The 117,201-nt window shown below is 41.2% G+C and overlaps 2 protein-coding genes across 2 annotated transcripts; both read left to right on the top strand.

The window, feature by feature from the left end:
- The first annotated feature begins 11,530 nt into the window (after nucleotides 1-11,530).
- On the top strand, nucleotides 11,531-32,274 carry ALLC (allantoicase). The gene is made up of 12 exons (XM_044419189.1): nucleotides 11,531-11,580; nucleotides 14,639-14,754; nucleotides 15,376-15,426; nucleotides 16,275-16,362; nucleotides 17,490-17,615; nucleotides 19,971-20,050; nucleotides 25,787-25,919; nucleotides 26,473-26,628; nucleotides 29,613-29,686; nucleotides 30,312-30,420; nucleotides 31,079-31,206; nucleotides 31,441-32,274. The coding sequence occupies exons 2-12, from the start codon at nucleotides 14,665-14,667 to the stop codon at nucleotides 31,591-31,593; spliced, it is 1,188 nt and encodes a 395-aa protein (XP_044275124.1). The 5' UTR covers nucleotides 11,531-11,580; nucleotides 14,639-14,664; the 3' UTR covers nucleotides 31,594-32,274.
- A 3,469-nt stretch (nucleotides 32,275-35,743) lies between these two features.
- On the top strand, nucleotides 35,744-89,128 carry DCDC2C (doublecortin domain containing 2C). The gene is made up of 10 exons (XM_044419156.1): nucleotides 35,744-36,042; nucleotides 39,681-39,732; nucleotides 40,890-40,966; nucleotides 44,714-44,845; nucleotides 45,344-45,481; nucleotides 48,627-48,675; nucleotides 57,966-58,063; nucleotides 60,420-60,504; nucleotides 66,491-66,545; nucleotides 88,860-89,128. Exons 1-10 carry the CDS (start codon nucleotides 35,744-35,746, stop codon nucleotides 89,126-89,128), a joined length of 1,254 nt encoding a protein of 417 aa, XP_044275091.1.
- The last annotated feature ends 28,073 nt before the right edge of the window (nucleotides 89,129-117,201 follow it).

The following is a 117,201-nucleotide window of genomic DNA, read 5'->3' as shown; positions in this document are numbered from 1 at the left end:
GGAGAGTTCCTAGAAGTAAATACTAAATTGGGTTCAGGAAACCACTCTGTCAATAAAGGTCTTTGGCTTGAATGTGCAAAGGGAGGAACCAGCTTGTGACAATGTATGTGTATATTTACACTTCTTCCATCTTTCCCCTTCATGGAGAAAATCCATTAGAAAGATGGAAGAACTGCACTTAGAGCCCCTTCCATCTAGAATTATCCTGCTAGAAATGACAGTTGTCATAAACGTTGTGTTCAACACCATTCCATGAAGTGCCTCAAGGCAAAACTTTTCTAAAGCAAGCACCATGACCCACTTGCAGAATGCTTCAGGAGTCCAGATAACATTGGCTTGATTGTGTGACCCTTCTCTGCTTTTCTAGCGTCACGTTTGCCTTTTTACTTTGGAACAAAAACGAGGAGGAAAAGACAGAATAGCTGAACAGTGTACTTCTAACTGGTTGTACTAGCAGTCATCTCTCTGGAAGCATCCTAGGAAGGCAATTTCCCTGCTGCAAATATCAATCCCCTCAATACTGATGACCCTTGCTGACATCTTCTGCATTCTCAGGGCTCTCTGTCCACCACTATTCTGACTTGCCTAGGGATAGGTGTCTGCTACCGCCACTATTGTTCCCCTTCATGTCACTATGAAGATCATTTAATGCCCATCATTTAATGTTGACCCTACCACAATATTGAGCACGCTTATTATTGGTCCTGAGAACACCGCCTGCAACCAGAAGCCTCCCAGGGTGCCCTGTCACATACAGTCTCCAGACCTCCTGGCCCCACTACAACAACACCTCCATCTCCCTGGACATCTTTGCCATGATGCTTCTGCAGCACCTCCCTTGCTCAGACTTTGCTTATCGCTCAAACCTTGGACACCCAGACTCCAATTAAAGAGCTTGCATCACTGCCAAATGGAACCACTCTTCCTCTTTATTCTTGCTGTCAACCCCACTATATTTTTCTTTTTTCTCTTAAGATAGATATATAATATAGTCATATTATTAATATTGACACTAAAACAATTAATATAATCAGTTATTAAATGGTCTGATTCTGTGCTATTAAAACCCCCTAGTCCAGAAATCAAGGTGATCAACTGGACGTCCATCCACCCCATCAAACCCTCGGAAATAGTTCAAGAATGGATACCAAATTCTAAATCTTTTTTATTTTCCCTCTAGCCACACAAAAGTGGGTGGTCAGCTTTTCCACCAATGCCACTGTCCTATCCTATTAAGGTATTTCCTAAATGAGTGCCCTTGAGGCATTTTTCTAAAACCTTACAATCTCAGCTCTTGCAGCTCCCAAAAGTATTGCCAGCAGTTTACAATTCAGTCCTTTATTCTCCCCAGTAAACCATGGAAAAAGTAATAGAGTTTCACTAGAGGTTCTTGCTTGTTGTATTAGTTTAACCTCTCTATTATGTTCAAGGGAACCAATCACATACAGTGGTACCTTGGCTCACGAACTTAATCCATTCCAGGACTTTGGTCATGACCCAAATTGGTCATGAACCAAGTCAAATTTCCCCATAAGGGTCAATGTAAATAAGAATCCATTCTGCAACTATTTTTTCTACTCACAAAAATGTGAAGCAAAGTGACAACAACAAAGATCGCGGCCATCTATCCCCCCAGTAATCGTGTGGGGGGGTGGGGGGAGACGGGCGCAATTGCACCCATGCAGGGAAGGTGGGCATGCTAGCGATTGTTGCCCAATGCAGAGTTTGCAACCTGCAGCAAATTTTTTATTAAATTTCTGTCTGCGACCTGATTTGATCATGAACTGAGGTGTTTGTGAGCCAAGGTACCACTGTATCTGGTAGTTGATTATTTTGTGTAATTTTGTGTGGCACAAATGCTGTCTGGACTGTCTTTAAAACCGTATCTTTGGATCTAGCCTTAAGAGGAACATATTCTTGCCCATGACTCTTCTGATATAATCGTATTTATTTTTTTTCAAATCATTTTAGCTTCCATATTACTACTGTATTCACTCTCAATTATTGTCTCATAGATAAGTGACCCCTCTTTTTACTAAATTCTTTGATACAATACTCTTCATATGTTGTAAATATTCTTCTACCTGTTGTATTATACAAATACAAATGAGTTGTCATATTTTTATTTGCATTAATTAAAATTGGCTAGTTCATATTTGGGTAGTTTTATTATACTGAAATTGGCTTTCCACTTTTAAATAAGTCTCTAATCCTATACATTCTAATTTCTTTCCACAACTTAAACTGTGGATATTTATCTTGACAAATGTAGGCTTGAAGTGATAGCAGAGCAGACTGCATTATTCTGTGTCATTTAGCTGGACACCCCAAGCCATTTGTCTTAAAGGAAATTATATTTAAACTATCTCAGATATCATCCACTAGGCTTACAATTCAGACTTTTAGTCTTCACAGGCTAATGTTTACACAAATATTAATATTTTATACTATTAAGGTTTCATGAGCGACTGTATTGTGACCAGAAAAATAAATCTGCAAACACTAACTCTCTCTCTCATTCCCCCCACCATCCTTGCCTGATACCTGGGAATGAGGCCAACATGCCTCTGGCCCTCAGTGAAAACTATCCCATTGCAGTCCAATTCAGGCCGCTCAAAATAGAGCATAATGGAGATATATAGGAAGCCAAAAAAATCCATATATTTACCCCATATTTGAACCAATTCAGTAATGAAAGCATTATGTATTTGAATTTTATTTCTTGAACAGTTTGGTTAAAAAAAAAGAGAGAGACTACCAAGTTACTATCCTCAGATCCTTCTATTTGAGTCTCACCAGGGCATTATTTATTTTTATAAGTTTAACAGTCTGCACTATTTGAAAAGCTTCACAGTTCATAATGGTGTGAGGCCAAGAACAAAGGCTCCTGGGGTTGAACTCTTCCTTCCACCTCCTCCAACCTTTCTGCCCCTTTTATAAATATTTCCTATTGAAACAGTGAGTCAACAATTTATCAAGTATTCCTTCCCGTTAGAGACATAGTCTGACTATATATTGTGAAGTCTAATTACTTACCTTCCTTCTGCTAGAGATAAAGCAGCCCAATGTCCTTGTAAGAAACAAGGGGGTCATGAAGTCATTCTCACTGGTCTTCAATATTTTCTTCTCTCTCCAGTTTTCTCCTTGCTGTTGTTTTCTCTTTTCTTGAAGCTTCTCCTTATCCTGTTAGACTCAGGTGCATCAGTCTTCAATTTCTTACAAAAATCCTGCAGTTGCTCCATAGTAGTTATAATTTATAACTGTTGTCTGCTAGAGCCAAATAATCAGTTTAAAGGGGAATCCCCACATGCATTTAATTCCATGCTTCCTAAGAGTCTCTGTATAGGACTTCCCTTGTCTGCATCTTCTAATATTTTGAATTTCCAAATCCTGAAAGACTTTCACCTTATTGACTCCATACACCAAATCTCGTACATTGTTCAATTCATAGTAGTTTGCTAGGTTAACTTAGTACTGGCCAAACCTTAGAATAATATCTTTATGTTGACCTTCATGGGCTTGTTTAGGATCCACTCTGTGAATCCTTTCCAAATCTTCTAATGCAATTTTTTGATCTGGGCAAAGGTCTTGAATCGATTGTGTCATTTTCTCTTTGAAATTCTCTTTACTTTCTTCTTCCTTAAAGCCTCTTAGAGGAATGTTGAGATGGTGCTCACGATTTTCTTGTTCCTCCAACTTATCTCTCAATTCATTTTTTTCTATGTATTGCCAACTCTAGCCTCTTGATGTTGAGCCCACTCAAAAGCTTCATTTACTGTTTTTTTCCCGATTCCTTTAATACTTCTGCTCATTTCAGCCAATATCTTCTGTAACTGTGCTAGAGCTGCTTTCAAATCCATTGCGAATCTGTCCTTAATTATTTTAAGAGCTTTTTCATATCTTAATTACACTCACTAGGCAGTTTGGCTTTCTCCCCTCTCACCCCCTTCATCTTACCCAATGCCATATCACTTCCACATTCCTCCTCAAAAGAGTCTGAAAACTCACTTTGTTCTTTTGCTGCCGAAAAAGTGTTCAAACCTCCTTATAACTCTGGCCTCTTTTGTCTCTTCATTCTGTTAGTTTATCCAGATAGTATTTGTTTTTAATGCTAGCTTACTCATTTAAATGTTAACTATAGGAGATAGGGAACAGAGGATTCCAATTATGCTGCCCCCTCTCCCAGCAGCAAGCCACACCCCACACCCCTTCCATGCTCTCCTGATGCCACACCTTGAGGGCGAAACCCCTTGCCCCCTCTGGTCATGTCAGGCCTTAAGCTGAGCAGGTCATGGGAATATCCCTTGGACTGGAGATTAAACTGCCACCCGCTCTAGTCCCTGACACGATTCAAGCTGGCAGGGCGCCACCAGTCTCAATACCAATGCTCCCAACCCCAATTTATGCTATAAATCAGTCACGGGCAAACCCCTCCACCCTCCCACCAATGTTTCACAAAACTGAGAACCTTTACAGAGTACAATTCATCCCAGATCAGGCTTGTTCCTCAGAGATGCTTCCAGCTCACACTTCCTTTCAAGTCACAGGCCTCCCATCTGGATTTGCCACCATGCTGAGAGTCTTTACAAAATGCAGGGTGATCATGGCTGTTTTCATGAGACCACCTGGCATCATTGTCTTCCCCTACATTAATACCTGGCTGTCCATTGCCGTGTCTCATCGACAGCTCTTTGGCAATGCTGTTACTCTACTACTGTCTCTCAGCTTCAAAATCAATGAAGAAAAGTCTAATGTCACATTGACCCAAACCCAACAGGTTATCAGTATCCTCCTGGATTCCACCAGAGCCAAGGCCTATTTTCCCAGGACAGAGCACAAACTATTTACTCCTTAGTAAGTGAACTCTCCCATTCTTCATCCTGTAAAGCACTCACCATTGAGCACCTTGTAAGACTTATGTCCTTGACAACGTCTGTTACCCAACCTTTGCATGAAACCTTTACCATCGTAGTTCATCCAGTTCTTTAACCCACAAAAAGATCTGGTGAGCCTCTGCCGCCTACTTTTTACCACTGTGAGGCATTCCCTCAGATGGTGAATATGCCTATCTCTGCCTCCATTCTGCACTCGACCACCAACACTCACAGTCACAACAGAGGCTTCACTGCAGGGCCAGGAAGCACATTGCTAATCCCTTCAAACAAGGGACCCTGGTCTCACCAAGAACACATAGTTCACATCAGCTAGTTTGAACTGCTAGCCATAGCAAAAGCCTTCCTGGCCTTTGGACTCATCACCACAAGACAGGTGGGCCAGATTGCTACAGACAACACCACCATCAGCTTTTATCTGAACAACCAAGGGGAAACAAGATCCTTCTTCTCCTCAGTCTCACTTTCCATCTCTGGGACTGATGCTTTCACTATTCCATAACACTGGTTGCCATCCACACTGAATACTCTAGCTGACCCTAGGCAAATCAGGAACATCTCAATGTGAGTGAGAATTCCACCAAGGAGTAACTCAAGCAATATTCATAAAATGGGGGTACCTAAGAATTGATCTTTCTGCCACAACATAGGTGTTGAAGTGCAACCTCTTCTACAGCAGGGCTGGTCACAACCCAAGGTCTTTCAGGGCCTTCCTCATACACTGGAATTCATACCTGGTCTATGATTTCCTCCTTCCCCACTCATCGCAAGGATGGTCAACAAAATCAGGTAAGAGACCTGACATTCTTTGTAAGATTACTTGAATATCTAATTAAAAGTTGAGAGAGATGGTGTGGTGTTAAGAGTGTCGGACTTGGAGCCTCAGGAGACCTGGGTTCTAGTCCTCACTCAGCCATGAAAGTCAAAGTCAACTCACTGGGTGACTTTGGGCCAGCCACATACTCTCTGTCAAGTCTAACTCACAGGATTATTGTTGGGTTCCTTGCAAGAGGAAGACAGGCAGGGCATACATGCATTGTGGTGGTAGTGGTGATGATGATAAAGATTGCATTTCAGGTGACTGACTATCTTGTGCAAGTTGATCCTCTGCAGTTAGAAGTAAGCATGCTGAGTTCAGTGCAGTGTACTCCTAAGTTACCATATAGAGTTCTTAAAAGTTGGGTATTATGCTGTGTACTGTTGCTGTGTATATACTTATGTCTACACCTGATATGTATCACCAGCCTTTTTGCATCTTTTGGTGCATCTGGAATTTTGAAAGTGGATTCACAAAATGGCTGCCATGGGGGGGGGGGGTGTGGCTCATCCCTAAGTACTAATTTCCCAAAAGCCAAACCATGAGAATAAAACAAAAGTAACTTGCCCAATAACATAACTACAAGGCAAAAATGAAGAATGAGCTTCAAACCACCAAGCTTTCAGACTCAGATACAGATGGCACTAGAGGTCAGAGCTTTATAGCATGCCAACCTCCCAGGTTCTAAAGGAAACATTTTAAAAAATTCTTTAAAAATACAACAAACATCAGAGAGGCAGGGAGCCTGGAGGGTGCCAAGAGAGGCCACCATGTTTGAGACCCGAGATATACACTGGCATTCTGAACAGGTACCTTCCAAAATGCCTACACCTCCATTGCCTTGAAACCAATTGGCTAAGGCAAACTTCGAGACACACAAATGCTAACTTTGGGTTCAGACTATGATTAAACTTCGACTTAACTCATTGCTCCATTCTAAGTGAGCTCCACTCATTTCAATGGACCTTCTCTATGTATGACACAAGTATGGATTGAATCCTTGCTTTAAAAACAAGACAAAACAAACTATAAGAATAAACCACACAGATAGCAGAGAGATGGCCTTGATGACCTACTTTTAGATCATCAGAACCACTACTATATAACGATATTCATACGGACTCGTTTAAAAAGCTTCATGGGTTATATGGTGGATGGTTTCCCAGCATGCCCAAGTGGTGTACTCCATCTTTGAAAGGGATGGAGTGATGAGCAGGACACCAGGCCTCCACAGGCCTTTGCAGCTCACCAGCGCATCACTGCTCTGCGTCCCTGGACAAAGCATTCGTCTCCCCGAGTCGCCTCCTGACATGCTACAAGCATGGCTGCAGCATCCAGATTGCGGAAGCAAATAGATCTTTTAGCCAGCCCAGCAGGGCTGTTGAGTCATCTCTGTGTTACCATGCTGCCCTCTGGTGTTATATTATATGGAAACCAGTTGCTTTTTAGGTTTGCTTTATCACAGCGGCTATGGCCCAAACATTGATTGGAACCTGAGATTCTTCTTTTGATGAGGGCAAATCGGCTTTGGATCAGCTTGTAGGTCTCAGTGATAACTTCCTGACATGCTCTGTTTTGTGTGTTAAACATGATTTGCTAACTATGGCTGCAGGACAAGCAACTGAAACATCTGGCAGGATCTGGGTTTGGACTGGCTACTTTTACAGTTTCAGAAGTCCCTTTGCCACTGAGAACGCTGAGACTGAACAGCTGCACTGCTCTGACACCCATGTTTACAAACTTTTATTATCATTGAAAAATGATACACAAGAATTTAAGCAAAATCTAATAATGAATTAGAGCAGCCTCAAGGGAGGGCTTTGTCTGCATCTGTTTCAAAAGGTGCAAGAGCTCTTCAGCTGACATCGCCCCATTTTGTGGTGCTGCTTTAGCTACATAAGGACCAGCACTAGGTGAACTGAATTCACTATTAGTAAATATGATTTTTGCACGTTATGTCATTTTAGAGGATCTGCTAGAGTGCGATAGAGATTACCTATGCATGACTTATTACTGAGGGCATACTAAAAAAAGAAAAAGGAGGAATTAAAGGCAAACACTCTGTAGAAAGAAGCAGGATTAAATAAACCCATTCTTATGCATAGGTGTCCCCTTCAAAATAAGAATTAGAAAGGAATCCAATATAAGCTGCTTAGGTTAGCCATTTTTCATTTAAAATGAGCAGCAGAGGATATAATTGACTTGATATTTCATATTTAATCAAGTAGGTAGATTTTTCCTTTAATTGCTCTTAGCCAGCTTCTGATGGGATTTTGTTTGTGTTAAAATTTCATCTTATTTTCAGATTCCTAATATGCCATCTAATTTTATAGGCACATGTGAACAGAAAGAAAAATAATTATAAGAACACATTGCCCTTTTAATAAGTCTTGGGTAAATTTTGTTCTGTTTCCACAGTCTTGAACACAATCACGTTCATTTTCATAAAATAGTTACTAGAGAGAAGGTAGCGCATCATAATCTTTTAAAGGAACTTAAAGTCTTGGAAGGGTAAAAGAGTTCATGAAACAGAGAAGAACCAAAACAAAAACATCCCCCACTCCCAAAACCCTTAGCTTTGAACTCACCCATATTCTAATAATATTCACATCTTCCCCAGGTGAGGCAGTGGCTGTACTGAACCAGTGCCTGGCCGAGGTAAGGGCTGGATGAGGGCCAATACACTGAGCCTCAATCCAGATAAGACGGAAGTCCTGTTGATGTGTGGTTCAGGCTTTCAGGTAGGTGACTTCGACCCTGTCTTGGATGGGATAGCACTCCCTCTAAAGGACAGGGTCCGCAGCTTAGGAGTGCTCCTTGACCTAGAGCTGTCACTGGAGATCCAGGTGGCAGTGGTGGCAAGGAACGCCTTCCTCCAGCTTTAACTGGTCCATCAGCTGCATCCTTACCTGGATGAACACTGCCTAGCAACGGTGATACATGCTCTGGTAACTTCCCACTTGGATTACTGCGATGCGCTCTATGTGGGGCTGCCCTTGGAAACAGTCTGGATAGTTCAATTGGTACAATATAGAGCTGCCAGGTTGCTGATGGGGACTGGTCATTATTCTCATATAACGCCAGTCCTCTACCAGCTCCACAGGCTTCCAGTTGAAGTCCAGGCCCAATTCAAGGTGCTAGTTTTAACTTATAAAGCCTTAAACAGCTTGGGACCAGGATACCTGAAGGAGGTCTCCTTCCTTATATTTTATTTATTTATTTTTATTTATTAAAGCATTTTTATGCCGCCCCATTCGCCGAAGCCTCGGGGCGGCTTACAAACAATAAATAAAGGCAATTATAAAATAAATCACAACACATATAAAATTAAAAATACAAAAAATACAATATAAAATAAGCCGCCCTGGCCAGATAAGATCAAATAATATTAACAGTTAAAATACCGCTTAAATAAAAAGGTCTTCCCCTGGTGCCGAAAAGCAAATAACGACGGCGCCAGGCGGACCTCTCTAGGGAGCGCATTCCATAACTTAGGCGCCACTGCTGAGAAAGCCCTCCTCCGAGTAGCCACCCTCCTAATTTCTCTCATGGGGGGCTCCCGGAGAAGGGCCTCTCCCGCTGATCTCAAGGGGCGGCTGGGCATATATGGATGTAAGCGCTCCTTCAGGTAACCAGGACCCAAGCCGTTTAGGGCTTTAAAGGTCATAACCAACACCTTGATCCCCTCACACCCCTTACGATCTGCAGGAGAGACCCTGCTCCGAGAACCCTCCTTGAAGGAGGTAAGGAGGATGTCTACTTGGAGTAGGGCCTTCTCCGTGGTGGCACCCAGACTGTGGAATGAGCTTCCCAGAATGGTTCGCCTGGCACCAAGCTTATATATTTTTTGGTACCAGGTGAAAACCTTTTTATTCAAATGTCATTTTAAAAATCAGTAATTTTAGAAGTTAACAGTCATGCCTTTTAAAAAAAATTGATTGTATTTTTACTGATTATTTTTTATTCTATTTATTGTACTGCTTTATTGATTGTTCTTATCTCTTATTGGTTTTAATGTTGTAAGACGTCCTGACGTTAGTTGTCATAAAGGATGTTTTAAGTAAGTAAGTAAGTAAGTAATAGTGTGCCACTTTATATCTCTCTGCCAGAAACAACAGTTGTTTCGCAATTTGTCTCATTTGCCTAGAAGTTTAAATCAGTTGAGATTATTTAGTTCACCAGTTTTCAGATGGTGTTCCCTGAAAGGTTGTTAATGGTGGGCCAGCGTGGCTGACAGACAGACATGTTTTCTGCCCTACCCTTCATCGGCCAGAACTGGCTCCAAGACACTTCATTGCTGGAAGCAGAACATTCATAGCCGGCATTAGGGTGTCCAGGAGCACATTATGCAAAAAGGGGGCAGACACTGCCAGAAAAGAGCACCAAAATCTGCAGGGTTGCAGTAAGAAACACGTATGCTAATTTATGTGTATAGAGAAAAATCTAGAAATAATTCTTATGATTTAAACAGACATGCAGTACATTTCAGTACCATGGGGAAATTCTACTAGGAGACCCATTGCCTGCTGAGCTTCTCCTGGAATAAAAATGGTACCAAACTAAACTGGACTGTGTTGCCCTGCCATGTTGTCCAGAACGGCCGCCTCTTTCTGCCTAATGGTAGGGCCAGCCTGCTCTTCCCTGAAATGGGTGGCTGGGACCAGGTGGCGAGGGAGAGCTGTGAGCGCTCTAGAACAAGCCCTTGGTTCATACAGGGTGATGGGGGAATCCCACAGGCCTGCCTAGCATGATACTGCTTGAAGTGAGCACACACCCAAAACTCCTTTGGGAACTCCTGGCTTATGAAACACTCATGTTATCTAGAACACAGAACTTGCATTTGTGTGGATGCAAAAAAAGCTCCTCACTGGATCATGACTACCTCACGGTGTCTGAACATTGGAAGCATATCCTGTGTTTGTGTAGATGTCTCTATGGCAATCAGGTTAAGTCTTTCTTAGGAAAACACTGGCATATAATTATAATTTTTTTTATAATTACATTTTTATACCATCCCATAGCCCATTGGGCTCTCTGGATAATTTACAAATCATGGTCTGTAGTCTTCCTCTAAGTCTTCCCCTTCCACAATGTACTAATTTCTGGCTGATCGCTAGGATAGCCTCCTTTTGTGCATTTTTCTTCTCAAAATGGAGAGTGCTGTGCTTGGACCGGTCCACCTGCTTCAAGTATCATCGAGGTGGGCTGTGCAAACTGACAGTTCCTTTGCACTGTCTCCAATCTCCTTTGGTGCTCTTTGCTAAGAGCATGGTTAGTACTCTGGACCTTTTGCCCTGCCAGTTTTGGGAACCGGGTGCTTTGCTATTCACAATGCAATAAAGTAATCTGTGCCTCTCATCTCAGCGGCTGGGACGGGCTGGGGACAGACACCCTTGCGCAATGACTACTATGGGCTTTCTGCCAACGTATGGGCCGTGCTACAAAGGCACGGGCATTTAGTGGCTGCTGAATCCTCTGTTCCAGGCATAGTTCCAGGAGCAAACTTTGTGCAGACAAGAATCACAATCAAAATAAAAATGTGCGTACCAACATCTGTCACAAATTCGACACTTTCCTGGAATGTGCTAGTTTCATTTAAAACAGGATGCTCCAATCAAACGATTAACAAATTGCACCTGTGTATATTTAAGATTTATAAAGGGCTTGCATATTTTCCGCTCTATTTGTTTAAGAAGGGGGGCAGCTGGACATTTGGACAGAACAGGAATCTCGTGCAGAATCAATAAAACCTAATGATTGTCTACTGATGATGTAACTGGCTTATTTTGGATTAGGCATTATCCCTTTTAAACATTCATCTCTTTACTCTTCAATTCCTCAGGGCGGCTGTGAAACAAAACTACTAAAAGAGTAAGATTAACTGATTTTAATATATTTCTCTTGGAACAATATGGCAAATAGCTTTTAACCGAATTATTAAGATTATACATAAGAACCAGCATTTTCTTCTTTACAAGTGAATTATGAAAAGTTTCTATTCAATAACATTGCCTTATTTTATTTTCATTTTTGATGGTGTGTCTGCCTAGATGACAATTTAATTATTTGATTGAATGATACAGTACTAGCTTTGACAATGGAAATGTTACTGATCTGTGGTGAAATAACTTCTAGGATAGCACAATTCATTATGAGCTTTTTACATGAAGCATTTATTGCTTGCTTGTCATCCCCTACTCACAGTTGTTTATGGATTCTTCACATGACAATATGACCTTCCAGCTTAGCTTGTTGTAAGCAGCACTTTGTGTGAGTATTTTTAGAGCAGAAAAATGGGGTATTCATTCTGAAGGCAAAAGAAAGCACTATTTCCTCAGGCATTTGTGCTATTTCTCTATACCTCAGTGCCACCTAGAGGTTATGTAGTGGAAAAACAGAAAAATGCTCCTTGGGTAGTTCTGCTACAAAACTGAGTGTGGTTTAACAGCCTTGCATAGAAAACACTCTGTCTTAGTTGCAAAATCTGGCAGGTCTGCAGTTGGTCAAGTTGTCCAAGTACCAAGTAAACATTATATTCTTGGGCTTTGAGAAAGATGGACAAGTTTCTCAAACAAGGTTCCTCCTAAGTAAACTTAACAGATGTGGTGTAATAGGACTGGTCCTTTTATCATTCAGTAATACTCTGCGGCTAGGAATAAACTCTTTGTGCAGTGGGGAGAAGCAGGCAGTGGGTTCTAACCAGGATGGTTCGGGGCCCAGTGCTTTTAACCTTCATAAACGATAAGGCCAGCGAATCATGAGGCAGCCAATCCCTGATGTGGAATAGTCAGGCTGCTTAGCCAACTTTGTTCCCTCAGAATAGCTGAACAGGCAACAAAATGGCAAATGTGACTCCATGAAGCAAATGTGCGACTGTGTACATTAGGGAAGGAATTGCTCACTTTACATATTCTTGGAAGTGATGGGATTAGTGACTAACCCGGAACGGGATCTGGGGGTCTTGCCAGATATCTCAATGAAAACATCAACTTTGTGGATAGCAGCTGTGAAAAAGGATGCGTAGGAAAGGAATTTAAAATAAAACTGCCTGTAATGCAATGGCTTCATGTAAACCTAATATGTGGCCACGTTTAGACTAGTGGGTATACTAATGGTTTTCCCAGACGAAGGAAATACAGCAAGTATAACTGAGAGGGAAATGATGCAGAAAATGACAGAATGATCCAAGCTGGGAGTATTTTTTTTCTAGGAGGAAAGTGAATGTGTTGGAGAAAAGTCAATAAATAAAAAGATATGAAAGGCATTTATAAAATTAGGTAAGATTCCCCCCATCCCTTTCGAAAAACCTACAACCCATTGTCATTTAAAGAAAACAATTAGTCATGGATTGCAGAAGAGACAATGTAGGGTTGTTTGAAGGTTGTCTAATTGCTCCTGCTGCCTGGGTTTGTACAACGTGGCAAATCAAGGCAAGTCAGGTATCCATGGATGCCACACAAAAATTTGATTTGAGAGTCCTGATGGGAAAATTGAACCACACTGGGCTGTTGTGTCATGCAATGAGGCTCAGTGAAAATGCATGGCACAGCACACAACCAGCTTAGAGAATTTGTTTCTGTTCAGTGTGATGAGAGCCACTGCCTTACATTTCTCTAACGAAGGAGTAAATTAATGGAGGGAAAAAATCTATTCATGACTACCATTGGTCATATCTAAATAAACTACCTGCTTCAGAAAGGGGACAAACAATGGGTCCATGTTATTCCACTCCATGCCTTGCTTACGGGGTTCTTCGAAGCTGTCTGCCAGACATTTTTAGAAACTGCCAGCTTGGTGGACCATTGGGCTGAGCCAGTGATGCCCCTTTTATATCAGGTCAGGAACTTCTACTGCCTTGCAGTCAAATAGCAGAAACGGTGCTTCGTGAATTAAAGGCATTTTGCAGGATGGAGGGAAGGAGTTGGTTCTGCTCTGGTTTGCCCAGTGGCCAACAACAAAGTTGTCTATCGGTAGAGCTCAGCACAGTAACACGACTGTTTGGCAGCTGAGGACTCTGATGGATCAGACCAGAATCCATCTGGCACCCTTCCTTCTTTCCTCTGAAATTTACCAACTAATATATTTCCACGCACTGTCTTAGTCCTCTGAGTATGCTAATGCTATTATCTCAATTTTGTGATGACCACACACTCCAGAGTGTTATTCTATTACGTAGGCCTGAAATTTTAATCCCATCAATTAGAACAATTAATCAATTAGATCAGTTAATAAAAAACAATTTAATTAACTAATTCAGCAGCAATTTTTAAAATATAAGTAGGTAAAAATGCAGATGGCAGGAACTATCTTAGAAGCACAGCATGTGTGTGTAAGAGAGAAAGAAAGGGAAGCCTAAGATGGTGCTTGCTGTGTCGGTGTCATTTTAAAAACAAAGCCTTAGAGCTAACTTAAGGAAGTTCATGGAAAGAAAGCATTTGCCTCCTGCCTGCAGTCTTGAATAGCTTCTCCAGTCTTCCCCCAGTGGTGAGCCATCCCTCCTCTGTACACCATCCCATATTGTTTGAGGGGGCTCCTGACCAGGAGGGAAACTTCCCTGCAGTATACTTCTTTAAGCTGATTTTAAGTATTCCATGATCTGAGCCATTGTAAATATGCATTCAGGATTTAAAAATACATTTAAATCGATGCAGTTTTTAAAAGGGTGCATGCCTAGTTGTATTTAGACTGGACAGAGGCCTCTGGCTCCCAATGTGCCAGCCAGCATAACTGGCTAAAGCATAGTGAGGGTTGTAGGCCGCTTTTCCTGTCTAAACATGTGTTGGATTGTATCTGAACCAATTAAAATTACATGATTAATGGGTTATGTTTTCTTTAACTGAATGGTAGCCCTCCTTTTAAGAAGCCAACAACAACAGATTGGTAGGAGGGGAGGAGAACTGTGGTCTACTTTCTTTCCTTTCTCTTTCAGAAGAAAAGGAATACTTTTGAGCATAGATGTCGGCTCATCTCAGAGAAGGAGAACCTAATGTTTTACCCGACTTTCTGCATATGAATGACTTAGCGTGCGAAACCACTGGAGGAAAGGTACCTTCAGTGCAATTCTTTAAAATGTGCGGTGATTTTATTGAAGAAGTAAAATAAAAAATCTCCAGATGTGAAAAACCAGCAAAGTAGGTATTATGATATTAATTACTTCAGTCAAATAGGAGTGCTGCCTTGATTGGAACAGCTCCTCTCTGCAGGCTGATCATTCAGGTCCTTCCCCAACCTGATGCCCCCCTGATGTGTTGGACTTTAACTTTCATAATTCTCATGCACTCTGGCTAAGAATTATGGAAACTGCAGTTCAACACTTCTGGAGAGCACCAGGTTAGGAAAAGCAGATCTTGTCAGTGCCCGCAGATGAACATAACCAAGAAGGAGGTAAGAGTTATTTAGCAAATAATGAAATTGTAAAAGAAAAGAAAATATGTGCATGGATATATCTCTTTGGAGTTGTTAAATTTGGTCACTTATGCTTTCCCATGATGAGTGCTCTGTACACTGAGGAGTATTAACAAGGGGAGCAGGGGAGATGCAAATGGGAAGAAGGAAGGATGAGCCAGGGACCTAGATCGCCCACTACTTTGGTCAGCTTCAATGTGGTCTGTGAAATAAAATGTGGAAGTCCTGTTATAATTCATGCTTCTGTTTTATATTATACAGATCTTATTTGCCACAGATGACTTCTTTGCTCCTGCAGAAAATCTGTTAAAGGTAGGCAAGGCTTGTGTGGCCCTTCTTTGATTTATAAATGGATTGTAATAAAGATGATTACTAAAAGCCAGTAACAGTCCAAGCTTATGTTCTGTTCATTCCCCCAAGCTGTGAAATCCCACTGGGCAGTGCTGCAGGGACCAGAAAGCACACCAGGGAACGCCAGTAGCCCCGTTCAGGAGCTCAGTGCCCTGGGGTAGCAAACCAAGCGGTGGGGCTCCCAATGTGTTGGCTAGCCAAAACACATGCTGGCCACACACCCCAAGAGATGCACAATTGCGGTCAGTCACAGGAAGCCTATGTGCCTAGGCACAGACATGTGTTCCTGAAGGAAGGTGCCATACAATGGTACAGCTGTTATGTGCACAGACTAGGGTTGAGGGACCTGTGACCCGTTGTTAGCCTCCGACTCATGGTTGTCGCCCAGCCAGCATGGCCAATAATTAGGAATGACGGGAATTAAAAAAGTTTCCGACTTTGGAGTAGGCTCACTACAGATTGACACTGGAGAGACTAGCAAGCCAATGGAAGCATTGAACAGCATTGTTCCGGCCCATATACTGCTAGGCAGCAGAACTGAGCCGCATGCTGGTTGTGTGTGCACCCGGGTCCCCCTGGGAAGGGTCTTGCAGGGCCATCTCTGCCACTTCATTGTACTTACCCACTTCTTCATGGTTTGCTTATTTGACAAAAAATGAAAAATCAGAAAGTATTATCTTCTGAGTGGGTCAAGACAACTTTGTACACAATAATGCCTTCTAACTTCAAAGCTTGTTGTTTATTTATGAGGGGACAGATTGTAATGCAAATCAGGTTTTGAGCCCTCTTGCTATTTTATGTTTGTTTAGAAGCAGAGGCCAGTATTTCATGCAGACCTATTTACTGAGTATGGGAAGTGGAGGGATGGATGGGAAACCAGGAGGAAGCGAATTCCAGGTAAAACACTGATTTAGTAGCTGAGCTGCAAAACTGAACTCAAGATAATATGAGGAAATCTGGGGTGGAGTCTTGCTCTGTAAAGATCCCTGGACTACTCTAAGTAATCTATTGTAAAATTATAAGCTACACACAAAGCCTATGAATGATTTCAGGTTTTCATCTACAATTTGTCACTTATGTCATGTTTTCTTGCAAGGAGCCAAATTAATGGTGACGTTGAGAAAACGAAACATCCATTGTAATTTAACATTTTGGATTACCTTGTGTGTAAAAGAGATGGCAACCTATCATTTAGTTTTCTCTTTCATATTTCTTGTGGTTTGTGTGCTCCCACTCAGGTGCCTTTGAAACTGATGGGGGTGAATATGAACAGCAATTGAATTTATTCTGCCAGCTGTTAATTTAGAGTAGTAAACTCAGCACAAGTCACTACCAAGTGGATTTGGTTCATGCAGAATACATTCATGTTCAGGTTGCCCAGGCTTTGATTATATGCTTTGATAAGACATATGTAGTCTACCTGTCACTCTGCATCTTTTCCTCTGAATTCATCTTTGGAAACTCTTGGCGATACCGATGTACAGATTTTATTAATCTTTTCCATCTGTGTTTTGTGGATTGCCAGGCACCCGTTGTTCTGTAGTTTGGTCACTGATGGAATAGGATCTTGTGCAATGCGTTCATTTATACTTGGGCAAATTTGCACGTGCCTAAAATTGAACTTGCAAAAATGCACAAACTCCCCCAAGTATGCAAATAAATCCTCAAAGTGTGCCACTACTTTAGACTTTATTGGGAGATATGGGTACTTTCAGATCGCATTTTAAAATTCATAACCTTTTTCTGTGACTAAATTGTATGAAATTTGGGACAATAGAAACAACAACAATGGTAGTTAGCAAACCCACAGAATCCGACTGACTCAGGAGAAGATGGTTTACTGTGGAATCTGTGGATCAGATTCATAGAAATCTAAAATTATTTGAATCTGTTGATTTCTCTAACATCTAGTTGGTCATGCTGCATTCATACTAATAAAGTCAATTCTTTTCATTTCCTGAACCAATCTTAACATTGATTATAGAGTAATTTTTAAAATAAACAACTGTTGCATTCTTTTTAAGGTCATGACTGGTGCATCATTCAGTTGGGTGTACCAGGTATTATTTATGGGTTTGAGGCAGACACATCTTACCTGGCTGGGAACTGTGCTCCGTGGATATCAATCCAAGCTGCTTTCTTGAAGCCAGGTAACTAAAATGTTAAGAATGCCCACAGCAGGCCTGATGCTGCGTCAGAACTAACAAAGCTCAGTTGCTGGTGAGACGTATGCATAGAAACTTTTCTTGAAGGCAACCTTCCCCCATTCTGGCACCTTTCAAATGTTTCACTATAACTCCCACCATCCTGGATCAGCATGGCCATTGATTATGCAAATGTTTGGAGTTGCAGTCCAGTGCATGCAGAAGGCATCAGGCTCAGGAAGGATATTTTAAGGCACTTAGAATCACAGAACTTTAGAGCTGGAAGGGGCCATGAAGGCCATCAGGGCCAACCCCCTGCTGTTGCAAGACACCAAGGTACACCACCCCACTCAGTTTCTTTCTGAATGTCTCTAGTGTGGGAGACCCACCACCTCTCTAGGCAGCTGGTTCCAGTGCTCTATTGCTCTGACAGTGAGGAAGCTCTTCCTGCTGTCCAGCCTGAATCTGGGTTGTCGCAGCTTGAATTGATTATTCCATGTCCTACATTCTGTCATCAGCAAGATGAGATCTGGACCTTCCTCTTTGTGACAGCCTTTGAGGTACTTATAGAGGGATATTATGTCTCCTCTCAGTCTTCTTGGCTAGAGTTAAGAGAAAGGGATGGAGGAAGCAAGTTATGGCAAGCAACCCACATCAAGAAGCATCAGCTGTGGGCATGAGGAAGGGGTTTAAGCAGACCTTTCCAGGTCTAGCTAGCAAGAGCATGCCAACACAGGAGGTCTAAGCACAGATGCACTCTCACAATTCACGTTCTGTTTCTTTTATTTTGTGCAGCGATACTACATTGGTATTAACACAGTCCGCTACCACCCAGTAAAGTTTTCCATCCTGTGTTAGTACTGAAAGGGGCGCCAAGATCTTATAGCATATCCGTAAAAGAGCATGTCTCTACTGCTGGGTTCTCTGGCCGCTACGGTATGCAGCGGGTATGCTGCTGTCCCTTTCATCCTACACAGCACATTCTGCTAATCCTAGCCCCATTTGGGCTTAGCATCGGCTCAGTCTGACAGAAGCCTTCTAGATCCCACCAGTAGCAATGGTGATATTTAGTCCTAGCAGCAGGGGAAGCCGATGTACCCATACATCAGTGGCATTTTATTTTTCAGGCTTCACTGCAGGCATTTCTACAGGCTTCTCTATGCAATCCATTTATTGTGCTTCCATATTCCCAGCCTTTCTAGCGGGATCTTTTTAGAGTGAGGAGAGTCTGATATTAAATTCTAAGTCACAACATACAGGAACAAAAGCCAGTGCAGTAGCTTTCTGACTTACCACAGTGTCCTGCTGTGCTTGGTTAACAGAATATATAGAAAGGCAGGGAAATATAACCACCTGAATCCCCCCCCCCCCCACATATTCCTCCTGCAATGAAAACAAAAGTTTCAGTAAAAAAAAAGCAGGCTAAAACCTTTGTGTAGAGAAGCCCTACATCCAATATTCAAACACTATATATAAAAGCTAGGCAAGTGCTAGAGCTAAGGAACTGGATTCAAACTTAGTCATAGTATGAGTAGACTCACTGAAATTAATGTACGCCTAAGTCTGGGCCAATACAGTGTTCCATTATGTGCATTTTCCCTATATGTATGCCATTTTAATCCCTGCTTCTCCTATGAACCTAAACACAGACATTTCATCTGGGTTAGTCTGGAGATTTAAATCTAGGTGCCTGCTGTCTAAATAGACAGAACTCTGTACTATACGGCATGGATCAAAGAAACACAGATGCCTATTCTGGCCTTCCCTTGCTGCAGTTCCTCATTATGACACACACTAGATGTGGCAGATTGCAGACAGAAAAACCCAACTAGACAAGATACCTGTGAATGCACCCTGAAAGCAGCCGCAGGATAGCGGTGGTAGAAATCTGAGCAGGGGAATTAGTTTTTTCCCCTTGTTCCATAGCCCTGATCAAAATGCTCCCCCTCAAAACTCCTAGTAGCTGTGGAGAGGGAAACATCCAGGTACAATAGATGTCTCTGTGTTGTCTCCTTTTTGTCTGCTAACCTTAATAAAGGCATGCTTTGGACTGGGGCCATGACACAGGTAAAAGTCTCAATTTCCCTCCCCACATGGCATAATCCCTATTCGAATAATAATAAAAACCTTACTGTAGGGTTTTTTGCGGGGTGAGGGGGAGTCAACAGACAAACAGACACGCATTCATGTCATATCCAGTTTTGCCCTCAGTTTTTCCATATCTCATTCTTGCCCATATAGCATGGGACAGTCTGGTAGACATCTGGTTTCTAGTATAACACGCTAAAGATAATACGCATCTTTATTTAAAAATGGTCTGCTGTCTCATGGACTCTGCTCATATTATGTTTCTGTTGCCAGAAGAGGTCCCACTACTGCCACCCAGAGGGATGAGAATGGGAACTGCAGCTTCAGATGAAGAGCTCCAGGCTGTCAAGGAGGTACCTTGTGACCCTTGGGTTGGAGGAAGTTCAGATCAGGGATCACTTGAGACGTTTGTAGTAGCATTGCTGTCTCTTATGAAACTGATGAAGCCTCTTATTCTCACTGCCCACACTTCTAATCAGTGAAGTGTTTGCTGAGGGGGCGCATGATACCTCCAGCCACACATGGTATCCCAGGGGTCTACAACCATTTTGGACCTGAGGGCACGCTTGGGAATTTGAGAAGCTGCTGTGAGCAGCCCATAAATTGGCCTCCATGCTGGATGTGGCTACTCCAACAACTGGTGCCATGGAAATATGGCTAGTCAAAACCCGGGAGGAAATAGGGAGGCTAGAGGCTGGGAGGGAGGGAGGGGGAAATGGAAAGAGATGCTTCTTGGCCTGCTCGGTCTTCTTCAGTCCACACAGACTCTTTTTGTTTGCTCTCCCTCCATCCAGCCTCTGACCCCAGAGTTCCTTTCTCCCAACCCTTCCCTTGCTATTTCTCTTTTTCCCCATTGCTAGTCTTTCTTCTCCCACTTCCTCGCCCCAGCCTTGCTCTTCCACTCTGGCTCAGCCCTTCATCTCAACTTTCTTCCCATTTCCGATCTCTAGCCTTGACATTTCTCCTCTCACTTCTCTGTCTCGCTCTTTCTTCCCTCTTCTCCCCTCCAGCCCTGCTCTCCCCTGCTTCTTTTCCTGCCCACGGAACAGTCGATCAGTGACAGGTTCAGCAACAGGAAGGAGGACCCTAATGGGTTTCCATCTTTTTTAGAATTGAAAATTGGTCTTGAAGGGGACAGGGAGTAAAGAGCTCTGCTGGATGCCATTCGAGGCACTCATGGGTGCCCTTCGTAGGTGCCCTCCGGGACCATTGCTGCCCTCCCTTCTTGTTCTCCTTCCACCCCTTTTCATCCACCCCTTCTTTCTCTACATCCCCACCCACAAGTCGTTCTACAGCCCCCTTGGCTCAGTTCCCTTCTTAACAGCGTGTGCTGTTTGGCAGTGGAACGATTGTGAGGGCAGATGGGGGGTTCTTGTTCTCTGTAGGTGTTCAAGAAGAACTGGGATGGCTGCCTGTCAGGGATTCTGTAGCTTTGCCTCCTGCATTGCAGAAACTGCCCTGAGCAGGGAACTGCACTAGATCCAATCCAGTTCTGTGATTCTTTTTCCTGCCAGCCGTTCCTCCTTCCCTGAAAGACCCTGAAGGTGCAAAGCTGTCCTGCTGCCACTAACAGAAAAGCAGTCAGCCATCCTTGTGCTACAGTCACATCTTGAGACTGTCCAGAGCTTTCTTCTGAAAAGATAAGAGAAAACGCAAAATAAAAAAATTAATAGTAACCATGTCCAGGAATCTTTGCTTTTTAAAGGACAAATGTGAAAGCTGGACAGATGTCAGGCTGAGCCTTAACGCAGAGGCCTAAAGGGGATGCCTAGCTACTCTGTGGAAAAATACTTCTTTTTATGTCCTCACTCTACCATCACTTGGCTTTGACAAGGAAAACCAGAGTCCACAGGGGGTGTAGAATCAAAGCGTATTTATAGTTTATTCAGACATACAGGAATAGATGCAGCATGTAGGTAGCCCCCAAAGGGACTACCAAGATGGAGTCTGGACAAGATGCTTTTATAACCTATCAGTTATGTACACAGTTTGGAGGAGGGCAGTGGATCAGTTTGTGAGTGGCACATGAGAGCAAAGGAATAGGGCTGAATGGATTAAGGCAACCCAAATGGAAGAACTTTCAGGCCAGGCAAAGATGAGCATGTCTAAGGGATGCCTCCAAAGGAAGAAGCTTCAGGCAGGCACATTATTTAAGTTGCAGGTGGGGAGCAAGACTTGCCACATGGATTCTTGATCAGACCAGGAATCCCATCTTAAGTCTAAACCTCTTTTACAGTTAGCAGACACATTATGGCAGAGCTTTCACTCATTTTGTCCTGACAGCTTCCTTAGGTGACTGTGGGTTCACTACTCTCTTTCTTCACAGGATGCATAATTTTATACATCTGTATCATGTTCCCTTTCCTTGACTTTTTTCTAAATTTAAAAACCTCAAATGCTGTAGCCATTAGTCACAGGGGGCATCCATCAGGACTTGATCCTTTGGGTTGCCCTCAGTTGTCTTTTCCTTCACAGTGCAGAGTAAATGCAAGAATACACAAATGGGGCTATCAGGTCACAAACATGTTTCTCTCATTAACCTCACATCTGTTGGACTGATTTTTCTGGGCGTGAGAAAGGGCCTCAAGCAATGGGCATTTGGAATTTCCCCAGAAGTAAAAGGAAAAGGGTGTGGACGTGGCAGTCAGTACAAGCAACCTGTGTTGCTGTGAGGGGCTAATTTATATATCTCTCCTCTGTATCTTCAAGATACACAAACTTCTAAAAGGTTGATGGTGCATGGTTTTCCTTTGTGAAAGCCATAGATTATTTTTCAGCAAGGCTTCATCTTCCACATGTTTAGCTTTAATATTGCTTTCTACCAGTTTACTTGAGAAAAAAGTTAGAGTGACAGTTCTGCTAGTTTCTGGCTCCTTCTCTGATTCCTTTATAGAAATGGCTAGTCCTGTATTAAGGAGGCCATTTCAGCAACAAGCTGTGCATTTTTTAAAGAAAAGCAGTAATTTCACATTTGAGTTGTTCAAGCGCTCTCGAGTATAGCCTGTTGTAACTTGTATGTGAAATCTTATTACCATTTATAACATCCTTGGGTTGGCTTGTTAACTAGAGAGGCCTATTTCAGGATTCAGGTGTCCATTCAAATGCATTTTTCCTTAATTACAGCAGGGACTAGACAGGTTTGTACAATGCAATAAAAAGAAATCTGCTTGACAGAACACAGATAATCATTTCTTGGCTGTGCTTTCACGGGTGTTTGAAATAAAGGAAGGATTCATCAAAATATGACCCTTCCTTGTGGCTATGAGTCTTCAAAGATAACAAAGAGTTTAGCACTGTATTATATTCTCAAAATTGTTTTGTAATATGCAAATTCATATTAAAAGCCAACTAAATCATTCAGCAAAATTTAACTCTAACAGCGACACAAAAAGCTAAAATATAAAAGCAATATATTTATGGGCTGTGATGTATTAAAAAGAAACCAAAACATGGCTATCACAAACGGAAAAGCAAGTTAGCAAAAGTCACGATTGAATGCCCTCATCCTCCCTCGTAAGCTTCAAGACTTAAGTTTTGAAGAGAACCAGTGGGGTGTTGTGATTAAGAGCATAAGACTGGGACACAGGTGATCTGGGTTCGAGTCCCCACTCAGCCATGGAGCCAACTGGGTGACTTTGGGCCAGTCACAGACTCTCAGCCCAACCTACTTCACAGGGTTGTTGTTGTGCGGATAAGACTGAGAGTAAGAGGAGGAGAATGATGTAAGTGGCTTTGAGTTCTTAAAAAAAGGAAAAGAAAAAGGCAGGCTCTAAAATCAAATAAATATATAAACAAACAAACAAATACTAACTACCGTATTTTTCGCTCTACAAGATGCACTTTTTTCCCCCTCAAAAGTAAGGGGAAATGTCTGTGCGTCTTATAGAGCGAATATGTGTGTGCAGTAAGTCTGTCAGATGTGCAGCATGGTGTGCCCAACGCCCGGGACATGTAATATGCCTTCAGTACCTTTAGCTCTCCTGCGGGCAAGACGTATGGCCGCTGGATGAACTTTTTTTTTTCCCTTGGCACCTCGGCACCACGTAGCTGTAAGGAGGCGGGACGGGGGGCGGAGACCAAGGCAGAGAGCTTTAGATCAGAAGGAGAGAGGACATCTTCCATAGAGGTGAGGAGAAGGCGCATGAAACAAAACACCAGCTAGATGGCAGCGTTGTTCCAGTGTTGCTGAGAGATAGTAGATGAAATGTAAAAAAGCCAGTAATGTTCACGCTGCCCTATTAGTGAATAATAGAAAAAAACTTCTGACAAAAAATGAGATATTGTACGGTAAAGCAAACACACAGTAGACTAAGCAGCCTTTGCAGAATAAACTTCATACACGAAGGTAATGCTGTTCAAATATCCACTGATCCTAAAAAAAATGTGTCTGATCAACTAACAGATATTGGTCCTTCTATTAACTTTATAAAGCAGGCACCGTTCTGATCCATGGAAAGCTTCCTGATAATCACAGGTCAGTGTGTGTTTTCAAATGGCAAGCCCATGGGGAAGTGATGGGGAATGTGCCTGTGACTGAATGGATCACACATCACATGAATAATGGCTTCTCAGTCTCTACAAAAATGATAATACATGAAGCCAGACGCATTGCTGTAGAGAAAGGCATTCACGATTTTACTGGATCACCATCGTGGTGCTACAGATTTATGAGGCGATGTGGCCTTGCTATACGCACCAAAACTAGAATTGCACAAAAAATGCCAAAAGAATATGAATCTAAGATTCTGTCTTTTCAGAAATTTGTAATTGATGCTAGGAAGAAAAATAGGGTTGAAATTGGCCAGATTGGGAATATGGATGAAGTCCCACTAACCTTTGATGTGCCTTTGATGTGCCATCTAATAGGACTGTTGATTTGAAAGGTGCCAAAACTATCACCGGGAAAACCTCTGGACATGAGAAAACCCATTACACAGTTGTGTTGTCTTGCTGTGCAGATGGCACCAAATTGCCATCCATGTTAATTTTCAAAAGGAGAAAACATTTCCAAAAGAAGTGATTCCAAGAGGAGTTGTTGTACATGTTCATAAGAAAGCATGGAGGGACAAAAATGGAATAAGAGTATGGGTTGAAAAAGTGTGATCCAAACGTCCTGGAGGGCTTCTGAAAAAACCTGCCATATTAGTGCTTGACCAGTTTAGAGCACATATTAGCAAAACTACAAAAAAGTGCTTTAAAGAAGTGAAGACTCATCTAGCTGTAATTCCTGGAGGTCTTACCAGCCAGTTGCAACCTCTCGATGTTTCCATCTTCAAACCATTTGAGGTCTTTATGCGAGAAGAGTGGAACAAATGGATGGCTGCTGGTAATCATGATCTGGCACCTACTGGGCGAATGAAGAGGCCCACTATCACTCAAGTTTGTGAATGGGTGAAAACATCATGGCACTCAGGGAAGGAGGAAATCGTACAGGCATTCAAAAAATGTGGAATTAGCAATGCTTTGGATGGAACCGAAGATGGTGTCTTATATGAAGATAGTGAAGAAAGTGATGTCAGTGATTGTGAGCAACAGAGCTTCATAATTTCTGACTCTAGTGATGATGAGTTCTATGGGTTCAACGAAAACTAGAAGAGTACTCGAACTTTAAAGTCTCTCTTTTGTTAATGACAGTGATGATGGTTCTTGATGCCACTGTTGACTGCTGTTCACTTTACAAGGTTGAAATACGGTATTACTGTATTCCGTTATAGTTTATTAAATAGTTTAGTAAACCATTTGATTCAGAATATTTTTTTCTTGTTTTCCTCCTCTAAAAACTAGGCGCGTCTTACGGTCAGGTGCGTCTTATAGAGCGAAAAATACGGTAACTTGGTGGCTTACATGCATCCTATGCATGGAGTGAAGCACAGCAGAGGTGAGATCTGCCACTGCTGCCCCTCTGCCATGTATTTTCTCTAGACAGTTGTCTGCAGCCATCTAAAGCATCAGGGAAGGGCAGTGGGGGAGCAGTGAAGTCAGGGCATGGAGAGGACCTCAGGGGCTTGGAGGTAGGACTCTGAATAATTGTGTGGCTTCCCAGAGGATGATGGGAAGGCGCAGGATTGCACACTAACATTTCTTTCCAGATGAAATCAGATGAATGGACCTTCTTGCTTCCTATGTCAGAGGTAAAATCAGGAAACCTTGACACTGCCCGCAACTATTTTTCTGTGACTTCCAAGCAAAGGTGGACTCACTTAAGACTCAACTTACATCCAGGTAATGTCTATATATATAATAGGTGCATCAAAAGACTTATTTGACATCTGTTTCCAGTCAGTCTTATCTCTTAGCAGTTAATAGCATCCATGAGGAACATAGTTCCAAGCATTCATTAGGAGCAAAAGTTTACATCTGCAAAGCATCATCTACTGTATGAATTTGCTGTATATGCATATCTTCATTTACAGGTGGCTTTGCACATAGTGCTAAACCACCACTGTAAGCATCCAATGGTGCATGCAACTGATCATAGGTTTTGCTATGGGTTGTTCTACCCCTGAAACTTCCATTTTGGCATTGCTGGAGGGGCCGTCACTGATGGCAGCAGGTGTAACATTTGTAACTACATCGGCTCCTTTACGTTCCTTGCCATCACTGCCTGTCCTAGCACCACCAGCACCTATTTGCAAGAGAATATTATATGCTCTACTACACCATGTGGCTCTTAAATTATATAGGTGTGTATATATGTATTAACTTATCAAATTGAATTATGGCCTTCATTTTTTTCTTTTCAGCTTTAAGTAGGAATTATTATTTTTTTCTGCAGATGGTGGGATTGCACGTTTAAAAGTATATGGCACGATGCTGAGAGACTGGTCACTTTCCGGCCAGAATCACTTGAGTGATTTGGTGGCAATGGTGAATGGAGGTGTCTGCATTGGGCATAGTGGTGCACAATTAGGTCATCCCCAAAATGTTTTAGGTAAGAATAATGCTGGGCTTTATTTATAACTGTTAGTTTAGTTTCATTCAATGCAGTAAGTAGGATACAATTTTTCATAAAATCAAACTGCCAACTTCTTAGCATAAAACTACCCAAGTGGCAACATGAGAACAATGACACAAAGCACTATTATTGTTCATGGGCCCAATCCAAGGATACTTACCTTTGGCTCCAGCATAAACCCAACTGGAATAAATAGACACTTTGCAGCAGTCATATGGAACACATGTGAAATAGAGTGTTCAATTCTGGTCACCTTAATTCAAAAAGGAGATTATTGACTTGGGAAAAGTACAGAGAAGGGCAGCAAAATTGATCAGAGGGCTGGAGCAGCTCCCCCATGAGGAGCGGCTACAACTTGGACTGTTCAACTTAGAAAGAAGGCGAGTACAGGAAGACATGGTAGAGGTGTTTAAAATAATGCATGGTGTGGGAAAAGTAGTGAGTTTCTCCATCTGCCACAACACTCAAACCCAAGGTCATCCCATGAAGCTGACTGGTGGGAGGTTTAGGACAGATAAAAGAAATACTTCTTCACACAGCGTATAAACAATGGAGCTTGCTGCCATGGGAAGTGGTGATGACTGCCAATCTGGATGGCTTTAAAAAGAGATTGGACAGATTCATAAGGGAGGAAGCTCTCAGTGGCTACTAACCTTGCTGGCTACTACCTCCTTCACCTGAGGCCACAGGCCTGCATACACCAGCTGCTGAGGTGCTTGGACGGGAGGGGGTCTTGCCCCCATCCTGCTTGAGGGATCCTGTGCGCAGCTGGTTTGCCACTGTATGTACAGAGCTCTGGACTAGCTGGACCTTTGGTCTGATCCAGCATGGCTTTTCCTATGTTCTTATGATGGCTTCTTTCTCATTTCATGTGGGAGCTCAGTGACATTGCTTGGCATGACTTTTTCACTCATTTAAAAACAGTTCTTCTGGTTTATAGGTATATAGGCAAGGCATTACATTTTGAAAGTAATTGTTCAGATATATCATTTCATGCTCCCCACTTCCCTGAAGAGTAGGAAATTGCAACTGAAGGGTGGTGGATAGTTTATATGCTCAGTTTTCTTGTAGGAAAAGTATAACCAATTTCTTATTTAAATACTTGTTTAATTTTAAATGCACAAATTGATGGGTAACAGGGAAGATTTCACAAAATACTGATGTGATCCTGCCAGTGGAATCAGTACGGGGCAACCTCCCCTGGAGCACCTGCACTCCTTGAAAATCTGCTAAGGACATCCTGGAAACCCTCCAGAATGGATTGTTTGGCAGCATAGCTAGACGACAACCTATTGTGCTAGTAAACTGCTGTTAGAATAAATTTGGATTAATCCTTGTGTCATTAACATAGCACCAGCTCCTCCAAGCAGCATGTTCTTGGAGTTCTTTTGCTTCCTGAGGCTGGTTTCTGTGGGGTACTTATACAAGTTTTCTCTCTTTTGCTGATGATGGTAGAGTGGAATTACAGACTCTATCAAACATATTGTCATGGAAAACAAAGGAACAGAAAGTTCTGAGAAATCAAGTAAAACCCATATCTAGAAAAAGGAAAGAGTCCTACTGGTGAGATCCAGTTGAGGTGTTAATGCCATATGGATTAAAAAAACAAGTCTTGATTACCATGTATACTAAATTCTAAGGTTACAACATTTAGCTGGTGGATATTTGGATTACATAATTGAAAATATTTTTATTGGCTAAAACACGTTCCAAATTAACTGGTTAACATGTTTACATAGCAAGAAGCATCTCTTTTAGGGTGCTACCTGTTGTGATACATGTTTGCATCATTTAAAAGCAGAGACAGGGATCCAAAGAGCACAAGCAAGAATTAGGCAGGTCTTCTAAATTTTTTTCCTTCTTTAAATGACAACTCCACATACCACAAAATATTTGGGTTTCTCTACATAAGGCATTTATTGTACATTTGTTAAACCTCACTCACAGAAATTAGCAGGACTTTTTACAACATCATGATCCCACATTGGTACGCCTGTGTTCTCCAGATATTCTCATGGCTTGTTCTAGAGCAGGGGTCTCAAACTCACGGCCCATGGGCCAATTGCAGCCCATGGAATAATATTTTGTGGCCCCTACTTGATATCAAAGTTTAGTGATAGTGTGGCCCGCGCATTTTTCTCACACGCACCTGCGTGAGTTGTTACCCTGGGCGCAATGTTCCCTCTAAGCTGCATGCCGGGACGGGCAGCGCACGAGGGAGGGGCCCTGTGGCCTTCAAAGTGCTGGCGGCACCCAGGCCGGCCTCCGGGAGCGACGCAGGATGAGCGGCCCACCACCACTGCTGCCGCCCAAGGCCGACCACCGCGGTGGTGGTGGGCCGCTCATCCCGCGTGCCCCTTACCTTCCCTGAGCTTTCCAGGATGTTCAAGCGGACCATGTGCCTTTTTGGGAGCACCTATCTGTGTGAAAAGCTCTTCTCCACCATGAACTTTAATAAGTCAAAGTTCAGGTCCGAACTTACTGATGAGCATCTTCAAGCCATACTGAGGGTCTCAGTTGCTTCCTCCCTCAAGCCAAATGTTTCAGAGGAGGAGTGGCAAGGGCAGTTGATGTTGGATACACAGAAATTCAAAGCCCATTTGCGTGTGCAAAACTAATTGTGTGCTTCTTCAAATCCTGTTCAAAGAAAGCATTTTTCTCCCTTGGAAAATATTGTTTTAATCCTATGTAAATTTATCCTGATTTAATTTATTTTTTATTTATTTATTAAAACATTTTTATGCCGCCCCATTCGCCGAAGCCTCGGGGCGGCTTAATGAACTTAACCACTAATCAATTAAAACTTACACAGTAAATAATATATGATTTATTCAACCAGTTGACAGCCTTACTCACTAAAATAGAAAGCAAACCACCCCAGAACAGATAGAATGGCAGGTGATTTATAATTAACAGCATTTATTTCCTCTGTACTAAAGTATCACTTTCCATTTGGGTAGGAATTGGAAAAGCAAAATCTATGAAAGATGGATGGGAAACAGGAAGAAATTTGGAAAGACCACCAGTTTTAAAAGTAAGGAACAAATTTGTTATAACAATTCATATCCGATTTCTAAACAATTCTCATGTAGCAGAACACTGATTTTTATTAAAAGAAGCAGTCCAGTCTACATTCAACAGTGCTTGGCAAAGTTATATTGGTAATGAAAAGGAGAAAAAAGGATTCACAAACACACTGATTTGCATGTAAAAAGCAAAGTAAACGCTAGTCATTTAAAGAAAAGTTACACCATTAGACCTTGTCTTTACTGTCTGCTCTGTGATTCACTAATTGTGGTGCTAATATGGTTCACCAATCCAAATGGGGTAGGTTCTGATGCAACCACAACTGACCCCTCTATTTCCCTCCTCTCTCCAACCAGCAAACTGTTTCTTCCCAGTAAATTACTTGCATATGTGAACACAATTAATTTACCAGGCATAGAAAAAGGGGAAGGGATGGGAGGGGGGTAACCAATGTACGACCACATCTTCCGTTCCCTCTAACCTCCCACCATGCAAGCAGGGGAAGGGGAGCCGGAAAGCAGGGTCTATTGAGTCCTACAAGGACACCGTGAATGGATTGAGCCGGCATTTTCTTTGGAGGTGGCAGCAGCAGCAGGCAAACCCATCATTAACCCCCCTCCTTCTAATTCCAGGTGGATGACAAGGGAATCCTCCTTATACCAGGAAGTGAATGGGCAGTCTACCGACTAGGTCACTCTGGAGTAATAACACACATTGAAACAGACACCACTCACTTTAAAGGTACAATATTTGTCATCCATCTCATGCCTTTTCCGTTAAATTCTAGCTAAATCCTATTGGGAAAACTGCATGAAGGTTTATTATGACTCAATTTCCCCCTAAAATTCTGCTTTTTTGTTATATTAAATGATGGATGTTTTTGATCTTCATTAACCTACATTTTAGCTCTGTAAACTTTTCATGATACTGTGTAATATGTGCATCATGATCCAAAGTATATTTACCTGCCAGTAAAATTCACTGGGCTGAATCCTGTAATGTTTCATTGACAGAAGCGCTTCTATCAAGGGAACTGGATGGGCAGCAGTTTCATCCTTCCCAGAACAGCCTCTGAAATTGGCTTTGCAGGGTTGGGAAATTTTGCAGTGCAGGAGGCTGCAGAAGAGATGAGAGGGGGAATCTCTTGCCACATTAGCAGGTATCTGCTAGAGTGACATTGGATTTAACCCACTTAATTAAATGGAGCTTACCCTAAGTCAGTGTGCACTGGGTTGCAGCTTTACAGTGTGATCACCTGCCTGTCTGCTCAGAAGCAAGTCCTATGAAGTTTAATTGGAGTTACGCACAGGTCCATTATGTAGCCACTTGTGACGTTAATTTGCTTGGGGAAAAATATATCATCACAAAGGGATCTTCCTTTCCCTTTTTTAACTATTAGGGAACTGTCCGGATACATTTAAACTGGAGGCCTGTATTTTGAACATTCAAGAAGAAAAAGAATGCATATCCCAAAAATGGATGGGGAAACAAGGCCCAAAATGGAGTATTTTGCTGCCTTCCACAAAGGTATGCTTGGAATGTCTGGATCAATTGTTTGTAGGTGAATGCACCCTTCCTTTAACGTATTATTGGTAAGAAGCACTTTCAGAAAATAGTATGAATTTCAGAAAAACAAAGGCCCCAAGTGTGGCACATTCACAACTGGAGCACGGGGTGATGTAAATATTTTAATGACAGTCTTGCCTGAAGTTAATACAGTAGTTATATGTACCATGTTTACTATGTTCTTCTCCCCTACAGCTTAAACCCCACAAGAGGCATTTTTTTAACAGTACTGCCATACAGACACTGGATGTGTTTACTCATGTGAGGCTTACAATTGCTCCTGATGGAGGTATAAGTAGGATGCGACTGTGGGGTTTTCCAAGAGCTCTGCCAGACACGCACATGTAACATCTTCACAGGAAAGGGTTTTCAAAATTACACTTAATGTTAAGCTAAACTGAATATTTCCATGTATTTGTTGTTGTTAGTCGCAAAGTCATGTCCGACCCATCGCGACCCCATGGACAACATTCCATGTATACATCCACTTAATTATACTATTTTCTACATCACTGATTCAAACATAATTTTTTACAGATGTACAAGAATAGCATCATTTCTCTAGTCGAATGAATAAAAATATATTTGCTAATGGCTTATCTGATTTAGGAAATTATATTTTTAAGTAATGATAAGAGGCAACACATGCCTCAAACACATAAAGGAATGGTTTTTTCCCCCTAAGCAGATCATCTGTCATAATGCAGTGATATAGTTTAAAATGTTTGTATTATTTGTAACAAAGCCTATGTGAATTGTTGCATTATATGTGATAAAATTTAAAATGATATGATTTATATGGACTTACAACCTGATTTTATCATTTCTACTGGGTTTGATAGAACTTATTCTCTGGAAGCATGCTTTATAGATTCCAGAGACATTAACCTTATCAAAACTGACAGCAAAATATATTGGTCATCTGCGTAGTATTATACTTCAATATATTTGGAGTTTGTGTATAGAGAACCATTTTATTATTTTGTTTAGTTTTGAAGCCGTATCTATTATTTTCAAATTTTTCATATAAAATGCTCTTCTTTTATGAATTAAACAATAATAAAATGATATTTACACTCCTGGTTGTGTAAGTTGCATACTCATTATTCTGCACTTCCACCTATTTTATCTTGTCTGTCCGTCAGTCCTTCACTATTGTTCATAGGTATAGCCAACATAAATCCAAATAAACAGAGAATAAAATGCAACAAAAATACAAACCAATCTAAAATTCAGTAAAAAATTACAAGCCATTTAAAAACTATACAAACGTATTATAAAAATGGATTTTTAAGGGAAAAGTATGAAAACAGTAATTAGAATGACACAATTATAATCATACATCCACTCGATAGGATCAATTATAGTACAGTCCTTCTCCATAAATTGCTATAGAGCTACAGGGTGCTGCTTTGCCCTTAATTTTCTAGATAAAATTTTGCAACCTTGGTCATAATACAGACATTATTTCACAGAAGCAATATTCTAATCTGAACCAAAAAAAGCTCTTGTCTGCAAATATAGATGGATCTTTTCTTTATTTAACTGTTTAACTCTTTTGGAACCCATGGAAAGTAGAACTTCTGTACTAATCCTAAGACTTACAGAATTTATCTAAGAACTTTGGGTTGGGCTTTGCAGCTAAGAAACCTTTTATTTATTTATTTGCAAGTGCAACTCATTCATAGAAGACAAGTTCAACCAATACAGAGCAAGTACCATATGAACATGTCTTTCTATGGAGAATATTTCTGTTTCCACCTGTAAAAAAGGAGCTCGTGTACCCTGAGGGGCAGCTTGCAGGAATCTTATAAAGGAGTTCTAGACCAGACACATTAATATAACCCCATATCTCTGCACCACACAGCAGTTGTGGGAGCATTTTGTTTAAAAATACAACTGCTGGCATAAGCAACCCTCCTAAAAAAAATGCTTCAGGGTGTACATGGAAGAGGATGCATGGGATCCATGAGAGTTGGGCATTAATCCCGAGTTCCAACCATCTACTAAATTAACACAGATGTTCAATGAGTATATTCTCTCACTTCCAGAAAGGAGTTTTTTTCTTCCTACCAAAAATCACTACTTTTGCTTTTGTATCTTTATCAGGTGCTCTTTTAAACAGACTCAGTCAGTAGCCTACTCATACCAGTTTGGAAGAACTAATACCAATAGCATCACCATACAGAATAACGGAGAGCTTGATGTTCAGCAAAATACCAGGCTGCTCAGTTCTTGAACAATGCTGTTAATATAGACATTAAAAAGGAAGGGGCTGAGAGACATCCCTTGGCCGACACTTCTTTCAGTTGGTGTATTTTCTGACAAGTCTGCTTGCTCCAAGTCTGATCCTGAGAGTGGTATTAAAGTGGGGCATCTGTGTTAGGCCATATTGTTCATATCTTTAGGGAAGAAATTATCATATCACACATTTGCTTATGGAACAAAATTCTTCTACGCTGTAGGTGTTTCCAGAGGGAGGAAGGAGGGCTGTTCAGGAAATGGAAACTAACCTGGAAGAGGGAGTGGGAGAATCCTTCCGCATGTGACTCTTCCTAACTTATCTTCTATAATATTAAAGCTAAATCAAGTGTGAGAAAACTAATTGGACACCATGATCACGTCCCTTTATAGCATTTTTTAAAGAAAGCCCTCTGACAGTTAATAATCCTCTTATACGAATAAATGAATCAATTTAGTGAGAATAAGCAGATCTAACTTTGTGTCTGTGGATGTGAGTCTGGAAAAAATGTATTAACTGCTCCTTGGAAAAGAACCAAGTGTTACATGGACTAATTAAAATAATGCATGATTTTGAACACTAGCAGTCCTCTATTTGAAGGGCTCTTGGAAGACAGTCCTTTTTTTTACTTGAAGGTGTCCTCTAAGTTGAAGGGCTCTCTCATGGAGTCCAAGTCTTGTTTCAAGATAAGGAGCTGTAAAGCAGAGCAGGGTGAGGCCTAGTCCTAGTTCCGCAACAATCAGCATTCGAACAGCAGGCGCGCAGGTACTGTATTTGCTATTTTCACTTCTCTGCTATGGTATTGTATTTCTGTTAACGTTTGAAAATATGCGATTTCAGAATGTGCACCTATGCATATACATGGACACACACAAATCTTTTTCTCCTTATTGTGCTGCCCAAGTGGTCATCCTGCAGGACAGCCCATAATATTTTGAGGTAGGGCGATTCTACGATAGAACACATTTTATTTTAATTGGAAGCACCGTTTGATTGTTGCTCTATTGCAAGTTCAGCAGAGAACATTTTAAAAATCTAAAGGATTCTGTTATTTGCAATATGAAACAGCACTGAGTTAATCATTTGATACATTTCACTCTTTTCGAAAAGTTTGGTTTTCCTCTTCAATCTCTGGCTTCCTATTAATTGGAAGATTGCTCTGATCCCGCATACCAGAAAGACTGCAGAACAAGAGCAGGATAGGGCGAACATCTTCGCTAGGGTCTTCTCATGTGCACTTTATGTTGCAAGCATGAGAGATTTGGCTCAGCAGGCTAATATCGCCAGTGTATAACTATAAAGTGAAGCCCTTCCCGTTCTTCCCCGAAGGCGAGAAGCACAGTCCGCTTTTGTTTGCAGAAACGCAGCACATGCAACGAGCACGAAGCGCTGCTCCTGCGCTGAGCCGAGCAATGTGCGAAGAAAAGCGGCGGGAAAAGGTGGGCGCTCCGCTGGGGAGGAGCGGGAGAAAGAGAAAGCGGAGCCGTGGCGCTACTTGAGGCAGCAGCCACCAGCCAGAAGTGCTGCTGAGCGACTTTTTCCCCCCTTTAAATAATAACTTTGCGATTTGAAAAGTGTCAGAGAGAGAAGCTTCGGTAGCTTCCGGTTAATGGAGATGGAACTTGGGAGTCTGGGCCGGTCGTGCTACCTGTTAGCCACTCCTCTGCTAAAGGATGGCGCTGCGGAGCACGCCGTCGATGCTGCAAAGGGGGAAGCCACCGCCGTGGAACTAAGGGGCGAAATCCAACATCAGAGCAGGTCCATCGACATGAATAGGGCTTCCGCCTCCTTGAGCCCCACCCGCGCCGATGGGTCTAAGGCTAAGTAGGGTTGATGTTGAGCTGCACCCTCCTTTCCAAGCCTCGGGATTGCGCGCAGCCCCGCTTCGCCTTGCTTAATCCGTCTCCAGGGCAGCGGCCTTGCGCACCCGCACCCTGCAGAGAGCCGTTTTATTTGCTGCGGACGGTGAGTCACAATCCGCCCCCTTCAGGTGACGTCCAGCCCTCTGGGGGGCCCAAGGCTAAGTCGGGAGAGGCACAGCTGCCCCTCGGAAGCCTTAGGGGTGGGGCCAGTGGGGGGGTGCCCGCTGTGGTGACACTATGGAGTAGGAGGCTGGAGAAGCAGGTCTACCATCCGAGCAGGAGGCGGTCTGGCAGGCTCTGAAGCCGGTTCATTTTGCGCCTCTCTTTTGGATGCACTGTCGGGTCGTCTCTCCTGCCCCTTCCCCGTCCCTTTGTCTAAGCTGGTGGGTTCGGCATGGGGGGAGCCACGCGGCCGCGTGCTGCTTACAGCCTGACAGATGCAACTCCTGCCCGGACCATTTGGGTGTACCGGAATGGGGACCCCTACTATTTGGGGAGGAAGTTTATCATCAATCATCGCTATGTGCCCAACTTTGAAGCCTTCATGATACAGCTGAATGAAGGTGTGCCGACACCTTTTGGAGTGAGGAATCTATACACGCCCCGATATGGGCATTCCGTTATGGACCTTCCTGATTTGGAGCAGGGAGGCAGATACGTGGCTGCTGGCAGGGAAAAGTTTAGGAAACTGAAGTAAGTAGCAATTTACAGAGGGGTAGAATGTTAGCCTGTTGTGGCAAAACAAGGAAGAATCTTCTGACCCCTGAACAACAGACATTTTAATAGTGTATACTTTTGTGGACTCTGTCCACTTCATCCAATGGAAGGTTGCGTACATTGAACAAATGCAGTCAAGAGGAACTTGGGTGACAAAAATCTTGTCCAGTGTATCCAAATTGTGCAAAAATGTCCTAAAAATAGATGGTTTTTGTAAGTAAAACTTTACAAGATCCTTTTGGAACAAGATTCTTCCATGTATTCGTCAGGATGAAGTTGCTGTATAACATACAGATGCCTTTGGGACTTGGCACCTTAGTGCACAAACTGGTAAATAGTACTAGAAAATTAAAGCTTTTGTGTATCCTCTGGTACCTTTATTGACCTTTCATTTCTGGTCCACCAGGAGGAAAGTATAGGATCAGCATGGCTTGCTGAGACTGGAAAGCACTGAATGAAGTCATTCAAGGCTTGCCTAGGTAGAAGAGCACCAAATAGATAAGATGATGTGAGCCGCCCCGAGGCTTTGGCGAATGGGGCGGCATAAAAATGTTTTAATTAATAAATAAATGAATGAATGAATGAATGGTTGGAGATTCTTTCACAAGAAATTATTCTTATTTTGTGTCCAGCCTATTCTACTGGTGCATCTTCATTCCAAAGTGAACCTTTAGAGGTATTGACAGTCCTGCTTCCTCCTTTTGTCTTTCTTTATTTCTCCATCTTCCTCTGGATTTTTCTAGTTGCTTAAATGGATCTAAGAAATATGGAAATTGGCCTTGTGTTTCTTTCTCCTTTTTTCTTGAATAAGAAGGGAGCACACCGGAAACTCAGAAGGGCGTGCAAAGAAGAAATACTTCCCATTTTGTCTTTTTCCGCTTAAGCTGAGAAATAGTCTGGGAAGAGAGCTACAAAGGGGTGTGGCCAATTGCCCCTTTATTTATGTATTTATTTATTTAAAACATTTGTATGCCGCCCAATTGTGCGACAGCACCTCTGGGTAACTCACAGTTACAAGATAAAAACACAGTAAAAACACAATTAAAACCAAAAACACATTAAAAATAAAATAATAAGATACAAGCAGAAAATACAAAACAAAGGTTTTATGGCATTAGTTATTAAAATATTTTTGAAAAGGAAGGTTTTTGCCTGGTGCCAAAAAGAAAGTAAGGAAGGTGCCAGAGGAATCTCCTTGGGGAGAGCATTCTAAATATTGGGAGCAGCTGCAGACAAGGCCCTCCTCCTTAAGGGATGGCTCACACAGAAGGGACCCCTGTGTAGATCTCAAAGGCTGGGTAGGCATGTGTAGGCACTCCCTAAGATAACTGAGCCCTAAGCTGTTTAGGGCTGTATATGTCAACACAAACACCTTGAATTGGGCCTGGGGCCCAATTGGTAACCAGTGAAGATCTTTCACAGCTCTTTTGTCCACAGCTCCCTTGCCTCTGAACCATTATATGGCAAATGGGGAGCAGAATCGCAAGGAGGCAGTAGTTTGCCCATATAAAGAGTTAGCTGTGACTGGTCTGGCAGTCACTTGGCCAATGGCAAAAACTGCTTGTTGAGCAGAGACATATTTATGTAAGTTTCCAGTGACTGCTTATGTTTATTGCAAAAGTTTGAGGATGCCAATGTTTAATTTGTGATAACTTGCCCATGGTTATCTCAAGGTGGTAACGTATTGATTATTATTTTTTTATAGAATCAGAGAGTAGGAAATAACCTCGAAGGTTATTTAATTAACTAATATGGTTGCCAAGGTTCTTCCTCACAGTCCTGTGCTAATTTACTTGTAGTTAAATATCTCCAAGATCAGTAGGACTTAGTCCCAAATACCTGGGCATAGGGCTGTAACTTTAGTGAACTAGTACATGTTAGAGCTTACTAGAGCAGATGAAAGATGGCCTCATTTTGAATGCATACTTAAACCATGGCATCTTGGAACAGCATTGATGAAGAATGCAGACATGTTTAAGAATACTCCAGCAAATAGGGAAAAATTGTTTGTATGTGTTTTAGAAATAACAGTTGATAGCTTAAAAGTGCTACTTTAGCACAGGAACAATGACATTCTGATTTTGTACAGGGGATTTTTTAAAAAGTAAATCGAAATAAGAAGAGTTGACTTGTGGATATCTTGGGTCCATATCACATTACAAAGAAATGCTATATAATGTACCAGGGTTGGGCCATACTGAGGCTTGAGCTCTTTGAGTTTATTTTGCAGTTTGCCACCTGTGGGCACCCACTTGCTGCTTGCCACCAAGAGGCACTGCCTGCGGGCAACCACTTGCAGCTCCCAAACACCTGGCATTTACCATATGTGGCTTTTCGGTTGAGCAATTCTTGTCACCCCGGTAATGTACAGGCAGTCCTCGTATTACAAGAAGAAGTCTAGAAACCAGAAGTTGGAATAAGAGGGAAGTTTTGGATTGGTAATTAGTTACAGAATTAACAAGGGTTTTTTGGCAGAACCAAACTTGTTTGAACAGAGATTTGTTTGAATCCACTTACGTCCATATACCTGGAACTTGAGGGTTGTCTCTATGACTAGCCACAAGTTTCTGTGAGCAGCATATTTATCAATAATATTCATGACTGTAAGCAAACATCCAGTTCATTTTTCACAGTTCTTTTTAAAATAGTAATTCAGAAATAATTTTCAATACAATTATGCCTTCTAACTAACAAATAGCTAATCAAGTAAGGCAATATCACTGAGTAACTTGTTGTTTTTGTATCAAGAAGCTGGAATTAGTATGCCAATCATTAAATTCATCTGCTTAGATGGCTTTTGATAGGCTGAGATAATATTATGTTAATTAAATAATTCACCGTTTATAATAGTTGTTTTAATTGATCTGTGATTTCTGCTTGTGCATCAGAATTACTAATAGTGCATGCCTCTTTGGAAATACTTAAAGAGCTGATTGTAGCTCTTGCTGTATCAAATGAATTATTATTCATTTCTTTTCATGTTTGAGGCAGAGAACATAAAATCCCATTTCCTTGCTCGTCAGAGAGTTCAGTACATTTGGAGTAAATATGAAATGAGTAAGTCTTGTTGTAGGTTACTGGCACTGACAAAGCCGCAGAGTTGAAAATGATGAAGTAGAATGTACATTTAAAACAAGCAGAAGGATTGTGATCTAAACTATATTTATTTGTGCAGTAAGGTACTGTGACTTTATCACATCCTTTATTATTGTTGGTTCTTAAGGATTTTCTGTGAAATAGCCATATGTGAAAAATCTGAATGGTATTAAGTGTGGACTTTAGTAGATGAATTTATTTTATAAAATAAACGTTCAGTTTCTGTGTAGCTGATGGAAACACCAAATGGGCTTGTACTGACTTTCATGTCTGCCTTCATCTCTTACCCCAAGTCTTCAAAACCAGTAGCACTTCTGTGGTCAGATGTCTGTACCTGTTGTTGCAGTAGTCTCCGCTCTGTGTTGGTTTGGATTGAATAAGAGAATCTGTACACTCTTGGCTCCCACGCAATAGGGAACTGTTGCACGGTTCGATATGCTGTTTTAGACTAAAATGTTTAACTAAGTTTAAAAGGTGTTGAATTAAAATGGTTTAATCTAATTATATTTTTCCTTCAGTTACTACAACATAGGGGCAAAGAGACCTCAAAGAAAGAAGAAGGATGAAGTGGTGAGTAATCAGTACCATTTTCAGTAATTGGCAGGAGGAAACAGTTGCTTAGTTTTATCAGCCTTTCATTTATCAAGCTAATTTGAAAAGACAAGTTCAAGGCACGTTTGACATTACATTACTTCCAATTTTTACAAAGTTTAGCCATCCTGAATTTATCAAAATGTTTTGTATGTTATATACAACCATGATGGTTCTCCAGGCTTTGTTGGACTCAGTTACAGCCTGCATGAGCAACGGGCAGGTACGGGAGTTGTACTCTGATTAAATGAGAAGAGGCATGCTCCCTTTTATGTGCAGACTTCAGCCTTGCTGGATCTATTCTGTTTCTAACTAGAGCCCTGCAGACTGCAACTTGCTACAAAAGGCATACATTTAGGGCGTCCCATACTCAGAGACTTCTGAGATTCCTATGCCCGGCTGAGCTGAAGCTGGGCGGATGGGAGGTGTGGTCTCTAGTCTCCTATATTTTAACCAGAGGGGCTTTTCTAATTGCCTAGAAGGCTGCCTTCACTTCAAAGCAGCTCATTCCCCATGGAATTCTTAAGAGCTAGGCCACCCCAAGGTGGAAAGCAGTTTTCCACGTTGTTAGCAGCAGCTGAAGGACCGTGACTCTGGCAAAGCACAGGTTAACCCCCCCCCCCAAGCTGCTATTTTCCTGCAAGGCAAAATGTACAGGTGTTCACATGATCCCATAAGTTTACATGAAAGAGAAAGCGGCTGCTTCTGGGAGATTTTAATCAAGAAAGCACCATGGGGACAAGTCTTAACCTCTTCATGTTGCCAGAGCTGTAGTTCCCAGTCTGAATCTCCCCCTTTCCCAGCAGCTGCTATTAACATGTACACAATTCACAAGTACACAATTTAACTTGTGGATTTTCCACATTTAGCTCTGAAGGAGGACATTTCATAGTTCTGACTGACACTCTTTTGGCAGATTTAGCCTTGCTAGTAGTTGTGACAGTATCTTAGGAAGCAGAAGGAGAGATGAATTTGACCTATAGGATTCTGGTAGATTTTTCCAAATTCAACACTTCTGTTGGACTTCTGAATGAGTACAGAAACATGGATAAATTATTTTATCTTATAAATCCTGCCACTTTAAGGATGAGTTCATTTAAAAAAAAATTGTATAATCTGTGTTGCTGCTTTTTCAGATTCGACCAGTGGTCCACAGTAATATAAAAGTACCTTCCAAATGGCAATCGTCCTATAATAAGCCTCGAAATATTAAGTAAGTGTATGGTTTTAAAACTTTTAACACCTGTATAAATTATTAACAAAGCTTCAGTTATAATCTATGTCTAGTTGAAAAAGAAAACTGTAAAGATGATTCTAGTGTTTATTTGGGTCTGGTGGGATTTGAGTTCCAGTCCCTGCTCAACTGTGAATTGTACTTGATGATGTTGGAGCAGTCATTTCTCTCAACCTTCTAGGATTGCTGTGGGGAGAGGGAAAGAAAACCATGCCTGCTTCCCTGAGCTCCAGAGGAAGCTCTGGATAAACATAAGTACAAAAAATGGTTTCCTTGTGTATGAGAAGTGCAAGTTTAAGTCTTTAGTTCCTTTGTAAGGAAGTGTCATGGATCTTGCATGGGTAACTGAGGTTGAGCTTAGAGACCAATGATACTTTTGGCAGAATATTAGAAAGGAAACTTTGAATCAAGGCTTGCATGGTGTTTTGTATTTTAAGCTTCAAACTACTTCTATTTATTCTGCTTTCTTGGACTTATATAAGCAAGGATCACATACATAATAGTGCTAGTTAACCCTGACATAAATCTTAGATTGTCAAAGTTCTGAGATGCATAAAGAAACAAAGGGCAGTGATAGTGGTGTTTTAAAGATTTGGTTATTTATTTATTATTTCAATTTATGTGCTGCTTCATTACCCCCCACTTGGACTGTCTGAGCAGTTCACAAACAAAACCACATAATTTTTTTAAAAAAAACACTGGAGCTTTAACAAAGCATACCAAAGCATATCAAAGCATAATTCAATAAATTAAAACAATTACACAAAATTTTAAACAACTTAAAATTAAAATAAAACTATTAAAATAGGGTCAACATTGCCGCTAAAATCAAAATTGCCAAAGAAAAGAGATGACTTCCCCTGGTGCCAAAATGATAATGATGGTGTCAGTCACATCTCTCTGGAGTGTGGGAATTCATTGCTGGGTCATGCTGTACTCACGTACCACACGAAGACCAAGAGTATTGTAATTTACCTATGTAACCATATAAGGCTTGTAACCATATAAGGCTTGTAACCATATAAGGCTTGTAACCTAAGCATTAAGGTGTTGGCTGCTTGTGTACGATGGCTAATTGGCTGTATTCAAATGCCTAGGTAAAAAGTGTGAAGTAATAAAAGCAGATGCCGGTGGTGAGGGGGGAAAAGAGAGCAAGAAGAGAGAAGAAAAAACCTTGGGGGAAGAAGTTTTTGCTGTTCTCCCCCTGCAACTAAACCGAGCATGCTTTGTAACTGATTTCTGGACTGCAGTCTTTTTTTCTTTCTTTAAACTTTCTCGCGCCGCTTGCCGAGGTTGACTGGCTGGCCCAGCCAACCCGCCACACTGGAGAGCCTATTTTAGATATGGGGCACGACCCATGGAGAAGACTCTTCTTTTAGATGCCATCCCCCTCCCCTCCCTGGCAGATGGTTCCTTGGGAAGGACCTCCTGGCTGATCCCAGCATATGTGTAGGGACATATGGGAGAAAGAAATTTTTTAGGTACCCAGGGCGCAAGCTATTTAGGGCTTTATATGTAAGCATAAGCACTTTAAATTGGGCCCAGACTTTCACTGGTAGCCTGTATATATGGTAAAATACTGGTGTAATATGGGCCAATGAACTGGTACTTGTTAAAAGTTTCATGGCCCTGTTTTAAACCAGTTGGAGCATCCCAACCGCCTTGAAAGGTGGCCCGCACGTAGATCGCATTGCAGTAGTCCAACTGGGATACCAGGGCATGTGTGACTGTGGCTAGGCTTTGTCCATCCAGATACGGCCGTAGTGGATAAACTGGCCGCAGGTGAAGGAAGATGCTCCTGGTCACCAAAGTCTTCTTGGGACTCAAGTGAGAGTTTTGAATCTAGGAGCCCCCCAAGCTGTGAACCCAGTCCTTTAGGGGAACACGGGCTAGGGGGTCATTAGCTGGAAAGAACAATAAGAACCATCCTTGCATGTTTTATATTTATTATTGCTGCCATATATTTTATAAAGATTTTCATTTCAATGTAGGATTCACTTTTGATAGCTGTGTACCAAAAGTTCCACTAGGTGGCTCCAAATATCCTCTGAAAACAGCCTTCATTGCTTTACAAGTTTGCAGTAAAAAAAAAAAGCCAGACATAAATATTTGGCTTGAGACCAGACTTGTATGATACATCTAAGTGGTTTATGAGTAATTTCGGGTGTGTTACTATACTAGGAATGATATTTAAATGTTTTTCCTAGCGAACATTGCACTTCAAGTCTACTCTTGCTGCAAATAGTTCTATTGATTCCCTGTGGTGCATGGATAGTGTAGGATGTGAAAGCAGGAAGCTTGCTAGCATTAAGTATAAATAGCTGGATCTTCCAGCATTTTTATACCCTGCTGTAGTAATATTCTTCCCAACCGTCCAATAGGTCAACTATATTGTTCCGTTTTTAATGTGAAGGAATATTTCACATTATTTTTGCCTAAGAAAGTAAAACAGCTAAAGGCACAATCCTATGTATGGTTAGACAGAAAAAGTCCTGCTCTTCCCAGCATGCCCCAGCCAGTCAGTGCTCAGAAAAATTGTTTTCAGCATGTCTTGTTACTTTACTGCATATGTTGGCACTTCATTTCATAGACAATGCCCCTTCATGCATGCGTAACATGACAAAAAATGTAGAGGTGTGTGGTCCTGCACAAGCTGGTTTTCAATTTATCCGTGGGTTTTTTTTTTTTTTTTTTTTTTTTATAGTAAGGCTTTTGCAGCCAGCCTTACTTATTCAACAGTAAGTCCTCCTGGTTTCATTTTGTCGTGAACTGGGGTCCACCTCCTGCATAAACACGCTGCTCTGGAACTTCTTTTTCTAATAGACTTTATTGCTACATACCTCTGAGTTTCAGCCAGAGTAAAATGTTGAGCCCTCTTTAATATCAATCATTCCCTTGTGTTTTATACTCCTTCGGTGTCTTGCTCCAAGTAGCAGGATGATGTGAAATAGTTCATCCAGTGGAACCTCCTGCCAGTGCTGGCTCCTAGTGACCAGCACCATCTCTTCAGGAGGAGGAGCTTCTACGTCTGACACACTACTGAGCTCTCTCTTCCACTCCCCTGCTGTGTGATATGTCCAACCTCTGGCTCCAAGTCCTTCCCATGGATTGGTAGACCAGGGCTCCCATCAGCCCAAACTGTCAACATCTCCTCCTGTTCTGTCTTTTTATTCCTACAGGTAGCTCAATCCAGGATTCCCTCAGACTGAACTGCCAGCTCCTCTGTGTATCTTCTCAGTCATTCCCTGACCTTGGTCTACTGCTTGGCCATGCTGAGATTTCACAACAATCTCCTCCCCTCTATCTGAGTTTGAGTTTTCATTGAAACAGGCAGCTGCCTATACATGCGCAGCTACCTTAGCACGGTGCACACACACAACACATTTTGACTTAACTTCCAGGGCGGTTTACTTAAGATTGCAGCAATAGTCCTGTTGTGGTTCCATGTCTCCTTGAAAGAAAGAAATTGAAATTTCGATAGTGATATCTGTCTTGGGTTCTGCAACTGGAAGCATTTCATTTTTGATTCCCCATCATGTCAGATGGCAGTATTTAAAAATGTATAATACTATCTGATGAGTTTCAGTATTTTACCAAATCGGTTAAGATTTAAAGTCTTAAGTTGGATCCTAAATGAAACATCTTCTTGCCATTCTGATTTTCACATACATTCTTTTGAATAATGTTCCTTACTGAAAAACACTTTTTTGTGCATTCTTTTCATAGCGTTTTCACAAATGGAGAAATGTTGATACCACCTATTAAAATTCTTATACCCAAGTTTACATTGAAAAGCTGGAACAGTGTTCTGGGACTGATAAATGAAAAAGTATGTCCTCGTTCTGGGGGCATTCATAGGTAAGCCATGCATCTAGTAATATAATCCATCTACCAAAGGAGAGTGATTTTGTTACTCTAAATGCTTGCTCTTTCTGAAAGTGTTGTGTTAATAGTCTTAATATTTAATGTGTATATAGAAAGCAACTCCTTGCCAGTTGTGGAAATACTTCTAAGGAGAGTTTCTTTTTAGTGTGATTAATGTCCAGTTGTATGGTTTACAGTGACTGGTACTATTAAATTCAACAAAAATGAAAGTGATGAATTACCAAGAAGTCCAACACAGCCATGCTTGACTCCAAAAGAGGAAAATTCTAAGAAAAATGAGGGAACAAGTAAAAAACAAGTTGAAAAGTGAAGTCATCAGTATACAGTTTCTCTAGAAATCATGGGAATTACTTTAAAGCACAATATTAAAAGCCCAGCTAGAATGTATACTACAGATCAGGAACCATGCTACCAAGTCTGTTCTGTTGATAGGAATGAGATACTTACTTTTGTCCATTTGCTTTGCTTAAGGCTGTATACATTAAGTGGCCAGTGTGTACAAGGACCAGATGATTTAGAAGACAACCAATTTTATGTTGGATGTGGTAAAGAAAAATTTCAACCTTTGCCATACTGGCAGCATCCTAGAGTTCCAGAATATATTCGGCGGTAAGTGTAGTCTTCATGTTGTTTTCATTGATGTGGTGCTATGTTCCAAGAAGTCCTGAAAGTTGGGTTTATGCCTAAGCCAACCCCTGATCTTTCTTTGGGTTAAGATAAGAATGTGGATGATAATCTTGATGACTTGCAGCTTTTTAAAACAGAATTTAGTTCTGCTAAAGTGAATGAAACACACCAAGTTCCCTTCCTATTTCTTGCCTTTTGGTGCTGCCTTCCACTTTTTCCGTTCTTGAAAGAATCGAACAATGGGACTGAGCTGTTCTGGCTGCTGGCTTTCTTTCCAGAGCTTTTGGTTTGACAGGACAACGTAGGTTGCTGACTAAATTGAAAGCTCAGTGCAGCACAATTATCTCATGCCTTGGTATAGCCTGGCTAGGGCCGCTCTCCTGTTTGAGGTTTCAGCACCCTGAGATGAAGACTAGAACTGCCAGGCTCAAAGCAGTATGCAGGAGATTTCTTACTCATTCCATCTTAGCCAGGATCGTTGCGATGCACTTTGAAAGTGCACTCTCGATGTCTCTGATGTGTGTTCTCCTTTTGTATGATCCCCCTTCGTTTGCTCTGCTTGGGAGGGTATATCATTCCTCTCTTCAAATTTATACATCTTCAGAATCTTTGAAAGTCTGTTCACCTAACCAAACCGTCTTGAATTCTTTCAGTTATGCAGATCTTCTCCATTCGTGGTCCATCCTTAGTCCATTATTTGTTCCACTAATAATGTTACTTGTCATTTTTTGCATGAATATCCAGCTTAAGTTGATAGTTAGCAGATTAGTTTTTCTTACCACCATATAATAATATTTATCTTTTAGTGTTTGCTTTCTTGGTCTCTAGATCAGGTTTTGTTTCTGCTTACAAACATGCTCCGGTTAGGTTTGGGTGAGATAGATTCCCTCAGTGTTCATCTCCCAACCTAATTTTCCAAGGTTGTAGTTTTTTGTCATAGGTTCAATGTCACTTGATTTTACTGATGTGCTTTCGCAATGCCTTCCACTCCTCCTAGCTTAGGGGTTGGAGCTGAGGGCATCTCATTTTCAGGAAAGACTTGTCACAGTGCATACTTTAATGTATTTCCATTTGCTCTGATTTAGTTGAAGATGTCCATCCCTGAAGGTCACTGAGATCATTTTGTTAGGATATTTCTGCCTAGACTCTTATCACATTCCTTTTAATAAAATACATCAGGTGACTGGTGACTTGGAAACCTACCCACCCTTTCATTAATTACTATCTTGATATAGGTATTGATATAGATACATATCAATAATGGCTATTCATCCTCTCTTTTTGTCTGTTTATTAAAATAATGGTTACTGCTTTATATACTTAGGATTGTATCCAAGTGCCCAGCTTTTATGGGTACAACTTTAGATACATGAGCTCTGAACTTCTTAGCTTCCTGGATTGCACTGCATAGCTGTGCTACCTAAAGCTTGACAATTTTAAGCCCATAGATAAGAATGAATGGTTTTATAAAATAAAAGGTTTTATTTCAGCTACATCTAGAAATTGCCTTGAAATTATAATGATGAGGCAGGACAGGATCCATGAAGACAGCAGTCTAGTTTAAATAAATATAACAAGTTTTTGCTGATGAAAATATTCCCATAGAATGAATAACAGCAGATAGGTTTCAGGTAGAAAGTATTTCTGACATCACAGCCAATAGTGGTCCAAGAAGTAGCTAAACATTAGTCAGTTCTCATTAAATTCTCTCTTTAAAAGAAGAGTATTTAGTCATTAAAAATATATTCAAAATCATGCAAGACACATTTTCCTTACATCTTGAGAGCTTCTTGCTGTTTAAAATGTGGACAGAGGCAGGGGATGGTGGGGAATGTTTAAGTAGCTAATAGGGTAAATATCCAGTGAATGAGACATGTCAGTTGTAGCTCTGGGAAACTGGAAGGATAAGTTGTTACCTCATTATAAGGGTCATAACTTGTAAAGAGGAACCAAATTATCCAGCTTGTAGAAGTCATTGGATATCACCAAGTACTTTTTCAAGCAGAATGGAATGGTTGAATGTAGCAGTTGAAATAAAAATGTTACCTAGTTTGTGCACTTGGGATATGAAGTGAAATGAAATCGGAAGACTCATGCTAAGAGGCCATAGTCCTTCACTCAGTACGCCATTGGGAGAGCTGGTTGGGACTTCAGGCTCAACATGTTTTTGAACTCATTTGGGTCCATGAACCTTTAGAAACAAATCTTCCTAACTGGGCCACTCTTTCTTACTCACAGAGAACTGGATTACCCATTTCTAGGCTAGCGTAAAACATCTTACCAAATATATGACATTATCTGTGTGAGTCCGATTATTACTTGAAATATATCCATAGTTAGTGTGTAGGCTTGAGGAAAGGACATGCTAGAAGTAAAATTATAAATGGATTGGAAAGACACTAGTAACTTTTTACCTTGTGAGCCACCTTAACTAATGCCTAGGCAGAAAGCTGGGTTATGATTTTAAGAAGATAAGTAAGCATAAACAAATGTCTACATGTCTTAACTGCTCTTAGGGAACTACCCTATTCTGCCCATGTGATCACAACAGGGTTTTTGTGACTGTAAACATAACCCAGACCTGTTGTTTTTGGAATGAAGTGGGTATAAGAAGCATGCAGAAAGGAGCACCTCTAACCTGGCCCAATCCAGCAGCAAGTTTTGCACTTGTTTTGGAAGGTATGTTTAGAAGGTCAAAGCAGTGCAAACAGTGGGTGCTGTGAGCATCACAGAGCCAGCACAGGTGGAGCAGTGTAGTTAGGTATTATATAATATATTTTACAAATGATATGAAAACATGGTATTTATTAGTATCAGTTTACTATATGAATTCAGAATGCATTGGCTTTACAGTGGGATTTTCCTTAGAGTATCTTTACCATGGCAATCATTGTTTATATCCACTGGCATACTTCTGTGAGTTGAACTCGGATATAGCTGATTTTCCCTCCCTGCAGCCCTCCATACACCTGTAAAATATGCTTTGGAGTCCTCTGAATCAGTTCTTCAGGTAAGACAGAGGGTTTCAGGTGGGAGAAGGTCTTGTCACGCTAGCATGCCTTTGCTACCATTACATTAACCTACTTACTCATATAAATATTTAAGTAAATTCTTTCTTACATTTTAGGAATTTTTCTAACGTGCCTGGGCCTCCAGAAAAGCCTCCTGCAAAAAAGGTAAGAATTCTGAATTTGTATGCAATCTGATGACTTCAGATAATCTTTCTGGCATCCTGATAGATCTGAATGGTGCTGTCACAACTTTTTTGGCATTGTAGTTTCAATGGCTTTCTACTGCTGAACTGGAAAAATTAAATTAATTGAAGTTTCCTGATCCAAGCAGTCATTGGGTTGCAATCCTGGGTCCACTCCAAAGTTTGGGAATTGAAATGGAGCTCCGCATGAGCAATCCATGTTCTAGAAGCTGTGAATTTTGTGGCTCGGCCAGAAAAGGCATGCAACTAGTTGTAGCGCTAAAACAAAGTTTGTCTATGTGCTTATAGAAGTGGGAAGCATTCCAGCTCACGGGCCCACAAGGCAAACCATTTTACAACAGAAAGGGCTTTTTATTCCAGGTAGTGATATGAGAGGGGGCACTCCTTTTAAAAAAAGTTAAATAAACTCGATAGGCATCTCTACCAGCCATCTCTACAAAATATCCTGCACCCACAAAGTTTTCCTAAAGCAGTTGTTTGCGTCCTGATCATTGCCATTAACAGTTCAGGTAAAATAATGTTTTCCACGCAAGGTTCTTAATGCAAGTTTTCTTCAGGGGTGTGTATGTTTACTTGGAATCTCGTGCATTCTGCAGTCACTGCTGCTGGAAGATTCTTAGTGGTTGAGAAACAGTCCTCTGGAGAGCTTGTGTTGCTTGGCGTTTCTCTTGAAAATCCCAAACATCTGGAGAAGGGAAATTGTAGTGGTCTCATGGTCTCTGTGCATCACACACATGGGCTTTACACCCTCATGTAGTTCGGAAGATTTTCCCAGCTGAGCTAAACCTTTGGTGGGAACTCTGCCCCTTCTCCCTCTAGTATAAATAGGAAGGGCTCCTGCCATTTTCCCCAGTTCTTTTCCCACTGTTGTCTGAGTTCCTCGACTTCCTAGCTCTCTGTGTTCTAACTCAGCTTTCTAGAAATTTTCAAACCTTTAAAACTTACCGTACTACTCGAACATATTTCCTGTCAGTTCTCATTACCCTTTTTACCTGCTCCTTTTCCAACTTATCTTTTTTTTTTTTACCTCTCCCCGATGGCTGTCAAGGTGGCTTTCCAGAAATGTGTCCACTGTGGCACACAAGTTCTCTCCACAGATGGGCACTCGCTTTGCTCGTTTTGCCTCAGCAAAGACCACTGAGTCTTTACCTGGCAGTCCTGCAAAAATCAGGCTGGGCACCTGAAAACCGAAATGTGGAGCTGTGCAAATTATTATTATTGTTGTTGTTGTTGTTGTTGTTGTTGTTATTATTATTAGAACATTTCTATGCCACCCCTTGCCGAAGCCTCGGGGCGGCTTACAAACACAATAAAATACAAAAATAACAATATAAAATTAAAATTAACAATATAAAATAAATAAAAATATAAAATATAAAATAATTTAATATAATTAGAGTGGTCTCTCTGTTCTCCATGTACCTTGAAATATATGACATACAGTGCATTTCCCCTTCTGTGTTTCCCTGCAAAACCTCTGTAGAAACAATATGAGATATGAACTACAAATGAATTTATTTCAAAAGTTTGATCCCAGCTTTTTGCCTCCTTGTAATGGATAATTTGCAAATATGAAGGAATACAACAATTATTTTAAAAATACCTTCAGATGTTTTTATATTGTCGTGCTAACCAGTTTTCTCTATTGTTAGCTTTGGGCCATTTCTCGTCTGAGTGAATCCTTTAGTTCTGGAAATTACCTGAATTCAGAAAGGTCTATAATGAGAAGAAATAAAATGTGAGAAGAAAAACATTTTATGTGCACATTTTCTTGTGCCTATTTCCCATATCTGATCTTCCCATACTAACGTACCACTATCCTATTTGCTCAAGTTAAAAAGAATCAGTTTTCCTTGCAAACATTTGTCTAACTTTATCCTATTCTGACTGAGTTTGTAGGAAAAGCTGTATAGCCTTTAAAAGATGCTGCACTTTAGCATATAGCCTATTATGACTTATTTCTGACTTAGCATTTAAGTGCTGTGTGAGAAAATTGACCCCAAACTCAGAGGAATTGTTCAGCTTACTCTAACTCTTAATGTAAATCCTTATATGAGTCCATTATCAAGATCTTCTGTGGCTACGGAATTTTCCTTATTCATAGTTTTTGACATTGTAGTTCAGCCCTTGCTTTACTATGGTGCTGTGCTGTAAGAAGGCTCCCACAAGAATGTACAAGCAGCACTATTGCATTTTCTTCTTTAGCTCCCAGTCCTAGGGATACAAGGCATCAAACAAATAACACAATTCTATGCAATAATATTTACGAATGCAAGTTTCCATAAATATGCATATATTTCATAATGAGAAAAATGGAAATAATTTAGGTGAATATGTGTTATCTGTAGCAGCTTATCAGGCTGTGTATTAATTCCAAAGGACTAGTTGTGAAAGTATCAGTGATTCTTACCAGTTCTTCCAGTCACCCATAAATGGTACAAAAGGACTATTTGCAGTTTTTATTTGTTTGAATGCAAACAAGTACATTTATATTCTTTCCTGACGTTGAGTCATGTCATGGGAAAAAAATTCCAAAGCAATTAACTTTTTGACATTTATATAAAATAAAAACGGGCTGTGATTTACATACTGGTTTTGCTGACTGTTTGTTCCCTCCAAGTTGAGATGAAATATGTGTACCATCGCTTAGACCTCAGCAAACCCCAAGCCTATTTGACAGCCAGATTCCATGCAGCATAGAGGCACTGGGTCTGTCAAAGGTGCAACCAGGAATGCAGTGGTAGTGATAGTTGCATGAAATGGTATTATTGGGAGTACTTGCTTGTCTGCCTGATTCATATGGGGGAGAGATGATGATAGCATAGGTAGCACAAGATCAGGTTGCTTTTTGGATTGACGCTTGGCTTGTTCATCTGCGTCTTTCATGTTTGGTGTAAGTTCTAGAGCCATAATACTTCAGTGGAAGAGTCATAGAACAGTAGTGAAAAAAACTAGAAATTATTTATTTACATGCCATTCCTATATTGTAAAATTTCTATAATTCAGTGAAAGTAATGATATATGCTTGGATTATTTGTTTCTTGCATACATACATTTTAGCTGACTAAATGTTACATACTGGACATGAACAGATTACTGTGTGTGTATCTGTGTGTGTGTTTAAAAAAATCCCTCATTTGTAGTAAGTTCTAAAGAGAAGCTGTGTCACAGATGAAAAGATAAGGTTAAAGAGAGGCTTTTATTTCAGTAGGTTGGGAGAAGGGGAGTAGATCATAGGAACTTACTAATAAAACACAGCCGTTTAATGCATTAAGCCAGATACATAAAGTTCAGAGAAGAATGGATGCTTCAGAGCTGACATTTCAGATTAGTAATTCCAGGGACAAGGCAGTATCTCGCAATAAATGTGAAACATTCCCTGTCATCAGTCAAGATCATAAAGAGGCTACATCAGAGTTCAAACGATAGCCAGTCTTCCATTTTAATAAATGTTCTGATTACAAGTGTATCCTGTGATGAAGAACGTAGGCTCCCACTTGAATGATGAGATTTACTTGGGAAAACAGCCAAATGGCTTTTGCGTGTGCCTTCAGTTTTGTTATGCCTACAGATGGATTGACTTCAGAATAAGCTGCTACTGCACTTCATGCAGATTTGCTGAGCTGTTCAACCAGTTTGCATTTGATAAGCCCTTGCTTGATGACTGGGAAGACAAATACTGTGATTTTTGGAGTTGAAAAGCTCCCCAGCACCACCATGTCTTTCTACTTCTATTATGGTCGGCTAGTTTTTGGTAGAGTTCCTCGTCTTTTCTGGCCAGGAAAGGTCTGCTGCCTTGAAAAAGAAGCAGAATATAACAACATTCAAGTAGCACTAGGTTTGCTGCTGCATTAAGACCCATCTTAGCCTTCACCTCCTCTGGCCTTTTAATCTCCTCATGGATCTCTTCTAGTTTAGCCAAAGCAGGTTACATTTGGGCTGCCATTGCACAGACACAACCTTGACACACCAAAGTGAAGTGAGGGGAAAACCAGTAACCTGGTGCAGCACACCTTGTAGCGGATCAGGCCAGGCATACTAGGCCAGGACCCTGGCTGTGTGTCAGGAAAAAACGGTATGGAAAAAACCACATCCTTTCCCCCTTCTCCACCCCTCAGAGGAGTAGGCTAACAAAAAGTAAGAATTTGGAACCTGGACCTCAACCAAGCTGTTGAGGCCATAAAAGTGGCAAATATTCTCTCCATAGCCAAGGATGAAAATATCCACTTGGCTTCTGTCCAGTGGATCAAAGTTAGTTTTGACCACTATTTAGCAATGACCAACTTGGATGGGTATTCCCAGCAGAGAATACTACAGGTGGAAAGAAATGTCTCCAAAAAACTATAGAGACACCATTCTTTCCTACACAGTTAGTCCAGAGCTGGAGACAGATAACATAGAACATACATACATCCCCCGTTTCCACATTAGAAACCTAGAGGGTAGTCCTGCTATAGAAATCCCTTCCATGCAAAGGGCCTATGCAAAACCCATTCTTTTCATTAGGGACATGGCTGCACCTCACCTGGCAGGGGAAAACTAAAGAAGTGTCCAGACGGGCAGAAGAATCTGTGGGCGTAATAAGTTTGTACTCTTCCTCAGTTCCCATTTCAGGAATAAAAGGGATAAGATTCCTCTCTTACTCTGAATCAGAACTAGATCAGATGGGTTCAGTGAAAATCTAAGGCAGCCCTGGCCAATGTTCCATTCACAGACAAACACCTTGGTGATTACCTAGATACAATTAGGTAAAAGGACAAAGGAAATGAAATGGCTTTCTGCAATTCTGTAAAAAAGGGGAATAATGGACATCAATGAACAGGTAAAACTCTTTCGTTCCTCTAAGCCACTTACACTAACAAGAAGCCAAAGTATTTCAAAACTAGGTGGTAGCATCAAGAGAGATTTCTCTCTCTACTGGCCCATCATTCTGCAGTACCAGCTGCTGGTACTCCCCATCTTGAGTGGTCCTGACAACAGTCTTTTGGGTTCCCATCCTGACACTGAAAGCTTCATATGAGGAGCTTCAGAGATTCTACAGTTTATAGGGTATCGGCATGGAGGGACAACACATTTCTCAATGTGCAAACTTGAGGTGTAGAACCGAAGTTGCTATTTTTAAAAACAGTGTTTCTGATTGTGGTAACATGTGGGAACCAGCAACTAAAATAACTTATTGCATTTTCCACTTGGGCACGGTCATTCTCCATCTGGACCCAAAATTAATTCTCAAGATCAAATTAGTTTTTCATAGATGATAAGCATTTTTATTTCTCTCCTTCTGACCTTGCCCTTCCACATCTCTGAGAAGGAAATGTCATGCCCTAGTTGCATGCAGGTGCACAAGTTCTGCACTGACAGATACAAACCTCCATCGGCAGAGCTCCCGGTTCATAGCTTTCAAGAAATAGAATCCAGGAAAGAGGGTCTTCACAGCCCCCTTAGCTGGGTAGCTTGGGAATGTATAATGCTTGCTTACTCAGTATCTGTTATCCTGACTCTGGAGGATGTTTGAACTTACTCCATCTGAGGGACTTCTATTGTAGCTGCATTTTGGGAACATAGAAACATAGTAACAGAGCGAGTCAGAAGGGGTCTCCCGGGCTATCTAGTCTGACCTCCGGCACCAGCCGGCTCCGCTCACGACATGCCCACCATGTGGACGTCCAGCCTATCCTTGAACACCCGCACCGATGGGGCCTCAACCACCTCCCGTGGAAGCCCATTCCACACCCTCGGGGTCCTGACTGTCAGGAAATGCTTCCTGGCATCCAACCTTGGCTCCCTGAGCTTGGCTCCATTGGAGCGTGTCCTGCCTTCCTCTGCAGGGCAGAACAGGTCTCTGCCCACCTCCGTGTGACACCCCCTCACATACCTGTATGTCGCCAAGATATCCCCTCTGAGTATCCTCTTCTCCAGGCTGAAGAGACCCAGTTCCCTCAGTCTCGCCTCATACGGCATCCCCTGCAAACCTTGTGGCCCTACGCTGCACTGACTCCAACCTGGCTATATCCTTTCTGTAATGAGGGGCCCAAAACTGAACACAATACTCCAGTTGCGGGCGCACCAGAGTCATATAGAGTGGTAGTAATACCACTCTTGATCTAGAAGCCACACTTCTGGCTATGCAACCAAGGGTGGCTTTCGCCCTCTTGACCACCGCATCACACTGCTGACTCATGTTTAGCCTGCAGTCAACCAGTACCCCGAGGTCCCTTTCACAAGTGCTGCTCTCCAGCCACAGGAACAGGCTGTTCCTGATCAGATCTCTAAAGTAGCCACATCGTCATTGTCCATGTCATTCCTAAACATTATGAAATTGATACATTTGCATCCTCAGACTTGTCTTCCATTGGAAAAGTTCTCCAGAGGAATGTTGCAAGCATAATGGTTCAGATTCTCATAGGGTTCACTGTACCTGTTCTTGCTTTGGCACTCTGCTTTTTGACAACCTGAAACTGGCTGCCCTTCTCACAAAGGAAGAATGGAAAATTCTGGACTGGCAGCCATGCCTACCCTCAAGATGGCCAGAGTTGTGGCAGCTGTAACACTATACAGAGATCAGGGTGATCCTAGTTTACAGTCAAAACCTGATCAGAATTTGTCTGAGATTTTATAGCGCCCAGTTCAGTAGTTTAGCCTGGGGCTCAAGAATTTGTCTGTGTCTCTCTATTTCTTCAATGGTAGGAAGCATGGAGGCTGGTTTAGGCCTAATTGATCTTTGGAATGCCAGAATAAACATGAACTTACCCTCAATTTTCTCAAAGAAGCTAGCAGAAGGGGAGTGAGTCTCTTGCATCTAGCTGCTAGTGGTCAATCTTGAGTGCCATACCTACAATGATAGCTAACATCTGCTCCATGGAACACCTGCTTCGTAGGTGTCATACAGGTTGCTATGCCAATTCCTGTAGTCAGAAAAGAATCACCCTCTTTGGCATAGGCTTTATTTATGGGTGAAGATCCCCCAGCAGTTAAATCATTAGGTGTATCAACATGGCCTCACCTTTGTTTTAAAGCCAGTGCCCAAGCTGGGAGACTGTTTGGAACATCATCTTTAATGTCCATCTTTTATTATCCATTGTATGCTGCCTGTAACACTTCAGGTTTGAGATTTCCTTCCGTCTTAGCTTCAAGAAACACGTCTCACTGGGGATTTTGAGTTGTGTAATCTGAACTGCATGTTTGATCAAGAACCTGCCATAGAAGGTGTTGTCATATTTTTACATAGACCTTGCATTCTTATTTGCTATGGATTCATATCTTTAATTTTGAAAGCTCAGAGTGTCTGCTGCTTGGACTGATTGTGACTCTTGGATTTGTCTATGCATTGGCAAAGTGGAAGCTGTTGTCAAGTTGTCTGTGTAGATGAGTTTACACTGGATTTACTCTTGAACCTAGCTTTTGATTCTTGAATTTGATAGGCAAGTGACCCACATAACATGGAGGTACTAATGAACATTTCAAGCTTGGACTAAAAGTGTGGATTTGCTTAGGTCTTTTTCTTGAATTTGTCTTTGCTTAGGATGGTTTATTCCAGAATCATTCAAGCCTGCAGCCTTATATTCAGGCCCATAGAGAATACCAAGTTAAAAACCAAGTTGTATGGATTTCTGACACAAATACTATCTTTAGCCTATTCTTTGAATTACATATTGGGACAACCCCTAATTGCTGTATGATTTCTATATTGCCATATGATTTCTGTATTGCCATATGATTTCTGGAGAGGATTGCAGCTATTAAGCTTCTCCCATGAGTGCTAAGGAGCTCATCTGTGAAACCTTTACATCTGTGAAGTTTTTATTGGTGGCAATAAAAGTTCACACTGTTTCTGGCATTTTGTATTGTTTTGCCCGGATTTGCCTGGGCCAAAAGATGGGCACAGGACAGCAGTGTCTATCTTTTCAGTTGTGAGAGGCTTTTAAGCTTAGTACTTAGAACTATTCTTGGATAAATCATTATTCTCTTCCAAATCAGTAAAGTGATTTACCTTGTTCCTTTGTAGGGTGTTTGGCTCTTTTTATGTTTCCAAAATGTTTTTAGTTGATTTTTGGTAGTTTATCAAACTGTTCTTTAGCAACACTTTCTTGTGCGTGTGGAATCTGTGCCTAGGATTTCAGTCCCTTCTCTTCCAGAGGACAAATGAAAGTAAGTCGCCAGCCTGAAATAGAATCTCTGTAGCACTGTTTAGGGCTAACAAGGAGAGGGACGGCACCCTTTTTCTTTTAAGATGGTAAGCGGTAGCTAGCACAACCCTTCTCTGGTGATAATGGAGAAATTATCAGCCGCAGAATGAGCCCTTTTGAAGTATTGTGCAGAGATGCAGGTCCAGCTGAAGGTGTTGGTGGGAACAGGCTGAAACAACCTTTTCCTCCTTTCTGAGCCATGAATTCCCAGCAGGCTGTAGAGCTCTGCTATTTGCTTGCTATCCCAAGCAATGAACCATAGTGAAGTGGTCAACAACGTCAAGTCAGCATTGGCCTAGGACAGGGGTCGGCAGCCTTAAACATGCAAAGAGCCATTTGGACCTGTTTTCCACAGAAAAGAAAACACCAGGAGCCACAAAACCCTTTTGACATCTAAAATGAAGATAACACTGCATATATCGTTTTTTACCTTTATGCCATGTATAAAAAAACTATAGTGTGTTGCAGCTCTATCCAGATATTTTTAAGCAAAGGCTGTTTGTTGATTCTGGAAATGTCTTGCAACATTTGACTTTTTGTTGTTTGCCAATTTCTTACCACATATTAAGCATACTGGTAAACCAGTCTCGTCAGCAGTGAAAGCAAATGAATCTGCCCACGTACCATTAAACGTTCTGTTTTCTTCTGAAACTTTTCTTTTCTTGGATTTATCCATGGTTGGCCTAGCAGGGGTCGAAAAGCTCAATAAATCACGTGCCGGTGGGTATCGCACTTTGGCGGTTGTATCGCATATTTTGAGTGACAGGGAGCCGCAGCAGAGGAATGAAAGAGCCACATGCGGCTCCGGAGCCGTGGGTTGCTGACCCCTGGCCTAGGACAACTAAGGAAAACAAAGCACCAAGATTTCAATCGGGTAGCTCTGCTTAAAGTAGTTTTTTTTCTGTATCAAACTGTATTACTTTATGATTCATTAACAATAATGTTGTGTAAGCAGTTGTTTGCTCCAGTTTAACGACATTGACCAGCTATTTGGATGTTATTTGTGTTTCCTTGTGTTAGCCTCCCATCATTGAACTGTCTAAACGAAGCATTTACCCTCCTATAGAATCATCAAAACGAGAAGGAAGCATTTGCCCTCCGGTCGAGCAATCAAAACGAGGTGCAGGAGATAGGGCTTCCGTTTATTATGCAAAGCCCGAGAAGGCAAGTCGTGAAACGGCTCCTACACCATTGTCATCTGCTGATGGTAACACAAAATACTGTATCTGGTGCCTAAGACTGCATAGTTAGATATTCAGATTTATTGTTTTTTCTATACTCAGCTGTTCTGTCTTTGATTTGGAAGTGTACATCTAAACCTAAATATCTGTACTCTATAACTTGTGCATTAGTGCAACAAAAACTGTATTTTTTATTAATGAATGGACATGGCTCCATACAGGTCAAATAGTCCTTACTTTGATGTATTAAAGCCTTCAAGCAAATTTACACAGCTATCGGAACTAGATACATTGTTCCTGACTTGTGTGAATGAAGCCATGCCTGGTGCTACCCCTAAAATATCCTGAGGGAGGGATGTATGTATTATTTCTCCCTGAAGGGGAAGCTGCCGCTCAGCAGGAAGAAGAGGACATGCCCTGTATCTTCACCCCTCAGCCTGCTAACCTCTCTTGGCCTCAAAGTGTATGGATTGCAAAACTATTTGCTGGTTAGTATAGTCTGTTTGAAGTGACTGAGGATGTTTCTGTAGGCTTTAACCACATGGACAAATTTAAATTAATTAAAATGAATTCATGATTTTTAAAACAAAATAACCCTGTGTGTATGTATATCCCTAAGGTCTTAGTATGCATGCTAAATTTCAAATGTCTAGGTTTCATAATCTTGATGACATGAAGCTGATAGATGGGCAGACATTCTTTTTTATTATAGATTGGGAAGCACTTGCATACCAGTGGCATTTATTTTATTAAACATGTCTCTTATTTTCTTATTAATAGCCAAGATCTAAAGTTCTGTGGCTCTATGGTGCTTGTAGACTTTTTTCTGCTCCTCTCTGTTCTAATCAAATTCTTTTTAAAATCCCTTCCATTTTTTAGAGGGTTAGTTATAGGAATATAACTAAACTTCTAAACTTGTATACGCTTGGGATACCCCTTAAATGAGCCCCAGGTACCTTTATCATAATGTAAAATGCTTACATTGCTGTGTAAGTTTTACATCTAAATCAGAGGCTGAATTTTCAGTAATTATGACTGAGCAGCCTGTTGCTCCCATTGGCTTATTAGGACAGCAGATAATGTTGCATTGAATTGTACTGGCCTTTGCTCACAAGCAATATGTTATGTTAAATGCTGTATTACATGCTGTGTTGTGACTCATTAAGATTTATTAGTTTATATTGTACAGAATACAAAAAGGTTCGTTCTTGGACTGTTTATAATCTTATTCCCATGCTAAACCCCCCTTGGAATTGCTGGCAACTGTTTTTATGATTCTAGACTGCAGTTGACTAGCTAATCGTTGTAGAATGACAGAAGAGGAGGTTGTTCCAACCATAAGCAACAGCACTAGCACGGCTATTAATACATGAAGAAGTAGAACTTTTCAGGAAATTACAGAAAAAGTGGAAATTAAATAGAATTGGAAATGTAGATAATTTTATCTATAGTGTAAATATCTGGATTGAAGCTGAGGTGGTAGAGAGCTGGTGCCAAGAGTTAAGGAGAAGAATAGACTGGATTGAGGGGTTTTTTTTGCCAGAGCTCCTGTACATTCAAAAATGGTGCAAAAAGCAAAACTTCAATAGGTAAAGTTTTCCTGGCAAACTACATCTGCCAGGAAAAGTTTCATTGACTTACTTCTTACTTCAGATGTTTAGGGAAGAGGATCCCTGTCAGAAAACAAGAACACAACACAATACAAACATCTGATGCAGTTGTACGATTGCAGTGACAGAGTTTCCCTCTGGCATTAATCCTTTACAATCATAGTGGTTTCACATCTCTTCTCTAGTCAATGCCAGTAACAGCATAACATCACCAGTTCTTTTGCCATCTGAGTCAACCTATCCTTTACCTTGTTCAGTTTTATGCAATATAGTATTAGTCTGATACACACTTGGCAATTGACAAACTGACCTGCTCTGCTCTTGTGCCTTTATAGCAGCCTGATGTGTAGAAATCAGGAGGTGCTAAAAGGTATAAATAATACCAGAATTACATTTTCCCTTTATGCATGAATGCTAGATATTTAATAACTTGCAGTGTCTCTGTTATTTATCAGTTGACCCTTGCAACTTTCTGTACTATTTCAGTTCTTGTTTATTATTATTGAAGTTCCTTAATGCAAAAATGTAACCTTTCAAAATTATGAAATGTATTAGATGTCTATTTGAGGGGCTTCTTCTTTTATACAGAAAATTGTCTGCAAAAAAGAATTGCTTTTTGGCTAAGCCTAGGTGTGATTAGAATTTATTTATACTGGCTTTTCACAGTGTGGGATTAAGTAGTTGCTAACTTCAGTAATTCTACTAATTTTCAGAGCATAATGTCTATAGAGCTCAAAAATCCCCAGAAGAAATTGAAGGAGCTCAAGAGGTAAAAGAAGACAAAGATGTGCAAGTGGAAATGCCTTTTGATCAGGTAGATCCAAATAAGATTTCATTTTCCTGAAGGAATTGATTGGAATGACACTCTCATCTTCCAGTTCTTGTAGGAATAGGGGATGCAGGGTGCAGTTCAGGCAACATTTAGTGCATTATATTCTCATGGATAAGGAACCAGGCTGTTCTGTAGAAGAGCAAAGAGCAGTTATGCATACACATGGGAGATGATAGCACTTTCCACTTCTGGCTGCATCCCTTCTGCTCTGTTGAATCCTGCAGGTCCCCCAGCCTTCATAGATGGCCTTTTGGGGCTGAATAATGTGGGAGAAGGAGGGACTCCATTGGAGGTGGGGAGAGAAAATAGGCAGGATTTCAGCAGTTGTAATTTGGATTTCAGCAACTGTTGATTTCAGTGGAATGTTAAACATGTCGACAAATCTTTCCTATTATAAGAAATGCCCAAATTTGGCTAGGGTGTCTGGCTAGGTCAACCTTCCCTAATCTGTTTCTTTCTAGGTATTTGGATAACAACACCTATCACCCCTGTCCATAGGCCATGCTGGTTGTGGCTGATGGGTGTTTCAGGGCAAAATATCTGGAGGTACCATGTAGCGGAAGACTAGGTTTTTGGGTGTGTTTATGTTCCACCAAGCTAGACATTTGTAGACTTTTCAGATCTGAGATCCACCTTTAATCCCAACCTAAAATATCAGAGACAGTTTTTATTTTTTGAATGTATGTGTCACTCTTTCCTTATCTTTCTCTGTTTTTTTTCTTTTTTCCTTTGAAGAGCAAAAGGTACAGTGCTGTAACAATAATTCAGTTTTCTTAAATAACCCTGTGAATGACAATTGTGTGTATGGTAGGGATAGTGATTTCATAAAAAAAGAATAATCTTGCCACCACTGTTCTGTTACAGCCCAGGATTAAATAAGTGTACCATGTAAATGCACCCTCTCGCTATCTCTGCAACTCCCGCTTCTGTTTATATTTACACATATATTTATGTTTGTTTATAAATAAATAAATATTGTGGTAGCACAGGTGCAACTCAGCTTCTAACAGGTCTCAGCCCATTTGTTGAAGATCAGTGTTGAACTACATATTACGTCACAACTACTTTTATTTTGTATTCATTTTTATAAATCTATCAAGATTAAAGTGGAGAATGTCAGTCTTGTGCTTCATGTATTCAGTAGTAGTAGTGATTAGTGTATCTGAGATAAAAACGAGGAGAAAATCAAATTGCTATTTGGTTTGTCTTCGATATATGTTCTATTCCTTGTTCCTTGATTACATGGGATTTAACTTCCTGTAGGGGTAAGGATGGGGAAGCTTACAGGAATTTGAGCTATGAGAGAACTAAACTTAGACACAGATAAGGTCTTTGCATGTTAAAAGCCCAGTATTCTTTCAGTGGAATGTACTTCTAAAAATTTTTCATTAATGAGAAATACTTTCTGAAATTAAGCTTTTAGAAAATGCATTGCTTCATTCTCTGGCTTGTTACCTTATTATTCATTACATTCCTATAGCTTCAAGTTGTCTTCTGTAATATAGTACAGTTTTTCCTGATTTTCTGAAAGGAAAATGCTGAGCTAAATTGAGGCTTTGTGCTTTGCAGACATTTTTTCCCCTGAGGAATGTACCTACTCTTTTCTGTAATTTTGAGGAGGGAGCTTTTCTCTAGATTAGCTTTGCTTTCACCCAGTGACAATGTTACATAGCCATATTTGATTGGCTCTGTGACCTTGTCATTGTTCCTAGGAAGAGGGGATATTTATTAAAAGAAAAGTCATCAGGATTGCAAACAGCAACAAATCATTGCAAAAATCACAAGCCTGGGGGCGGAAGATGGTGGTTGAGGAATCATTTCCACATCCAAAATGCCCCCTTTTCCACCTAAAATGTTTATCCCAAAACATTCAGTACAGATCCATATAAAAACTATTTCAAGTATATATACAAAGTATATACATGTGCTTTCTGATCCTTCTTCGAAACTTAGGATAGCCTTGCAAGCTTTGGTTCTGAAAGCTGTCACGTTTCAGTCACTTCACTGGGGCTTTTGAAGTCAGAGTCTTTTGATGACTGTGCTGCTTTTATTAGCTTGTTTATCTGCCAGTATAATTATAAAAAAAGAAGACGAGGATAATTTAATTTCTTTGAGGGCTTTCTTTTCAATTAACATGGAAGATAATGGGCTATGGACTTAGATTACAAGATATAAATGATAATATGTGTGGGCAGAAAAGGCCTTGTTGAACCTTCAGAAACAGAATACCATTGATGTGAAATGGAGATTTGAGTCTCTAAAAATGGAGCTACTGACCTTGGAAAGAACTTGAGCAGTTGCATAGGCATTTCTCATTCCCTGTAGCAAAGGGGAAGGTATCTCGATTCTGCCTCAAGCCTCCTGAGCAGAAGCATAGCTAATAGGAAACATGGCTTGTTTGTGACTTGTTTACTAGGATACTTCCAGATGGACTGCTTGCAGTGCAGCTAATCAAAAGACTGTGCAGGTATTCTTTATTTCCCTCCCTTAACAGATGTTGGGCAGTCAGAAACAATGACAAAAATGTTGGGAAAACATGGGATGTGCCTGCCTGCCCCCAGGAAAAGGCTGTGAACAAGCAAGGTTGATTACATAGGAGAAGCCTTGTCTAAAACTGCTCTTTGCTTGATTTGAAGAGGAATATGAATTTACATTTCATTTAGAAGTAACCGTAGCACATTGGTTATAATTTATGTTTGACTACAAGAAAAACACTCATGCCAGTTGTGTTTTGGTGTAAGCTTAAGTAGGAGCAACTGAATCCATCTTTATGCATAAGTAAATCCCACTGTATTCAGTGGAGCCGATTCTCAGAAAGGGCGCATGCACCCTTCAAATAGCATCTGTAGTCTTAGATAGGAAACTCAAGCCAGTATAGTCCCTCCCCATTGCATTCTCCTCGTACATTCTCCTTATCTTGTTCTTTGCTTCTCTGGTTGTTGCAAATATGTGTGCATAATATAGCTTATTTTGAGCATTCATATGAAGTACTCTTATAAGCAATTGGAAGTTACTGAAAGGAGGACCTAGTTTCCACAACCAGTGGATAAGGAGGAAAACCTGTGTCTGGATTGCAGTACTTCAAGAATGTTTTGGAGAGGAGGGTCTCACGCTTGGAGGGAACGTTCCCCTGTTCCCCCACATACACATATTCCTAGACATAGGAAAACTAGCATTTGCAAGGAACAGATTAGGCTAGGGTCATTCTCCTTAACATATGGTTTTCTCTGTGCAGGAAATATTTTCCAATAATGAACTGTTCAGTTATTTCAACCCAAGACACTGTGAAGTGAAACAGTTCAGATACCAATTTCAACCTCATTTGCACTTTGTGAGAACTGAGCCTTTGGTTCACTAGCTCAAAGTGACTTTTAGGCTTCCTGTTTGGCACAACTATGGTTTGTTTTCAAAAAAGAGGTGATTGATTTTTCTGATTTGTACAAACATATCTATATTTGCTTTATTTCCTTTTGTTCATGAAATTCTTAATTGGGATTTATCTCATCCAAGGCTCCAGCTGAGATTGTTGAAGAAGAGGACATTTATTCAAATGTAGGGAGCATTAAAAAACAGGTTAGTTTTGTTTTGGATTTTACAATACTGAGGAACAATATTTGATATTTAAAATGGAAGCTCAATCCTGAAGTCTTACCTGCAGTGGGTTAAAACAGAAAAACAAATTAATTTTAATAACCAAAGCCATTCATGGTGTGGCATTTGAAATGGTTATGTTCTTGATTATCACTGACAATTAAAAAATCTATTACAAACCTTTCACTACTTCACTCCAGCTCAAGAGACAACATTGGTTTGGACTGACTAGAAAAGTACTTCATTAAAGCTTCATACTTGTGCTATTATAGACATAGGGTCTAGAGCAGGGGTCCTCAAACTTTTTCTAAAGGGGGCCAGTTGACAGGTACCAGCAGTGGGTGCGGGCTGCCAAGGCGGTGTCGGGGCAGGGGCTGGTGAGGGGGCAGGGCATGCATGGTGAGGTGGAGACGGGGGCGCGGGGCAAGGCGCCGGCTTGCTTGTGAGGAGATCGAGTCCAAAACAACCTCACAAGCAGGCCCCTGCCAGGCACGCGCATGGCGAAGCACCAGCTTGCTTGCAAGATCATTTTCTCTGATTGAGTCCAGAACAATCTCCCCACAAGCAGGCTGCCGCTGGGCACGCACGGTGAGGCGCTGGCTTGCTCATGAGATCATTTTCTCCGAGCTAGTCCAAAACAACAACCTCTCAAGCAAACTGTGTGCCCGTGCGTGTGCCCGGTGAGTGCAAAACCTGTGGGGCAGGCCGGTTAAATGGGCGTGGCGGGCCGGATCTGGCCCATGGGCCTTAGATTGAAGACCTATGGTCTAGAGCAGGGGTCCTCAAACTTTTTCAACAGGGGGCCAATTGAAAGGTGCCGGCGATGGGCACGGGCTGCCAGGGCAGGGGGCGGGGGGCATGGGCCGGGGGCGGCACGCACATACGGCGAGGCAGGGGCAAGCACGTGCAGAGATCGTTTTCTCCGAGCAAGTCCAAAACATTCTGCTTGTGAGCAAGCTGCCACACGGTGAGGCGCCATGCTTGCGAGCAAGGAGCTCCTTTTCTTCAAGTGAGTCCAAAACTATCTCCACACGAGAAAGCTGCTGCTTTGTCATGCACGTGTGTGGCGAGTCCAGCCTCTATGGCGGGCTGGATACGGCCTGTGGGCTGTACTTTGAGGGCCCATGGTCTAGAGTTAGTCATACTCAGGGCAGACCCCTTGAAATCAGTGCGACTTAAAACTGGTTATGTATAAATTTAAGGGCAGTGAGTAGCTCTTGTCACTACACTTACTGCTGCACATATAGGAGCTTGTAACTCTACATCAGACATGCCGATTCATGAGAATTTAGGGAAATATGCCGTTTCTGACATTCCCTTAGGGTGGCATGTAGTTATCTTCAGTCGTGTCCCATTTTACTCTCTCCATTTCTTGGATTCATAAGAACACAGTACTGCTGGCCCTGAAGCCAACCCCATAATATCAGGACAGTCAGCTCACAAAGCTGTTGAAAAGAAAAAGATTGTGGTGCTATAAAGGAGCAGCAACTCTTGTGCCCCATTCTTAACTTGCTCATGTATCTGCTCAAAGGACTTGGGCGCAGATGGTTAATTCATAGCAAAAAAACCCCACTTGATTTGAATGTGTGATTTGCAACATGAGTCTGACACAACAGCAATGCTAAAACATAGAGCCCCTTATGGATCTGGACTTCACTTCTAACAGTAAGCAGCCAGATGCCTCTGAGAATCTCTAAACAGGACGTGAAGGTACGCGCAACAGTCTTTTTCTGTAGTCAGCAACTGGTGTTTAGAGATTTAAGAAGCTATCCAGTGGCTTGTTGGCATTGTCTGAAGAGTCATAGGATTTTTCAGATGCCAACTATGAGGTTCAAGACTGTGGTCCAACCTGGGAATCAAAGTTCCAACCCCACTCCTTAACTCTTCACAGCCTACACAGAAAGAACCAGGAAAGTCACCTCAAAGAAAAGTAGGAAGAGGTGGAGATAGGGCAGAGACAGGAGGAAACTGGAGCAGACAGAATAAGAGATATTGTTACTACAATGTAACATTAATAAAAATATAATTAAAATAACATAATAAACAAGATAGCATCACAATAAAATAATTAAATAAAACATGCATTAATATAATTTTAAAAAGTACACTGATATAAATAGTCCAGATGGTGCTAAAGTAAGTTGAGAAAGTGTTGCCACGTGCCTGAAACAACTCTCCAGTGGCACAATGTTCCATAATTGGGGTGCCAGCACACAAAATTTACTTAAACTAGCTTGTTCATAAAGGAGAATCTGTACTAAAATCAAAATATGAGACAATTTTGTGTATGCATACACAGGATCAAACTTTGTACGTCTTAATAATGGATTTAGATAATAAAATCCTAAGCAACTATTGTTTGTGCATTTTCATGTAGGCTGAGGAAGAAGAAACAGAAGAAGAGATTGAGACACCTGAGGAGAAACCAGTTGGTATTAAACACCCAGATTTTTTCAGTGCATAAAACCTGTGAAACAGCAGATGTGTTGAATAGGGGAAATTAGTGTCTCTTTCTTTCTTTATGGGGGTTAGGAAGGATCTGCAGGTAGGCTAAAAATAGACTTTAGTTCTTACACTTCCCTCTTTTCTCTGTATATTTTGTGTAGTTTGTCATTGTTGGATGAGACAATAGCGTGTCATTGTTGGATGAGACAATAGCGTTAAGAGGAAGTCCTTATTGTTCCTACAGAACTGTCAAAGTTGTGCAATCATGCCTTCAAAATTTGCTTTGCAGCAATGATGACTATATTCTGATTTTTAAATAGTCACAGGATGTATTCTCTACAGTATGTCAGTAGTTCTGGCAAAAACAATAAAGACTACCTGGATTTCTGTATCTGAAGAATTGGACTTTCTTCCTGTTGAGACTGTTGCCAAGGGATACTAAACAATTGTGTACATTTTGTATGGCAGAGGCATGTTACATTATTTCCCATTTATCAAGCAGGTTAACTTCCTCTGCAGTGTCTAGAAACGAGTCTCTTAAAGGCAGCAACCATTGGCTTGGATCCTGAGGTGCTATTCATGGAAGGTACTCTGATCCAGAAGAAGCTGTCACTGACAGATGGTGGTGGGAAAGGCAATTTGTGCTGATTTTGCAATCTTCAGGGCCATCTGCCCCACTGTCATCCAGATGACTCCCCAGACCCCTGGAACAGATTTTCAAGGGGCTGCGGTAGGAAGGAAGATGGTTGAAAATCATTGTTAAGGGAAACATTGCTCAAACAGAGTTTCACTCATCAGAACTTAGAATCCAAGGCTGAAATTGAACGTCACATTAGTGGACATCTACCCACATGACAGAACTTCTTGCCTTTGTAAATCTCCTTTATGTCTTTCAGATTGGGAGGAGTGCATGGGGAGGGGGGAAAAACTGTTCCAACAGTGATTCTTTCTTCAGTTGGTGGACAGTCTGGGTTGGATACATCCCCAAGCCTTTCTCCCTCTCCTTTTCTTTCTCTTCAGTTTTGGGAAGCAATGCTAGTTAATACTAAGAGACCAGGAGGAAAGGAAATAATGGTCCATATAGTTGAAACTAAATAACTATAGAACTTTATTTAGTTCTATAGAGTTAAACATTCTGGATGTAATGGCTGTGTCCAGCAGCAATTCTCAGGTTAATAAATGCCTGAATTGTCATGATTTGCACTGCATGCAAGCCATACCCAAGTCTCTTCCAGGAGCATCCTATAAATATGACAATTATAGGTTGTTTTTGCAACATATGAACCCAAGCAATTTGGGTTGCTTGTGAATTAAACAATCCCTTGTTAATATAAGAATCATGAGTTGCCTTGAGTTGTTCAACTGAGAAACAAGCCCAGGTACCTAGGCTGCATTCATAGGTCGCTCTTTGCAAGCAGAAGTGTCTTGCAATAGCAAGTATCTTTGCAGATCATGGGTTAATAAATGTTGTATTCTATGCTGTGTGAGCAAAGAGGATTTTGTGACTTCATTCCTTATACGTTTTTTTTAATTAAAAAAAAAAAGTGTTTCTGAATGGTAGGTAATAGCCAAGAGGAAGAGTTGGCCATGCTTTAACATTTATTTCTAATGGACTAATTTTTAAAATTCTATACTGTAGTTTATCCACAAAAGTTGGTTCCAGGTGGAATGCAAAGATACCCTCCACAGCAGAAGCTCCAGGGGCCATGAGGAACTCACCAAAACATGCCTCAACTGGGAAGACCTTCTGCTGGTTTAAAAGCCTTTGGATCTAATCTATTGCATATTTGAAAGCTGATATAGGAAATGATGTTACCACAGCCTAGTTGCCAGTCTTCCTATGTGAGAACTTAACAACTGATTTTCCTAAACTTCTCTCTCGCTCTCTCTCTCGCTCTCTCTTCTTGTGGTTGTTATTAATAAATAAAATTTCTGTTCTGCCTGATAGTTGGAGCTCTGCAGGCAGTTTACAGCACATCAGCATAGAATATAAAAATAAAAACATTAAAAGCAGTTTTAAAAGTTTATCATACAAAATCTAAAACCAAATTAAAGCACATATAAAAAGTATAATAGCATATATGAATTGAGCAAACAAAGCCCAAAGCAACTAATTAAATGCTTTGTGATAGAGGACAGTCTTAGCCTGGTACTGAAGTTTACTAAAGTTGGTGCCAGTGGGGAGGTCATTACATGACTAGGGGGCTGCCACTGAAAAGGCCCTTGTTGCCACCACCTGAACAGTTAGAGGCAGGCATCAGAGCTTGGTTATAGTGCCTTGTAGCTTGTGGTCAGGAGAGGCGCTCTGTCAGATAGTGTCGTTCCAAGCCATGTAGCTGTTCTGCCATTAAATGTATTAATGAACCCAGAGTTCATGAATCATGGTAACACTGTGGTTGCTCTGAATAGAGCAGTGTTTTGCCTATATTTTGGCAAATGTAAGAATTTCTCTACTACAAGTGGCATGTGGCTATGTGATTTGTATGGATAGTGGCATCCAGTAGATTGGGCTAACCTTGTGGGTGGCTCCCTTCAGCAAACAGAGATTTCCTCTAGTAACCTGTGATTATCAGACCAAAATCTTATGCTTACACAGGCTGACTAATAGCAGCCTGTGTAAGCATAAGTGGGCAATTAATAGTTATACTATAGCAAATCTGAGATACACTGGACTAAATTTTACAATTTAAAAAAATATGAATCCTTGGTTGAAATGTTATTGAAGATCACTGGTGAAAAACAACCTTTTTTTATTTGGTAAGAAGTAAAGCATGTTGGGTGCTTGTTTGGGAAATAGTTAAAAAGGATTAGCTACTGATATTGGATTGAACAAGCTGTGGGATTTAAATATTTGCAAAGATCAATAGGAATAATGTATTACTATTGATTACTTTAGCAGTCTACTACTAGCAGAGAAGTTCTCTTTAATTAATAATGTCAAAACTGTCAATAAAGTGCATATTGTTTGATGAAGTATTTTCTCTCCCACTGAAATTCTGTGACTTACAAAAAAATAAAATCTGCATTGATTTTCTAATTTGTATTCATATGCATTGCCCATAAAACATCTTTAAGCTAGTATCTTTGCTTATTTTCTTGATACTGTTATGGCTATAGTTAAGTCTCTTAAAACTTCCCTTGTAGATGAAATTGCTACAGAACAGACTAAGCATGAGCTAATGTGTTGAATAGAATCTGCAGTGCTCCTGTTTGTGAACTGTAGCTGCATACCTTGCACATAGGGAGATTGTAGCACAATACATGTCTACTCAGAAGTAAGCCTTATGCAGTGGAGGGAGGTTGTGCTGCAGTGAGTGTTGAGGACAAGAAAGAAGTTCCTCTTGTTTGTTGTCTGACGGTGGGAGAGACAGGAAGCAAAAGCAAGTAATTTTATATTAAAAAGACTTTCCATTGTCAGTGCACACTAACAATAGAGAGTGAGCCCATCTCCAGTTGAGACCAGCTGCCACAGTCAGTATACACAGCGAATTTATATATTTAGCATTTTGCAGTGCTTAGTAACAAACACCATAGCAGGAGACATTCAGTTACTTTTGTACATCATTATCACGGACTAGTGTCTTTTGAGGACAGCTGGTGTTGAAACATCTGCCTCCAGATTACCTATAGAAATTCTGACCTTTTTGACAGAGGTTTATTTTATATTTTCTTTTGTGGCTCTCTGAGAGAACCCTAAATTACTGACCCTTGTTGTTCAGTCATCAGGAAAAAATTGTATTCTTCAGTCCCTGACCCTAGAAGATCCTAGGGCCACTGGATCAGCAATGTCTTATCGGGCAAACCACACCCATAGTATATATACAAAACTGCCAGCACACCATGTTGCTGCTCTGGGCCACCTGCTAGGGATGGGGCGCTTGTCTGTTTCATCCGGAGTTTTGAGAAAAGGATCGCAGTCCATTTGCCTTGGGTGTGTGAATTGACTGCTTCTGGAAGCTTGTTCTTGAATCTGGCATGATGAATCCAGATGGTGGATTGTGTGTTTCTGCTTAGGTTGGCGTCAAAGTGTTGTTTCTTTCATTCTTACAATTTTACAGCAAAGTTTCAGGTTTTTCTGCAATTAGCTCCTCGGACTTGTACATCTTGTCTAGCTCCTCTTTTTCTTGAAGAATTGGTTGCAAGCCTTTTGGACGACTGGTCTTCTTCAAGATAGTCTGCAGGTCTTACGGGTTTCTTTAAATCAGTGACAACTCTCTCTTGATAAGTGTGTACAGGCCTAAACATAGGAGCTTCTGGGTTGAAGTTGCCAGAGAATTAGGAAGGTTATCTTTCGCTGAGCTCTCAATGCCCCTTCCTTTACACTGAGTCCAATATTTTGCTCTGGGATTGGCCTTTATGCATGGATCCAGCATCCAGATTCATCCTTTTGCCTTCACAATGATTCTAGTCACTACAGTCGTTTGGAATGGTCCTTATATGGGTATAAGGATTTTCTTCTTTTGTAGACCTCAGGACTGGAAAGGCAGCACAACACTTTATTTTCTGTCAAAGCAACATTTGAACTTGGACTCAGGAATTTATTCAAGTGGAATCAGGATTTTCTGCAGGGGAGAGGTTACTAGTACATCAACCTGCTCTCTGACCATATTTTCTATGGGTTAAGAGGTTCCGTAGAATGTAACTTAACCGCTTCCAGCTTTTCCTCCACTGTAGTCCTTGGCATTGGATAGACCTTTAGACGGGAACTTGGGATAGACCTTTTGGCTAAGGATGAAGGAATTCCTTCCTCTGTTTTTACATACGCACACACAGAGTCTTTCAGTTGAAATGGATTGCATAGCTCATCTCAGGGACTGCACCTTAAACCTGTGTATGAAAGGCCTTCTCAGAGTGGGCAGTAATAGAATATTACTTAACCTGCCAACCGAATATTCTGAAGAAGCACATTAGCTGAGGAAGAAAATGTTGAAAAGAAGTGAGAAGATAGAAAGTATCTGGCCATTTTAACTTTGTCCTTGAACAAGTCTCTTTAGCCCAGTCTTAAAGGTTCTGTTTCCATTCCAGCCAGTGCAAGGTGGTAAAGACAATGGAATGTTTTGCTGCTATTTATTTTGTCTAAAGAAAAACGTGCAGTTCTGGTTGAATTTATGGACAGAGGTCGAACAACAGCATCTTGTTTACAGTGATGCCAACGCACCTGCTTGCATATAACTCATCTTGAAAGCATGCAAACTTTATTTCAAAAAACACTTGGAATTTGGTGAAATCAAATTCTATGTTTTGTCTTACATATATGCCTTCATTCTAGGCCTCTAATTTGGTACACACAGCAATAGTGTTACGATATTATAAGATAATTTGGTGCTAGTCAATCAAGTTTCACACTTTGGATCATCTCATAATAAGGATTTCAGCACAATCAGGTACCCAAAAGACACCCCTCAGTTACCAGGATGTTTTTCTACATCTTTACCCAAGTGAACCACACATTTAATCACAGCTACATACACTGATAATTGTAAGGCAATCAATAATGCATTTGTACAAAGACTATTCTAAATCTGAACTTCACATTAAGCAACAGATCTTCTCAAAGTTTTCATTTAGTTCTGGCATTGCAAGAATGAGTTTGAACTCACATGATTTTAAACACAGATTTTAACCCCCCCCCCTTTTTTTTTGCCCTGCCTCAAACACCAAATGAGAAAGGTAAGAAAAAGTTTTCTTGGCCTTTCTTGGTAGCTGATACAAATATGTTGCTAGTTTTTATGCTTTGGAAGGTTTGTTTTTCTTAAAACATTCCCCAGCCTCTTACCAAGAATGCTAAAAAAGTATTCTGTTTTTAAAATGATCATCTCTCTACACACACGTTCTCCATGAGGCAATACCAGCTTTGAACTCTGTACATCCTCCTTTTTTCAAGAACCCTGTTGCATCCAACACCTTCTCCATTACTGTTTTGCACAAACTTTTTTGTTTTGAGTGTTAGTCTAGATCGGCCTATGTCCCAGGGGAATTCATCCTGTCTGGGATGAATTGTCTTGTTCTGTGGCTGAAAGCAGAGCCAGTCCAAATCCTGGAAGCACTTGGACTTTGCACATGTTCAGGAGTCACATGTGTGCTGCTTAGGCAATTCTCACAAGTACTGATTTTTCCTTCTAGAGCATCTCTTTGTAGGAATCTGATCTAGCCACGTTTTTTTTCCTAGGTCTCAAACTGGCCATTTGTTCAACAATTTCTTTACCGACTGCATTCTTTTATTCATTTTTCCTTTTCCTTTATGCACCAAAGCACCATTCTTTCCTGACCAAGATCCAGACTCTCAAGTGCTACTGTAGTAAAAAATCCTATGTATCTTCTGTTTGAGTTTCTTCAGACTTCCCCCCCGCTCCCCAGCTCTCTTTTTACATTTCACCTAATTTCTCTACTGCGTCAGAAAGCCTTTTTCTTCTCCCTGCCCTGGGGATAAAAAGTCTGTATAAGGAATGTCTTCCTTCCTCGCATCTTCCCAGAGACAACTCTAAATAACTGACCCTTCTTTGGTCATCAGGAAAAAATTATATTCATCAGTTGTAAGGGATTGCTGCCCTATTGAATGCAGAAGTCACTGGGATTAAAGCAGTTCAGCAGGACTTGATCTGGATATCCTGCCTAAGGGACATGGTTGGAAATACATTTATACAAGATGTTTTTCCATTATAATATTTATTACTTATTTTCAGATGCAACTTCCCCATATGTAACTGTTGTAAAGCATTTCATTATGAAAGTACTGATATACCAGATCATTGGAATGTTGAAAAACCTCACCTTGTAGTTCTGCTGTCTCAAAAATAAAGCATGCCAAAATGTAATCAATTAAAAAAGTTTATCGCTTGCCTTAACCCTATGGGGCTCAGGATGCATCACACGTATTCTTTCAATAATTATATCATAAAAGTGAGCTCTTGTTCTTAAGCAGTCATAGCCCAATCAATCTTCTGCACCCCCATTCAAGGTTCTTCACATCTTCGTATCAGTCCATTAAGCTTTGAAGAACAGAGACTAACTGTTACATGATAAGCGTACATTAGCAATTTGTCGTCTACTAAAATAGAATGCTTCAGTAAATTCAGCACAATTATAACTTAAACTGTAGATACACCTTGTTTAACACATTGTGAAATCAGATTTATTACAGTAATTATTATGCTGTCATCTATGAAACATACTGAAATTTCATAGGGATTTGAATCACTAGGTGCTTCTAGCCTTTGGTGTTCTTTGTCACCTTTTATCACAGTTAAATAAGCTAGACTTCAAATCCATGGGTGGCTCCAGACAGAGTGCTCATAGAGCTCCCAGTCAAAAGGAATTGTGCAGCTATCCCATCTTTACCTCTTTGAGGGATTATGTTCTCTGATATGAGAACACAGGAGGATTTCAAATGGAACATGACTTTTATAGGATACCCTGTAAAATTTTGTGAACAAAGTATGGTGATTGAACAAGGAAACCCTCACGTAGAAGTGCCCAGTAACTTCTGAATGGTTACTAGCTTGCACATTTTAAAGAAACCCTTTCTAACTTCAGTCTTGGACTATATGTGTCCCTCCTTCATACACTTTTCCACGTGCCCCCCCCCCACCCCCAGAAGCATGCTGTTTTCTTGTTCAACTCCAAATACAGTGGGTATACCTAGTGCTATGGTATAGAGAAAGTCTGCTATATTCTCCTCATGCTGCACAGGTTGGCTGCATTTTAGAACTCTCTTCACCTGCGGATGTGGCTAATGATTTTTTCCTGTATCATGGGAGAATAGCTATTGTGTCCTGCATTGTGAGGCATTAAAAGGAGAGAGAGCGAGAGCAGCAGAAGTACACCCTTCTCGCTGAAATACCATGAGAAGAGTGCCCCACAGTCAACACCCATTTGCCTGGTGTTCTGTTCTAGAATGTACATAAAAGGATGGTGGAGCTGTTACAGCCAAAGAATGATTATAAGGAAATAACTCATTGGGCAAAACAGAATATATACGCTTTATATCAATGCCTTCATTAATAAATCACATGAGCACTTTCTGACTTTTTTAGAATATTCATGTGGACTGGCTTTCATTATTTTTTTTCAAAGTATGTTTTCTTCTACCATTATCCTATGAAATAGTAGGGAGAGTTTGCACATCGTGGAATGCTTGGAAATCCCACCTGTTTGTCCTGGGAGTGACTAAACACTTGATTAAACTTTCACATGAACCCTGACTACTGGTTTGTCCTTTCTTCAACCAGCCAGAGAAATAACCCTATAACAAACTGTATGTTTGTTTGTTTGTTTGTTTTCAGTCCAGAGGAAGAAATCAGTCTTGGAGGAGGATTCAGCCAGATTCCAATATTGTATAGGACCTAAAATCAGCCCCAAATCTCAAAACTTGCACTGTTTGTACTGATTTGTCCAGCATGTGTACACATGTTTACTCAGAAAAGTTCTCATTAGGAGTCACAGAGCAATGCTATGTATGTTTACCAAGAAGTAAGCTATAGCAGTGGATTAAAACCCCACACACCAAGCATATATTCTCAGAAGTAAGGCACTTTAAACAGGAAGGAAAGGAAACATCTGGACTACAAGAACCTGTGGATCAGTCAGCAGTTTGTGCAGATCAAAGCAACCAGTTCATGCAGATGAAGGAAACCATGCCCTCCTCAGAAAGCTTAGAGATCCAACTGGGGACCCAGAAGGCCAGAACAGGCCTGTTGGCTGGTTGTTCAGCAGCCCTCATTTAAGCACTCCTTTCAGAGGGAATGATTGGGCTGCATGCATAAGAACAGAGCGTGCACATGGCAAGCCAGTATTCCAGGGAATCCCGGGCTTACCATGAAATGTGAACCAGGCCACAGACTTGGGTCGAAATATCCATGTGTAAGTAGAAGGGGATTTCTGCTCACAGAAGGAGAATCATTGAAATTTGCCACTTTCTCCTGCCCACTGCTGCTCCCTCATTGTATCCGATACCGCCCTGGAAAGTCTTCCAACCCTCCAGGAACAGATTTTGGGATACTGCAATGGGAAGGTGAATTTGAGAGAGCCTTATTTCATCAACAGGATTCTTCTCATGAAAACCAGGATCTCAACCATACTGTTTTAAATAATCTATTTTATAATGATTATGTTTTGAATATTTTTAAACCCTAATTAAAGTTTCCTTCTGTTTCAGGTGAAAAGGGGAATTTTTAACAAAATGTTTGGGTTCTTCCTCAGTAAACCAAGGAGGAAAGGTATGTTATATTTTCTCTTTCAGCAATATACATATGTTTACAAGAGAAACATAAAACAGTACACATACTGGGCAGTTAATTCTATTACCAAGTTAAGATTAGAGAGTATATTTTTAAAGCACATAAGAGTTACCATGTTTAGTCAGACCAAGTTCTATCTGGCTTGGCATTAACAAATAATTCACAAGCAGGGCATAATACCAGTAGGTTAACCCCTTACACCTGGTAGGAAAAAGTCAATAATTCTTAATACGTAAATTGTTCCTGGATATCATAGTCAGCAAAAAGTTTCACTAGTGATCACTGCAACATTCTCTGGAAAAGAACTCCCTAGGTTGAGTCATACTTTGTGAAACAACAAGGCATAAGTGTTCTTTTTTTCTGCATGTCAGCTACCAGTCAATTTAGTCATTGTAAGAATTAAGCTGTGTGTGTGTGTTCGTATTTCTTATAGTCAGTCCATAGAAGCAAACGTAGATTGACCACTGAGGGGGTGCTCCTCAAATCCTGGTTCCCCGATAAGTTTGCCTGTACTATGTGCATTTCTTTGTATCCGTGCTTTACATGTTTTTGTGTACATTTAAAACATTTTAATTGTTAATAGATTCATGTATCTTATTAAAAAGCCTCTTCATGGTATAAATCTAAAGGTTAACTTATTTGTGTAAAATTGAGCTGTCTTTTTCAAAGCAAAAAGGTACAGTTGATGAGTGGTCCTCACCGTATTTAGTTGCTGAGGCAGGTAACTTGAAAGCACTGCTATCATTTTCATCAGCAGTCTTAAAATTTGATCTCTGTACTCTGACTGTTGAGCTTGTAAACATGAGAACTATTTCCTCAATTTAAAAATTTAATATTTCTTCATTAGACTGTATTTTATATTGCTACCAATACAGTTTGACCCTTATTGGTTAAAGACACTGGTAAAGCAATGGTAGTATAGTTTCTGGCTGATTGATTTAGTATAGATTTGATGGTAGTGTAGTTTCTGGCAACATGATTTATATGGGAAGCTTATGTAAGTCTTAATGAGATTAATAGAGGAAGTGTAAGCAGTGCCTTACTGTTCTGCCGAAATTGTTCTGTTAAGGCAAGCCCTCTGACAAGATGGGCTTTCAGGATCATCTTTGTCCATATGAACCTCTTTGGCCCTTGTGATCAGGAGAATCCAAGCTCTGAATCCTGGATATTCCACCGGTGTTAGACATAATGTTGCTGGTAGTGATGTCACAATAGGGGAATAGGCTTACCAGGAAGGTCTGCCTGGTCACCTTATTTGTGAGTTTGAAGTGATTCTTGGGTATGTTGGAATCCGAAATTTCTTACTGCTGCATTAAAAAATAATAAGGGTATATTTTTCTATTAATTTGTAGTATAGATCAAAGAACCATGTGTCAACCTATGCTTGTGCAATGAGTTTTACCTACTTCCCTTTCATGCTTTCCACTGTAGCCTCTTGTGCTTCAAGCCACCCTTGAGGATTGATCAGCTTTTGGCAATGGCTTGTAATGTTCTTCAGGGGCAAAGTAAAAGTTTATTTATTTATTTATTTTAAATAACTTCTATACTGTCTTCTATTCCTAGGCAATCTCATGACAGTTTACAAAACGTTAAAATATCAGAGCAATTAAAAACTCAAACTGCCAGTATTTGAATTAAAATACAAGTGTTGGCACCAGGTACACCTCTCTGGGAAGCAAATTCCATAATCGGGGCACTATAGTAGAAAAAGCCCTTCTCCTCACAACAGCCCTCCTTACCTCTTTTAAAGAGGGCTCTCAGAGAAGGACCTCTTGCAAGATGATCTTAAGGTCCAGGCAGGCTATATGGAAGGAGATGTTCCATTAGATATTGAGGCCCTAAATCAAGTAAGCTGTATATGTCATGGACTTGGATCAGTAGCCAGTGTAACTGGTACAAGACCAGTGTTATATGCAGTAACCTGGCAGGTTTGTTTTGAACCAATTGCAATGTCTGGACTGTTTTCAAGGGCAGTGTTGTTATAGTCATAAAACAGCTAGCAATGGAACTCTCAGAACCACTGGCTATTAGCTTGGATAAATCTTGGAAAACAGTAAAAGTGCTAGACAACTGGAGAAGTGCTAATGTTGTCCCATCTTCAAAAGGGGGGGGGGGGGGGGGGGGAGATGAACCTGGGAACAGTTAGTCTGACATCAATCCCTGGAAAAATTCTTGAGCAAATTATTAAAAAATCCGTCTGTGAGGGTCTTGAAGAAAATGCAGTGCTTAATAGACGCCAGCATGGATTTATCAAAAATAAATCCTGTCAGACTAATTTAATCTCATTTTTTGACTGGGTAACCTCCCAAACAGACAGAGGGAACACTGCGGACATAATCTACCTAGACATTAGCAAAGTTTCAACATAGTGCTCCATGACATTCTGATAAGCAAATTAACAAAAAGTGGACTAAATGGAAAAACTATTAGATGGATCCCAAATTCGCTGCTGAATCAGACACAAAGAGTGCTCATCAATGGCACCTTCTCAAACTGGATGGGGGTAACTAGTGTGGTGCTGCAGGGATCATTCCTGGGCTCAGCACTCCTCAACATTTTTATTAATGATTCAGATGAGGAAGTACAAGGAAAGATAATTTAGAGATGATACAAAACTAGGTGGAATAGCAAAGAGTCTAGAAGACAGAATGAAGATCCAATTTTGATCTTGATAAACTTGAACGCTTGGCTGAAAGCAGCAGAATGAGATTCAATAAGGACCAGTGCTAAGTCCACCTAGGAAAAAGAAGCCAAATGCAATATGTGGCTCAACAGAACAGAAAAAGATCTCAGAGTAATTGTGGACAACTGGCTAAATATAAGCCAACAATGAGATGCAGCTGTGAAAAGGGCAAATGCTATTTTGGGATGTATTAATAGAAATATTACTTCCAAATCAAGAGAAGTAGTAGTTCCTCTATACTCCTCTCTAGTCAGACCTCATCTGGGCACCAAGATTTAAGAAAGATACAGAAAAATTAGAAAGGGTCCAGAGGAGAGCAACAAAAGTGATCCAGGGTTTGAGAACACTGCCCTGGGAGGAGAGACAGAGAACTGGGCATGTTCAGCCTTGAGAAGAGAAGACCGGAGGGGCAGGATATGCTATCCCTCTACATGTACCTCAAAGGCTGTCACAAAGAGGAAGGTCAAAATCTCTTCCTGCTGATACCAGAATGTAGGACATGGAATAATCAAGTTCAAGTTGCAACAACCCAGATTCAGGCTAGATATCAGGAAGTGGAATATCAGAGCAATGCAACAGTGGAACCAGTTGCCTAGAGAGACCATGAGCATTCAGAAAGAAACTGGACAGTAATCTGAGTGGGATGATGTAAACTGGTGTCCTGCAACAGCAGGGGGTTGGACTCGATGGCCTTCCTGGCCCCTTCCATCTCTACTATTCTGTGATTCTAGTCAAAACAGGAGGTTACCAGTGCATGGGTTACTGTCGCTAAGTCTTTTCTATTCAGTTGGACACAGTTGATGAACCAGCCTCAGCTGGAAGAAGTTTAACATGATCATCCAACCCAGGATAATTTATGATTTGAGATCAGCAACAGATGCCCTTCTCCGGGAACCCTCTGTGAAAGATATTAGGAGGGTGAGTACCTGGAGGAGGGCCTTCTCTGTGGTGGCGCCCCACCTATGGAATGCGCTCCCCAGAGAGGTCCGCCTGGCGCCGTCGTTATTTGTTTTTTGGCACCAGGCTAAGACCTTTTTATTTAAAACTTATTTTAAGTGTTAATTTATTGGTTATTTGTAGAATTTTAAATCTTTTAAGCCGAGATGCACTGGGTTTTAATATTTTTAGTATATAATTTTTTTTATTTTTTTTGTATGATTTTGTTTGTTTTGTTGTGAGCCGCCCCGAGACTTTGTTGCGATGGGGGTAGCATAGAAATGTTTTAAATAAATAAATAAAAATAAAATGATGCATTTTGCATTTTGGAACACAAGTACAAAGTATTACCATATTACACACTTACGAAAGCAATGCAACTTTTAATAGCACTGTAATCTAGGACTGCAGGTGGCGCAGCGGTTTAAACCACTGTGCTGCTGGGCTGGTTGATCGAAAGGTCGCCGGTTCCAATCTGCACAACGGGGTGAGTTTCCGTTGCTCCGTCCCAGCTCCTACCAACCTTGCAGTTCGGAAGCATGCAGATGCAAGTAGATAAAAAGGTGCCACTTCGGTGGGCAGGTAACAGCATTCCGTGTACTTCAGTGTTTAGTCTTGCTGGCCACATGACCACGGAGACTGTCTGAGGACAAACGCTGGCTCCCTCGGCTAGGAAACGGAGATGAGCATCGCCCGCTAGAGTCAGGCATGGCTGGACGTAACGTCAAGGGGAAACCTTTACCTTTACCTAATCTAGTTGTATTTATTAGTAAGGTTAGATAGCAAAGTACATATTGCCATAATAAGAGATGGAGTATCATTTACAGATGTGTATCTGTCAGCTTTGCCATTGGGTAGAATTTGGGTAGTTTGACTTGTTTGTACATGTTTGAATGTGTCAAAACAAAACAAAAAGAGATGATTTTTAAGTTCAGGGAATTATGTTTTCCATCAAGCATCCTATGACTTTCAGTGATATATATATATATAATTTTTTGATTTCTGCTTATAGTACTATGATACAAATGAAAAGCTCACTGAGGTAGCTTGTTTGCTGATTATCACCCAAGCAATAACAATTCAGATATGTAATTATATTTGTGTACAACACATGTCTGGTAATAACTGAAGCATACAGTAGGACTTGATTAATTTAATGACTTCTGATGAACAATTTTTTAAAGTATGAAAATGTTACCATATATCTAATTTTATTTTTAACTCTTCTTAATTTTATCAGGAAGCTACACGCTGGCAAATTTCTACTCTAATTGTGCTTGGGGTGGGGAGCAGCGGGAGGGATGTCTTTGCTGTCCTGTAACATGGGCAAGTTCAGGATGGAAGGGGAGAGGGAAAACATGGCAACAGAAAACGCCGAAACTGACATGCCTGTATAGCGCTTGGAAACACTGCTAGTAGCAACCAGTTAGGGGCCATTCTGGGCATGATGCCCCCATACCTAAAGAACTCAAAATGATAGAGACAGATCTCTAGCACACTGCTTAGCACATGGCCACGTGCGCACAACATATGAGACAACACTGCAGCAGTCCTGCTCCATCAGCCCCTTAGGATAGCCAGCAAACAGCCCTGTTGTGCTGTGTACACAGGCACAACAAAAGCGGCTTTGAATCCCTTGATACTCCTTGGAAGTGCTGTTGTTAAGCATAATCCATGAAGGGGAGCCAGTGTGACACAGCACAGTGCACGCACAACAGGATGCTTGCAAAAAAACACGCACAGCCTTCTTGGAACAAGCACCCCACACTATTCTTTGGTGAAGTGGGAGGGAACAGGACACACAAAAAGGGTAGCCACAGACACACTTTGACAACTGAAGCCTTTAGTATCATGTTGAATAGGGCAGGGAAGCAAAAGGTGGGAATCGGAGTCCAGCCAGGGGGAAGTGGGGGGATGAGCCCATTCACCTTTTTGCACGTCCAGCAAAGCAACCATAACATCATCTCTGGGGCAAATCACAGGCTGTTTTCTCAGTGATTACAGGGAACCATAGCAGATGTATCCCTTCCTGTGTGGAGCCTGCAGCGGAACATTTTGCATATAGTTGGTGACAGCTTGTTCTGTTCTGCGCATCAAGGCCACGCTCTTCCAGAGATAGTGATGACTTTGGGTAGGGCTGGAAAGGAAGGGTGGTTGTGGCAGCCTGCTGTGTCTGATGGAAAAACTACAAAGGTGCATGTGGCTGCTTTGGGTACAGCCACATGCACGTTGAAGGGAAAATAGCAACAACCTTTGCAAGCATAAGTTTGGTTATTTCTTTAAATGATGTATATCTTTTTAGGATACAAATTCTTCCAAAACAGATTGCATGTAAAATCAAAATGCAGTATTAAAATCACAATATGGCAATATCATATCCTAACAGTTCGCTAGGATCTTTCCCACTGGGCAGTTTGTGGAGTTGCCCTGTGAAGGTGGTTTGTGTGTGGGATGCTCCACCTAGCTTGGGCAGTCTCGCTCTGCTTCCCTTTTTGTTTGCATCTAGTAAGATTGCTCATAGACGGCCCCATTGGGTTGGGAGAAGAAGGGGACCCTCCAGCTGATGTGTCTGTGGGTGACTTTTAGGAAGGGATGATATTCTGGTGTTTTCATTTGCTAATTTTACTCTCCTGTTCCGCTCTCTCTCTTCTCACCTGCTTTATACAGCAATGACATGCACTTTTGCTAATGCCAGAAACATTTTTAATGTGGTAGAATTTGTGTTCACCTTTCTTGAGACTGATTTTTACATGGTACTTAGTGGCCAATTGCTTATGCACATTCTTAACCTTCCACTGATGAGCTGATTTGATTTTTTAAAAACTTGAAACAGGCTGGAGATTTGGACATGTGGGGAATTTACCAATAATCTACTGGGTGTCATAATCCTTCCGGGTTGTCCTTATGTATTTATTTATTTCATTTCCATGCTGCCACATAACCTGAAGGTTCTCTAGACAGGTTCCAATGCTAAACACTACTTATACATATAAAATCCTATGTCCTAATTGCAGACCATTCTTTTGAATGCAGTTATTTAACCAAAATGGTAACAGCTAAGCACAAGTGGTAGGAATGCCAAGGTTTATAGTACAAAGAAACAACACAGAGAAACTTTTAGCAAAAAGGAGGCTTCCCCTGCGAACCAGTGTGGACTGAACCCTCTGAGAATGCTGACTGAATGTTGAAAAGAATATCCACCCACCTCCAGAAAACAGGGGGAGTAGGAATCGAATGGTGAATCCTGCAGAGGGGCAAAGCTAACTGGCTTGAACTCTGAACTGCAAAGCTCTACATGCCAACGTTTTGTTTCAGTTCCACTTATCTTAAACAACTTCTGAATTCCAGCTTCTAGTGCAATGCCTGAAGCGGGTACTTATTACAATGCAATATATAATTAGCATCATATTTACATTCTCTTGTGAGGAACCCAAGATAGCTTGCATGTTTCTATTTTAGCCTCACAAGCAGTCCCGTGAGGTAGGTTAGCTGAGCAGGAGTGACTGGCCCAAAGTCACCCAGTGAGCTTACTAGCCCTTGGATTGCTTGGGAATATAGTACACTCACCATTTTATATAGAACAATTCGAAACAACAAAGCAGATGCAGTATTTTAGCAGGTGTATTCTCACTTTGGTGCACTGAGGAAGTTGCCCCCCATATGTTTTTGTAGGCCTTTCACAAGGCACAAACTGTAATATAGGGCATATTCTCATTCCTGAAAAAAATGATAAAGGAAAAACAAGTAAAGAACTAAAGAGAATTAGAGTTGCAATCCTGTAGCCACTTATCTTGGAGTAAGTCCCACAGAAAGTAGTGGGACTTTGTTCCGTGTGGATAGGTATAGGAATGCCCTGTCAAGAAACTTAAGTAAGTATCTTTTAAGGTCTTGCAAGACTCTTTGTTGTTTTATCTAAAAGAACATGGTTCATTCTTGCTTTTTCTGCCACAGTGAGAGAGGCAGAATGTTTGTACCCCCTTTGATTTAAAGAAGCAGCCCACAGCAGTTCCTCTGTAAAGCCTTTTTTTCAAACTGACATGCACTTCTGAATGAATCCACGTTTCAGATAGTGTTAAATATTTATTATTTCTTCAGAAATCTTTTCCAGTACTGGTAACCTGTTCAACGAAAGTCTTACATCAGCTGTTTCATTCATTCTTGAGAATTTTTATCTTACTTCCTATTATGGCTAATGAAACAAATTTTGTCAGCCAAGAAGCTAGTTAGGTTTCATTTATAAGGAGAAAAATATGTTTTACTGTCTTAGTGGTGAAGCTATATATTAATTAATTAGTACCATGGAAAGATGACTGAAATTTACTGACTACAAAAGCCTGAAAAGTTGATTTGAAAATTGGCAGGTGTTGAGAAATACATATCACAAATGCATAGCTTTTATAGGTATGATCTGATGCAGGATTCCCCTCCCCCTTTGTTGGGAGCCTGACTTCCTTGATACATATTTTTGTGTGAGAGAATGCTAAGATATATACTTGATATAAAGAATGTGTTTGGCTGACATGTACAGAAAGCAAGTTACGGAAATTTAACATAAAACCTATGAATGGGTGCATCCTGGCGATAACTAAGTCTTACAGCACTTTAAAGTACAGTGGTACCTCAGCTCACGAATGCCTCAGTTCAAGACCAAAGTGGGTCACGAACAGAAATTTCAGAAAAATTTTGCCTCAGGTTGCGAACTCCGCATCGGGTGACAATTGCGATCGCACCCGACTTCCCTGCACAGGCACGATCGCGGTTGTGCTTTGGGGGTGGGGGGAGGTGGCCGCGATCATGCTGGAGGGGGAGGAGATGGCCACGATCGTGGTTGCACTCGTGCAGGGAAGATAGATGGACTGGGGTCGTGCTGTGTGGTGGCCACAATCTTTGTTGTTCTTTGTTACTCTGTTGTTCTTTGTCACTGTTTCAAATTTGTTTGATTAAAAAATGGTTACCGAACGGATTTACCTTATTTACATTAAACCTTATGGGGAAATTTAGCTTGGGTCGCGACCAGAGTCGTGGAACGGACTAAGTACATGAGCCAAGGTACCAGTGTAATTGGTGCAACTGCATAATAGAAGTATAAGCAACACTTTATATTGCGAACCTACTGACTGCTTCACTTACTACTGACTGCTTCACATACTTGCCACTGTATGTCTGTGGTTTGGGTTGTGCCAGTGGGGCCCAGCACTAGTACATCTTAGAGCAGTTCTGGAACATTGCTGAGGCACTGACTTCCAGTTTGGGACTCATCAACAGAGCGGGGAAATGCTGGCTTCTCATTGTGCTGGCAGTTCATCATTCTGATGTGTGGGCGATGCTGGATACTGCCTACTGTGACACGGTTGTCCTTGTCTAGGGATTTTCTGACATGTGATTTCTGCATGTAGATGATCATAGACCAACAATTAACTGGTCACATTTGATTCCCCAGAGTGAAGTGTTGCCTAGATATGTGGGTATTATCCTGAGACAGATGCACAGAAATTATTTACAGGACTCTTGAGAACTGGCTTGTCTTTCCATTTTTTTTAAACTTCAGAATTTCAATCATTCTTTACATGATAACAAGATATGGTACTATGAGAGCATAGTACACAGATCGAAATACTAACTGGTTCTAAGAAGCAAAATGCATTTCAAAAACATTCCAAGAATAGTTTCAGGAGCAAACCTTTCTTTAAAGAGTAAAATATTTTACCTGTATAACATTTCCAAGTTGTTCCGAAAGCATAAGGGAAGTCAAGATGAGGACAGATGTTCTTGTAAGTAGCTTTGCCCCTAGTGTTTATATGATTCCTTTTGACTCTCAAGAAAGAATAGAATTTAAGTTCAGCACTTTTAAACAACAAATTGTTATTATCAACGTCTCCAGCCACAACTTATATCTTTCTTCATGTGACTTTTCAGTAGTCTTCCCTTATATTTCCAAAACAGGATGCCTGATGTTAAGTCGCATCTGAATCTTCCACCTCTGTTTTCTTAGGGCTAGGTTAATCATGGAGTGATTTCAGTTTTATCCACTTCCCAAAATACTGCTATACTGTAACTTGCCCACAGCACTCTTTCAGCAAGAAAATGGTCAGGGCGGGGACACACGCTCACAACCCCACCTGCTTGACCCATCTGTGTTCTACTAAAAAACAAGTTGGATGACTTTCTGTGTTAATTGGCAGCCTGACCATTCATGAACCAAGAAACCATGAAGAGAACTGACCCCTTCCCCAAGCTTTTTTCTTGCTGCTAAAAAGGGAGTAATTGATAGGGAAGTGTGGCATTGGAAAATATGTTTTCTTTGAGTCTGAAGAACTTCTGTAGTGTTTCTAATCATGTGATCTAAGAGATTGTGGTGGATTTTTTTCAGGTTCCAGAAATGTACCAAAATAGTTGAGCTGGTTGAGAATTAAGATCTGGATATTTGTAGTGCCATTTGTGCAAATGAGGCCTTTTGTACAAATGGTGCCCAAAGCTTTAATTTTTGCTAATACACTTGTGCTGGTTTTAGTACTTTATCACATTTTTAAGTTCATTATGTCACTTTTAACCTTTCACCACCACTCCTGTTCTCTCCTTCATGAAGAACTTGTTATTTCTCAGCTCCCATGATATGTGCAAATGCTGTTATGCTTTATTAGCCCCCACCATTCTTCTTATCAAAAGCGTGAATGCAATATCAGATTTCTTTTGCTCTTTTGATAATCTACTTTATTCCAAGAAATAATGCTCATTTCATCCACTTGTTTATGGTTATGGTTATACTGCTGGTGAGTTTTTAACAGTATTTTTAGCAATGAGGTAGGTCCCAGTGGGAGAAAAGATGTTTCTTTATGTTGGATGCTCATGTCTTGTCATTCAGTTTCCAAGGTGGCTAGCAATAATTACGATGAAATCCATCTGTCAGATTTTACAGTAACAATAACATTAACAAATACAAAGCAAATCCAGAATCTCAACACCTAAACAGCTGTACAAGTATCAATTAAACTGTGGTAAAAATAACAACAGATGATGAGTAAAACATTTCATTTTGAAGCCTAGGAGAATAAAATTGCCTACCTGCTGGGCTAAAATAGGGAACACTTTCTATAGCAAGGTTACCAATGCAGGAGGAGCTCTCTCTGGTTGCCACCTTTCTGACCTCTGAAGGCGGTAGCATCCCAAGTGAAGATGCGCTTGCATCTCACCCATAGCTTGGAATGTGCTTGGTCATGTACAGAAAGCACTACGTGGAAGCACTGTCACTTGGGATAATTCGAATACTTACATTCTTAAGGTGAGCAGAGCTTCTATTTCTATAGATTTGCAATGGCCATGAATGGTGGGGCATCTGGTGGTTATTGATCCTTTTCAGTCAATAATAATGGAAAAGGGAGAGTAGGACATTTTTTTTACTACTGTGTTATTAATGCCTTTGGATGTAGCATAAATTAGATATGCATACAAAAGTGCTTACTATATATGGCTGCAAGGTAGAGCGTACATGTTAATTCAAACCAGCATCTGACACACATAGTACTAAGGTAGCTGTGATGATCAGAAGGGCAGCGTGGTAGCAGAAGCACACTGCAGCGGCAGTGGAACAAGCACCAAGCGCTGGGCAAGCCATGGCCATTTTTCGCTGGCCATACCTCCTGTTGTGGAACTGTTTCCATATATCTTAGTGAGCATACAATCAGTGAGCATTGTATCTGTCTTTAGGCACGTACATCGAATATGAAAGAAGCAAGGATAGGTGGCAAGTGCTGAAATCCTCACGCGAAAGTGAACACAGGGGAACATGGTGCAAAGAGATAAGTGGTTCTGTGCAGTCCAGGAATATGCCGGACTCATATAGTATAGTAGAAAGTGAGATCATGTAATAACACCCATTCAGCGTCCGGGTACATGAGAGGAGACCAATCAGTCATCGGTCGTGAGATAATACATCACACCCATAGTGAGCACAACAGTACGTCACTCAACCATCGTACCTATCAGCAAAAAATGTTACAAACTAATAAAAAATAATAAAAGCACCTCTGTTCATGACTCAACTTACTCGTTGCCTATTGGGCTATCCTGTCCCCAGACAGAGAGTGTGATCTCTTTACCTCCGACCCATCCTGGTCAAAACTGGGTTAGGACTTGGAGATGGAAAATGAACTAGTAGTCATGTGTCAGGACTTCTATGCCATAGTATGGGGAGTGATGGTCACAGCTGCCGTGATGGCAATAATTACAACACAGCATTGCAGAATCTTAGAAAATGGCTGGGAAAAGCTGCATAAACAGAAGAACACATGGAAAGTACCTGCAGGGTTGTTGTTGACCAGTACTCCTGTGTCCATTGGTGATACAACACATTTACTAAATAACTTTGCTGCTTATACCAGCAGATGGAAAATGAGGCCATGTTGAGCATTGTGTAGTACAGAACTTGTAACGTCACTGAATAACTTGAAGGGAGAATTGAAGCTACGGTTCCAGTGCCTGTGCTACTGCATACTGCATCCTTAAGGGTGTGATTCATAATGCTGCTCCATTGCATAGGAATATATGCCTGTTATGGAATAATGCAGAGGAGACAAACCAATACATATCACCTTCATCCTTTAATAAACAGTACAGATTTCGTTAGCTACTGGATGAAGAACTTTGTGTCTTGAAATTGTGTCCTATGACTTCCAGTAATGTGTACACATTTTTTTGAAGTCTGACCATGTGTTCATTCCACATTCCAGTATATGAAGTGGTCATGCTGGCTTTTGAAGAAGGCTTTCTGATCATTCTTGTGAGCCAACCCTGAGGTACCTGATTTCTGATCGCAGTTGTGTGTACTATTGCTTCTCTATAAATAGTCATATGTGAGAGGTCTGGTGGAAATGCTGAGTGGTCAGATCTGGAACTATGAGTGGTCAGATCTGATTCCTGAAGATGAAGAACATACTGCAACTGGCTTTCTAATTCTAATAAGAAACAAATGTGCCTTCTGTCTTCTGCACAATGGAAGATATCTGCCAAAAAGGCCATGAACCCTCTCCTAGCAAAAACCAGCATATTCTCCAAACTTCAGACATCGTTGGCCAGGCTGTCTTATGCCAGGAGGCGTGCCATACTTAAAGAAATCCAAGGATCCAGCGTGTTGAGCTGTTCAAAAGCAGTAGGGCCAGGTTTCCTACTAACTACCTATATTGTCATTCTTCATGAGGCTGGGAGCCACTGGATAGAGGGACATGTGAAACTGGCTCAAGAGAACCTTCTTTGATTCACCTGAAAATTATAATCCTTTCTACTGACCTGCCTCCATGTTACAGGTGGATCAGGGACCTCATAAGAGCTGCTGAGCAGTGCCAGTCTTTGATCATCACTAACGGGTAAGTTTGGTACCTCGGAGGCTTTTAAGTTTTGCTACCTGTAGGCCTGGACTTCATTTTCATGCACTTAAATTTTTTGTCCTGCAGGTAAGGAAGAGCTAGCAGAGAGAAGTCATGGATCCATAGCAAAAGCCAACAGCAGCACAGGCAGTGTTAATACTGCCACTCTACACCTAATGTCTCTCCACAAAATTGCCGCTACAAAAATTGATGACAAACACACTGAAGATAGCACTGATTCCCAAGAGAGGAAGGGAAAGGATGTGCCTCCACATGTACCTGAAGACACAGGAGGCAGTGATCAGCCAAAAGACCATGTGGACCCTGCCAATTTGTTGCAACCACAGTTAATGTAGAATGCTGATGAGGACATAAAAGTCATCCAGGATGGTGAGTTATCCTGAGTGAGGATGCTCAAGACATAGCATTCTGCAATCTGCTGCAGTGCTTATGGGATGGAACTATCTCCATATGTTTTGTGCTAAGCAGCTATGGACATGGTCTTTTTTGGTGTATGCACATCGTGTGGAAAATAATAGTAAAGAGCGAGAAAAAGCATTTGACTGGGAGTGGTCTGCTACATTAGGTTATTAATGCTGGTGCAGATACACATGTGCCTGTTTTGACTGAAATATGTAGCTTTGGAACTTACGTAACAGAAATATGGAAATCTCTCATATGTAATAATGTGTCCCTTTATAATGGTTTATCCCCATCTAGTCTTCATGGTACCTGCACCTCATGGCACATCAGCCTGGTCAGGGATGGCTGAGGATTCAGCTGGGATGGACATACTTTCTTCTGTTGAGAGCTGAATTCTGATGAGTAATCTGTTGGAGGCTGCATGTTGATGGTAGGCAGGGCAGAGCCCAAAGTAGGTGGGTCTCTTTCCTCTTTTTGCCACTTCCTCTTCTCCATGCCCCCTCGCCTCCTACACAGTGGGCGGTTGTGAAAGGGACAGATGACTATTGCTGGAGATAGGGACAGATTGCACATAGAGGGCTTCTGAAGTTAGGCTGAGGGCCTGAGATTGCCCTATCTGCCCTAGGTAATCATTTAGCTGTTGTTTGAGTGGCTTAAATGCAATGTTGCATATTAGGTCTTCAGTCCCTTCCCAGACAAGCTCTAGACAGTCCCCTTGAGCAGATTTGGGTGGATACAGGGCCCAGGAGAAATGCCTTCCACCAGTGGTTTCTTTTGTATTGGTTTCAAGCCAGTGAACCCAACCCTTTAGTCCTCTTTGACTAATAGTATCTATACCTCTCTTTATTCATTAAACACTGTTTGTCTGAAGCCATCATGCCTGCCTTATTCATCTGGGATTTAATTATTTATAGCCCACCCTTTTCCCAGCAAGGAACCCTGGGCAGCTTACCTAATCCTTGTCTTCTCCTTTTATCCTCACAACGACCTTGGGTAGACATGTGCTGCTGCATAAGATGCACTTGTCTGATGAATGGAGTGGAACGCAACATCTTGGCTGTGTGAGCATACTCTTCGTGCTACATATCAGCGTATCTGTACATGTTGGCTTGTCCCAAAGGTTCATGACCTTGGATGGTTAATTGTCTTTTGGATAGTATTGCATGTCTGGTTTTTTTCCCCCTTGCTCTTGTTGCTAATCTTACAATGTTTTTATGATTCATGGAGTCTGTTCTAATGATTTAGCAAAGAGGTGGCCAACCTGCAGCTGATAAGCTCTATCTGATTCCTTCTGGCTTCCATTACTCCTAGCACAGGTTAGAATTGTTGCACAAGTTTCTTGCATACAGATTTTGCTTGTTCTGTATTTCTTCAAAAGTATTTTGGGAAATACAACTGCTGAGGCCAAAACTCACAGCATGAGAAACTCCCACAGTGCTTCCAACTTGGCATGCCTGTTTTGGGGGTGTTTATCTGCATGCATATTATTGTTAATCATAAATGTATGTCAGTGTTCACAAGTATTTTCATTATGTGGTATCTCTGGAACAGCTTTCTCCAACTTCCAGATGTTTTGGACTTCAACTCTCATCAGCCCCAGCCAATGGTCTGTGGTTAGGAGTTCTGGGAACTGTAGATCAGAACATCTAGAAGATACCAGGTTAAGGAAAGCTGCTTTACAATTGTACATGGTATTACTTTTTTTCAGGCACCCCCCTCCCCCAGTTTTGCGAATTGCTTTATGTTGCATTTTATCCAAGAGCCATTGACAGCCACTTGAGAGACCTGCAATTCTTTGACAAATTACTTCTGATGGATCTTATACATCATTCTGGAACAAGAGATGCCGGGACCAAGCATAACTTCACATATGTATTGCAAACTGGAGGGTTACATATTAGTTGAGCAGCAGTTTCATATAGTTAAAAAAATTACATTTTGTGGTCAAGTTATTTGCAGTATTCCTATTTTGAATTCTGTTCCTCCCACAAGAAGAATTTCTCTACCAACAGTCATGCTCATTGAGCATAGTTAATTTTATTTGATAGGCTGTAATAGCACCTACTACTGTTTCAGAACTACTTGCTAATAGCAGTAATAATGCACTGTCTTACTTGGGCTTAGTGTGTTGAGTTGAAGAGGGATATCATAGACCAGAGCGCAGAATATATTGATGTTTGCCATATGATACAGCTGTTTTCCATGTAGAAGTGTTCTGCCACATTTTTAATTGCATTCCTTTCTCTGCAGTTGGTAAATAGCCCATTAATGTCTGTAGGCTTAGGCAGAGGTATGAAATATACTAAAGATAATTTGATAATTCCAAAAACTTCCTAGTTGTGTTAAAATTCATGTAACAAGCGCAAGTCATGTACTCTTCCTCTCACATGCCGCTTTCATTTTTTGGTTGACTAGCTTTAGGTATATAATTTAGCACCATGAATGCTAGAAAAGTGCATTGTTTCATCAATTACTTTTCATAGTGAAAAAGCCTAATTATAGAAACTAGAAGGATGAGTCCTATGTATTAGTTTTTGTTTTATTGCAAATGTAGCAATAGCATTTTGCCGATAGAATTGCCTATCCTCTCCCATTAGAGCATCCTATTTTCACGTGTTTTCGCCATGTTGTAGAAACATTTAAAGTCTGCCTCAGGCTGAACACTTTGACAATAATGGTTATTCCATTTCCAGGAATGTGATTATGTGTACAATCCCATTCCTCTTGATAGGCAAATGCCTTCTTTCACTGAGCTCTGAGGCTTCCACATATTGAATCAGGGATGTTATTTATTTCATTTAACATTTGAACATGTGCCATCCATAGGGCACAGGGCACATTGCAAGGTAAAAATGGAAAAAAAGAAGCAATATTTAGGATGTTGTGCAAATGTATGGTAAGGCTGCCATCCTGTGTGTACCTATTGCAAAGCAAATTCTATTAAAGGTGTGGAATTTAACTCCGAAGTAAAAAAAATGTATAGGGGTTAGAATGCAAGGCTGCTAATTTGTAAGCATGGGGGCATTGCCCTTCATGTGCACATACCTGCCTCGTCTTCATACCTTTAATTATGGGATCACATTTCTTCCCCATGTGGGATTACTGAAATTTCAGCAAAAACTATTGACAATAACCTGGGAATGAATTAGTGCTTTATAATTAATGAGCTGTCGGTTATAGGATTCTGCTTCATTTGTTGAACATGCTGGAAGGTGTATAGCAAATGAAATAAGCGGAGGTTTGCTGCAGTGTATAGGTTGAAGGTATGAATGAAATTATGCAGAACAGTGTTAACCCTGTCCCTCTGTTGAGAGCTGGCTTGGTATAGTGGACATTGTGTTGCACGGTGCACCCACACACCCACGCACAGGTTTAAACTTTTGCTCAGTCAATTTCTGGGTAGAACTAGACATTCCAAAACAAAAGCATTGGTCACGTGCCGCCGAAAACAGCTACCCTGTGTTCTGTTCTCTCCTGCCATAGCAGAAAATGCCACTTACCTCCTGTGTTCATACTATGACACTTCTTTTCCCTTTCTCTGTCAGTAACAGCAGTGATCTGAAGCAGGGACTGGAAAGCTCACCGTGTCATGACACAGGGGAGGTTGCAGTAGGTATTAGAGAAGTTGCAAAGGGAATCTAAAACAAACCTGACATTTCAGGCAGTAGCAGTTTCAAGGATTGTGCTCTTGGGCTAGCAACTCTCTCTGGCTAAATTACCCTCATAAGAGCCCTGTATGTTAAAACAGGATAATCCCAAGCGCTCTGCCATCAAATTCCTTGCAAAAAGAGTAAGAGATAAAAGGATATATAAGAATTACAGAGTTCGTATGCAGTATAAACCAGGTTAATGTAACACAGTTCTACTAATGTTTTCCCCATTTTCTAGATGCTTAATTCAATCCAGTAGAGACTTTATATTCTGTAGTGCTGAGTGTTCACAACTCTAGATACTGAAAAAAAAAATGCTATATTTAAGGTGTCCTTCATGTCCTCTATAAAAATCCTTTCCGTGAACCTCATAGTAAGGAGTATTTCCCCTTAATAACGCCAGTATTCAGATTGTACATCTGACATAGGAACAATAATTCCTTCTTGCAGTGGATATTGGTTGTAAAAGTCTATAAAGAAATGCCTATATTATGGTGCTAATCCCAGAGAAACATTATTTTGGATGATAGTAAAATAATGCATGAAACTAATTGGACACACACACACACACACACACTTTTATGTAGAGGTACCTCACCTGTGGCATATTCTGTTTTTTATTTTGCATTATTTAAAATTACAAAGAATTTGATACATTTAATCAACATAGGGAGAATAAAGTTTATATGCAACAATGTTGTGTGCAGTTCAGATAAGAGACATGGTTTAGTGCCATATAAATAGGTAGAATTTGCTTTACTATTTGAATAACATTTCTTCATTTTAGATATAAAAGAAGAAGATTCAAAAGAACAAATGGAAAAGAATCAGAAAAAGTATTATTCTCTGGAAAGTAAAAATTACAGTGGATACAGTTATGCCTGACAAGACAATTGTGAGCATCTTGCCATCATAAAGGTACTGTATAAAGGTTTGGCAATGTGTACGCATTTATTCTCACAAGTATTCATATGATACATATTTTGTAGCAAACCCTGAGGTTGTTAAATGTAACATTTATAAAAGATCTTTTAAAAATATTGCTAGTAATATAAAGTACAGTAATGGACATGTCTACTCAGAAGTAAGTAGGTTTGCCTAAACTTGCACTTGTGTTCTATACCACTTATCTGGGACAATGTCCCATTGGGATTCCCAAGAAGAAGCAAAGAGGATTGCGTTGTTAGTATAAAAAGTAAGATCGCCCTTGGCACTGATCTCCTTGCATATTATCCCTAAAACAATTATGGTGGTATTGCAGAACTACCTCAGAATAACCCAAGTGACTGAAACAGTTTTCATTTGGATTTAGGCTATACATGTATGGCAGTTTAAACTGTGCTAATTATAACAGTAATAATATGAACTAGTAACAATTATGTATATAATGTCATCTTTTCCTCTCTTTTTTAGGATTTTAATGCTGGAACTCATGAAACATGTATACAACTGGTGACATCGTCTGCACTGTCATTTAAAAATATTTAAATAATTTCATCCTTCCAGGACCATTAGAAATGCAAATTTTAATTATGGGTTTTGTGCTCCTTGTTTTTTGGTGAATATACATACTCCCCATTAAGATTTGGTAAGAATGAAGATGTTAAATGATTTAACAAAACTGCCACATATAGTGATTTTTACTATACAAGTTTGTTGATGATTAATTCTTTTTTGTAATTTCCTGATGAATTATTTCTCTGTGTCTGCCTAATCAGCAGGCCTGCTGTGAAGTATAATTGCACTTGCAAGAAAATTATTGTCTCATGAGATGAATAAGTTTGATGATTAAATTTGGTAGAATGAAGTAATAGCATTCAAACACCCAAGCAGAATGGCATGCTGATCCTTTATCGTGGTTTGATGACCTTTCTGAGGAACAAAATGTTTTAGAAACAACCCTGCTTGACACAACTTAAAGTGCAGTGAAGAAATTGTAAAATGAGTTATATTCTCTTGGAAAATGAAGGAATTTCACCTTAGTTAAATTAAAAATACGAGCTTGATCTGGGGTCAACAAAACATAATTCACCAAGGTTTTTTCCTATAAAAAACAAAAATCTCCCAAGCCTGATAAGGAAGCATATTTGCTGCTAACTGTAATTACTAAACTGGATCTCAAGTGTGGCGGTAGCCTGGCATTCATATCAGCAAGAGACAGACTTCTGTGCAAGTAACATGAATTATCTGGTTTCTGCATACAAAACATCTTTTCCTACCCATATTTTCCTCAGTGATAAGCACTGGCATTTTTCTTCTTGCCATCTTTAAACGTAGTACATTATTTTTGAATCTATAGCTACTCTTTCATGAAATACAAATATTTGATGTAGAGCCAGCCAAATCCTAGATGAGAACTGACAGTCTCAAACTACTGATGTAGAACAGCTTTTGGAGCTATTTATTTCTCAAGTGCTGTGTGAAAATGTCCTTGGGATCTGTAGAACGAAGTGAGTGCCCCATGTTACATTTCCCCAGTTCATTAGCTATGCCTAGCAGGATGAGTCAGACTTAAAGCTTCACACACTCCAATTCTTCTTGGCTGGGATCATGGAAGGAAAATATGCAGCTGCAGTGCCAAAGTGTGGGGGATGGGGGGGGCAGGCACCCACAGACAAGTAGCTCTCCTTTGCCTGTTCACTTCAGTTGTACAGCACCATCCTTTGCAGGCAGAAGTTTCCAAGGGAAATCGCCAGATAGGAAGAACTTCTGCCTTGAAACTGGAGAGCCACTGCCAGTCATACTGGTAATACTGGGCTAGATGGACCAATGGTCTGGCTGATTGTAAGGCAGCTTCTGATGTTCCAGTGTTCCCTGGGGTTTCATGAACGAAAGATCCATTTTACAACATATGATGCAAGCATGCTTACTTGAAAATTAACTTCATCAAAATCATAGGATTTATCTCAGACAAAGTATTTGCATGTAAAGAGCATAAATGTGAAACACACCACTTTGTCAAAAACCTAATATGTAAAGTTCTCCTCCCCAGGAAAGAACTTTACCCATTTAATAAACTGTTTTTTTTTTCTGGTGCCACCACTGAGGAAGTCAGTAGGAAGCAGGAATTAATTTCAATAAACTCTAGTAAACAGGCCACTTCAAGTATTTGCTTTATGCAAGGTGGCCCTATTGCATAAGGTTGTAAGGAGCCAATGTGGCGGTGTGGTTGAGTACAGGAGTGGGACTCAGGCGATTTGGGTTACAATCCCCACTTGGCCATGGAGCCAACTGGGTGACTTTAGGTCAGTCATAGACTCTCAGCCCAACCTACCTCACAGGGTTGTTGTTGTGGGGATAAGATGGAGAAAAGGAGGAGACTCGTGTAAGCTGCCTTGAGTTCCTTGAAAGGTAAAATGGTGGGATATACATGGAATGAATGAATGAAGCTTTGTTTTTCCAGATTGGATTTCTGGGCTCAACCCTTATTGCAAAGATTTCAATCTAGCTTCCTTAGGAAGCTCCTGGGTTTAAGGCCCTGTGTGAGGAAGGCAGCTGTTTACTTGAGAGTGAGTTTTCAATCACTTGAATGCCAGGCTTGGATAAATGCCTTGAAGTGGTGGCTACATAGGCATTTTTCTGCAGCTCCTGCTAGTTATGTTCATTCACCACTTTCTGGCTCCTCTGATGGTTAGTGGATGAGGGAAAAAGAACAGGGTTTTAGGTAGGGTATTCCTTCTGAGGTTTAGAGCAATTATGGCTTAAAGAAGGCATGACACTGACTCAGTTTACATGGTTGGGAAGGAAAAGAGTCACAGTGGTCTCCCCACCCCACAGATGTACACCACCTCATTTCCATAATCAGGAGCTATGTGTGGATTGCCATGTCATCTGGACCTGGCAGGGGTGGATGGCAGGGATGCTATCCAAATCGTCCTGGACATGGTTTGAGGGGTGGGTTGGAAGCCACCCCTGCTACCCAGTTTGCCAGGTTCAGATGACATGGCAACCCATGCATGACACGAGTAATGATATAAATGAATTAGCACTCAGCAGGTATGCACAGGATGGGGGGAAAAGCCAGTGTAACATCTTTCCCAAATGATATGAGCCTGTTTTTTCTGTTACATAGAGATTGTTGATTTTGATTTCCAGTATTGGATAGCTTGTGGATGAACCCTGTTCCCCATAACTTTAATATAGCCTTCTAAAATGTGTAATTGTTGGAGTTTGTATCTATATACTAGCCATTTTCAAATAGAGGAGAGCATTAATGAAATAATATAAGAAAATTGAGAATTTGCTTTGTCAAGCTGCATTGTGCCTCGTTAGTCACCATACCTTCTTAGTCTTGTTAGAAACCTTACAAAAAGCTTCATGAAAGTTTAATTTGAGTTGTAAAATTTATACTGCTTTAAATATTCTGGGCATAAAATATGTCATAGAGTTGTCCCAGTGTATGGCAGGAGGTTTTGTATTTTAAAAAGTTAAGAAAAATAATCATACCATTTAATTTTGCTGGTCAGCAAATATATATTTTGCAAATATATCATGAATATGGTCTGCATTTTCATACTTCACTTTTAATTACTCTCAGCTTCTCCAGTCACATCAGATTTCAAAGTCCAAATCAAGTTTTGTATATGATAACCTATGGCAAGGATTAGCAATGAACTTATGCAAATTCAAATCAGCAAGTGTAGGTTAGCCTCTGGCATGCTTTGTTGACATCTTGCATTATGACCCCTCACCTCTGAAATTGCATTTAGCAATTCTTTGTCTTCCTATAGAAGATAAGTATTTCTGGTGTAGCTTAATGCTTTTTACCCTGTTGAAGTAATTGCTGATGGACCCAGAGAAATGGGACAGGAACATCTGGTTCCAGAGGAAATAATTTATCAGAACAGCTCCCAGTGATTTCTGAAATGGATTTTGAAATTATGGTTCACGATGGCATATTAAAGTGTTTTGAAGTATTGATAGGTATGAAATTGAGTTGTAGTAGGAAGTTCAGCATGTTCCCCTACCCTGCCCAAAGTAATAAGATAGTATGCTTCAAATAAGAAAAAGGAACTAAAATATCTCTTTCAAATAAGATATTTTCTGTGATGGTTTGCCAAACAGTTTTAATGCACAAATACATGCAGGGTGCCATGCTTTGTTAACTCTTTGAAGCTAAATGAATAAGTAGGAGCCTTTCATTAATAAGCTTTCAAATAAGAATTCTTACAAATTATCTAGGTTATTCATGGGTATCTATTTCCCCCTAAGAAATCACCTTTACAAATCCAACATATACTGTAATGTAATACAATATGAATAGGTTATTTCACAAGATGAGAATATGTAATTACAAGGCAAATCCATTTCATTAGTTAGTTTCCAGTAGGAAGGGGATACATGTGTGCTGCATATGTGGGCAGTTCAAATCTCATCCTTTAGCTGCCCACACAGTAAACCAGAACAATTGCTGGGTGATTACAGCCAACTGGGCCTTGCTGTTCATGGGACCTTCCAGATGAAGGCATGCCTGGCTTCCTTGTCTTTGCTAAACAGTGAAAATACGCTTTTCTCAAAGAGCCCCCGGGGACAGTGTAAATTGCTGATTTAATGATTCCGTTAGTCATGGGTACATACATTTTGCTGCTGTGATTCTTTCATTAATTCCATTTTATTATGTTTTCTTAGAAATATTCTTATTTTTTATTTTTTGCATTGATGTTTTTATTGATTTTGTGTAATAGCTGGCTTGGATTTTCTTTAGGAAGAAAGGGAAGATGTAACTGTTTTAATAAAAAGAAGAAAATTGTAGGAAGTGTAGTGCAGTTAGTGCACTTGGCATGGCAGGTGAACTGCAAGAAGAAAAGAATTTGCTTTTTAATCTGCTTTGTCCAACTTAATTCTGGTTTCTGCTTCATGGTCCCTGTGCGTCACACAAATGGGCCCTGCACCCGAATGGAGCCTGTTGGGAAGATTCTACAGCCAAGCATTAGTTTGGGCAGGAGCGCCTCCCCTTCCCATTCCCTGCATTGATGGGAGGGACTCCTGCCCATTCCCTTGGTTTTGACTGATTCCATGCCTAGATCAGGAAGCACTTCTGTCCTCAACTTTATGTAATTTTTCAACATTTATTATCATTTTCTGTCCACCACTTTCGCCTCCTTAGCTCTCTACTCAGCCACCATCTACTCCATGAACTTGGTTTTCACTCTTCACTTGTAAAATCCAAATCCAAAATCCCTTTCCTACCCACTTTCTTCCTGATCTTTCTCACCCTTGTACTGGTCTTTTCTCCATTCTCTGCTCTCTGCCTTCTCCATCTACTGTGATGGCATCAAAGGCATCCTTTGGAAAGTGTGTCCATTGTGCAAGTTAATTCCCCATAAACTTGGGAGGAAAAAGATGGCCACTGCCACCAAGTGGAAGTCCAGACAAATATGTGAGTGCCCTAGTGCCATTTAGTGGCTAGTTCAGATATTTTGAATGTGGAAAACCAAAATTCAGATCTTCTCTGAAGTTCATAAGGTAGTTTTGGGCAAATCATTGTCTTGTCTCAGGTGTGTTGGGACATTACTGTGAGCTCCTTAGAAAAAGAACAGCTTGCCAAAGCAGCATTAGCAGGACTTTCTACCTGATACTGTGGCCATTCAGATGTAACACCAAATCGTAGTTTATGAGAATGATGGGGCTGAAATTTTGGACTCACATCCTTCTCTCCTCCCTCTTCTTCATCCATTGAAATTTGAAATTTCCTGTCATGGCATGGCAAACTATATGTCTAGAGAGCACACGAATTCAAGGCTGGTTGTCTTGTTTTGATAATCCTAAACTAGGATTTGGCATCATGTTTGAACAGCCCCAAGAGATAAATTATTTTTGCAGAATTGTCCTTTCTGGAATGACCTTAGAGAGGGGAACAGCTTCTGTCACTGAACCATCCTCAGAACACATTACCATGATGGTGGGTGAAGGATCATTATAAAACTGGCATTGTAAACAAAGAGGCATCCACACGTTGAGAGGAAATATTTCTTCTCATTTTTGCAGTAGCTTAACCTTACACCATACACTGCATTCTTTGTGCCCGTCACACTCGGAATACCATGGTGTTCCAGTGTCACTGGAATTATAACTTGGATGTATCTGCTTCCTGATGTTTGGTTCAGTTGTAAGGTATTGGCTTCTTTTTAAAGAAAACTCAAGCTTCAGTCATGGATTTAGTGTGATGACCCTTGCAGCTCTTTCTGGTGGACACAATTATTGCACAAAAGATCATATAACTGTTTGTTTGCTAAATTTAAGCAACTACCTGTAAAGATGGCATGCTGCATTTTCCTTACTCTCAATTTATGATCATAACATCAAAAAATACACATTCTAACATACACATCTCTTCTAAATTCTGGTTTTAGTATATCCAAAAAATGATAGCTCGAAGGCATAATTTGGTCACATCTGCTTCTAATCAGAAATATTAATTATCATTACAAGCTACATTGTCATTTTGGTATAGTTCCAATGATTTCAGCATGGTATCTATTACTCTGCTCCTGTCTGTTTTATCTTTACCTGGTAGATTATACTGAGAGATTATTAATTATCAACAATATTACGGTCATCATCAATAAGGCAACCTGTTGATTACTTCTGTGTAAGCCAGAATTGTTCCAAAGTGCTCACTCACTGGGAGCAAAGAAATAACAGTTAATTAGTGCTTCTGAGCAATTCTGACTTTTGGGGAAGTGATCTACCTGAGTATGTGTGGAATAGGTTTGTTGTACTAAGGATGTGTACTGTTTTCCTATGTGACTCCTGTTGTTGTTGTTCATGATGATGATGGTAGTATATGGCTGTGTGGGTTCCCCCTTCCCACTCATTTTCTTAAAGTCACTTGACTATCAGTATAATGGGAATTGCCCCGGAACAGAAGGACGTGTATACAAACAAGCACTTTTGTGCAGATCATGATTACTGTATCTGTCACAGTATGCAGAGGGCTGGAGTTTGGATGTTCTGAGAAGTGGCGGTTGTATCTCGCTTTGGTCACATTAGTGCTGCAAAGTAGTCCATGGTTGTTATCTAGCCTGCTAGTGGGTTGTAGTGGGTTGCTTGTTTCTATTTAAGAAATGCAGTTGTGGAAGTTATGAAGTATGTAATGAAAAGAAGATGACTGTTCATTATTATATACTATGTGCATTTAAATGCCTTCTGACCTCAATGCTTATATTCCTGCTTCCCACAACTATAGCTATTGTATACAAACCTGAAATCTCTATAATACTTCATGAGTATTCTGAAGGCCATGAAAGATTGTGCCAAAATAAATTTATTACCATCAAGATGCCCAAGTCATTTCTTGTTTTTGCTGTGAAAAAGGTTTCTTTAACAATACCTCACTGAGTTAGTCTTTGTTTCTTTCCTCTCTGTGTGTGTGTGACAGAGAGAGAGAGAGAGAGAGAGCGCGCTTTGACACGTGTTAAAGTTCGTAGTGTCTATTATCCATCCATCCATCCATTTAAACTTTTATATCCTGTCCACTGTTGAGGTCTTGGGATGGTCTTATAATAAACAGGGTGGAGCACTGCATCCAAATTAATTGCTGTACAATAAAACCCCACATTAAAATCACACTCAAACCTTAAAATACTGGGGAAATAGAAAGGTCTATGTGCTGTACGCTGTAAAATGAGCAGTTGGTTTTTCCTTATTAGTCTTTTGCTTCCAGGAATGCATAGAAAATTATTTCCATTCAAAGATGTAATGAAAATGCTTTTGTTTTATCATTGTACATCATTGATTCTGTGCGTGTACAAACAAATGCTGTGTGTGAGTTCAGTATTAGGAGCAGGATGGGGTCAGGAGAGATGGGTAGCCCTAATGTCCATCACAGCCTTGATCCGGTCCTGACTGGGAATGTCATCGAATTGTTGCCAGAACAGGAGAATGTGGATCCGAAGCAGTGCTTTTGTGTGGCTTCATAGTTTTCCAAGCCCCCCTTGGCATGCTAAGGTTTTCCCATGAGGTCTTAGAGATCGCTGGTTGTTGGGCATCTAGTCATAGATCCATATGCCCCCACTGTATGTTTCGTATGGTTCTTTAGAGGTAGAGCAACTCAAACCTCTCCAAAAAAGCCAAGTATTGAAAATCATTGTGACAACCTCTAGAACTTCCCTAGAGGACGTGTTCAATAAAATGGAACATTCCTCCTACCTGTGATGTAGGTCACATTTTTATAATGTAAATTTGTGAGGAGGGAAAATAAACATGAGTCACCAATTACCCAGTTAAATTAAAGAGCCCTTACTAATGTAAGAGTATAAATGGAAACTGGATATATTTTCATTTTTATAGTCTCTTCAGCAAATGGTCAATTAATCTTGATGATGATAAAGCCACTACAGTGTAATGCATAAGAGCCCTCGCTCAGTGATGTGTGCATTTCACTCAAACCCAGTTCAAACACAGGCTGTTTTGTGACTGATAACTCTGTCAGTTTGCGATTAGAGCCAGATACATCATCACATACTTAATGACAAGATATCTTGCTCAGTCACAGACAAAACAAACATTCCAGATTAGTCTAAACCAAAATCCTATCAAAGAAAAATAAACAGGCTTGAGGAAACTGCTTGATAATAAAACCTTGAAAACTTGAGGAAATGGCAAGAGTGTTGTCTGTCCAATTCATGGGTTCCCTGTGGGAGATATTTCAGTAAATATGGCAGAGAATATGAACGTTAGAGAAAGCGTGCTGGCATGACAAGGCCTGTGTGGCAGAAATCGCACCCCTCTTGAGGAATGTGGGGATCATAAATCCCGTGCATCGAAAGTGAGCACACCAAATCCTGACAGACCGAGTTTCCACAGGGGTGTTTTAGTGTGAGGAGCTTCATATAGTTGCATTCAGAAATTGTACAGTCCTGTGTCAGTCATAGAAGATATTTCAGTGTAAGTTAGCTCTGAGACTTTTCATCACATTTTATAGCTTTCAAGAACAAGGAAGACATATAACAGCTTTCAAGAACAAGGAGGTCACAAATTGGTGCTTAATTATTTTTATTTAGAGTCTGTTTTATGCATATTTTTTGCTAGCAAGGAAGCACAACTTCTGTGCAACTTAAATTCTTCTGATTGAAGGTTCTGTACTAATTCAGTTTTCATCTCTTATTTTTAACCCTGATTTTTTATCATCCGTTTGCAAGTTCAGTTTAAACAGAAAGCAAAACTTGGCATATAACTGGTGGCATCACATAGTACAATGCGGGTCAGTTACAGCTTGCTGCTAATCCTTGGATTTAGGGCACAGAACTAATATAGAGCAGTCTGATTACGAAGTCCATGCCTGAACTAGGGATGTTTGTATTTCATACAAAGCCATGTTCAGGCACCATTTGTTCCATTGTCTGTGCATGGATGGAATCAGTTTCTGTGCAAATGCACAGAACAGGTAAAAAAGTCCACAGGTTTGCAGAAGCTGTAGGATTGGAAAAGCCAATTTATTGCAGGTTTTGCTAGTTGGATTCACAGAAATTTGAGCTCAGTTCAGTGTGTGGCAGATTTATTTGACCTACCCTGCCCCAAACATTTCTAAAACTGTTGCTTCCAGTAACTTGAAATGCTTCAGATGCTTCTATTCAAGGGGAAAATGACATCTTTCAGTGAAATTCCCTTTTTGTTTTAGAGTCCCTCTTCTACTAGGTTGTACTGAGAAGAAACCTCTGCCTTCTTTAAGAAATCAACAGAAAATACATTGTGAAATGGGAAGATCTATGACCATTTCTTTCACATTAATGAAATTAAATGTTTGTTCGTTTAAAGTATTTTTGCTGTGCTCTTCTGCTGAAAAAACTTTCAGAATATCTTACAGAAATTAATATGAAGACACCTCCTGTTAGCAAGGCCTATAATCTAAAATATGCTGAATGTAAAATTTGAGTGAAAAATGTCTGTAAAAATCCCAAAAATGTATATACAAATCAGAAAACAAGTGACCATGCTTCAAATTATGGTAGAGAATGTGGCTGCCAGGTTACTGGCTGGCGGTTGTAGACTGCAGCATATTACTTTGGCTGTAATTCTCTGGACACTTTCCTGTTTATTACTGATCTCTTAAGTCCATCGGAGTCCTGCTGGGTCAGGCCACTGGCTATTTTATAGCATGCTCCTGCTCCCACAAAGGCCTGCCAAATGTCTGTGCGAAGCTCACAAGCAGGATATGAACAGAACACCACATGTTTGCTTTTATTCCCCGGTGTGCTCTGCCTCTGGAAATTCTGGTAATAATCTAAGGTACAAACATTGGAAAAGAATCTGGTGTCTATTCCTTCATGATTATAATTTGAACTCTATTACAGTTGTAGTGATATAATTATCACAATTTCTAAGCTGTTTTTAAATAAAGTATAGCAAGGAATATATGGTATAATAATACCTCCTCCTTATCTAACTTGAAATAGACGTTTTTGCCATACCTATATTTTGTGATTTTTAAAACCACACACATACATACTTTGACTTTTTTTCAGAATCGCTTTCAGAATAAAAAATTTATTTTATCTAGCATATTGTTTTGATTTTTAAAAGAAAAAGTAAACTTCAAACCTTCTCAAAGTATGATAATGGAACCATCGACAAAGGATGTGTATCCAACTGCTGAAGTTCAGGACTTTGGTGGTAGTCCATATTACCTGTTGCTTTCTATTTGAATTCAGTGAATACGGAAAACTTTTAGCTCAAAAAATGAGATTTTCATAACTAGGATGCAGCTTGCGCATGTCACCATTACAAAGTTTTGTTAAAATGAATTGTTTCTGATGATCCCATCATGAAGGAAGAAGTGTGGCTTCTTGATGGTCTAGGATTCTGGTTTCTTTGGGAGAGCTCCCAAATCCCTGATCTCTTTCCTAGTCTTCTCTGATGCTTGTCCAGCCCCTCTCCTCACCTTGGTTCATGTCCCCTTACGCCTGCCCCTGCCCCTGCCCCTACTCTTGAACTTGAATGTTGAACTGACAGTATCCTTCACATTTCCACATTCTGTTGAATAACCAGTTACTCCAGAAAAGGGAGCTCTTCTCCCCACAACTGCTTTTCGAAGCACATGCTGTTGCAGTCACTACAGTTCACTGACAATTCTAAACACACATACACAAATGTGATGTCTGGAAAGTAAAAGGAGGTACATTTTGAACACCTGTAGTAGCAGGGCAGGTACACAAATTCATCTTCCATTTACTTTAAAGTTTCGCCTGGCACCAATGCTTCTATCTTTTTGGCATCAGGTGAAAACCTTTTTATTCTCTCAGTATTTTAATTGTGAACTTGTTTCAGTGGAGGGTTGACATTTTAATCATTGGATGCTGTGCAATTGTTATTGTTATTCTTGTTTTTGTTATGTTTTTTGCCTAATCTGCTGTAAACCGTCCTGAGACTTTTAAGTATGGGACAGTATAGAAAAGTTTTAAATAAATAAAGCCACCATATTTGCATGTTCTGCAGTCCAATAAGATGCACAAATATTCCCAACAGTTAAAAAACAGAGGTGGCAGAATTGGATAGAACAGATGGGACCCAGCACCAGCCCCCTCCCATTCATCCTGTTCCATTCAAACCCCTCAGTTTTTTCCTTCCTCTTCCAAAATATCAGGGAGCTGCAGTAAGTGCTCCAAAAAGGAGACACAAAAAAGGGTGGGAGAAGAGTTAATAGTTCCTCTTTCTGGACTAGCTGCAGGCTCAAGGAAGCGTGGAAAAGGGGGAGGCCATGGAGAACTGTCACTCCAACACTGAAAAGCGGGAGGATTACCTCGCTTAGTGAGATATTTTTCTCTCACATCTGGGTCTTTTTCTCCCTTTATCAGTGCTTTTCAGTTGTTAGCTAGATAATTGGCAACCATGTGCCAATATGTGGTCTCGTCTTGCCAATCTGTTTCCTATGGCACTTTGTTTCTCCCTTTGACAGCTGAAAAAGACAAGGAAATGGATCAAGCAAGACTCGTCATAATGGACAGATGTAAGTGTGCTTTTGGACCCGTGTGAAGGCTGACAAAGAAGAAAACTGCTAACAGGGTTACACAATTTTCCAGGTCCAAAGAAGATACAAATTGTAATTTTATGGAACTCTGAAAAAATGGCAAGGAATGAAAAGAGGTACCGATTGGAGTAGTGAGGGGCAGATGAGTTGGGTTTTGCTGCAAAGGACATTGGAAAATCAGGCGGAGGACTGAGAGGCAAAGAGAGGAAGAACAAGCCATGGTGAGCCAAACCGTCTGTTGGGCATACCGTGTGTTGTTACATGAACAATCCACACACTGCAGCTTATCTGTAGGGAGGCTTAGCATGATGTGTGACATGCTTCTCTATACCAGAGGTGTGCAAATCAGAAAAACCAAAGTTTGTTGAAATTTTCCAAAATCAACTTTGAAGTTCATTTTGACTCGTATTTGTATCAGACTGTAAGCTTTGTTGTTTTCTTTTTGCATGTATTCATGCACATTTCATAGAATCATTGAACAGAAGGGTTGGAAGGGGCCAGAGGGCCATCCCGTCCAACCCCATACATTTCTCCAAATGTATTCATCAATAATGTACATTTTTAAATGTACTAAATTTCTCCCATTGATAAAGTATCTTTGTACACATTTTTCATCAGTACACTGTCTATGACAAATGCAAGCATTTTCCAAACACATTGTTGAGGATTTGATCACATTATGTTAAGGTCCAGGAAGTGCAAATTCTGGGGGAAAAGGAACTGAAAAGTTTTGCATATATCCCTACTGTTTACCCATTACAAATCTTTGTGTCTATCATCCTTTGCCCAGTTTCTTCTGACTGTGCAGCTTGCTTCCTTGCTCAATGATTAGCATTGGTTTTAAGTCATGGCTGATGTAGAGATGAATGAAATACAAGAAAGGCTCTGTGTTATAGCTCTACATCAAACAATCTACTTTGCCCACTCTATCATGGGGGTCTGTGCACATCACCTGTTCGAGACCAACTGGCTACCAGCTGTATGGGGCAAGGTTTTAGTTTCCCATTGGCTGCCCCATTTGTTCTAGTGAACAGCCTGATCGATGCTATTATGTCTCCAACAAGCACTATGTGTGGACAGTCCTAAATCAGGGCCCCTAATGGCACTCAACCGATTATCATACTTTGCACACTAAGAAAAGTATTAATGAGTCTAATATTCCAACTTCCACTTTTGTATAAATAGGGAATCGGCAAGCCTGAAAGGGTATTTGAAGTCTGTGTTATCAACTGTGCAGAAGCTTTACTTGTCAGCGCCTGAATTTGCAAGCAGCAACTTGTGCTGTGTAGATAGCAGTGTTCTTTTGGGAGAGAAAAACGAGCGGTAGTTGTTTTTCTCTATGAACTCAACAAGCTGCATGCAGAACTTCATGGTATGCAATCTGAGCTTCTACCAGGAAGGAGTCCAGTCGGGAAGGGTCCGTGTGGTGCCATGTCTATGTCATCCAGGGAAGCAGGCACATATTCCTTTTCTGCATGCCTACTGGAATTGCACTGGGAAGCTCCATTTCGGCAGCAGCTGGTGCATGCATTCTTTGTCCACCAAGGTTGTGAACAGACACTGAAGGTGCCTGACCATCAGTGGTCATTTAGAGTGCGATATGGCGAGCCTCTGGTACATTCCACAGAGAAGTGAAAAGCTGCTAGTAGGTGAGGTGGTACAGGATGAAATGTAGGGAGCGGCCTTATGTGTGTCCACCTAGCCCAGTGGGAACTCCTGTGACTAGCAGAAGCTTCCAGCATCTCGAGAAGGATCATTTCACATCACCAAGGCTCATCGAAGTTTCAAGAAGTCACATCTCTGAAAACCTGACAATTCACTGGATTTAGAGAGACTTTCTCAAACTATCACACACACACGTCCATGCATATATTTGTAGATGCATTGCTATGCAAAGGAATTACTGTTCATAAGTAGCTCATTTTCCTTAGTGGGGAGGAACAAAATAGTAAGAGTTCCCAATCAGATTTGGTTTGGTTTCATAGGCTTATGTCGGGGATTCATCAGAACTACAAAATTTTAAGAGTCACGATTGGCTACTAGACAAATTTGTGTTGGTGGGCACAGTGGTGGGCACAATCCATCCAGTGTTAAGCACAGTTAAGGCTGCAGTCCTAGGAACACTTAGCTGGACATAAGCCCCATCAAACCATGTGTGGCTTATTTCCAAGTAACATGCATAGGTTTACACACCATGCATCCTTGGTTTCAGTGGGACGTTTAGCACAGAGTGGCCAGGCATCCTACTGTATATAGTGCAGTCCCTTCTTTGGAGATGTGCCAGAGGACAGTCCTCTCTGAAGGAGTCCAGTGCAAGTCAGGCTTAAAAAGGACTGTAAGAAGGACAAGCCTTGAAGCTGCCAAACAACACTTTGCACAGAATCAGCAGGCTGAGCAGCAAGTTTGTCTCCTGCCACTGCTGGAGTGATGTATTGCATTTATATTTAATTTAAAAGCAACTGTTGCTAAATACATAAAGATTAGCATATGCAATTTTTGTGCAACCTTCTATCCTTCTCAGGCAATGAACAGCCCCCTTTTTTGTACTGTGTAACTGGCCACCCTAGTTGAACAGAAGCTTTTCTCACTCTTTCCTTAAGTCAAAAGTATTAGCAATTGAAATGGTGATTCCTTTTATTATGTAGAAAACGTGTGCATAGAAAGCACAGTCTTCATTCATAGTCAAACTACAGCATGCCAGGTTGTGATCAGGCCTGGAGTTACTGAGCCCGTATCTACTTGGACAATGAGGCTTAGCTTTTGTGTCTTCCCCCAGCAGCCCTGTGGGCCTCCAGTTCTGCTCCAGAAAGTCTTCTAGTGCTTCATAACAATGCCTGTGTGTGTGTGTATGTGTGTGTATTGCAGGGAGGTGCACGGAAAGAAAGAGGAAGCTGCTTTGGTGATGTATGTTCCACTGACAGATGGGCACTTTCAGATGCAGCCCATGCAAGCAAAAGGGACTGTACAAATAGTTTAAACTTTGGTTAAAATGCAAATAATACTTTTCACAAAATTATTTCACAAAATCACAGTAACACTATAAAATGGATTCTTCGTCGTGGCCTCTGTGCATCACACATATGGATGCTGCGCCTGCGCAGTGTCTATGGCCGGGAGATTGATAGCTAATGGTTTTGGCGGGAAAACTCTGCTCCCCTCCCCCCCAGTAGTATATATGGAGTGGAGTGTCCGCCATTTTCCAGTTTTTGCGACCGCTGTTCGTTGTGCCTCGTGCCGCTTTTGCTCTCGCTCTGATGGTTCCTCGTCTGTTTATCAAGTTTGTGATTCTTTCCTTGCTCTCTTTTGCCAAGTTTATATATCCCCTTCTGATAGTTCTCTGTTGTTCTCTCATTCGTTCACTCTTTTTTCTAGTTTCCTAAAAAAACAAAAACAAAAATATTACCTTCTCCCCCTGTACTGTCATCTCTCTTTCTTTTCTATGATGGCACAACTAGCGGCTTTCCGCAAGTGCGTGGAGTGCGGGTCCAAAATGTCCCCGGCAGACCCGCACAACCTATGCCTCCTCTGTTTCGGGGAGGGTCATAGGACAGACAAGTGCAGCCATTGTCTGGCCTTTACAAAGCAGGCCAGAAAGAACCGTGAGAATCGCCTGCTTAAGCTCTTGTGGGAGCAGGCACTTCTGCAGTCTGATCCACTGCTTACTCGCCCTGCTTCGACTTCGGCTGCAACTACCCATCCAGCTTCGTCTGCGCTGCCGCAGTGTCCAACCTCTTCCTCCACTGCTCTGCCCTCACGCCCTTCGGACAAAGGCGTGTCCACCATGGGCAACCAACCTGCTTCCCCACCCAAGAAGCAGCAAGAAAAGAGGAAGCACAGCGGCTCTGAGAAGCCGTCCATAAAAAGGCCAGAATAGACAAGGCCAAGAAGCCGGTTCGCAAGCCGAAAAAGCCCGACCACTCCAAACACCGAGACTCGGGTTCGTTGGCACCCTTGGTCCCAACTGCTGTCACGGTACTGACCCTATTGGGCCTGATGCTTTAAGCGGCCATGAGGGTTACCCCTCCAGGGTCCCCTCGGTGCATGGGTGGACCAACAAGTGAGCCTCCGCAAGCTCCAAATTGGGAATCGATCTCTGATGGAGAGATTTGAGACTCCCCACCCAGGGCTAGGTCTCCCACACCTATGCCCCCAGCAAGATTGGACACAGAGACAGAGATGCCTCCTCCAAGGAGCCATAGAAGCCGCTTGTGTGACAGATCTGATGACGGGTACCATCCCTGATTTCATACTATCAGGGATGTTGGGACTACCACTCTGTTGGATGCTATCCGGTTCCTCAAGACCATCCCTCTTCACCAGCTCCTCGGGACCATCCGGCATCTCCGGTTCTGAGGCATGGACCAATGGTACCGACTAGGGAGAGCAGTCAGTCCATGTCGCCCAGAGAATCTTCCTCCAGAGCTCCCCCATGTTATGGGATAGACTCCAATGAGTCCGACGTTGACTCCACTTCCCCAGATGTTGCGGTGACATCTCAGGGCCCTGGATCCCCCGACGAATCACATATCTCCTTCGCGGAGCTGATGTCTCATCCGGTTCAGTCGCTGGAGATCGAGGCTCAACAACAGCCCGGTCCCAGCACTGACAAATTTTATGATGTGGTTCAGGGGGAGCAGTCGACTTCTATAGTATTGCTGCTTATTACCACTCTACAGCAAGCTATGACCCAGCCATGGGACCTGCCCGCCCATCTTCAACCAACATCGAGGAGGGACAAAGCCATGTACCAGGTTCAGGAGGAGGACTCAGCTTGTGAATATCAAATTACGAGGCGACACTGGCGCGATACCAGTATTTGATAATGCAGCGCCTAAATAATGTTATCTCCGCTCTCCCGGACAACCTTGCAAAAGTTTTCATAAAGGAGGCTATGCAGGTCGCGATTCAACAGCTCTCCATGGTGAGACATCACGTCGACACTGACTCCAGGGCTCTAGTTGGTGCCATCTCCCTCTGGTGACATACTTGGTTGCGTAATTGCAACTTCCCGGAGGAGATGGAGAGGCGTATCAAGGAAATGCCCTTTGACGGGTCCGGTCTTTTCCACTCTAAGACCGACCACAAACTGAAGAAAATCCATGAGTCCAGGATGACGGCTCGGCGCATGGAGATGCAGCCTCAAACTCGTCTTGGATCCGTCTGGACCCGTAAGTGGTCTTGGACCCATCTGTCCTATCAGCAGCCGTACCAGTCCAGACAGCGGCCTCAACACTGCCGACAACAGCCGCCGCAACGTTTCCAACAGGGCCATCGCCGTTTTGATGGTGACAAGCGCCAACGTTGATGGGACGGGCGAACCTTTCCTCTACTTCCTCTCCCACCTACCCCTCTCTCATCTGAGGACCGGCTAAAAGGCTGACTCCCCATTTGGGAGTCCATCACATCTGATAGGTGGGTGTTATCCATAATTCAGCATGGATATCGGATAGAATTCGACATCATTCCTCCATCGAGCCAGATCCGGTTTACACCATGCTTGCCGGTATTGCTTGACGAAGTTCAACAGCTTCTTCGTAAAGGAGCGATTTGTCAAATAGCTCAATCTGAAGTACTGCACAGATTCTATTCAAGTTATTTTACGGTCTCGAAGCGGGATGGTGGTCTCTGCTCCATACCGGACTTATGAAACGTGAATAGGTTTATCACAACAAAGAAATTCAGGATGACCACCCTTCAAAATATCCTGCTGTTGCTGAGGAGAGAGGACTGGTTCGCCTCATTGGACTTGAGGGATGCCTATTTCCACATTTCAATCCATCCGTGTCATAGGCATTTTATCCATTTTGCTGTTGCATCTGAAATTTTGGAATTCATGGTGTTACCTTTTGGGCTGGCTACCGCACCAAGCGTTTTTACAAAGTGCATGACTCCGGTCTGTGCATTTCTACGGCTACATGGTGTTCAAATTTACCCTTATCTCTCAGACCAGAGAAGGACTTTTCCTCTATACATATAACTTGCACCCTGCTGCAGGATCTTGGACTTTGCATTAACCTCGAGAAATCCTCTCTTGTTCCTGCGCAGATGATCAATTTCATCAGAGCCCATCTGGATTCCACAGTGGCAAAAGCATTCCTTCCGCAAGACAGACAGCACACTCTTGCTCGACACATCCATCGAATGCGACGAGACAGGACGGTTCCTGCCCAATCTATCCAAAGACTCTTGGGACACATGGCCGCGTCGGTCGCTGTCATTCCACATGCCAGGCTCTGCTTTGCCCTCTCCAGCTCTACTTCAACAAGATGTTTCGACCACACAAGGACTTGCCCACGAAGTTAATTTGGCTCCCATCCTGCGTCCTACAATCTCTGATATGGTGGACAGTTCCAGCCAACTTAAACATTGGGGTTCCGTTCCGACCCCAGTGCCCTACAGTGACTCTTGGTACCGATGCGTCCCTGCTCGGATGGGGAGCAGTGTATTCTGATCTATGCACTCAAGGTGTTTGGGATCGACAAGAGTCCAAGAATCATATCAATTTCCTGGAACTTCTGGCAGTATTCAAGGCCCTATGATCGTTTGACGATGTTCTTCAGCATCAAGTTGTTCAGATAACCTCGGACAACATTGCTACAGTCTTTTATCTGAACAAACAAGGTGGGACAAAGTCGCCCATGTTGGCTCGGCTATTGATGCAGATATGGAACTGGTGCATCCCGAGAGACATTGCTCTTGTAGCAGTACTTCTAGCCGGTATGGACAATCTCGAGGCCAATCTTTTAAGCAGACAAATGTCAACATCTCATGAATGGGAGGTGGATCGACAGATATGCAACCAACTCTTCCATCGCTGGGGACATCCAGATATGGATTTGTTCGCAACCCAGCGAAACAGGGTATGCGAGAATTTTTGCTCGAGAGCGGGAGTTGGACAAGGATCATCAGGGGATGCTTTTATGATCCCTTGGGACAATATACGCTTTTACGCTTTCCCTCTGATTCCCCTCATTATGAGAGTAATATCGAAGATCGTTCACGACGGGGCCATAGGACTGCTGATAACTTCATGGTGGCCACGCCAAGCATGGTTGTCAACACTTCTTCGAATATCTCACGACAAATGTCTTCAACTTCTGTCTGTTCCATATCTAATAACTCAGCAAGACAGCACAATCCGCCACCCGGATTTAACATCGCTGAAATTAACAGCCTAGCGGATTCGATAACAGTCGGTACTGACTTGGTACCGATGGCGTCTACCTCTTCTACGGATCGTGTCCCCAGATCCGACACTCGAATCGAGGCTTCGAACCCATTGGTTTTCCCTGCTTCATCGGATTCAACAAGTTTTCCATCGGGTTCGACAGTTTTCCACCTGGAAATGCAGAGCATTCTCAAATCTGTGTTAAGACCGTCAACCCGAAAATCATACGCGGCTAAGTGGCGGTGATTCTCTACTTTTGCAGAATCTCGTTCATTTCTTCCATGTTCAGCATCCATAGAGAATATTCTTCAGTTTCTCTTAGAACTCCACCATTTAGGACTTAAACCATCTTCCATAAAGGTGTACATGGTGGCAATTTCTTACTACTGTGGTACAATTCAGGATTCTCCATTTTTCTCAACCATTGATAAAGAGATTCCTTAAAGGGCTGCATAACCTTCATCTGACGATCAGACCAGTTATGCCTACTTGGAGTCTTTCAGTGGTATTACTAACGAGAGCTCCATTTGAACCTTTGGCGACTATTGATTTGCACCTTGTTTCATGGAAGACAGCATTTCTTGTAGCGGTTACATTGGCTAGAAGAGCTAGTGAGCTCTGTGCCCTCAGGGTAGACCCTCCCTATTTGAATTTCCATAGGAAGAAAGTTGTTCTGCAAATGGATCTGTCTTTTCTACCGAAAGTGGCTACTACTTTTCACATGAGTCAAGAGATCATCTTACCTGCTTTTTTCCCATCTCCATCGAATCCGATTGAGAGATCCTTACACACCCTCAACGTACGGTGCTGCATAGCCTTTTATAGATCAAGGACTGAATCTATCTGGTGCTCCAGTCGGCTCTTTGTTAAATACTCTGAGCAGGACCAAGGTTCTCCTGTTACCCCTCAGAGACTCTCCAAATGGATAGTTCACACTATAACTCTGTCCTACCAGTTGGCTAAAATAGACTTACCTACAACCCCCAGGGGTCATTCTATGCGAGCAGTAGCTGCTTCTTCAGCCTTTGCAGCGGGGGTCCCGATTGACGATGTCTGCAGGGCGGCCACCTGAGCCACTCCATGCACATTCACTAAACATTATCGTCTGGATGTCCGTGCAAGACAGGACTGTTCCTTTGGTAGAGCTGTTCTTTCAGCTGTTCTTCATTGATGACACCTCCCCTCCTCCAGTCAGGGTAAGCTTGCTAATCTACCCATGTGTGATGCACAGAGGCCACGACGAAGAAAAGCAGGTTGCTTACCTGTAACTGATGTTCTTTGAGTGGCCATCTGTGCAGTCACACAACCTGCCCGCCGGCCCCGCTCGGTGTCGATGGGTGGAACTTGTTATCAGTACCATACTATTCTTTATTCTCGGTACCTACACCGTATTTCTTAACCTGTCATCAGTACCTACAACATTTTTTCCTTAGTTTAGAATTTTTTTCTCTAGAGAGCAAACGTCTGGTCTATCAAAGACTGGAAAATGGCGGACACTCCGCTCCATGCATACTACTTGGGGGGAGGGGAGCAGAGTTTTCCCTCCAAAACCATTAGCTATCAATCTCCTGGCCATAGACACTGCGCAGGCGCAGCACCCATATGTGTGACTGCACAGATGGCCACTCGAAGAACATCAGTTACAGGTAAGCAACCTGCTTTTACATAGTATTACTATGATGGGGACTTTTAAATCAGAAATGTACCATTTAAATATTTAGACCAAACAAATTAAGCATAGATCCCACAGGGGCAAAATAAGAATATGCTTAACTCTCCCACTGAAATCCACTGGATTTAAAACTGCTGGAAGATGTTTTATTTTAATTTCCTTTTGAGTATTTGCTCTGGCGGTTCTTAGTAGCAGCTGGTAATCCTGACATACATTACTAGTGTGAAACAAGAACAATAATGATAATTACAAAGTCATTCAAAAATTCAGTCCACAAAACTCCTGACATGAAACCAACAAGTTACTAGTTTAAGCTGTGTTTAAAACTGTCCAAAGTGACTCAAATTACTAGTTCAGGCTATGTGTCTAAAGCTGTCTAAAGTGTCTAAAGGGCTACTTTAAGCTGTGTCTAAAGCTGGCCATAAAAATCTGATGTATATAATTGTTTTATGGAGTTAGTTTGTACTCAGCCTTCTCCAAAGGCTCATGGTGCAAGTTTCAGCATCAATTATATATAGAGGCAGACACCTGTTGCTGTTATATTTCCTTGGTATTCATTATTTATGCATTCTGTATATTTCTATATCACCTACCTGCAACATTTTAAATACTGAGACAAATGGTACCCAAATCCTCAAAACACCAGAATATTTTTCTTAGGCAAACCTTTACTGATCCATATTCTCCTGCCACTCCTGCTGTGGAAATTATGCCTATTCTGGCAAGCTGAACCCTGAGATTGGCAAGGAGACTTTGGGAAAGTTGGGGAAGGGGACCGCTGCACTTTTAAGACCTGCCGCAAGCTGCCCACCCACCCCCTGCGTGCATCTTTTCAGCCATCTTCACTGCCTCAGCTGAGCTCAGCAGTGCAGAGAGCAGACACTGGCCCTGGCAGTCCAGCAGCCTCCTGGGACCTAGTTTTTGGTCAGCAGGCTGTGATCGTGCTAGAGCCCCTCAAGGGGCTGACACCAAAGGGGTTTGCCCTTTTGGGGCACCATAAGGGCGCTTCCTAATATTTCCTTCATTCTTCCTTGGCTTATCTGCTAATATGGATATATTACTGCCAGTAATGTAGAGTGGTTAGAGTACTGGACTGGGATTTGAAATTCATGGGCTTGCCCCACATTTCTACAACATTAGAAGGTGCTCCCCAGCTGTTCTGGCTGGGATGTGGATGGCCGTGGTGCCAACACAGCTGGAGGGTGCTAAGTTTGGAAAGGCTGTTAGGGCATCCTGGTCCAACCCTCCATCACAAAGTGCCTCATTACAAGAGAGAGAACATTACCGTGTGGGTAGTTTGTTTTGCATGCAAACCTCAGGAAAAACCGCACTTCTCAATTTTCCTGTGCATGTTAGAAAGGTTTCTCCTCCTATACATTGTGATCCAATACAGATAGTATTTACTACCACTCCTTTTTCCCTTTTTGAAAATTTATTGGGTGATAAATCACATTTCACTACAGGAGATAATTTCTTTTGAAAGATGCGCCAGTTCTGCAGTATTTGAAGATGAAATCGGCGGGACCTTTCAGTTTTCTTTCCCACAGCTTTCTTACGTAAGGCATATGAATATTTTTATATTATTTTATTTCATAGAGAAATGCAGTGGTGATAGGTGTTCATTGGCATGCTCTTCAGTTCCACAGACTCCCAGCAATTCTTTTCTTGGCCTCAATGAGCCCATGATCCTCCAGATCCTTATGTCAGAGCAGGTTTACTGCAGTCAGTAGGACTCCTTCCATGTAAGAAGTCTGACCATTGGGATTTTTGAATCTCCTATGCCTCTTCCTCATGTGTGCCAAGCAACAAAAAATTATGTGGAATAGTGGAATCTGATCTGTGGCAGGCATGTCTTCGGGTTACCTCTGAGAAGTTTGTAGAGATCATGTTGCAGGAAGAAACTAATTGATGAGTATGACTGTAGAAGAAGTAAGGTCAGGCAATTAGATTGTTATGAGTCACAATTTCTATGCTGGTGTCAGCATTTTTGGAATGTTTATACATCCATTTTTGCAGCTGTGAACTGAACATCATATATAATCAGTGCCATTAAACAGCCATTTTATGGCTTATTTTATCACAAGGCCAACACCCAATTTAGCCCATTTCCTCATACATTATCCTTAGCTGCCACTGTGAAGCGACTCCAGGTAACTGTCAATTACCAATAAATACAGCTTTTCCGTCTTTCTCAGGGAGCTGTCCACAATACAGTGTTGTGTTCTGATGCGTATAAGGGGGCAGATTACAAAGCTGTATGTGTTGTCTTGAACAATAATTACAACCCATGCGGTCCTTGGGGGTAGCGTGTGACCCAGGTCCACCTGCGTGTCCTTTTTGATCACCATCCCCGGCCACTGGGACAGCTGTGGCCATACATGTCTCAGCCTCAGAATCTTAGGGCACCATCTTATGTGTGCTAACACAGGGGAAAGTCCTACATGTTCTGGCATGGCTGGCTGGGGCATGCTGGGATTTGTAAGATTTTTTCCCCCTGTTTAGACATGCACAGAATCGTGCCCTTAGAACATATTCTTTTCTTAAAAGAA

Source organism: Varanus komodoensis, unplaced genomic scaffold (assembly GCF_004798865.1).
Source record: "Varanus komodoensis strain SLA01 unplaced genomic scaffold, ASM479886v1 scaffold10, whole genome shotgun sequence".
Taxonomy (NCBI): domain Eukaryota; kingdom Metazoa; phylum Chordata; class Lepidosauria; order Squamata; family Varanidae; genus Varanus; species Varanus komodoensis.
This window is presented reverse-complemented; position numbering and strand designations above follow the sequence as displayed.

Bases quoted from the DNA above. Each gene is read 5' to 3' on its own strand.
- ALLC (XM_044419189.1), top strand. From the start codon at position 14,665: ATGTCGGCTCATCTCAGAGAAGGAGAACCTAATGTTTTACCCGACTTT. The intron at 16,363-17,489 runs GTAAAACACTGA...ATTCTTTTTAAG, and splicing joins CAGGAGGAAGCGAATTCCAG to GTCATGACTGGTGCATCATT. The intron at 29,687-30,311 runs GTAAGGAACAAA...TTCTAATTCCAG, and splicing joins AAAGACCACCAGTTTTAAAA to GTGGATGACAAGGGAATCCT.
- DCDC2C (XM_044419156.1), top strand. From the start codon at position 35,744: ATGGGGGGAGCCACGCGGCCGCGTGCTGCTTACAGCCTGACAGATGCA. The intron at 39,733-40,889 runs GTGAGTAATCAG...CTGCTTTTTCAG, and splicing joins GAAAGAAGAAGGATGAAGTG to ATTCGACCAGTGGTCCACAG. The intron at 45,482-48,626 runs GTAAGTGTAGTC...CTTACATTTTAG, and splicing joins GTTCCAGAATATATTCGGCG to GAATTTTTCTAACGTGCCTG.